This window comes from Bos grunniens, chromosome 7 (assembly GCF_055505025.1).
Source record: "Bos grunniens cultivar Pamir isolate PY7600 chromosome 7, Bosgru_T2T1.0, whole genome shotgun sequence".
NCBI lineage: Eukaryota > Metazoa > Chordata > Mammalia > Artiodactyla > Bovidae > Bos > Bos grunniens.
The window spans coordinates 3521886-3643932 of NC_141171.1; the positions used below are offsets into that span (position 1 = coordinate 3521886).

At 45.7% G+C, this 122047-nt stretch overlaps 2 protein-coding genes across 10 annotated transcripts; one reads left to right on the forward strand and one right to left on the reverse strand.

Annotated features, from left to right (window-relative positions):
* Window positions 1-26003: 26003 nt before the first annotated feature.
* On the reverse strand, window positions 26004-93468 carry SNAP47 (synaptosome associated protein 47). Of its 4 annotated transcripts, none has more exons than XR_015166412.1 (6): window positions 93334-93468; window positions 83068-83612; window positions 52155-52396; window positions 45536-45660; window positions 39790-40018; window positions 26004-27578 (listed from the first exon to the last, which is right to left on the reverse strand). XR_015166412.1 is itself a non-coding variant. In XM_086408119.1 (5 exons), the coding sequence occupies exons 1-5, from the start codon at window positions 93466-93468 to the stop codon at window positions 27432-27434; spliced, it is 1194 nt and encodes a 397-aa protein (XP_086264245.1). In that variant the 3' UTR covers window positions 26004-27431. The 4 variants fall into 4 exon arrangements, 2 of the variants coding, with proteins under 2 accessions (XP_086264245.1, XP_086264244.1); XR_015166411.1 differs by having other exon boundaries at window positions 52155-52645; XM_086408119.1 differs by lacking the exon at window positions 39790-40018.
* Window positions 93467-102113, forward strand: JMJD4 (jumonji domain containing 4). Of its 6 annotated transcripts, none has more exons than XM_086408114.1 (6): window positions 93467-94199; window positions 94428-94593; window positions 96620-96745; window positions 97046-97313; window positions 97854-98000; window positions 98446-102113. In XM_086408114.1, the coding sequence occupies exons 1-6, from the start codon at window positions 93467-93469 to the stop codon at window positions 98746-98748; spliced, it is 1743 nt and encodes a 580-aa protein (XP_086264240.1). In that variant the 3' UTR covers window positions 98749-102113. The 6 variants fall into 6 exon arrangements, 4 of the variants coding, with proteins under 4 accessions (XP_086264240.1, XP_086264243.1, XP_086264241.1 ...); XR_015166409.1 differs by having other exon boundaries at window positions 93690-94199; window positions 97731-98000; window positions 98446-98881; XR_015166410.1 differs by having other exon boundaries at window positions 93690-94199; window positions 97082-97313; window positions 97731-98000; window positions 98446-98881.
* Window positions 102114-122047: the final 19934 nt, after the last annotated feature.

Consider the following 122047-nt stretch of genomic DNA (forward strand, 5'->3'; position numbering starts at 1 on the left):
GCAGCAGCAAGGGTGTATGTGTAAACTGATGAGATGATCTAGGACAGGGGTTGATAATTATGGCTCATGGACCACGTCTGGCTGCCACCTGTTTTATAAATGAAATTTTATTGGAAGAATCACACCCCTTTGTTTCCATATTGTCACTGGCTGCTTCTACTCTACTGCAGCAGAGTCAAGTATGTAGTAGTAACAGAGACCATAACCAGCTCGATTAAACTCAGCGGGGGCCACTGGAGAGGCTAGGAAAGATTCATAGGATCTGCTCTTGTCCTAATTAAAGGAAACTGAGTGGTTGATGAGTTTTGGATGGACACAACCGAGTGTGACAGCTGAGCACCTTCATATTGCCCCTGGGGAGCTATAGCTGTGACTCAGCTCAGCGTGCTGTTGCTCAGAGACTGAAGCACACACGCAGGCCTTGGGCCTTCTCCTCTTCTGGGGCCTCTGTCTCACCACCTGATCCACCTCACCTCCTCACTCAGGCTGCCAATGAGACCCTATGCACCTGAGATGGAGCCTCCAACTCAGTCATCAAAAATATCGATAATTTTGGAGAAAGTCTCAGATCCTATGGGTTTTACACTGCAGTTGTTGGATGGGGACAGATAAGGATTTAAACAAACAGGGGAGTCTCAGACAGGATGATTGCTACAGAGACCCTGGCGGGCTCCTCATCAGGCACCTGCCCCATGAGAAGCCTGTTCACTAGGTAGGTAGCTACCTTAGTTTTTCTTCTCTTCCACGACAACTTTTCTAGGCTGTCAGATGGCCCCCGCCAGTTGAGAACTTGCACCTGTTCCGGTGTGAGGTCTTACCTGTGGTCTCTATTCCTACTGTGTGAGTGTGGAGGCTGACCTGACCAGGAAAACAAACTCACTTAAAGGGCCCAAGGAGTAGCAGGCCCTTACTGACCAGATGGCCAGGCTGGGAAGGCCTAGAGAGGGAAGGAAATGCCTGGCACCACAGGGCTGCCCAGCTGGGACAGGTCTCTTGACTACCAATCATTGCTCTGAACAAAAAGGGCAGAAATGGCAACACAGAGGGTGTCCTAACATGAGCTCCCCCATCCCTCCTTAAAATACCCTCTCTGATCTCCAAACCATATCTGGGCCCAAGAGAACAGACCGCAGTGCTCCACCAACAGCCTTTGTTAACACCAAAGCCTCCGTATTCATCAGGGGCACGAGAGGCACCAGACACAGGCTATGGGAGCAGAGTGCACCTGCAGAGGCCTCGGGAAGGAATCCTGTTCTCTCACCAAGCGGCTCCGACATATGCCATGCACTGCGTGGTGCCATGCTCACAGCAGGGCTTGGGGTGGGGGTCGGGGGCGGTTCCTGATGGAAGGGCCTGTACTTCACATGGAGACACCATCTAAAGATGCCAGGACAGGTGACTGGGCATGCAGCTTCTCACCTGTGACACGCAGGATAATCACACAGGCCTCACCTAGGCGCATGGTGAGTGATGCTTTCTGTTAGCTCTTCTTCCTACCTCCAATCTGATGCCACTATACTTTTCCCAAATGTTCTTTCTTGTCACTTATTTATTGTGTGAGATATTTTATGCATCCTTTACAAGCTGCTCCAAAACTAAACAACAAGGAGCACTGAGTATGTGCTGTGTGCCTGCCTGCCTGCGTGTGCCGGCAGGTCCCCATGTGTCTGCGTGCGTCTGCAGGTCTCTTCATGTGTGTGTCTCTGTGAGCATCCCTGAGTGCCTGAGTCTGCCTGCACACGTGGGTCTCTGTGTGTGCATGCCTCTGCGTGTGCACACAAATGCACATGTGAAGAAATAACTGCGTAATTACATCTGAGTTGCTGGGGGATGAAGTCCCCGAGCAACTCTCCCACGTTGATTTTAGTGAGTTAGCACATGCTCCAGGAGCCCGTGTGATGGAAGGCTTGCTTCCACGGAGTGGCCACCAAAGGTAACTGAGACACAGCCTCCTCCTTCTGGGCCCAGTTCCAAGGGAAGGAAGTTTGTGTGACAAAACCTTGAATACACACAAACATTGCACAACATTACAAGTGCTCCTGACATCATAGGAAGACAGGAAGCTAGCCAGCAGCCCACGGTGGCCAGTGCTCCCCAGGGCATGCGTGGCCAGAAGGTTCTTCTGATGGCCCTTGGAGCACGGGTTTCTAGACTCACACACTCTAGCTGTGTCTACAAGTCAGAGTTTTGCCTGAAAATAACCTCCATTTCCTTATAAAGATTAAAAAGTAACTAGAGAAGAAAACTATTTTTCCAGCATAAATTTCCCCTCTTCTTTCCTTTCATGAAGACTATCTACTAACATAGATTTTGAGAATATCACTCCAAGGTGTACTAAAAAGCAAACATCAGTTTTGGAGAGAAGGTGCAGACTCCCACCCTGCAGGGTACCTGGTGAGAATGTGTCTGCACGGTTACTACTGCAGATGGTTCTTCGGGAATTAGTGTTTAATGGTCAACCCATAAATAAGATAAAAATTGCAACTGAGGAACAATCCCAGAGAGGAGGTTATGGATTTCAAGCTTGATTTCAAATAAATATAATGATGCACTTACCACCATATGTTTAAACTGTGACTTTTACAGAGGTAGCCAAGGAAGAGGCTGTTTTAGGGCCAGTCTCAGCTCCAATTTATTTTGTTGGTTTTACAGTAAATTCAATGTTTTAAGTTTGCCTTGCAATATCAAAACACTGATCCAGAAGCTCCAGGGAAGGAAAACTTGTGTTGCAAAGCTCCACACAGCTGCTTGTATTTTTAATTATAAATAACACAAGTCAGCAAGAAGCACCCAACACTTGCAAAGACTATGGAACCATCCCTAATCCATGCACACATTTAGTTCCAACGTTCGTGGGTCACGGAAGAACCAAGAGAGCTCCAGAAAAGCAGCACGCAGTTAGCACCTTAAAGGAAGACTCCAGACAGCTCTGCATGGAAGGTGGCAGGTGGAAAAAAACCCACTTCTCCCATCAACTCTTCAGCTTGCCCACATCCATCCAGAGATATGACAAAAGTAGGTATTTACATGCCATTTGGCCTTGGCCCAGCCTCCTGAGGTGACTTCACCCAGTCTCCTGGTTTGTTTCCTTCTCCACAAGACAGAGTTTCCTAAGCTTTTTTCCAGTTTTAAGCGTTCCATATACATGTTTTTATTTTAAGCCAGCATGATCCTTTCTGAGAGAAAGTAAACACAAACCATTAATTTGTTGACTGGTATGTTATCTGGTTATAGTGGCCCCTCCTTATTTGCAGGCTCTGTATTTGTGAATTTTCCTACTTTTTAGTGCTGGTTTCCCTTTTTGAAACTTATTTGGCCCCTTGCAGTGAAGGCCTGTGAACACAGGACCGGGGCTGGGGAGCAGCGCCTGACCTGGGCGGGACGGTCCTGCCCAGAGGGTGGACTCAGAGGCTGTCGGCCCTATGCTCCTTTGGTTAAGACTGTATGTTTTTGGCTCTCAGCACAGCGAGGCCGTGGGCCGCCTTGGAACAGTTCGCTCCACCTCTGCGGAGCCTCAGCGCTGCCAAGGGTGGGGGTTAAACTGGGTGCCTTTCTGCCCCCTCAACCCTGCTCGGCGGCCTCTCCTTCAGCTCTTGCAGTGTCGTCCAGCACTCAAAGAGAAGATGAGCCAGGCTTAGGAAAGGAGGGTGGGCAGCAGCCTCGCTTTCTTCAGTGGAAACCTGGCCCAAAGGCTTCCTTTGGCTGTGAGAAAGCTCTGCATGGCTGCAGTGAGGAACTGGAGAGGAGCTGACAGCACTCGGGGAGGACGGGGTCTGAGGGACGAGGGTGTGAGTGTCCTGCTGCCCCCTGAAGTGAGGAGCTGGGTGGAGGCCCGCCTCTGGGGGTCACCATCTCGACCGGAGCCTGGGCCCAGGTGGGATAGTGTAACTGCCTCACTGGACCTTCCCTTCTCCCATCCTTGCTTCTCAATGGCTGTGAGTCTAAGCCTGAGCAGCTGGGAGTGAAGCAGCACCTTGGTGGGTGGGAGGATAGGACTCTACAGAGGGTGGATTCAGAGGCCATCGGCCGCATGCTCCTTCTTGGGTAAGACTGTATGTTTTTGACTCTCACCATGGCGAGGCCCTGGGCCACCTGTGGCCAGTTCACTCTATGGACTGAGGAAGATGGACTCTTGCTGGCTTGCAGAGAACTTGGGGTGCCACAGCTCCTGTCCTCAGTCTTTCACCGCTTGCCCCAAGTTTCCCTGGATGGTGCACTGAGAACAGGACTCCTGGTATCACATGGGGCCTTGGGCCTCTCGAAGCCAGCCACAGATGGGCCAAAGGGAGCCCCGTGGTGTGCACACCCTGTGCCCTTCCTAGCTAACCCTCGGGGTGCCCTGATGAGGACACAGTCCCTCCCCCTTGGAGGGAGGAAGCAGCTGGGCTGGAGTTGGGAGGGCACAGGAAACGAGCAGGCCCCACAGAGGGCGTGCCTTGCTTGAGAAACGCAGGTGGGAGGTTTGAATTCTGTGAAGTCATTCTGGCTAATGGTTTCTTTACCACTGTGCCCCTCCAGGGGGACTGTATGGACGGTGCATCCTCTAGGGTCCCTCAGGACCCAGGATAAGAACGTGCCATCCTAGTGTTCATGACAAAGTCCCACACACTGGGAAGCTTCTCCCAGGCGCGTGAAAGGTGCAGGGTCTTTGATTGAAGCAGAAGACTGGGAGAAGAGTGAAAAGGTCACATGGTGGCCCCAAACGTGGTGAAAGCAGGCCTGTCTAGTGCCTAGTGGATAGGGCACAGACTGCTGATCTTTCACAGGGACAGGACGTGGCGACCTGGGACTCACGCTGCAGTGATGCAGTCCAAGCGCTCACTGTTGCACTCTGTGCTGAGGCGGTACTAGTTAACTGTTGCCCGGGGAATCACAGGGGATGAAAAAGAGAATGATGCTTACTAGCGCCAGGACAACCTGGCTGTCACCAAAAGGAAGGCTTCGGCGTCAGAAGGAAGGACCACACACCTGGCTGAGAAGCCGGAGCTCACCCAGAGCACACGCACCATATGCTGCGTCTGGAGTGGGCGAGGAGCAAGAGTTGGCCACACACATGGAGACCAAAGCCCAGTCCCGCAGACGGCAGCACTTCTGCCCAGGCGTGGGTTTCATCTCCCTGAGGGACCCCACGTGCAGCTGAGAGTGGTGGCTGCTGGGCGTCTTGGGCACACCACCCAAACGAGCACCATTCCCTTTACTGCCCTGGCTGAGAATACTCACATTTCCTATTTCAGAAGTTGCGACTAATGTCCTGTGGGTGGTAGAGGGGAAAATTTGGAGTAGACAGCCCCAGATCTATCCCTGCCCAGGGCTGTGCACATCTCGGGGAGGTGCTGCCTGACGACAGAATGGGGCATGGCTGACCTCAGCTACTGGGAGGCAGAACTCCTTGTCCTGGCACAGGGCAGCCTGGGCCAGGCTCCCAACCCACCCGGACTCTCTCACACACACATGTGCACACAGTCACACCCCAGCCCCTTCATATGCACATATACCCCACACCCAAACACGTGTACATACTTATGTGTACATTCATTCACATGCACACACACACACCCAAACTCTTGCACACACATATACATACACCATGCACATGTAGGGCTTCTCTGATAGCTCAGTTGCTAAAGAATCTGCCTGCAGTGCAGGAAACCCCGGTTCAATTCCTGGGTCAGGAAGATCTGCTGGAGAAGAGATAGGCTACCCACTCCAGTATTCTTGGGCTTCCTTTGTGGCTCAGCTGGTAAAGAATCCACCTGCAATGTGGGAGGCCTGCGTTTGATCCCTGGGTTGGGAAGATCCCCTGCAGAAGGGAAAGGCTACCCACTCCAGTATTTTGGCCTGGAGGATGCCATGGACGGTATAGTTCATGGGGTCTCAAAGAGTCGGACATGACTGAGCAACTTTCACTTTCATGCACATACAAACTCATACACACCTAAACTCACACACATACCCTTGCACACACATCTCCAAATCCACTCACACACCCTCCATTGCACATATATGACTCCACACATAGTGTACACACACCCCCCACACACACACGCTCATGTATCCACACCTTTTGTCCTGTGGTGTGTACACACACCACACACTCATGTATCCATACTGCTTGCCCTGAGGTGTGTACACACCCCCCACACACACACGCTCATGTACCCACACCGCTTGTCCTGTGGTGTGTCTTCATCCAGGACCAGGAACACTGACCGCAACAGCGCCGAGGGAGCTTGGCGAGCCACAGGTCAGAGCACTCCCTCCCACTGGCTCCCCTGCCCTGGAGCCAGGCTAGCCCTCCCTCTTCTACCTCATGAGGCTGTTCCCACTGCGTCCTTGGACAGCCCTAGGCATGCATCCCCAGACCAAACCCAGCTCCGCAACGAAGAGGAAAAGAAGCCAACGCTGAGCAGGGCTGCTAGTCAGTATCCTATGCAAATCCTGGTGGCCAAGGCCTGAGGAGGCCACAGGGCTCGTCAGAAGGCGGGACCCTCGGAAGGAGCTGGGAGCTTCCCACGGTCAGCTGACGTCTGCCCAGGCTGCGGGCAGCCTGCATGCAGACATACTTGTCTGGAGGGCTCCACAGTGTGCAGGTACCACTGTGTCACCTCAGGTACTGTTTCCAGAACACCGTCAGGGTTTCACCCTGTCTCCCTGCCTAAGCTCGGTGCCTGGAGGGTGCGGATCCTTTGCTCCCCCTCCCCCTATCCTTTGCTGCTTACCAAAGACCTCCCTCCTAAAGAAAGGGAGCTCGGTGCATCGTCCCTTCCCACCTTCAGACTCCAGCTGCCGGGAGATGCCCCCCAGCGCTACATGCTGCCCTTTCTATCACCTGTCCCCTCCACTTGGATGCCCTCCTGCTGCCATGCCCAAATCCCCTTCCACCTGACCATCCATTGCCCAGCCCACACTGCTCGGCCCCTTCTGCCTCGCTGCGGCTGTAAGCTCACTCTCACACCTTCCCAGTGGTCTGGAGACCAGTGGGGCCCAGACAAGCCCATATGCAGAGATGATAGAGCTCAACATATGAATGAGCAAAATATTAATACTCCCTGCACAAAATTTTCATCTGGATCCTTTAGCACTATACAGATGGAAGGACTGTATTAAAACAGGCCTCAGACTGTACCTAATTTTTATCAGACTCTGAACATAAGGAAAGAATTAAGCTTTGAAGGAGGTATCATTTCCAAATTTAAGCAGATTTTTGTTTTGGAACTTTCTCCCTTGAAAATTACCAAAAGCCAAAACTGACAGGCATGCTTTCTTCTGAAATTGCAGAGTAATTTATTTATTTATTCAGGCCATGTGCTCGCTGGGATGGCATCTGGAGATAAACATCTGCTTTTGGTGAGAGTCTGCAATTTAGTCATGCCAGGCGCACAGCAACTTCAGGCGTGCAAACACACAAAATATCTGGCCCTCTTTCTAAAATAAGAGACTGGTCAGAGGTGGGAGCCAAGTGTGGAGTCCTTCCACATCCTCCTGTGATGGAGCTTGTCCCAGGCAACGGGTCTTCTTTACAGGAAGGGGCCTTAGGAATGCCTATCCTGCCCTCTCCCCAGGACCCTATCCCAGGCCTTCTGCTTTCTGCCTCCTCACTCCTGCAATTCCATGCTCACCACTCCCCTGCTCAGACACACCCAAGCTGAAGGCTTTAAGGCATGGGGCAATAAAAAGTAACCTCTCCCAGTGGCATACTCCTCAGAAGCTCTCCCCTATATTATCCATCTGAACTTCATGTAGCCAGGACCCTAAATGGGTTTTGGTATGAACTGTGTGCCAGGCATGCCCTTATGGGTGCAAATGGTGCCCACTTGACCCCTGGGAGGCCCCACTGGGAGAGTGGAGAAGCCCAGCTGCAGGCGGGTATAGCTAACACACCCAGATCCTAATGAGGGCTCCAGCATCACCTCTGGGCCTGCTTGGGGCTCACCCTGAATGCCAACAAGCTGCAAGCTACCTGCCTGATCTCCTGTCCCCTCACATGGAGTTCCTGTGGTCCTAGTGTAAAGAGGAGAGGGAAGACTGTAGTCCTGAGGGCTGGAGAGTCTCCATCTCTGTCTCCCAGAGACACGCTTCATGGCAATTTCCAAAAAGTCTCTCAGGCACTGGACAGATGACAGATGAGCTTTGCTCCGTGCAATCAGTCAATTCAACACAAGATCTGTCAACAGCACTGAGTCCTTGTCACGCACAGAATTTCAGACACCCGGCTTGTTCTCTCCATTCTGTATCACTCAGAGGCAGCTTCCTAGTGCCCTGGGTGCCATCAGATGATCTCTGCCCCATTTTGGCCTCGCCCCCTCTCTCCATGGATGGAAGAGCCTCTCTTCCCTCCCGGAAGCCAAAGGGTTTTTGTTGAACAAATTCATGATCTCAGGACAAGCCAGGAGGGCCAGACTTGTCTCAGGTTTAAACATGAGCAATTTGAGTCAGGGACCCTCTTGACTGATTGGAAAAGACTGTGATGCTGGAAAGACAGAGGGCAGGAGAAGGGGATGACAGAGGGTGAGATGGCTGGATGACATCTCCAACTCAAAGGACATGAGTTCAAGCAAACTCCAGGAGATGGTGAAGGTCAGAGAAGCCTGGCATGCTACAGTCCATTGTGTCACAAAGAGTCAGACATGACTTAGCAACTGAACAACAAAAGTACCATTCTTCTAGATTCTACGTATATGTGTTGGTACATGATGTTTGTTTTCCTCTTTCTGACTTACTTCACTCTGTGTGATACTCTCTAGGTCCATTCACGTCTCTGCAGACAACACAATTTTGTTCTGTTTTATGGCTGAGTAATATTCATATGTACCACATCTTCTTTATCCATTCCTCAGTTGATGGGCATTTAGATTACCTGGAGAGCATCACCAACTCAATGGACATGAACTTGAACAAACTCCAGGAGACAGTGGGGGACACAGCAACTGAACAACAGATACCCTCTCGTAACAAGATGACACCACCCTTATGGCAGAAAGTGAAGAGGAACTCAAAAGCCTCTTGATGAAAGTGAAAGTGGAGAGTGAAAAAGTTGGCTTAAAGCTCAACATTCAGAAAACAAAGATCATGGCATCTGGCCCCATCACTTCATGGCAAATAGATGGGGAAACAGTAGAAACAGTGTCAGACTTTATTTTTCTGGGCTCCAAAATCACTGCAGATGGTGACTGCAGCCATGAAATGAAAAGACGCTTATTCCTTGGAAGGAAAGTTATGACCAACCTAGATAGCATATTCAAAAGCAGAGACATTACTTTGCCAACAAAGGTCTGTCTAGTCAAGGCTATGGTTTTTCCTGTGGTCATGTATGGATGTGCGAGTTGGACTGTGAAGAAGGCTGAGCGCCGAAGAATTGATGCTTTTGAACTGTGGTGTTGGAGAAGACTCGAGAGTCCCTTGGACTGCAAGGAGATCCAACCAGTCCATTCTGAAGGAGATCAGCCCTGGGATTTCTTTGGAAGAAATGACGCTAAAGCTGAAACTCCAGTACTTTGGCCATCTCATGCGAAGAGTTGACTCATTGGAAAAGACTCTGATGCTGGGAGGGATTGGGGGCAGGAGGAGAAGGGGACGACAGAGGATGAGATGGCTGGATGGCATCACTGACTCGATGGACGTGAGTCTGAGTGAACTCCGGGAGTTGGTGATGGACAGGGAGGCCTGGTGTGCTGCGATTCATGGGGTCGCAAAGAGTCAGACACGACTGAGCGACTGAACTGAACTGAACTGAACTGAACAAGCAGGCGGCAAGATGGGCTGTTGAACCACAGCATTTCATGACGTTATGTGATGTACAGGTCCCTGTGGCCATTTCTCAGGAGAAAAAAAAAAAAGTGAGACCATCTCTAGCAGTGTCAGGAGTGCCCTGGCTTCTGGAACACCTCCAGGATGGGAACACGTCAGAAATGCTTACTGTCCCTAGTGGGAAGGAACTAAACTCAGGGGGTCCTGCTTTCAAAACAGACAAGATGCAAGCCCCAGAGGGCAGGGTGCTCTGAGTTTGCTCTCCAATCGGGGAGCATCAAAAACACTTGGCCAGCATTAGCCTGCCTGTCTCCGCCACACATCTACAGTGTGCAGAGAGTGGAGGGACCCTGCCTGAGCACAGCGGGTTCCATCGAGGCCTCAGCACTCTTCTTGCTGTCTCCTCCCTTCACACTGCCCTGCCGATGGAGCACGCTGCACCCACAAACAGCAGCAAACCATGAGGTCCCTCTCGGACGCTTACTCCACTGGTCACTGGTAACTGGACAGCGCCCTACTCACTCTATGGGGGTCCTGGATCCACTATTACTTCCTGTCTCTCCTGACTTTACTGCTGTAAACACCAGGCACCACGACACAAACTATTAAACTAAAAACATGCTGAACATGGGGAACAAATAGGAACATTTCCATAGACGGGTCTGGTGTCCAGCTGGCCATCTGCATTTTAAGTCCCCTGCTGTACCTCCCGGGCCCACTGCAGGTTCTGGTCTGGCTGTCACCTTGAAAATAGCCTGCTGGAACCAGAGCAAGAGGTTCCTTTTGTGATGACAAGGACACCTGGTCCCCAGGCTGAGAGGGTGAGGGGGTTTCCTCCCCACAGCTGTGGCCCTCATGACTGCCTTCATCATACTCCTTCTGTCTCCTCAAATGTGTGATGGAGAGGAAGGGACTTCTCCCAGGACCTCAGCACTAAAGACCTCCTGGAAAAGGAGTGGCTTCACAAAACCCTTTGTTCGCTGTCTCCTAGCTCCAGAAGCCACTGTGAGGACATCTCACAGCCACCAGGGGTGCGGAAGTCTCACAGATAAGCAGATAGGAAGTAATGGCTTGGGCCAGGGGCTCTGGCTGGTTGTAACAGTGGGCCTTTAGAATCCATATGTTATAGATGCAGAAGTAAGTTACTTCCCACTTCAGAGGTGGGAAGTAACTTACAGAAGTCCTACAGACAGACAGCAAGGAGAACCAGCACTGTGAGCTTATGCATCAGCCCTGTGGGTGAGGGGTGAGGTCTGTACCACCACTTTCCTGGAGGCAGGAAACAGCCAGGGGTAGATCCTAAGACACCCTCAACATTCCTGCCCTTGTGTTCACACAGGCTTGCCCAGCTTTTTGATCAAACACTGATAAGGTGTTGCCGCATAAAGATTTTGTAGATAGGATGAGGGGACCTTAAGATAGGAAGATATCCATGTGGGCCTGACCCAATTACATGACTTCCTTTAAAAGTATTTTTCTCTACCTGGTTGCAGAGGAAGAGGCCTAGGTTCACAGCATGAAAAGGATTTGGCCTGCTTCTGCTGGTATGAAGATGGAGGAGGCCATGGGGCAAGGAACATGGGTCACCTCTAGGGGCTCAGAGCAGCCCAACTGAGAGCCAGAAAGGAAACAAAGACCTCAGTCTCACTGCTGCAGGGAGACGAATTCTGCCAACAACCTGGATGAGCCTGGAAGAGCCCCAGATGAGCCCATATGAGGATGCAGCCTGGCTAACACCCTGATTTCAGAATTCTGGCCTCCAAGACTGTGAAAGGAAATTTCTGTTGTTTCAAGCCACCCAGCTTGTAGCACTTTGTTATGGCAGCCCTGGGAAACAAATACAGATTGTATTACTTGGGAGTGGTACACCACTGCAACAAATACCTAAAAACATGGAAGTGGCTTTAGAATTAGGTAATGCCTTGAAAAGTTTAGAGACGCATGATAGAAAAAGCCTAAACCGCCTTGAACAGACTATTGGTAGAAATATGGATGTTAACAACTCTGCCAGTGAGTACTCAGAAGGAAATGAGTAACATGTTATTGGAAACTGGAGGAAACTTATTATAAAGTGGCAGAGAACTCAGCTGAACTGTGTTCCACTGTGGGGTGAAAAGCAGAACTTGTAAACGAACACGAGGAGATTTCTAAGCAAAGTCTCGAAGGTGCAGCCTGGTACCTCCTTGCTGTTTATAGTAAGACTTGTTAAACAGAAATGATGAGCATCTGATGATGTGGGAAACTCTCAGCCTGTTCAGATAGCAAAAGAGGCTAAAATTAGGAGATTCGTCATGGTTAGTAAGGTATCCACTAGTGTGGCTGAAGAGATTAAGGGTGTGACTCAACCATCTCAGCAGAAGCAAGGAACAGAGATGGGGTTACCCAGGAAAGATCTAATGGAGGATCTTCTTGTCTGCGGTGTGGATCCCCATGACAAACACAGGAGACCCACACGTGTTTTGAGAATGTCAATCAGCAGAAACACTGCCAGCTGGGACTGAAAAGGATGAAGTGGAAAAGGGCTGTTGGGCTTCTAAAATTCTACAGGCAGGAACCACGCTGATAGAGCTACTGAGCTATTGACGTGTTCCACCCTTCAAGAAAAAGGAAGAGTGTGCTGGGCCCAGAGGACGAAGCCTTGAACCACAGAGGATTCTTCTCAGGTCTTGAAACTGAGTGGGATTTGCCTTGCTGGACTTCCTTCCTTTATCTCCTTCTCTCTTTCCCTTATTTTTTCCCAGTGGTCTTTGTTTCTTAGAGCGGTTTTAGGTTCACAGCAAAACTGAGTGCAAGGTATAGAGAAAGTAATCCCTGGCCTGACGTTCACAGTGTCTCCTCCCACCACAATCCCACAACAGAGGGCACACTCATTATAATCAGTAAGCCCACACTGACACATCACTATCATCCAAAGTTCACATGAGGGTTCCCTCTCGGTCTCAAACAATCAACGGGTTTTAACAAAAATAACCCTATTTTTTAGCAGTATCATACAACGTGGTTTCACTGCCCTAAAAATCCTCTGTGCCCTGCCTATCCATCCCGTTCTCCCCTCCATCCCCAATTCCTGGGAACCATTGATCTTTTTACTGCCTCCATGGTCCTGCTGTTTCCAGAACATTATATAGTTGGAATTATATAGTACGTATATTCTCAGATTTTCTTTCAGTTAGTTAATATACATTTAAGCTTTTTCCATGTCACTTCATATTTCATAGCTCATTTCTTTTTAATGTTGAGTAACATTTCATTGTCTAATCAGCAAACTGAAATGGACTGGAATGAGTGAATTTAACTCAAATGACCATTATATCTACTACTGCGGGCAGGAATCCCTCAGAAGAAATGGAGTGGCCATCATGGTCAACAAAAGAGTCCAAAATGCAGTACTTCGATGCAATCTCAAAAATGACAGAATGATCTCTGTTCGTTTCCAAGGCAAACCATTCAATATCACAGTAATCCAAGTCTATGCCCCAACCAGTAACGCTGAAGAAGCTGAAGTTGAACGGTTCTATGAAGACCTACAAGACCTTTTAGAACTAACACCCAAAAAAGATGTCCTTTTCATTATAGGGGACTGGAATGCAAAAGTAGGAAGTCAAGAAACACCTGGAGTAACAGGCAAATTTGGCCTTGGAATACGGAATGAAGCAGAGCAAAGACTGATAGAGTTTTGCCAAGAAAATGCACTGGTCATAACAAACACCCTCTTCCAACAACACAAGAGAAGACTCTACACATGGACATCACCAGATGGTCAACACCGAAATCAGATTGATTATATTCTTTGCAGCCAAAGATGGAGAAGCTCTGTACAGTCAGCAAAAACAAGACCAGGAGCTGACTGTGGCTCAGATCATGAACTGCTTATTGCCAAATTCAGACTTAAATTGAAGAAAGTAGGGAAAACCACTAGACCATTCAGGTATGACCTAAATCAAATCCCTTTTGATTATACAGTGGAAGTGAGAAATAGATTTAAGGGCCTAGATCTGATAGATAGAGTGCCTGATGAACTATGGAATGAGGTTCGTGACATTGTACAGCAGACAGGGATGAAGACCATTCCCATGGAAAAGAAATGCAAAAATGCAAAATGGCTGTCTGGGGAGGCCTTACAAATAGCTGTGAAAAGAAGAGAAATGAAAAGCAAAGGAGAAAAGGAAAGATATAAACATCTGAATGCAGAGTTCCAAAGAATAGCAAGAAGAGATAAGAAAGCCTTCTTCATCGATCAATGCAAAGAAATAGAGGAAAACAACAGAATGGCAAAGACTAGGGATCTCTTCAAGAAAATCAGAGATACCAAAGGAACATTTCATGCAAAGATGAGCTCGATAAAGGACATAAATGGTATGTACCTAACAGAAGCAGAAGATATTAAGAAGAGATGGCAAGAATACACAGAATTGTACAAAAAAGATCTTCACGACCCAGATAATCACAATGATGTGATCACTGACCTAGAGCCAGACATCCTGGAATGTGAAGTCAAGTGGGCCTTAGAAAGCATCACTACGAACAAAGCTAGTGGAGGTGATGGAATTCCAGTTGAACTATTCCAAATCCTGAAAGATGATGCTGTGAAAGTGCTGCACTCAATATGCCAGCAAATTTGGAAAACTCAGCAGTGGCCACAGGACTGGAAAGGTCAGTTTTCATTCCAATCCCAAAGAAAGGCAATTCCAAAGAATGCTCAAACTACCGCACAATTGCACTCATCTCACACACTAGTAAAGTAATGCTCAAAATTCTCCAAGCCAGGCTTCAGCAATATGTGAACCGTGAACTTCCTGATGTTCAAGCTGGTTTTAGAAAAGCAGAGGAACCAGAGATCAAATTGTCAACATCTGCTGGATCATAGAAAAAGCAAGAGAGTTCCAGAAAAACATCTATTTCTGCTTTATTGACTATGCCAAAGCCTTTGACTGTGTGGATCACAATAAACTGTGGAAAATTCTGAAAGTGATGGGAATACCAGACCACCTGATCTGCCTCTTGAGAAATTTGTATGCAGGTCAGGAAGCAACAGTTAGAACTGGACATGGAACAACAGACTGGTTCCAAATAGGAAAAGGAGTTCGTCAAGGCTGTATATTGTCACCCTGTTTATTTAACTTATATGCAGAGTACATCATGAGAAATGCTGGACTGGAAGAAACACAAACTGGAATCAAGATTGCCGGGAGAAATATCAATAACCTCAGATATGCAGATGACACCACCCTTATGGCAGAAAGTGAAGAGGAACTAAAAAGCCTCTTGATGAAAGTGAAAGTGGAGAGTGAAAAAGTTGGCTTAAGCTCAACATTCAGAAAACGAAGATCATGGCATCCGGTCCCACCACTTCATGGGAAATAGATGGGGAAACAGTGGAAACAGTGTCAGACTTTATTTTGGGGGGCTCCAAAATCACTGCAGATGGTGACTGCAGCCATGAAATGAAAAGACGCTTATTCCTTGGAAGGAAAGTTTTGACCAACCTAGATAGCATATTAAAAAGCAGAGACATTACTTTGCCAACAAAGGTTCATCTAGTGAAGGCTATGGTTTTTCCTGTGGTCATGTATGGATGTGAGAGTTGGACTGTGAAGAAGGCTGACCACCAAAGAATTGATGCTTTTGAACTGTGGTGTTGGAGAAGACTCTTGAGAGTCCCTTGGACTGCAAGGAGATCCAACCAGTCCATTCTGAAGGAGATCAGCCCTGGGATTTCTTTGGAAGGAATGATGTTAAAGCTGAAACTCCAGTACTTTGGCCACCTCATGCAAAGAGTTGACTCATTGGAAAAGACTCTGATGCTGGGAGGGATTGGGGGCAGGAGGACAAAAGGGGACGACAGAGGATGAGATGGCTGAATGGCATCACTGACTCGATGGACGTGAGTCTCAGTGAACTCTGGGAGTTGGTGATGGACAGGGAGGCCTGGAGTGCTGCGATTCATGGGGTCGCAAAGAGTCAGACACGACTGAGCGACTGATCTGATCTGATCTCTGACCACAGTTTATTGGTTCGTTTTGTTCTTTGGATTACAGTCCTTACCAGGTATGTCTTTTGCAAATATTTTTTCCCCAGTCTGTGGCTTGACTTCTCATTCTCTTGACAGTATCTTTCACAGAGCTGAAGATTGAAATTGTAATGAAACCCAACTTATCCATTCTTCCTTTCATGGATCATGACTTTAGGGTTGTATCTTTCCTAAGATCTAGGTTTTCTCCTATGTTATCTTCTAGGTATAGTTTCGTGCGTAATACATTTAAGCCTGTGACCCATTTGGAGTTAAATTTTTGTGAACAAAGTCTGTGTCTAAAGATTAATTTTCTTTCATGCGGGTGTCCAGTTGTTCCAGCACCATTTGTTGAAGTGTATATTTGCTACATTCTGTCGCCTTTGCTCCTTTGTCAAAGATTCACTTACTACATTCAGGTGAATCTACTTCCGGGCCCTCTACTGTTTCATTGATTTGTCTATTTTTTCAACAATACCACACTGTCTGGATTACTATCGCATTATAGTCATCTTGAAGTCAGTCCTCAGACTCTGTTCTCATTCAGTATTGAGTTGCCTATTGTGAGTCTTTTGATTCTCCAGATAAACCATAGAATCAGTCTGCTGATACCCACAGAGTGACTTACTGGGATTTTGGCTGGCATTGCATTGAATTTATAGATCAAGTTGGAAAATACTGATATCATAACAATAGTGACTCTTCCTATCCATGAACATAGAGTGTATTTAGCTCTTCTTTAATTTCTTTCATTAGTATATTGTAATTTACTACAATTACATAATACTACATACATAATTACATATACTACAATTATCTATAAGAGCTCTCATAGAGCTCTTATATATATTTTGTTAGATTTCTACCTAAGTATTATATTGGGGGCGGGTGTGCTAAAGTAAATGACATAGCAGTGAAACATGTATAATATCATGTATGAAACGAGTCGCCAGTCCAGGTTCGATGCATGATACTGGATGCTTGGGGCTGGTGCACTGGGACGACCCAGAGGGAGGGTATGGGGAGGGAGGAGGGAGGAGGGTTCAGGATGGGAAACACAGGTACACCTGTGGCGGATTCATTTCGATATTTAGCAAAACTAATACAATATTGTAAAGTTTAAAAATAAAATTTAAAAAAAAAAGAAAGAAAAAGAAAGAAGATAGGAAACCCATGAGAAAAAAAAAAAATAAAGTAAATGACATTGTTAACTTCAAATTCCATGTGTTCATCGATGGTATCTAGGAAAGTGATTGACTTTTGCATATTAACACTGTATCCTGCAACTTTGCCATAATTGTTTATTAGTTTCAGCAGTTTGTTTTGGTCAATTCTGATTTTTTTCATAGAAAATCATAACCTCTGCAAGCAAAAAAACTTTTATTTTTCCTTTCCAATCACTATACTTTTTATTTCTTTTTAGTTTCATTGCATTAACTTTCAGAACAATGTTAGAAGGAACACTTTTGCCTTGTCCCTGATCTTAGCAGAAAAACTTCAAGCTTCTCACTATTATGTATAGTATTTGCTTTAGATTTTTTTGTAGATGTTCCTTATGAAGTTGAGAAAATTCCCTTCTGTTCCTAGTTTGTTGGAAGATTTTTTTTTTTTTTTTATCGTGAATGAGTATAGGATTTATCTTATGGTTTTTCTGTATCTATTGATATGATCATGTGATTTTTCTTCATCTGTTGATGTGATGGATTATACTGACTTTTTAAAATGTTGAACCAGCCTTGCAAACATGGGATAAATCCCACTCAGTCATTGTGTATAATCATTTTATGCTTTGTTGATTTGGTTTGCTAACACTTCGTTGAGGATTTGTGCATGTATTGGTACCCTGTAATACTTTTGTCTGGTTTCGTATTAAGGAAATGCTGGCCTCATAGAATGAGTTAGGAAGTTTGCCCTGTGAACTCATTTCTTTAATAGATATAAGGGTTGTTGCTTTTCAGTTTGCTCAGCTTTTAACTTGTTGTTAGGTTGGAGAAGTGACTTCCCAGCTCCCCTCATGCCAGACAGCAAACAGGAACTCTGGTGACCCTTCCTAACTTCCATATCCCCTTCCCCCCTTTTGGAGTAAGAACAGCCTATCACTTTATCATAGGCCTGCCCCACTACTGTATTTAGAAGCAATCTGTTTTCTGGCTTCACAGGTCAGAGATGGAGAGAAATTTTGCCCCAGGATGGACCATACCAAGTGTCTCACCAATACTAGAAGTAAATGATTCAGATGATGAGGTCAGAGCGGATGATATTTAGATGAGACTTTGGATGAAGAGCTGTCATGTAATGGGTTGAGACTTTTGCAGATGTTGGGATGGACGAATATATTTTCTATGTGGGATGAATGTGAATTTAGGAGGAACATCAGACAGATTATAACAGGCTGAACTATCGCCCTCAAAAGACATGTCCAAGTCCTAATTCCAGGAACCTGTAAATATGACCTACTTGGAAAAAGTGTCTCTACGTATGCAGTTAGGTTACAAATCTTGAGATGACCAGGTCATATGGGATATTTTAGTGGATGCGAAATCCACTGACAAGTGTCCTTGTAAAAAAGAAGCACCGGGAATTTTGAGGCAGACACACAGAAGAGGAAGCGGTAATGGGAAGATGCAGCAGAAATGGAGAAATGTGGCTTCAGGAAGTGGAGAGGCAAAGATTCTCCCCTGGAGCCTCTGAGGAGACCAGGGCTCTGCTGACACCTTGACTTCAGAATTCGGAACTCTGGAATTGACAGAGTTTAAATTCTGTTGTTTCAGGCCACCCAGTTTGTGGTATTCTGCTACAGTAGCCCCAGAACCATATGTCTCCATCTACTTTGCAGACAGGCCAGGTAATGGGGAGATCCTAGTCCATGCTGTGAGGTCTGTGAGTGAAGGGCTGGGTGACGCGGAGACCCCACCCCTCTGAGGTCTGTGGACTGTGAGAGCAGAGTAACATGGACACCCCACCCATGATGATGTTCCTGTGCTGGGCAGTGTGACAAGGGAGAGCTGAGCAAGCAGGAGTGGGTGGATCTGTGAGCAGCCTCAGGCTAGTTTATGAGGCCAAGAGGGCAGAGTGCTTACTTCACAGGATCCAGAGGTCAGAGTGGGCTTGAACAAGATGCAGTGGTGTCTTTTCTTATGACCCCACGCTCCAACAAGCACACAGAGCAAGTGAGGCTGCAGGTTCAGGCATCTCCTCATTTTGGGTTAAGCTGACAGGACAGTGAGTGACCGAGAAGGCATCTTGTTGCCTCCCCAGCTATTGCTTCAACCCCCTCTGTGACCCTCCCGTGCTGAAGCAATGTTCTACATGAATAAGCCAGTTGGGAAGACAGGTGGTCTCTAAGTTTAGCAAGCAGCTACTGCTTCCAAAAAGAAACAAATTTTCTATGACATGGGGCACAAAATGGGTGGGTTTGGATCTGTAAGTAACCCTGGTTCGTTGAGACCACACCCCGTGACCTGGGACACTTCCCTTCTCTCCACACTGTTCTGCGGGCTCACTCCTGTTGGGCAGTCAGGATCTCAGCAGAGCCTTGACTACAGACCCTGGGGGGGTGTTAGGTATTTTGTTTCCTCACTTGTCAGAAAGATAAACAGAGATGCCCTCTGGGGAACTTCTGTGAGCACTCTGCAAAGCCAACAGGCTTGTGCATCTGATTCAAAGACGAACCACTTACTGGGCACTTAGGAATGGGATCCCTGGTCTCGTCTTCTGACCCACTTCCATCATCTTCATTCCTAATCTCTATTCCCAAATTGTCTATCTCTATGCTGCCATCACATTAGGAAACGAACCGCCCTCTAAAGCATCCTTCCATTGGAAAATGCAGCAGAAGGTCCAAACAACTCCATATGAGACTTCACAAGGCTGTGCATTCTCTGCTTGTCCTCACCTTCCATGGTAGGAGAACCCAGTGCCTGCACCCCACCTGCCACTCCTTTCCAGGGCACCTGCCCCGAGCCTCTAAAAAAGGGTCCAGCCTCATTAATCCCAGCACCAGCTCCACTGACCAGAAGTGGGAACAGAACAGCCGCTGCGTGGGGGAAGCCGCGTGAGTGTGGCGGAGAGGCATGGGCAGCAGGCTTGAGCTGTTTGCACATCCTGGGAGGGCCGATCCTCCTTTATGGATAGCTGGGTTTCTGCATCCTGCCCTTTACTCACTCTGGGGAACATGCCCTAGACCTACTAACCCTCCAGCCTCCAGAAGAGATAGATGGCGGAAATGAGTTGCCGTTCCCTAGCTCACACCTCCCTCCCCAGGGTGAGAGAAAGGGCCAGAGGTTGTGATAGAAGATGAAGGTAAAATGCAGAGGTCACTGAGGAACCAGTGCTGCCCCGGACCTGGTGGGAGAGCACGTGGCACAGTGTGGCGCTACCGCGCCCCAGGACAGCAGCTGCTCATGGTGCGACGGCCTGAATATGGCTGCCTACCCAGCGAGAGCCCAGGACGTGAGCCAGGCTCAAAGAACACAGCCTTGACCGTGGTCGTGCTCACAGCTCCCCACTCCTGAAGCTGGGATCTCCTCCCCTGGACGCTGCACACGGGCCTTGAGTGGCTCCTGGGTTGACAAGCAGCCCCTGCTGTCTTTGAATTGATGCCTTCTCTGCTCCTGCTGGTCTGTTTCTCACTGAGGAGGCTGAGGGACGAGACTAGGCAGTCCTTCTGGGAAGCAGGACCACCCTCGTCTTCAGACTAGCTGAAGGACCAACCTTGTGGCTTTTTACTTTCAAAATGAATCAGGGAAAATTACCTCCTGGGTAAACCCACTGCTGTTCTGTTTCCAGATGGGTGCCAAAAGCTTGAGATACTATGTGGCTGCGGAAATCAGTTGCAAATGTGAAAACTGATTACAATTTGCAAGTTGTATTCAAACCCATGACTAATAATTAAATCAGGAGCAGTGAGAGGTGAGTGGACTCCTCATAGGTGAGGCCAGTGGGGCCTTGGAAGCTTGCAGCATGGTCTCATGCCACGGCTGACATCCCAATCAATACAACTTCCTCCAAGAGGGCAATCCATCAAACCCAAAACCAAAGCCCCCCACCCCAACTAACTGCTTGTAGTCAAGTTTCCTGTGTTATTTGAAAATGTCTCTAGGATTGACTGCTATCTTTTTCTCTCCTAAAATGTGTGTGTGTGCTGTTTTGGAGCCTCCAGAGATTACTCGTGGAAACCATTACCTGCCATTTCCCATCTCATTCTCTCTACTGTCCCCCATTTCTGCCTTATAAAGGGAGGGGACTGACTAGTGCCATTAACGCAGGCTTTGAAGCTCTGAACAGCTGAGCAGAGTCAGGAAACAAGCCGGTGGGTGTCTCCCAGCCTGTGGCTGGTACTTGTGCTGTAAGCAACTTTGCTGCGAGCAGTTTGGTCTCACAATTGGCTGTAAGGCAATTGTTCCATGAAAGATAATTGACTACAGTCTTGCAGAGCATTAATTATCAATTCTTTAGCTAATTTAGACACAGCAGCTTGTTCTCTAATGCTTTCTTAACCAAATTATGCAATATTAGAAGCTGGAGGGAAAGAAGAATCAAGGACCTCCTATTCCCCCCAACTCCAAAATACATGGTTATGTGATTCCTCATGAGCATAAGTTTCTTAAAAATGGTGACGTTATTTGATAGCAGAGTACGTGATGTAGCTAGAATTTTGGTATCTGGCACAGAATCTGGCTTAGATGATTTGGTTAAATATTAATATAGGAATGGGCATGTGATGGAACACTTAAATATAGGCCATGTATGTACTACCAATTATACACAATATATTGATAATAGCATCCTTCATCTGTTCATTTTACTTCCAGGAAAACGTCAAAAGATTTCAGATTTTTTTTATATCATAAAGAACGTACAACTGACATTAGATCCTGAATCCTTAAATGATTGACTGTGAAAAAGGAAGTATCATCACTTTCTCTTAAAGTGAAATAGCTCAGTCATGTCCGACTCTTTGCGACCCCGTGGACTGTAGCCCACCAGGCTCCTTCATCCATGGGATTCTCCAGGCAAGAATACTGGAGTGGGCTGCCATTTCCTTCTCCAGGGGATCTTCCCAACCCAGGGATCGAAACAGGGTCTCCCGCATTGCAGGCAGATGCTTTAACCTCTGAGCCCCCAGGGAAACCATACTTTCTCTTAAGTTATACCCAAATACAAGTATAACCATGAATCTACACACATTTTAATAACATTCAAATATTTTTAGCATTTTCATTTTTCCAAAATAAGATCTTTTAAAGATTCTGTCATTAGTTTTTCATGTTTCATTGTCATTTTTGCCTTTTTATCTTTTATGGCAAAAATACCCAAAACCCTCCCAGCCGCAACCCTAGACTCAGTGCTGGCCACCACAAGGAATGCCGTGTGAAGAGCTCAAGCCACACTTGAGTTTGGGGCTAAGGAGGGAAGTGAGATGCCCTCCAGACAATGCTCAAAGACTCTGATGTGAAACGTCAAAGGAACACACCCATCTGGGCAGGTGAGTGCAAAGCCCTGCAGTCTGTTCTCCTATGGCTTGCAAGCTGGGGACGTGTCTAAATGTTCAAATGGTTGAAAGAAAATCAGAACAAGAATAACATTGTGGAACACATGAAATATATGAAATTCTAACTTCACAGGTAGTTTTGATGGAACACAGCATGACCATTTGTTCCTAAGTCCAGGCTGCCTTCATTTAACAGTAGACCTGAGACATTTCAACAGATACCACATGGCTTGAAAGATGAAGTATTTTTTACCTGGCCTTTTATTGAAAAAGTCTGCTGACCTCTGCCCTAAACAAACAAAAGAATTAGCCATTTTTGATGAAATGTCAAAGCAGTTTCATTTCAGCTCAGTATTCGTCTCACAGCTGCATTAGATGTGGGTCCTTATTCTGCCCACCTTTATAGTGTAAAACTGAACTTAAAGAATTACATGTTTTAAGAAGTGCAAACTCCTTATAGGGTGACAACAAACTTAACTCAATCCATTCCCTCAGTCAGAGGTTAAAGGGCAAATAGATTTTGTTACTCACATGCGTGAGCTTGACTCCCCCTCACAAACCCAAAGTCAGTGTTAGGAGGACAAACTCCACATCAGGAAAATTAAAAGCACAATAGGAGACACAGCAGGTCCTGATCCAAACACCAGTGGTGATGACCACGGGCTCGGTGTGCCTTTCCTGCCACTCTCCAGAGGGTCTACTCACCTGGTAGGATCCACTTGGTTCCAGCCGTCATGCTTACCACCTAGGCCGCCTGAGGGTGGCAGGAGAGCTCACCAGCTGACCTGCTTGTCCCCTTCCCTTGGCACTGCTTCTAGGAGCATCTCAACAGCTGTCCCCCTCGAGGCCTCCCCATGTCCAGAACACGGAGGCAGAGCCAGTGCACCACAGTTGCAGGGAGCAGTGGGAGGTGGAATTACTTCCCTGGGATAAGTGTATCATGGGAGTCACTGCCTGGTTTCATAGAGTTCCTGGCAATTTTGCTTCAGCCTTGGTGACTAACCATTTGGCAGATGGATTTTCTGCTACGGGAAGGTGTTGAGGTTAAAAAGTTAGTTCTGGGGTCAAGGTTTAAAAAAAAATAGCATAAAATGGTCTTTGATGGCCCCCTTTTTTTTAAAAAAAAAAACACACACACTCTAAGTCTCCACATCAATTTAGCTATTCATGGGCGAGAAAGGGCCCAGAGAATAGTCCTCTAACAGTACAATGTCTTCTGTGCCACACACCTTCATGCTCGGAGTATCTGGTGATGGATAAGGAGAGGGTGAGGCCCACAGAGCTCAGGGCTTGTTCCTGGCAGGGGATCACCAGCAGAGTCCTGGCCCCTGCTTTCCAGAGGCCTGTTGGCAGCTGAGGTGTGTATGGTCCTGATGCCAGAGGAGTTACCTATTTTCAGGATGAGCAGAGGCTGGCCTGGCTGCTGGAGACTGAGCTGGGGACCTCTGACCAGTGCCCACCTGTATTCAGAATAGCATCATGAGTGGCACGGATCTGTGTTCATGTCCACTGCTCAGGGCTCTCCAGAGCTAGATGCAGAGAGCGCAGGTCTGGCAGTAAGTCACCTGCTAATTGAGACATCTGGGTAACGCACGCACCCTCAGGTGTCCTGACTCCGGGCCTGAGGTCAGTGTGTGTTGTGTGCATGTATGTCTGTGTTTTCTGAGTCCCAGGCACGAGCCCCGTGCGTGGCCATGGTGAGAACCACGTACTCTACCCCAGGGGACACACTCTTTGAGGGATGCCATGAGAAGCTATGGTATTTGGGTGTAGCCTGCCCACCTGCACTTGCCTGTGCCCAGGGCACATGTGCTAAATCTCTTCAGTCGTGTCCAACTCTATGCAACCCCGTGGACTGTAGCCCGCCAGGAGCCTCTGTCCATGGGATTCTCCAGGCAAGAATACTGGAGTGAGTTGCCATGCCCTCCTCCAGAGGATCTTCCCAACTAAGGGATCTAACCCGTCTCTCCTAAGTCTCCTGCACTGGCAGGCAGGTTCTTTACCACTAGTGCTACCTGGGGAGCCCATGCCCAGGGCACAGGCTGCCTTTCCTCAAGTGTTCCTCCAAGTTCCACAGGGATGTGATCCAGCTGCGGCTGCCTCTAGGCTGCCTCTCAGTAACTGTCCTTGTTGACACACCTTCCCATCTGCTGTGTTCTCCCTGACCTCCCTGGGATCATGCACAAGAAAGGGCGGCATGGGCTCAGACCCCATGGAAGGGGCACGAGCTCTGAGCTGATCCGTCATTTGATGCAAAGGAAAGGTCAAGAGCAACTCTGCACACGCCTGCATTGGTACGAGAAACCTCGAGAGGACAGGCCCACTTCTCATCTTGGAGGTTAGTGAGTACAAACCAAGGAAGACAAACAGAGACTAGGAATATAATTTACCAAACTGAATAAAGAAGGACCCTTATGACCATTACTCTCTAGAAATGCTACTTTCCATGTCTTTTTGGAATGGATCGGCTCTCACAAGGCTGGGCATCCCTAGGTGACCCAAAATCCATGCCCACTGGGAACCTCAGGCCTAATGTGGAAATGGGGTCTCTGTAGACATCATCAAGGTAAAAAGATCTTGAGGTGAGATAACCCTGGATTAGGACGGATCCTCATAAGAGAAAGGACAGGGAGTTTTGAAACACAGAAACGTGGGATGGTGGCCACATGACAATGGAGGCAGAGATCTGGGTGATGTGGCCACAAGCCCAGGGATACCTGGAGGCACCGGTGACCTGAAATGGCACAAATGATCCTCTCCTAGAGACACCAGAAGGACCGCAGACTGCCCACACCTCAACCCTGAATTTGCGGCCTCCAACCATGCATTCCTACTGCTGTAGGCCTCCTGTTTGTGGTACTTTGTTAGGGCAGCCCCAGAAAACTAACACTGTATCTGTGAATTAATTCTTAAAACCACCCAGGACTTAGTACGCAAGTGGAGTGGTGCGATGTGGCAGCACAGGGCTTGCAGGCGCCATCCCAGGAGGGCTGTAGCAACGGTGCTTCACAGCAACACCGTACAAGGCCTAAGTGAGCTTCTCTGGGCAGGGCTCCTTGGGATGTGATTTCAAAGCAGCCTGAATGGGACTTGTTGTGAGAATGGGAGGACGCCACCCATTTCTCTACTCTCCCTCATCTTCCCATGAGGGGCTCTCCCAGGCACACGCTGTGCTGTGCTGTGCTTAGTCACTCAGTCGTGTCTGACTCTTTGAGACCCCTTAGTCCATCAGTCTCCTCTGTCCATGGGGATTCTCCAGGCAGGAATACTGGGGTGGGTTGCCATGCCCTCTTCCAGGGGATCTTCTCAACCCAGGGATTGAATCCAGGTCTCCCACATTGCAGATGGATTCTTCACTGTCTGATCCGCCAGGGAACACACTAAGACACCCCAAACCAAGCAAAAAGGCATCAATGTATAGCTTCAGACAACATTCTAAAACTAGCATTTCTGTCTCTGGATAGAAATGGGGCAGAAAAGCAAAAATTAACAGTATTTAAAACAGGTGCAATTTCACCAGTCAGAATGGCTGCTATCTAAAAGTCTACAAGCAATAAATGCTGGAGAGGGTGTGGAGAAAAGGGAACCCTCTTACACTGTTGGTGGGAACGCAAACTAGTACAGCCACTATGGAGAACAGTGTGGAGATTTCTTAAAAAACTGGAAATAGAACTGCCATACGACCCAGCAATCCCGCTGCTGGGCATACTCACCAAGGAAACCAGAATTGAAAGAGACACGTGTACCCCAATGTTCATCGCAGCACTGTTTATAATAGCCAGGGCGTGGAAGCAACCTAGATGTCCATCAGCAGATGAATGGATAAGAAAGCTGTGGTACATATACACAATGGAGTATTACTCAGCCATTAAAAAGAATACATCTGAATCAGTTCTAATGAGGTGGATGAAACTGGAGCCTATAGAGTGAAGTAAGCCAGAAAGAAAAACAATACAGTATGCTAACGCATTATATATGGAATTTAGAAAGATGGTTAACAATAACCCTGTATACGAGACAGCAAAAGAGACACTGATATATAGAACAGTCTTTTGGACTCTGTGGGAGAGGGAGAGGGTGGGATGATTTGGGAGAATGGCATTGAAACATGTATAATATCATATGTGAAACGAATCGCCAGTCCAGGTTCGAAGCACAATACTGGATGCTCGGGGCTGGTGCACTGGGACGACCCAGAGGGATGGGATGGGGAGGGAGGTGGGAGGAGGGTTCAGGATGGGGAACACGTGTGCACCCGTGGCGGATTCATGTTGATGTATGGCAAAACCAATGCAATATTGTAAAGTAATTAGTCTCCAATTAAAATAAATAAATTTATATTAAAAAATAATAAATTAAAAAAAATAGGTGCAGTATGTACTGTTTTCATGTTTGACTAAAAACTGAACAGTTAAAGAACATTTCAGGTGTCTACAGGATGATCTTGGGGTGCACCAGGTGTACTCTTAGCTTTTGTTAGAACTTACAGTATAACCAAAGAGAAACTGACCTGTCCATCAGAGAAAAACGGAACAACGTGAAGGCAATGGGGTCTGTGCTGAGCAGGCCATGCAGGAGAGGCAGGCTCAGGACTGAATGTAGTTCTGGAGAAGAGATTTTCCTGACAAAGGATACGCCTGCAGTGTTCAAACAGGCAGAGGGTTAGAAATAAGCAGATTCTTTCATAGAGACATAAATCATCCTTTTTATGGTTATCAAGAGGAGACAGGATGCAAATACAGCTAGTTGTGCACTGGAGACCTGGGACTGTGGCCAGGCAAAGTGGTCCCTGAGGCCTGCGTCCAGCTCACCCTCAGAATGAAGACGCCGTGCTGCCGTGGCCACCTCACAGGGCTCAGCCTGTGTTTGAATGTGTGTGCGCTCCTGACTCCCCAGGCAGCCTGGGAGGGCCCTGCGGGCAGGAGCTCACTGTACTTGTAGGCAGAACTCCTTCCCTGCACGTTCAGCTCCCTACAAGGGAATCCCTTGGTGGCAGCTACGATCACCCCGAGCCACTTTCTCAGCAGCCCTTCATCCTGAGGCAGCCATGCACCTCCCAGGACAGGCACTTGGAATGACTTTCCGGGGTCTTCATCTCAAAGGAAGCATGCAGGATCTGAGAACAACGTACTCAGAAGTGATTCTCATCAGAAGCTGCCGTCCCTATGCTTGCCTGTTCTTCTAAGTCAGTTTCTTCATTCGTCGGTTATGCTTGTCGATGGTTAAGGTCGCCCGGTCCACAGCTTCAGTGATGCCATCCAAGGCCTCATCCTGTCTCTCCAGCTCTGTCTCGGTGTCTAACGCAAGACCTTTGAGCTTCCTCAGGATCTGCAAGAGAAGCAGAAATGATAGGAGGGGCTGCCTTTTCTCATGCTCTCAAAAACAGATAATGTATCTTTCCATTATTTTCATAATACTCAGAAAATGTGTAAGTTAATGGAGATAACCAACCAATGTGTAAGTTAATGGGGAGGCTCTGAGCACAGAGCCTCCAGCTCTGACCTGGCTTTGGGTCTCAGCGCTGCCGTTTTCTGGCACTGACCTTCGGCGAGGTAGGGCTGTTGGGAGATGATGCATCCGCTGTCTGGCCCTGCTCCAGGCCATAAACAAGGAGACTGACCACACAGCCCCAGGAGATACATCCCTGAGGCACTGCTGTTTCCAACCCGTGATTTCGACGCTGACCGCCTTGCTGAGAATGTTACCACATCCACATGGAATTCCTGCGAACGGCAGTGGCACGGCACAGAACCAGGAATCCGGAGGCTACAACTCAGATCTGAGTCCCAGCTCTCACCTCATCACTGCTTCATTTACCTTTCTGCACCCAAGCGCCTAACTGCAGACTGAAGCTGGAAAACCAAAGCTTAAAGAGAAAGGCAACCCCCCTTTTTCATCTGTATATTTGGGATATTTCACACACAAATATAAAAGGCAGAACACAACAGGAGAGATAGCCAGAGGTGATGAAGCAGGGACACACCATAGCCCCGTGGGCCTACCCAGAAATGCAGGGACAGCCCCGCGAGCGCAGGCCCTGGAGTCCCAGCGAGCGCACACACGGGGTACACACAGAGACGCCATGAGCGCACAGTGATGCCCGGGGAAGGACGGCGTCCCAGACCAAGGGAGCAGCCCAGGCTGGACGGCAGCTCCTTGTTCCATTGCCGGGACTCATGTCATACTTCATACAGTTTTATAAACTAGTTGAGGGCAACACTGTATTACTGTGAAATGTACTTTAATTATATACCTACTGAACCGGGGTTTAAAAATTTAATGTCTTTGACAACAAAAAGAAATGATTTTGAGAGAAATCTTAATGACCAACTACTTGCAATAAATATCAATACTGTTCCTCTTTTAGAGAAAGGTTCAGGAAAGGAACTGCACAATCTGAATTAAGACGAGCCCTTGGTGCCCGGTTTACTAACTCCCGATGGACCAGCCTGCCTATGGATCCATGCAAAGTCCTTTATCACAGGAGGACGGGTCTGACGATGAGCAGCCTGGGTGAGCACCAGAGGAGGACCCGAGTGCAGTCCTACTGATGACATATCACACTCCAGACTGAGAGCCAGTCCCCGCGCAGGTCCCACCCAGAGACACAGGCAAGAAAGCTCTGGGCTCCATAGGCGGCCTGGGATAATCCTGAGCAGTGCTACTGCCTGGGAAAGGAGGCCACACCTCACGGAGAATAAAGTGCAGCCACATGGTGTCTCAGAAGGCACAGTACCTGTGAGGTCAAACGAATCAAAAAGCAATGCCTGGGCACCTGGCCCACCACCCACTGCCTGGGAGAACTCCTCCGTCTGATTAACAAGAAACAGAATAGGCAGGGAGATGGTCAGGAGGAGAATACGATCAACTCCTTCCCTAAGAACGGTGGGGCTCAAATGAGATCACAAATGTGAACAAGCTGTGAAAACCATAAAGTGCTGTGTAAGGCGCCGCCGCCAAGTCTTCGAACGCTCAGGCTGAAGGAGCCCAGCAACACGCCCCGCTTTTCGAATGCTCAGGCTGAAGGAACCCAGCAACACACCCCCGCTTTTTGGAGGGCGATGTGGAGATGAGGCTCGCTGAGGTCATCCGCAGTTATACGCAAGTCAGCGACAGAGGCAGGATTTACCCCGTCTCTCTTCAAACAAAGCATCATCACAGGGATCTTCGTCATGAGAAAGAAGAATAAATCCTGATCCAAGCTAGCAGTCTCAGACACTACCTTTTTGCGCCCTCTGGGAGCTGGTGGAAACTCCATCAGTTGAGTCACTTGAAAAACTGGACAGAGCTCTGGAAAGTATACTGTGGGGTCAGTCAGCTCTGGAGGGGATGGGCTAGATGACCTCATACAGGAGGTCTTTTCCATCTCTCATTTCTATGATCTCATATGGCTGAGGCCCAGACAGCATAATAAAAAAGTCACCACTCACCACTATGTTAGGCAGGTCCTTCCATGCTGTTCTCTCTGGTCAACTATTCCTTCCTTATTGCCTCCATTTCAGTGTGATAATAAGGCCATTCTACCAGAAACTTGCACAAAATGTCCCCTCTGTCAGACACCTGCATCCTACGTGACACCTTTGAGGAGGTCTCTCCCCTACGCTGAGTGATTAGGCCACACAGACCCTGTGACTCTCTTTGCAACCTCTACATCCTTGTCAATCACATCAAAACGTGGTCAAGTTTATTTTCAACTGAACTGTTTTTCAGGACTACCAGGTTCTGAACTGTAAACAGTCACTGTTCGCACATGCACTGATGGCAGGAGACAGGCTTCAGCAAGGGAGCCGCGTGCTCCCTTCCCTGCAGACAGCCAACTGTTTTGCTCTGTTCTGATATTAACAGTGCACACAGAAAACCAGGAAACAGAAGACATGATAAAAGTCCTCCAAAACCCAAATCCAAATTAGTGCCTGTTAGACAAGCACTGCTAATAATATTGCTTTCTCATCCCAACACCCGAACACTCTCAGAGGAAAGTAAAACTGGGGATTAGAGTGTGTGTGTGTGTGTGTGTGTGTGTATCTATATATGCGTGTGAGCTCAGCTGGGTCTGACTCTTTGCAATCCTTTGGACTGTAGCCTGCCAGGCTCCTCTGTCCGTGGGATTTTTCAGGCAAAAATACTGGAGTGGGCGGCCATTCCTCCTCCAGGGGATCTTCCTGACTGAGAGACTGAACCAGCACTGCAGGCAGATTCTTTACTGCTGAGCCACTGGGAAAGCCACATAGATATATGATCTCTATGTATGTATGTGTATATATATATGTGGTTTTGTTTTCTGTGTTCTCATTCCCCAGGTATCTGAAATAAGAATAGAATTTAGGGGACCCCTACAATGTGCCCTAACTATTCTCTGCTAATCCTCAATCTAACTCTGCTTCACAGATGAAGCTGAGAAGGGTGGCTGACTTGCTTGAGTTCCTGGGGTCTAGCTCCTACTGTGGCCCTGACAACCGCTGCATGGACAAGAGATGTCACGGCCATGACTCAGAGATCACAAAAAAAAGGCAATAGGGCTCTCACCAGGGATAGGCAGTCGATTCACATATCCTAGAACCTGTACCAGCTCTGAGACCCCTGAGCGACCATGGAAAGATATCCAATTAGGGAGAGCCATACTCGAAATTTCAAAATTTCTAATAAAAAGTAAATAGTATAATTAATTTTAATAATATATTTTATTTAAACCAAATAACCCAAAACATTATCATTTAAACATGTGAGTGGGTGCTTAGTTGTGTCCAACTCTGCAATCCCAAGGACTGTAGCCAACCGGACTTTACTGTCCATGGAATTTTCATGGCAAGAATACTGGAGTGGATTACCATTTCCTTCTCAAGGGGATCTTCCCAACCCAGGGACTGAACCCGTGTCCTTGGTGTCTCCTGCAATTGGCAGGTGGATTCTGTACCACTAGCACCACCTGAGAAGCCCCCCATTTAGACATGAAGTCAGTAAACATTAATGAGAGATTTTATATTCATTCTTTTTTTATATGACGTTCTCACAAGCTACTTGGAGAACTTGGACCAGCTGCTTTTTAAGTGCTCAGCACCCACACGTGCCCAGTAGCCCAGGCCCGTATCGCCAGGCGACAGCACTCTCACCAAGGACCACTTTGTGTGACGGAGGCTGTGTGTCCTACACTTCCACAGCCATCTTTCTCTAGCGGATGAATCAACCGCCTCTTTTCCAAAAGGAAACAGTGGCAAAAGCAAGAACACCTATATTCTTGAGTCTATGCTTAATAAACACAGTAGTAAAAGGCACATACAACTTATTTTGTGAACAGGAACAGCTGACATGCCTACAAAAGTTGAGCATTTACCGAGTATATGAGTCCAAATAAAGGCTGGTTCCTGTTGAGTTTCATTTGGAAAAAGTTTCACTGAGATGGTCTTAAAAATAGCACTCGTTCTATGCAGCCTGTTGAGACCCTTGGTTGGTCTGCCAAAACTGCACTTGAAATTAATTAATACTGCAAAACACAAGTGAGATCTTTAAAGCTACCAAATCGGCAAAGAAAATTACTGAGTAAACCTTCAAACTACTAATACCTCTGGAATACTGGTTCAGTGTCTTTTTCCTTTAAGAAAGGGATTGAAGTAATTAAATGGCATCGTGTGCATTCCATATAACATGGGATGGAAAGAATGGAGAATATGAAGTCTGGCCAAACCTTAAAACAGTTGTTACTTCTGTGGCCCAGGATGACAAGCTGTCTAGTCATCAATGCACGATGTTACCAGCCTCTGGAGAATATCAACGGGGCTCTCAGACGAACCTTCACTGGGCTCTGACTCAAAGACCAGGGTCAAAATGGACTCTTCCCCAAGTCTCTGCTCCACTAATAAACAAACCCAGCAGCCAGCCATCATCCAGCTACATTTGTACCTAACACAGAAATTATGTGATTAATAGTACATTGAGTTTTAGGAAAAACTTTGATAAATTCCCAAGAAATATATAGTGCACATAAGTTCAAGTTAAGACAAAATAACATGTATGCCAGTATCTCTGGGAGCAGCATCTTGGGAAAACACCACAGAAACGCTCAATGCTCTTCAGCTCAGGAGTCCCAGGCACTCAACAAAGCCAGAGCAGGAGGCTTGGTTCCCCATAGGCAGGACGCTGGCCTCACTCACGAGCCTCAGAAACCAGGAAGTGGGAGAGCAGAGATGACTCAGGCAGGAAGTGGGAGGCACCACATGGTCCCCAGGACAGAGCAGAAGTTTCTGTCTTCTCTGGAAGAGGAAGACCTTCTGCTCGGCCACATGCTACGGTGACCTCCATCTCTGCAATGTCACAGACCTCAGAACGGCGGCACAGACACCATCTGGGTCGACAGAAGAGCAGATACAGAGATCCTTTAGCTTTCCAACCATTTTCACTTTGTTTATTAAAAAAAGAAAATAAATTATGGAAAAATGGCTCACCCAGTAGAGGAAGCTCCCTTACCAAAACAGACGTATGCCTCACGCCAGCTATCAAGGTGTGAAAGCCTGGGAATCAGAGGCCCCAAGCTCTGCTGTAAGTAGAGCCTGGAACATGTAGGCTTGTGCTTTCACTGTGTAAGGACATGGCCTTAATGTTTCTACAAAGCCTATAATATGCTAGTTGTTGCCTCACTTATAGTCTGAAAAAAGAAAGTGTTTTGTTCTACCTCACAATACAACTCCAGGATTTAGACTATTAGTATATTTAAGTACCTAAAATGAGTAGGAGAAGGAAACGGCAGCCCACTCCCGTATTCCTGCCTGAGAACCCATACACAGAGGAGGCTGGTGGCCTCCAGTCCATGGGGTGAGGGGGTATCACAACAAAGAAGTCAGAAATGGCTTAGCGACTGAACAACAGAGTCAGTTTAATATTAGCTAGACTGTCTGCCTTGATCTTGTTATTAAACTGACCCACTGAAAGACTGAATTTTCTTGCAGTAAGAAACTAGCAACCATTTAAGAACAGAGCTGGGATAAATCAAGCTGTCTGCAGTTCTACCATTTGGGACTATTAACATGCTGTAGAGAAGGCAAAGAGGGAAAAATTGGCTCCCTCTCAACCAAAGCTCTAGAGGCTGTACAGAATATTCTAGTCTACAATCTGTCACATTCAGCACTCACAGGCCACCCCCGTGCCCCGCCCTGCCCTCTCTGCATTCCCTGAGGTCCTGAGGGCAACCTGTGATGCACAGGGGCAGGAAAGGGTTCTCTTTTAAGGAGCACCCCTCTTCATAACCCTCTCGCAGCACAGAGAGTTGAGCATAAACCTGCCTTATGCACCAGGGCTGTGTCTGTACAAGACTTTGAGAGCTGAGTCTTCAGGGATCTGTTAGCCCTCACTTGAAGTCTGCTGAATAGCGCAGTTACAGACACCGCAACGGCCCACAGCAAAGATGGCCCCTTTAGCTCACGGCCTGGGCAAGGAAAGCACCTCACAGGACTATAGAGAAGTCCTGGGAACCAAGCTGCTATCAGACTGTAAAGAGAGCTTCCCATGATGAGAACCACGTTTTTAAGAGAGGAATGGAACCCCTACCAAGTGAAATGCTCAATAAACTGAAGGTTCATCTTACATTAGGAAGTAAATGCCTCAGTGGGGACATCTCAGGATATGAAATAAAGAGAAAATGCATTAATTTGGAAGTTCTTCAGAGTTGACTGGGGCACAAACATTTGAGGCCCCACTGGTAAATTTGTTCAGAACAGAATTCTGCTCCATATAGTACCGGCCTCACCTTCACTTCAAAGCAAGCCTCAAGTAGGGGACCCTGTTTTGTAAAACGTGACAGTAGCATTTTATCTGGGAAATGTGCAGCCTGCTGAAGGCCACATGGCTCACTTGGCAAAGGCACTTACTGGCTGGCCACAGGAGCTATGTTTCCAAGAATTAGTCTCCAGCCCTATGCTACAGATGGGATGGACAGAGTACGCTGCCCAAGGCCGTGAAGCTTCCCCAATACTGTGTCCATGTATTCAGTCCAATTTTACATTTAAATACTGCATAAAACCAACTTTCCAGCCTGAACCAAAAACCACCTAATACTAGTTAACTATTTTTCAAAAGTTAAAAAAGATGCTGGTAATGGATGAGATATCCCGATAGAAAATCAATAAGGAAACACAAGACTTGAACACCATCTGCACCCAACAGAGGTGCTCCACTCGAATCAGTGGAGCCCGCAGTCTCCTCCAGGGCACACAGAACATCCTCCAGGACAGACCCATGGCAGGCCTCAAAATAAGCCTCAACTTAAGACTGAAGTAATAGAAAGTACCTTCACCGTGGAAAGAAACTAGAAATCTGGAAAAATAAAAAACTTACAAATATGTAGAATTACAACACTCTTTAACAACCAATGGGTCAAACAGGCAAATTAGTAAACTCTCTAAGACAAATGAAAATAAAAGCACAGCATACTAAAATAGTAGCAAACTAAACCCAAGTAGAATTTATGTCAGAATGCAAGGGTGGTTCAGACTTAGAAAATCAATTCATGCAATATACCATATTGTTAGAACAAACAGAAAAAACATATATAATCAACTCAACTGATGCAGAAACAGCAATGACAAAACCCAACATCCTTTCATGATAAAAACCTTAGAAAAGCAGGACTAAAAGAGAACTCCCTTCTATGATAAAAGAAACCTAACCTATCCTTCTGAAACTATGCCAAAAAACTGCAGAGGAAGAAACACTACAAAAAGAAAAAAAAAGAAGGAAATACTTCCAAACTAATTCTATAAGGCAGGCGGATTCTTTACCGCCGAGCCCCTGAGGAAGCGGCCCCCGCCCCACCGTTGGTGGGGATGTAAACTGGTATAGCCATTATGGAGAACAGTTTGGAGGTTCCTTAAAAAACTAAAAACAGAGATACTATATGATCCGGCAATCCAACTCCCTGAGCACATACCTGGAGAAGAATCAAAATTCTAAAAGATGCAATTCTAAAATTGGTACTTCTAACTCTGTGAAAAATGCCATTGGTGATTTGATGAGGATTGCACTGAGTCTGTAGATTGCTTTGGGAAGTATAGTCGTGCTGACAGTATTGACCCCGCTCATCCAGGAGCACGGCACTCTCGCTCTGTTTGTGTGGCCTCTGATTTCTTTCAAGTGTCTTGCAGCTATCTGCATACACGTCTTCTGTCTCCGTAGGTACGTTTATTGCTAGGTGTTTTATTCTTTTTGTTGCAGTGGTGTCACAGGATTATTTAATTTCTCTTTCTGATTTTTCACTGTTAGTATACAGGAACACAAGGCATTTCTATGTTTTAATTTTATATCTTGTGATTTTACTAAATTCACTGATTAGCTCTAGTAATTTTCTGGTGGTGCCTTTAGGGTTTTCTACGTGTAGTATAATGTCATCTGAAAACAGTAAGAGTTTTACTTCTTCTTTTCCAATCTGGATTCCTTTTATTTCTTTTTCTTCTCTGATTGCCACAGCCAGGCCTTCTAAAACCATGTTGAATAACAGTGGCAAGAGTGGGCCTCCATATGACCCAGCAATCCCACTACTGGGCATATACCCTGAGAAAACCACAATTCAGAAAGACACATGAACCCCGGTGTTCATTATAGCACTATTTACAATAGCCAGGGCAGGGAAGCAAGCTAGATGTCCACTGACAGATAAGGACACTGTGGTAAGACACTGCCACATTTAAAACACAGATCCAACAAGGGCCCACTGTACAGCACAGGGAACTCTGCTCCATGTGATGTGCAGCGTGGAGGGCAGGGGAGTCTGCGGGAGAACGGATACACGCACACGTATGTCTGAGTCCCTTCACTGTTCACCTGAGACTGCCACAACACTGTTAGCTGGCTATGCCCCAGTACAAAATAAAGTTTTTTTTTAAGTTGTACATATATATAATAGAATATTACAGCTCGTTAATATTAATAATTAGCATTAATATTACAGCTCATTAATATCTGGTCCCATCACTTCATGGGAAACAGGTGGGGAAACAGTGGAAAACAGTGTCAGACTTTATTTTTTGGGGCTCCAAATCACTGCAGATGGTGACTGCAGCCATGAAATTAAAAAACGCTTACTCCTTGGAAGCAAAGTTATGACCAACCTAGACAGCATATTGAAAAGCAGAGACATTATTTTGCCAACAAAGGTCCGTCTAGTCAAGGCTATGGTTTTGCCAGTGGTCATGTATGGATGTGAGAGTTGGAGTGTGAAGAAAGCTGAGCACCGAAGAATTGATGCTTTTGAACTGTGGTGTTGGAGAAGACTCCTGAGAGTCCCTTGGACTGCAAAGAGGTCCAACCAGTCCATTCTAAAGGAGATCAGCCCTGGGATTTCTTTGGAAGGAATGATGCTAAAGCTGAAACTCCAGTACTTTGGCCACCTCATGCAGAGTTGACTCATTGGAAAAGACTCTGATGCTGGGAGGGATTGGGGGCAGGAGGGAAAGGGGACGACAGAGGAGGAGATGGCTGGATGGCATCACCGACTCGATGGAGTCTGAGTGAACTCCGGGAGCTGGTGATGGACAGGGAGGCCTGGCGTGCTGCGATTCATGGGGTCGCAAAGAGTCCGACGTGACTGAGCGACTGAACTGAACTGAATATTACAGAACGTTAATACCTCAGCTATTAAAAGGAATGAATCTGAGTCAGCTGAACTGAGGTGGATGAACTTAGAGCCTGTTATACAAAGTGAAATCAGAAAAAGACAAATGTATATTAACACATATATATGGAATCTAGGGAAATGGTGCTGATGAGCCTATCTATAGGGCAGGAATAGATATGCAGATGTAGAGAACAGATGTGTGCACACAGCTGGGGAAGGAGAGAGCTGGATGAATTGAGAGTAGCACTGAAATACATACATTACCATGCGCAAAACAGATTACTAGTTGGAAGCTGCTGTACGACACAGGGAGTTCAGGCCAGTGTTCTCTGACCACCTAGAAGGATGGGGGCTTGGGATAGGGTGGAGGAGGGAGGCTCAAGAGGAAGGGGATGTATGTATACTTACACCTGATTCATGCTGTTGTATGGCACAGGCCAATACAACATTGTAAAGCAATAATCCTCCAATTAAAAATAAACAAAAAATACATGTACCCCAGTGTTCACTGCAGCACTATTTACAATAGCCAGGACACAGAAGCAACCTAAATGTCCAGTGACAGAGAACTGAATAAAGAACATGTGGAACATATACACACACACACACACACACACACACATATATATACACAATGGAATATTACTCAGCCATTGAAAAGAATGAAATAATGCCATTTGCAGCAACATGAATGAACCTGGAGATTATTATACTAAGTAAAATCAGACAAAGAAAGACAAATATCTTTCTTTGATATTTCATATGATATTGTTCATATGTGGTGGTGGTTGTTCAGTCACTCAGTCGTGTCTGACTTTGCGACCCCATGGACTGCAGCATTCCAGGCTTCCCTGTCCTTTACCATCTCCTTAAGCTTGTTCAAACTCATGTCCATCGAGTCAGTGATACCATCCAACCAATTCATCCTGTCATTCCCTTCTCTTCCTGCCCTCAACCTTTCCCAGCATCAGGGTTTCTCTAATGAGTCAGCTTTTTGCATCAGGTGGCCAAAGTACTGGAGTTTCAGCTTCAGCATCAGTCCTTCTAATGAATATTCAGGACTGATTTCCTTTACGATTGACTAGCTTGATCTTGCAGTACAAGGGACTCTCAAGAGTCTTCTCCAACACCACAGTTTAAAAGCAACAATTCTTCAGCACTTAGCCTTCTTTATGGTCCAACTCTCACATTCATACATTACCGGAAAACCCACAGCTTTGACCATACGGACCTTTGTTGGCAAAACAATGCCTCTGCTTTTTAATATGCTGTCTAGGTTTGTCATAGCTTTTCTTCCAAGGAGCAAGTGTCTTTTAATTTCATGGCTGCAGTCAGCATCTGCACTGATTTTGGAGCCCAAGAAAATAAAGTCTGTCACTGTTTCCACTGTTTGCCATGAAGTGATGGGACCAGATGCCATGATCTTCGTTTTCTAAATGGTGAGTTTTAGGCCAGCCTTTTCACTACCTTCTTTCACCTTCATCAAGAGGCTCTTTAGTTCTTCTTCGCTTTCTGCCATAAGGGTGCTGTCATCTGCATATCTGAGGTTATTGATATTTCTCCCGGCAATCTTGATTTCAGATTGTGCTTTATCCAGCCTGGCATTTCTCACGACGCACTCCGCACAGAAGTTAAATAAGCAGGGTGACAATATACAGGCTTGACGTATTCATTTCCCTGTTTTGAACCAGTCTGTTGTTCCATTTCCAGTTCTAACTGCTGCTTCTTGAACTGCATACAGGTTTTGCAGGAAAGGTGGTCTGGTATTCCCATCTCTTTAAGAATTTTCCATGTGGAAAATTATATGTAGAACCCCCCTCAAAAAATGATATAAATGAACTTATAAAAATAGTAGATATGACATGAAGGCAAGACAGATGGAAATCATAATGAAATACAAATGGAGTATAATATAGGAGATACATGAATTATTGAGAACATATGTAATGATTGGAAATAGAAGAGCCTGTAATAAAGTAAAAACTTAAAAACATTTTTTACAAAGGCGCTTATGAAAAATCCAGCTAATAGGAAACTCAATAGGGAAGGACTGAAAGCGTCTGCAAATTAGGAGACAAGAATGCCTACTTCCACCACTGCTACACAGTACTGCTATGCACTGCAAGTCCTAGACAGAGCAAGTAGGCAAGAAAAAGAAATAGAAGGCACCCAAACTGAAAAGGAAGAAGTAAAACCATCTCTGTTTTCACGTGTAACTGGTAACCTGTGCTAGTGCTCATCTGTGTCCGACTCTGGGAGCGCATGGACTGTGGCCCGCCAGTATCCTCTGTCCATGGAACTCTACAGGCAAGAAGACTGGAGTGGGTTGCCATTTTCTACTCCAGGGGATACTCCCAACCCACATTTCTTGCATCTCTTGCCTTGACAGGCAGGTTCTTTACCACTGCACCACTTGGGAAGCCCCATTTTCATATGACATGGATCCTGTACACAGACTATCTCAAAGAATGCTGCTGCTGCTGCTGCTAAGCTAATTAAAAAGTTAGCAAAGTTACAGGATCAACACACAAAAACCAGCTGTGTTTCTATACAGCAGCAGTGAAGAATCTGAAAAAGAAATTAAGAAAATAACCCCGACAAGGAAATAATATGGCAGCTAATTAAAAAGCTAAACATAAAATTATCCTACAACCAAGCAATTCTACTCTAAAGTATATGTACAAAAGAACGAAAGCAGAGACTCAAATACTTGTGCATGAATGTGTGTGGCAGCAGTATTCACAGTGGTCAAAGGCTGGAAATAATCTAAGTGTCCATCAGCAATGAACAGATAACACAAAGCATGTTTTATCCATACAACAGAAGACTATTCACCTAAAAAAAAGGAAAGAAGTACTGATTCATGCTACAAGATGGATCAGCCTTGAAAACATTAAGCTAAGTGAAAAAAGCCCGAAACAAAAGGACTATAATACTTACAGGAGGTTCCTGTGCTTGCGCTCAGCGGCTCAGTCATGTCTGACTCTGGACCCCATGGACTATAGCCTGCCAGGCTCCTCTGTCATGCGACTTCCCAGGCAAGAATATGGAGTGGGTTGCCATTTCCTACTCCAGGGGATCTTCCCGACCCAGGGATTGAACCCGCATCTCCTGCATTGGCAAGTGGATTCTTTACCACTGCACCACTTGGAAAGCCCATTGGAGGGTCCTAGAATAGGCAAATTCATAGAAACAGAGAAGATTAGACATTACCAGGAACTGGAGAGAGGTGAAATGTGGAGTTATTGTTTCATTATAACAGATTCTGTTGGGGTGATAAGAGAGCTCTGGAAATAAAACCATTAGTGGTGATGGTTGCAAAACATTTTTGAATGTAATTAATACTATTTATATAGTTAAAATAGAGAAAAAAAATTTTTAATAGTTAAAATGACACGATTTTATTCTATATATTCTACCACAATAACAAACACGGTTATAATATACAAAACCTTCCACAGGCAGGTACTCAATAACAGTATAATCAAACACTTGATTTTAAGACTTGAGGTTCATTCAAAAGCTGACCAAGGACACAGGAAAATGTTCTGAAGGGTGAACAAGTCATCCTCCAAAACGAAATACCTGAGCATCTGTTTCTTGCCCCTTGGCATTCTACTTTCTGCATCACCAAGCAGCTGCTCTAGAATTTGTTCCCTGAGATGCTGGTACATTCTGGAATCACAAAATCTTAGAGTTCCTTATCTGGCAGCTTCTTTCCTATCCACAGTTCCCAGGGGTAACAGAAAATACAGAGTACATCCCCAAGATTCATCTGCGTGGGTATCTGGACCTGAAGGACAGGTGCCTCCCCCATGCAGCTCAGGTTCACACCACAGCTTCTGTGTGGAGGAGGTCCAGCGTGCCCACACAGCTTTCTCTGTCAACTGCAGAGGACACACAGCCACGCACTTGGACTGGCCCTCTCATCATGAACAGTCACTGTCACAGACAAGGGCCTCTGCTAGAATGGTGACCATACCCAACATACTGGGAATTCTGAAGGCTGCTACGGAGAAGAGCTGGTTGTCCCAGGCAATTACAGAGGGCACCAGTGGGAGGCACATGAAACCACAGCCAGCAGGGCTGGGCTAGGCGGTGGGGGCACCACGTGTCTGTCTGTCTGTCAAAGCAGTGCTCATGGTTACCAGTGACCCAGCTAACCAACAGAGCAGACAGGAAAACCAAAAATGAATAAGTGAGGCATGGCATTTTTCTGTAACTCAGCTTTCCTTTCACTGTGGCAGATTCTGCATTAGATGGTAGGTATTGGAACACACTACAAGTCAGTCCTTTGCTTTTCAGAAGTGGAGACTGGGGCCAGGGGAGCGAAGCAGCCTTCCCAGGACTACAGAGACAACAGGCAGGGCTGGGACCAGCGCCGGGATGCCCGGTTCCTAAGCCAGGGCTCATCCTAGGCCATGTGACCTTTCACTGAAATGTGCCCCGTATGTGGACAACAAAAGCTGCTAGCTACCTTTTCCTCTTCTAATGGCTTAACATTTAGAAATGACATGGGATATGATGTCAGAAACATTTATTAGTAATTCACAATTAGAGTAACATATATTTAAATAAACGGCCTACTTCGTTTCTAATATTCAGACTGGTATCAAAGCCATAAATAAAAATACTAACTTTCTAACTGTGCCCCGTAATTAACAAATGAAATGAACTATCTGAAAAAGATTCAGAAGACAGCAGAGGACCATAACAAGAGAACCTGAGGAGAATGAGTAAAAACCTGAAATCATCTCCTCTCTCCTTATTTAAAAATCTTCAATGATTCCAAGCTACTTACAGGACAAAATCCAGACTCCTTTGAGTGGACACGTCCAGCTCCCTGTCCCCAGGCCCCTCCACAGAGCCCACTCCAACAGAGGTGTCGGCACTGGTCAGCGGTCCTACAGCTGGTGGAATGTATTACCACTGCCTTTCTACTTTTGAAGGCCTACCAGTTTAGCCATTCCCACCTTCATCCTAAGAAGTATCAGTTCTAGAATGTGCATTTCTGGGGTGTGGTTTAGTCTACTGCCGCAGCTGATGAGAAGCATCATGGATTACCACCCCTCACTCATTATCTCAGACTTTGTCCTGACAGTTATTCAAGGAAACCCAGATGTGTTGTCTTCTCCAAAAAAACAAGTAATACACTGAAGCCAGGGCTATACAATCCCACTAATTCAGGCATTTATTTTAGGCTAAAGATCAGTTATGCAAGAAATGAGAGATTCTTTTTTTTCCTGACTAGGAAAGGAGACATGAATTGGGACAAATTTAAATAACTGGGAAAAAAGTACAAGGAAAAAGACCAGAATGGTGGAGTTACTGAAAACGAAATGTATTTTATAATTTCTACAAAGAAGAAAGAAAAAAGAAAAAAAGATAAGACTACCTTGTAATAAACCATAATGGAAAACAATGTGAAAAAGAATGTAAATAGACACACACACAACATATAGAAAGAGAGAGAGAAAAGGACATTAATTTCTTAAGATAGTTAGCAAGGAGAGAGCCATAGCATCCTTTCTGGCCTTGAATTATTTCAGGAACCATCCAGTGAATTACCAGTGCAGATACATGTGGAACTTGGCTCAGCTAATCAACGCAGAGACAAAAGGCCTGGCCCTCAGTCCTCTCCCCAGCACAGGCATCCACAGGACTGCCTTTTCAATAAACTCTTCTCCTCATGCCAGCTGACGAGCTAAGTTTTCCAGTAAACCAACTTTCTGACTGAACTGAATGAATCACCTCCATTTTTAATTTTTGTGTTTTGCACTTATTGTTTATAAAGATACCACATACAGTAGGCAAGCTAAATGCCCAAATATAATCAAACAGAAAGTTCAAAACTATGACCTAAAAACTCGCCATGAACCCACACTCTGTGCAGCCCTTCTTCTTGGAAACGATGACGCGCCCGGGGCGAGTCTCCCCTCACTGCTGCTCCGCGGCCGGGGACGCTGAAGAGCCCGAGAAACCGTAAGGCCAGAGCCGAGTCAGCTTTCCATTCTGATCCTTTCTTTGGTGAGAGACGGAGGAAGGGTGAAAAAACAAGCACAGGACACAGAAGCGGAGAAGAAGAAGTTATGAAGAAACTTTATATAAAACTGCAATGTCCTGAGGACAGAACCATGCCGTTTTTGTCTTATCACTTCCAAATGCTGTATCAAATACAAGGGAGCCACAGATTGAGTAACGAAAGAGCAGGAGTTCTGAGGCAGGAAAGGTTAGCACATCAGACATTGGAAATGATTCACAGGATTCTGCCAAACCCCTCTGAGGGACTCTGATTCCTCTCCCGGCCTCCTCCACCACGTGCCCTCCCACAGCGGATGGTGGACAGCCACAGCTACGCAGCAGATGGGGCCCAATTGTAGCCCACACGCCTGCTGCAGAGGCCCAGCACAGAGGGAGCCGGCACAGCGCGCTGAGCACGCTGCCCCCTGAGGAAATCACGGCGCGTCTTCTCTCTAGCACCCCAACTGCACTTTAAGTCACCAAAATCCATTTTCACGTAATGACTTTAATAGCATCTGCAGCAGAAACCACAGATGAATGGAGGGAGATTTTCTTGCATTTTCATTTTCCCTAGAAATTTAACTCATTCCTACCTATGCCTGAGCTTCAGCTACACAGCTCAAAATTCTTCTCTAAATATGAAACATGTGTTTTACCTCAAGAAGACAACCTCGTATGAAACTACGTTCTCCCTGCAGGGAAGGAGAATGAGACAGCTAACTAGCACAAAGGCCCGCCCCTCCTGTGGGTAGGTCCTGCCAGCCCAACCGCTCAGGGATCACCACGTCCTCTGCCCCAAAGCCAGCATCCTGATTCATGACCATGGCATCTGCTGTTCCCAGCACGGACGCCACACGGCTCACTGAGACTTGTTGATGACAGTCAGGACCAACCACATAGACACAAGCTTTGCGGGGAAGAATGGCGACCTCGGTGGTTACTGAGGAATCTTCTACTCTTAGCTGTTGGTGCATCCATCCCGATCTCTCCCATTCTACCCATCTAGCTTTTAGGGGAAGGGCACACTGGACATGATGGCAGAGATTGTTTATTTGAAATTGGAAGGACCCTCTCAAACTACATGGCCACCAGTAGAATTAACAGATAAGATTATGCATTTCCCATGAAAAAGCCATGTTCTTGCTCCAGTCTCAGCACAATGGTGGGACACAGAAGAGCTCGTCTCAGCCACAGACATCTTCGTTGGAGGGTGAGAGAAGGGACCCAGATCCCACCAGTCTGAGGCCTGTATGTACCCTCATTCACTTTCACAAGAACAGGCAAAGTTTGCCTTCATGGTACAAAGCTTTCTCAAGTCCCAAGACAGAGAAGATCTGTAGTGTTCTGTAGTCGATAAGCCCATCAAAATAAAGGATTACTAAGCTGCAAGATTTGCTAGTTGCAGCTAGAAAGCAGCATGTCTATGTGTCATTACTAAAAGTGATTAAGTCAGATCAGAAGGAATAAGTGACAAATGTTTAAAATACCCCATAGTAAAAGATGAACACTTTTTTCCCCCAAAAGGAAAAAGGTGAGTTTAAATGAGTCTATGCCTATGTAGACACATAGAATAAAATTATCTAAAAACAGGTTTAAAAGCCATACAGTCTCTTACAGGCTTTGATGACATTTGTGGGGTGCCACCAACAAATCAGTCTCTCCAAAACAGAGCCTGAATCTGATGGAGCCTCTAGAGCTACAAACTGCCCTACAGGAGTACCAAGGCAGAGAGGAGACAGCTCACCGCCTGCTGGGAGCTGGGGAAACCAAGGAAGTAATATGTTGCAAGTTGCAAAATTTTGACAGAGAAACAATTCAGCTTTTTCCATCAAATAAAGTGCAAAAGAAGAAGAAGAGATGACAGAGGAAAGTTGTGAATGAAAGGCACTTCACTAAAGGCAACACAGGGGCCTTCTGAGGATCCCAATCGGAACAAACATGTGACCCATTTTCCTAAATGAGGAACTAAGGGAAACCTGCGCGCTGGCTGACGTCTGATGACACCAAGGAATCTACCTTTTACTTTTTAAGGTGAGTATGGTACTGTGCTGATTTTTTAAAACAGTTCTTTTTTTTAAAGCTACTGAAATATTTATAAATGAAATGACACAATGTCTAGATATTTGCTACATAATTATTAAAAAAGGAGAAAGAAAAGGCCCCTGTATTGTCCAGCATTAACACAGGACAGTAAATTGCAAGTATTTCTATCAAATATTGTTTAAACTTCAATTTCCTGGACAAACAGTGGCAAGCCTTCTCAAGAACCAGTATTCAACACTGAGGGCAAGTGCCCTCAACTATACATGCCCAGCTGGTGCACACACACACAGGTGCTGCACATGTGTGCACACAGTGCATACACCACACACGCATACATGTACATGTACAGAGCATATGTGTGCACACACACACATACGAGAGGCAAGACTACTGTGTGTGCACAGGAATGCTATGTATACCTGCATGCCGCAAAACGAAAGGAATCAGAATGGGCAATGCCTTTATTCTCCTTTTTCAAGCCACAGGGAGCTGAGCAAATCAGGTGGATATCCCAACATTCCCATGTAGATGAGAGGCAAGCATAAATCAGTGGAAAATTGTTTTTAGGCAAGAAAGAGAAGCTGCCTGCAGGGGAGGATATAACAGTATGAATGCACGTTACCTGTCCCAGTTCCTGGGTGTCTTCCTCAGAAATTACTGGCTCGCTTGTCTGTAGCTGAAGCGGCCTCCCTTCCTGGCTCCCTGAGGAGGATTCACAGTGCGTGGCTTGGGCCATCAGTCCAGATGCTGAAATGTAAAGTCAAACACAGTGGCATTTTCCAGAAGGTGTGAACAACACAAGCACATTCAGAACTTTAGAAAAAGTGGTGTTTAAGACCGTCAGAGCTCTTTAGGTTGACAGAGTGTTTTCACAGTCACCTATGGGTGCAGAGCCTCTGTGCTTGCCAGAGCAGGAAGTGTGGGGAACTCACTTGGCTGAGCCTCTGCTTAGCTGACTGAATGTGGGACTTGCCTGAGCCTTGGCTTCTATCCCAACCCAGGGCTGCTTCCTTACCTGACACTGATTGGTGTACAACACGGTGAATACTCGGGATCTTGTTCTATAACTGACTTTGAGAAGAAACATCTTTTATCCAGGAGTATATATTATTTAGTCACTAAGTTGTGTCCAACTCTCTTGTGACCCCATGGTCTGTGCAGCCCACCAGACTCCTCTGTCCATGGGACTTCCCAGGCAAGAACACTGGAGTGGGTTGCCATTTCCTTCTCCAGTTTATTAGGATGCTGGAAAGATGAAAGCATATTGGTCTGAGAACCAGCATCTGGATTCCAGGACCAACTCCTTTGAGCAGCTTGCTCTGCTTCAGCAGAATGGGAGGGCAGAACTGGGACGCCCCCACTTCCTTCCAAGGACCGTCAGGGCAGTAAGCAGCGTCGCCTTCTGGCAGAGTGGCCTAGAGCAGCTGATAAGTGCATCGTTAGGAAAGGAAATTCATTTTGGGGTCCAGTTCTTGCTGGGCCTGAAGAGTAGGAATACAGCTGGTAACTCTAAGGTATGCTAACTGCACAAGTCCCTGCTCCCAGGGGAAAGAACAGCCACCTCCAACAGGTATACAAGTATCCCCTTATTCTTGTTTCTTAAAAAATTTCTTACAAACTAACACTCCCTGAAATTCCCTAACTGAGCAGAGAAGACATGAGGATGAGAGCGTGTTTCCTGAGATACTAGAGTCTCGGTCAGATAGAGTGAGCTCAGGAACCAGCTGATGCAAAGCAAAACCTGCATGGAGGCAAGGGCAGGGGGTCCACACTGCAGACCTGAGCACGCCCCTGGGAAGGAGACCCTAAGAGAGACGCTTGCCTTTTAACTGTGCACACCTGTAAGAAGTGCAACCTACACACAACTGCTACACCGTCACATACACCTTGGGAGTCACAACACAAAAACCTCAGTACAGACCACGCACTCGGGTTGCTTTTCTATTCTTTATATAAAAGCTGCTTGCAATCAACCAAACTGATTCCACAACCCGTGTTCTACAATCCCCAAAGTGCCACTACTCCATCATCCTAAGGGCATATTAAATAAAGAACTTTCCACAGCATACAACTCACTGTTGGTTGGACTTACAAGACCTGAATGTCACTAAGATGTTACCTAATAAAAAGCACTTTTCTAACACATTAGCAACAGAACACCATCAGAGCTAAACTGGAGAACAGAGGGCGTGTTCTACTAACTATTATCAGCCTAAAGGAAAAGCTAACTAACGCACATGACCTTAAAATATTATCAGTGGTAACACGACTGCCAAGCGCACTTCATTTGTGTATGTGAACAGTGGTTCTCTGGCCTAATGGGTGAAAGCGAACTCCTCGGTCAGCCTACACCCTTCTCCCTAGTCTGCTCCCTGACCCTGCAGACTCCTGTTCCTGCCACCTGGCACCCTGCCCCAGCATACTGGCCCTGCCCACCATGCACCCCACTGCACATGTCATGCAGACAGATGTCCCCTAGCCCGAGTCTGGAGACGTGTTCTCTCCTCAGCCCTTTCATCACAGCAAGCTCCCCGCATCTGTCCTGGTGCCATTCAGTTTACACAGGGACAGGGACTCGCTTGGTGCTGCACTGCTGTTTGTCTCTTTCGGCATCTGTTGGAACTGGGCTCCCCCCAGCTGGCTTCTCCAGGAGCAAGGCCCACGTCTGATTCACACTCGTGCACTTGTGCCCTGCTCCTTCACTGTCACTCTGGTTTCCATTCCAACAGCTACAGCTGCATGACAGGCAGAAACACACTACTTTTAAATTTTTAACAAATGGGATGGAACAACCAGAAAATCACAACTGAGGACTTTTCTTCCTGGAACATGCTAATCAGAGATGTTTCGCACAATGAGCTGTGGCATCACCAGGGTCCCGCCTAGTACAAAACTCAGCCACCCTCAGAACTGTGTGCTGAGACCTGGGTTGCTGACTCAGTTACTTTAATACTTCCAAATATCTTCTGAAAAAAATTAATTTGATGCTATATAAGATGGTTTTTGTGTCAGAAGTCAACAGCATTAATAGTTAAACAAAATAAGCACAAATTGTTCAAGCTACGTGAGAACTTACCAACGACCCCGCTCTCTAAGGACACGGAGGCATCAAGGGGAGCCCTGAGCAGGGACCGGGCTGGCAGGGGCAGCACCAGACGCAAAAGTCACCTCTGTGCACCAGACACAGACTGGTCGCGTCACTGCAAGTTCAGAGCAAAGACCACCAGGGCCTGCCCTGCGAGCAGAAAAACTGCTTCAAGTCTGTCTAGTCATGAGCAAATCCTTCTCCCTGTCCTTGGGCCCCAAATGCCCCACTGATGACACAGGAAAATGCCTATACTAACCAGCAGCTTATGTAACTGGAGTGGGAAGCCCTTTCAGAAACACACACAAAATGCCCCATGTCCTCAATGTAACAGGAGGTATATGAGAGAGAAAGCTGAAATGGAGAGAGACAGTAGTCTCAACTAATTACAATTTTAAAAAAACTTACTTTGCAAATTTACAAAATTGTATGGTACACAGCTTGGACCTCTGGGTCCTCGAAGGGGTCAAGGGGTTGAGGGTCAAGCAGCTCTCTGAGGGCCTGTCGACAGTCAGGAGTCACCATGTCCTAATAACCATGTGGGGCCTGTTTGAAGTCAGTGCACTCGTGTTCTAGTGGCCACGTGGGGGTCTCTCGGTGGTCAGCCTGACGGCCGTGGCCCATCAACCACATGGAGCCCTGCTGGTGGGAAGTATGATGCTGTGTCCCAGGGTCAGAACCTCACTGCTCCAAAAGACGGTCCTACATTAATGGCCCTGTGCAGAGACTTCAATGCCCTAGAAGTTTACTTACCATTTTACAGAAATGCACGTGCTAAGCAAGATTTCTACAGGGTCAGTGAATGGGAAACCAGTCTTCTTAAATTAGATGGTCAGAGAAGGCCCCTCTCAGAAGGCAACAGTTAGCAAACAGTAAAAACAAAACTCAGTACCAAAAAACTCCTTAAAAATGCTATGCACGGACCTTGCTCTTATGATAAGAGCTCTGTGGTCTTCCTCCCCAAACCCATCACCCCAGTGGATCATGAGACAACATGAGACAAGGTCCAGCTAGGAAAAAGGCTACAAAACCTGACCACTGTCAAGATCATCAAAACAAGTGGAGTCTGAGAATCTGCAATAGTCTAGAGGAGTCCAAGATGAGACTCCAAAATATCATGTGGGACCCTGGATAGGATTCGGGAACAGTAAAACTTAAGGAAATCTGGATAAAGCATGGAATTTAGTGAGTACAGATGCATCAACACAGACAGGTTCATTAGTTGTGACGATGAACAATACCAACGTAAGACGACAAGAACCGGGGGACCTGGGTGTAGGAGACACCGGCACGCTGCGCTATCCTCACAACCCTCCCTCAAGTCGGAAACTGTTCTAAAACTTAAAAGATTATCCTAAAGATGCTGCACAGGCAAACAGCAATTTGCAACTGCTCTTTCTTAAAGTGGAATCGTCCCACCTGCACCATTTCCAGCCCTTGAAGCCCAGGAGACTCTCCTCCTCCCCCAGTTCCCAGCCTGGCCACCTAGGCCCTCAATCTGTCTACACTATACATTACAACAAAAGTCTCTGGAAAGTTCTTCTGGACTCTGGTTCTTAACAAACTGGTCCACTGTTACTAGATCGCCACCTTCTGGCCACACATTTTACTAAAATAGCTCACTGAGGAGAGAGAGGTTTCTGAGATGTCAAAGTCATCTCCACTGTTTCTGCTGTTTCCCACACAGAAAAGTAAAAACAGAGGTGCTGACAGATGCAACAACAAGAAAGGTTAACAGTGAGAAGTAAGTTCTCATTACTGGGCTTGACAGGACCACTGTGAAGTTCCAAGCAAATAAGATATCCTCTTGCTTACTGAACTCAGCATGCTGGCTTCTTCCAAACGTAACTCCTCATCACCTGCATTCCTCCAAATCCACAGCTGTAAAGTACACCTGCCTTGCTGGGCAAGGCAGCTTCACAAGGGGAGGATGGCACACTTCATGCTCAGTGCAAACCCAGACACACTGCAGGGATCCCACCCAGAAGCTAAAGTTAGCACTGAAATGAAAACCAATCTGTCACGGTGGATGTGGCTCAGCTCATTCCATATATATACAACCCATTACTGGGATGGGTGAGGCCATAGGCCCCAGTTATTCAATCCAACCCTAATCTAGCTGTTGCTGGGAAGGTGTTTATAGATGTGGTGAAAGCTCTCAATCAGTTAACTTTAGGGGAGGGGTTCTATCCTAGACAATCTGGTGGGCCTGGTTCAATCAACAGAAAAAACTTAAAGGTGTAATATCCGCAGCTTCCCTAAGAAGAAAGACATTCAGCCTCTGCTCAGCAGCCTCAGTTTATGAGCAAGAGGTCCATTTTCCCCTTCCAGATGGGTGGCCTTGCAAATCTGCAGTCGCTTAGCTTCCTGCAGTCTGATCACAGCTGCAGAGTCCCTGGCGCTCACTCCCTGCTGCTCTCTAGCCCCATCTGCCACCTGTAGGCTTAGAGTCAGAGCTTATCATCCCATCCTCGGGGTCTGCCCTCCGTGACAGCAAGGCCCAGCAAGCTTGCACTCGTCTCACTTGCACAGTATGACTTTCTGTGCCACACAAGACATGATCCCACCTGCCATCTCATTTGTGCCATGTTCTCTCTGTGCCACGTTCTCTCTGAAATCACCATGCCTAACAGGACCCATGAATCGAATGTGCTAGAGCTCCATGAGAAGAAGGATGGTTTTCAGGACTACAGGTACCTGGCATCATACCTGGTATAGGTGAATTCTTCAACAGCACTGTTAAAACCAGTAGCCCACAGTGCTCTGCATCTGGTCCCACCAGCCAGGCCCTCCTTCCTCCTCTCACTGCTGAGGCTCCCCCAAAGGAAAAGAGCAGTGATAAGGACTCAAAGACGTGGGTTATCAGAGGAGCTAACCAGACTGAGCTTGCAGATGGCCTTTCCTCAAGGGTCCTTCTGCTCAGCATCTGATGTTGGCTGGTACAATCTACCCTTTTTGGCCCTTTTATGTAAACAGATTACATACTGAAATCAGTCACTTATTAGGAAAAGGAAATGAAAGGAACTGGAATAGTAACAAACATACCTCTTACAAACAAACTCTAACAACTGAAGTTAACAAGAAAAGATTATTACTTATTAGAAAAATCACTATAACAAGGAAGTAATGTCACCTGTAATGTTAGTATTAGAAAACAGAAGAATATTTTATGACTTTGGGATTTCTTAAGTAGGGCTCAAAAATAAACTTAAGGGGAAAAGTGGTGGATCTGACCACGGCAAAATTAGAGGTTTCTCTAACGGAGGCTGACAGTCTGGGAGACGTATTTGTCACTTCTAAATCAACGAGGAATGAATATCTAGAATGAATAATGAACCCCTATAATTATATCAGAGAGGAAAAAAAAAAGCCTAGTAGAAAAACAAAAACAAACAGAACAACCAACCCACACAGAAAAATCTGCGAGACCAAAAAGCAACTACAAGGTGTCTGATATTTCACCTCACAATCAAAAAAATAAAAATACCATCAAGATACCACTGACACCCTCACATCCACATGTCCTGCCACCCACACTGGACCCGGGGGCCAGACTCAGCTATACCCTCCACACCCCACGGAGACCTGCAAGAGGATACTGCAGTCACACTGCCAAGAAAAGCAAAGGTTTTCACAATCTTTGTAGACGCTAAAAATCACACAAAAACTATGCTGCATAGTTATCAAAAATTCTGACATCCAAACGTACATCTGGAAGGTGGGCCTGGAAGACCTCGACTAAGTGCCAAGAAAACCAAGACTGATGCAGGTCCGGGCGGAGACACCAGGGCAGGTGGAGATGAAGCTAGGCAAGACCCTGAAGTGTTGGTTCTCAAATCAAGTGGAGGAAAGGGGTGAAAACACCTAACTTGGGAGCTTTCCTTCTTCTGAAAGTGTCACCAAAACCTTTCTGACCCACTTGGAAACCACAGCTCTAAAGGAAATGATAAAACCTAGTGATCTGATATTCAGAGGGTAAATACTAAGAAAAATGGTCTGAAAATATTTTTATTTACAAGCAAATGGGCAGTCGCTAGTGAGCTGAAACCAGCAGTTGCTGTATGTGATGCATCATGGTCAGTGTGCACCATGGGTGTGCTGAGTGTGACTGTGACTTTACAGGTTTTGTGCACAGACTGTTTTGATGATCACTCACCTGCATGCCAGACTGAGTAGCCCTTCTCTGCTAGAGAAGAGGTTCTAGTGCTTCCGAGCATCATGGCGACTTCTAATAACTCGATCTTCTTGCTGAACTGTACTTCCAAAATGGGGATAACCTCTGGCATCTTGGCAGATATCAAACGATAACTTATGTCTGGCTTCCCAATGAACCGCTGGCGGATGCTAATTTCATAAGGTGTGTGGACCTTGATGTCATCCACATCTTCTCTTTCAAATCTGTGCATGAGCAAAGAATCTGAGTTGTAGATTTCCAACCCAGAAACAAGGACCGTGAGCCTTCCTGGTTTAACATGAGATTCTGTTCTTTGGGAAATAACAGCAGGAACTTGGATCACTATCCCTTCTTTTCCAAAAGCTTTGGAATCAGCCATGGAGGCGTCCCACTTGGGCTTTGTCTCCGATGGCGTCTTCCAAAGCTTGGAGCTAAAGGGCCACCAAGAAGGAGACTCCAGTTCAGTCAGCAACCTAAAAAAGCAAACAAAACACAGAAAGTAGACAATCAGTTGTTATTTTTTTTTTTTTTTTTTTTGGAAAATTGCTTTGACCTTTATAAAGACTGTTACCATTTTATAGTTTTCTTTTCCACAAGCACTCCAAGAAGCAGCTAGAGCAGGAATTATTATCCTCGTGTTTTAAAAAAAACTGAGGCTAAGAGCAGTGGGACATTTGTCTACAGACACACAGATAACCAGGAGTAGACACACAACAAAAACATTTTCTGACTAGAATACTGCTCTTTTCACACTTGACCTGGGGTAGTTTTGACCAAAATAAATCCTGATCATAACCTTTACAGAGCTATCTAATAGAACTTTCTGCACTAATCTGTTATTTCCTAATCCAGTAATGGAGACACGTGGCTACTGGGCACCTGAAATATAGCCAAAGCAATGATGAACTGAATTTTAAACTTAATTTTAATGTGGTTAGTGGCTATCACATTGGACAACACAGCTCTAATTTAACCACTAATACATCAAGAGATAAATCTAAAAAGAAAGGAAAACAGCGGAAGCAAGAAAGGAAAAGCAAAGGAACAAAACAGCAAATCAAATAAACAGGAAACAACGAGATAGTAGAATTATCACAACCCTATTTGTAATCGTACCAAATATAAGTGGGCTAAATTCTCTAACTAAAAGGCACATGGTCAGTCCAAATAAAACAGTTATATCCTGTTGACAAGAAGCAATGTGAAATATAAAGACACACGACAGACTGAAAGTAAAGGGACTGGAAAAGTAAAATAAAATAACATGCCAAAATAAACTTTAAGACAAGAAATGTTACTGGGAAAAGAGGGACAATGCATAATAATAAAAGGGTCCATCTAAAAAAAACAGACAATGACAGTAAACATGCATGCATCTAAAAACAGAACTTCAAAATTCATTCAGCAAAAACAGACAAAACTACAAGTTGCAGGTTTTAACAAATTTCTCTCCACAACTGATACAGCAAGAAGACAAAGGTAATTAGTAAGAATAGAGAAATTTTGAACAATAGTATTCAACCATCTCAACTGATACCTCCAAATGCTGGATGCACTCTGAAGTATATTCAGAACATAAACAATAACAACAAAAATGTTATGTAACACAGTGGTCAAGATGGCACAGAATGAACACCTTCACTTCCTCCCACAGGTAAACCAAAATTATGACTACTTACAGAGGACCTATCAGTGAGAAGGACCTAGAGACTAGCAGAAAAGATTTCCCCAAACTGAGGATATCAAGAAGGAACTACAATGAGATGGGTAGGAGCAGTGGAGCTGCAGTATAGTTAAAACCCACATCCTCAGGTAGGTGACATATAAAAGAGTGGGCAATCACAATTGCAGAGGTTCTCTCCAAGAAGTAAGGGGTCCATACTGGGCTCCCCACCCAAATAAGCTCCATAACAACTGACTTGGAAGGTCAGCAAGTCTTGTGTGTAAGAGAGAGCTAGAGGGCTCTAGGAAAAGAGAAATGCTTCTTTCAAATGATACAAAGTATCACATGCTCAGAGACCCCGCAAAGATGGAGTAATTTCAAAGGGAGTCTAGATCAGACCTGCCCGTTACACTTGGAGAAGCCTGCCAGGGAGGCAGGAAGGCACCAGAACTTCTAGGGACACAGATGCTGGTGGCAGCCGTTTGTAGGAGCCGTTTAGGTTCTATCATGAGGATACTGAAGCTGGCAAGCGCACCAGTGGATGTACTTGTTTGGAGTCTAGACTATTGGCACTGGAACATGGCTCCACCCACCAGCAGGTGGCCAAGAGTCCTGGGACCTCCCACACTGCACAGCCATGACCCTGACAACGGCAGGCAGAGACCCCAGTCCTGGACCAACAGAGCTGTAGCCAGCCACACAAGAATCTGGCACCACCCATCAACGGGTAAGAATCAGCTCTGGGACCCCAGGCCCTACAGGCAACTACACTGGGAACAGGTTCCACTCATAATCAGGCAGGCACCAGCCCTAGGAGTCCTTGCTTCACACACTAGCAAGTACTGGGACTTGCCAGCTATTGCAGACAGCAGTCCAAGGCTGGTAGGCCCCAAAGTCAACTGTACTGGGACCAGACACCACCTACTAGGAAACTATAAAATATTTGAAGTGAATGAAACTAAAAACATGATATACAAAAATATAGTGGAATGTAAACAGAGCAGTCATGAGAGGGAAGTTCATCTTTCTCAATGCATATATTTGAAAACCTCTTGTTGTAATTCAGTTGCTCAGTCACATCCGGCTTTTTGAGACCCTATGGACTACATCACACCCCCAGGCTTCTCTGTCCTTCACTATCACCTGGAGTTTGCTCAAACTCATGTTCATTGAGTCGGTGATGTTATCCAACCATCTCTTCCTCTGCTGCCCCCTTCTCCTCCTGACCTCAATCCTTCTAAGCATTAGGGTCTTTTCTAATGAGTCAACTCTTCCCATCAGGTGGCCAAAATATCAGAGCTTCAGCTTCAGCATCAGTCCTTCCGATGAATATTCAGAGTTGATTTCCTTTAGGATTGACTACTCAATCTCCTTGCAGTTCAAGGGACTCACAAGAGTCTTCTCCAGCACCACAATTAAAAACGATCAGTTCTTCGATGCTCAGCCTTTTTATGATCCAACTCTCACATCCAGGGATGTCTACTGGAAAAACCACAGCTTTGACTATACAGACCTTTGTTGGCAAAGCAATGTCTCTGCTTTTCACTCTCTAGGTTTGTCAGCATCTTAATTTCATGGCTGCATTCATGGTCCGCAGTGATTTTGGAGCCCAGGAAAAGAAAATCTGTCACTGTTTCCACTTTTTCCCCTTCTATTTGCCATGAAGTGATGGGATCAGACGCCATTATCTTAGTTTTCTGAATGCTGAGTTTTAAGCCAGCTTGAAACTCTCCTCTTTCACCCTCATCAAGCGGCTCTTTAGGTCCTCTTCACTTTCTGCCATTAGAGTGGTATCATCTGCCTATTTGGGGTTGTTGCTAATTCTCTCAGCCATCTTGGTTCCAGCTTGTGATTCATCCCAGCCTGGCATTTTGCACCACATACTCTGCATCTAAGTTAAATAAGCAGGGTGACAATATACAGCCTTGACATACTCCTCTCCCAATTTTGAACCAGTCTGTTGATCCATGTCCAGTTCTGACTATAGCTTTTTGATCTGCATATAGGTTTCTCAGGAGACAGGTCAGGTGGCCTGGTATTCTCATCTCTTTAAGAGTTTTCCACATTTTGTTGTCATCCATACAATCAAAGGCTTTAGCATCATCAATGAAGCAGAAGCAGAAGTTTTCCTGGAATTCCCTTGCTTTCTCTATGATCCAACAAATGTTGGCAATTTGATCTCTGGTTCCTCTGCCTTTTCTATATCCAGCTTATACATCTGGAAGTTACCAGTTCATACACTGTTGAAGGCTAGCTTGAAGGATTTTGAACATGACCTTGCTAGCATGTGAAATGAGCACAACTGTCTGGTTCATTCTTTGGCATTGCCCTTTTTTGGGACTTGAATGAAAACTAACCTTTTCTAGTCCTGTGGCCATTGCTGAGTTTTCCAAATTTGCTGACATATTGAGTGCAGCACTTCAACAGCACTATCTTTTAGGATTTTAAATAATTCAGTTGGAATGTCACAACTTCCATTAGCTTTGTTCGTAGTGATGCCTCCTAAGCTCCACTGAACTTTACACTCCAGGACGTCTGGCTCTAGATGAGTGATCACACCATGGTTATCCAGGTCATCAAGATGTATTTTGTATAATTCTTCTGTGTATTCTTGCCACTTCTTTTTAATCTCCTCTGTTTTTGTTAGGTCTTCGATGTTTCTGTCCTTTATCATGCCTACCCATCTCTGCATAAAATGTTCCCTGATATCTCCAATTTTTTGGAAGAGATCGCTAGTCTTTCCCATTCTATTGTTTTCCTTTATTTCTTTGCATTGTTTACTTAAGAAGGCTTTCTCATATCTCCTTCATATTCTCTGGAACTCTGCATTCAGTTGGATATATCATTCCCTTTCTCCCTTGCCTTTCACCTCTCTTCTTTTCTCAGCTATTTGTAAAGCCTCCTCAGACCACCACTTTGCCTTCGTGCATTTCTTTTTCATTGGGATGGTTTTGATCAACACATCCTGTACAATTCTAGGAACCTCCACCCATAGTTCTTCAGGCACTCTGTCTACCATATCTAACCCTTGAATCTATTCTTCACCTCCACTGTATAATCATAAGGATTTGATTTAGGCCAGGCCTGAATGGCCTAGTGGTTCTTCCCTATTTTCTTCAATTTAAGCCTGAATTTTGAGGAGATCATGAAAACTTCTTAGGAAGGTTTAAAATCAGTGGTCTAAGCCTCTACCTCAAAAAGCTATAAATTATACACAAAGAAAGTAGGAGGAAAAGTAGGAAACAATGAACAGGAACACAGAAAAATTATGAAACATTATCTCTGAAGTAATTTTAAAAATTAAACCCCTAGCAAGAAATAATAAAAAAATTGAATGAGAGGGAGCAAACAACCTAAAAAGTAAAATAGGCTTAAGTAATTTTATTTTTATTTTTTAATAAAATTTTATTTAAATTGGAGGCTAATTACTTTACAATATTGTATTGGTTTTGCCATACATCGACATGAATCCGCCACAGGTGTACACGTGTTCCCCATCCTGAACCCCCCTCCCACCTCCCTCCCCATACCATCCCTCTGGGTCATCCCAGTGCACCAGCCCCGAGCATCCTGTATCCTGCATCAAACCTGGACTGGCAATTCGTTTCACATATGATACATGTTTCAATGCCATTCTCCCAAATCATCCCACCCTCGCCCTCCCCCACAGAGTCCAAAAGACTGTTCTGTACATCTATGTCTCTTTTGCTGTCTCGCATACAGGGTTATCGTTACCATCTTTCTAAATTCCATATATATACGTTAGTATACTGAATTGGTGTTTTTCTTCCTGACTTACTTCACTCTGTATAATAGGCTCCAGTTTCATCCACCTCATTAGAACTGATTCAAATGTATTCTTTTTAATGGCTGAGTAATACTCCATTGTGTATCTGTACCACAGCTTTCTTATCCGTTCGTCTGCTGATGGACATCTAGGTTGCTTCCATACCCTGCATATTGTAAACAGTGTTGCGATGAACATTGGGGTACACGTGGCTCTTTCAATTCTGGTTTCCTCGGTGTGTATGCCCAGCAGTGGGATTGCTGGATCATATGGCAGTTCTATTTCCAGTTTTTTAAGGAATCTCCACACTGTTCTCCATAGTGGCTGTACTAGTTTGCATTCCCACCAACAGTGTAAGAGGGCTCCCTTTTCTCCACACCCTCTCCAGCTGTTATTGTTTGTAGACTTTTGGATAGCAGCCATTCTGATTGGCATGAAATGGTACCTCATTGTGGTTTTGATTTGCATTTCTCTGATAATGAGTGATGTTGAGCATCTTTTCATGTGTTTGTTAGCCATCTGTATGTCTTCTTTGAAGAAATGTCTGTTTAGTTCTTTGGCCCATTTTTTGATTGGGTCGTTTATTTTTCTGGAATTGAGCTGCAGGAGTTGCTTGTATATTTTTGAGATTAATTTTTTGTCAGTTGCTTCATTTGCTATTATTTTCTCCCATTCTGAAGGCTGTCTTTTCACCTCGCTATAGTTTCCTTTGTTGTGCAGAAGCTTTTAAGTTTAATTAGGTCCCATTTGTTTATTTTTGCTTTTATTTCCAATATTCTGGGAGGTGGGTCATAGAGGATCCTGCTGTGATTTACGTCAGAGAGTGTTTTGCCTATGTTCTCCTCTAGGAGTTTTATAGTTTCTGGTCTTACGTTTAGATCTTTAATCCATTTTGAATTTATTTTGGTGTATGGTGTTAGAAAGTGTTCTAGTTTCATTCTTTTTTAAGTGGTTGACCAGTTTTCCCAGCACCACTTATTAAAGAGATTGTCTTTTCTCCATTGTATATTCTTGCCTCCTTTGTCAAAGATAAGGTGTCCACAGGTGTGTGGATTTATCTCTGGGCTTTCTATTTTGTTCCAATGATCTATATTTCTGTCTTTGTGCCAGTACCATACTGTCTTGATGACTGTGGCTTTGTAGTAAAGCCTGAAGTCAGGCAGGTTGATCCCTCCAGTTCCATTCTTCTTTCTCAAGATTGCTTTGGCTATTCGAGGTTTTTTATATTTCCATACAAATTGTGAAATTATTTGTTCTAGCTCTGTGAAAAATACCGTTGGTAGCTTGATAGGGATTGCATTGAATCTATAGATTACTTTGGGTGGTATACTCATTTTCACTATACTGATTCTTCCGATCCATGAACACAGTATACTTCTCCATCTATTAGTGTCCTCTTTGATTTCAGTGTAAGTAATTTTATATTCATCAATTATTACATTGTTAAGATGGCAAAACTCTCCCAAAAGGACACATTCAGCCCAATTTCTATCAAAAGCCCAACTGGCTTTTGTGTAGCAACTGGCTAGCTGATCCTAAAATTCACATGAAAATGCAAGGGACCCAGAACAGCCAACAATCTTGAAATAGAAGAACAAAGTTAGATTCCTATTACCTGACTGCAAAACTTACTACAAAGCTATAGAAATGAAGATGGTGTAGTGCTGGTATAAAGTTATGTATATGAATGAAATATAGTAATTTTCATAATTCAATAATAACATAATAATTCAGAGTTCAGAAACAAACCTTGACATTTATGGGCAATTGATTATCAACAAGGGTGACAAGACAATTCAATGGGGAAACATATCTTTTCAACAAACATTGCTGATACAACTGGATATCCATAAAACAAACTGGTCCCATTCTCATGCCTTTTTCAAAAATGAACTCAAAGTTAATCATATATAAGAGCTAAAACTAGAAAAACTCTTAGAAGAAAGTACAAGAGTAAATCTTTGCAACCTGGGATTAGACAAGAGATTCTTAGATATGACATCAAAAGTGAAACAATATTAAGGGAAAAATAGATACATCACACTTCATCAAAATTAAAAATTTTCATATTTCAAAAAAACAATTAAGAAAGGGAAATGACAATCCACAGAATAGGAGAAGATATCTGTAAGTCATATGTCTGATAAAGGGACTTATATCCAGAATATATAAACAATTCTTATAACTCTAGAATAACAATAATAAATGATCAAAGGACTTGAAAATAATATATACATATGAACAAAAAGCACATGAAAAGATGCTCACTACTGTGAGGAAATGAAAATGGATACCACAATGAGATACCACTTCACACCCACTAGGATGGCTATCATTTTAAAAGAAGGCAATAACAAGTATTAGTGAGGATGTGGAGAAAACAGAACTCTCATACATTACTGGCAGGAATGCAAAATGGTGCAACTATTTTGAAAAACAATTTCTCAGCTTCTAAAAATGTTAAACAAAGACCCAGCAACTTCCCTCCCAGAGGAAATGAAAATATGTACCTATACAAACACTTGTACATGAGTATCCATAGCAGCATTATTAATAATAACGACAAAGTAGAAACAACACGTGTACCATTGGGTAGGGAGTCCCATGGTAGTCTAGTGGTTAGGATTCGGTGCTTTCACTGCCGTGGCCAGGTTCAGTCTGGGGACTTGAGATTCCACAAACCATGTGGTGCCCTCCCCGGCAAAAGACTAAAAACTAGTCAATGGGTAAACAAAATGTGACAGATCTACAGAACAGTGTTACTCAGAAATACACAGTAATAAAGTACATCCTACTACATGAATGAATCTCAAAAACCATAATGCTAGCTGAAAGGAGCCAGGCATATATTAACTCTGCAGAAAGACAAACCCATACAATACACAACGAGAGCAGATTAGTGGTGACCTGGGCTATGCTAAGAACAGACAGTGACAGCAACTGGGCTTGAGGCAACTTTTGAGGGTGACAGAAGTGTCCTAAAATTGGACTCTAGTTACATTCACTTAACTCTGTAAAGTAACTAAAAATCACTGAATTGTTCACATAAAATGAGTGAATTTTATGGTATGTAAGTTAGAAAGCTGTTCTAAAACATCTACAATAGACAAACAGCAGTAAAACATTAGAACATTTAGAATAGGCAGAAAAAAACATTAGCCACAAAGGAACAATAAATTCTCTCTAGCAATAACATATGCAAAGAGGACAATGGAAAACATCTTCAAAATGTTGAGCTGAATTTGGCTTAACTGTGAAAAGCCAAATTACCATTCAGAGTGTCAGTAAAATAAAGGCATATTTCAATATATGAAGACTGAGACAATGCTACTTACTCATAGAACCCAATGAAAACATAATGAATTCTAAAAATTCATTATGTAATCCTTATTTTACCACAGAATGTGAGGAAGTGGTAAAGATCTGATTGAAGAATGGCATGGCTGTTAAATGAGTATTAGGGAACCAGGACTCTTAACTCCCTCCCAAGAGGCAGCTGTAAATAAAGCCTCTGGACACCAACTGCACTGATGAGACTTTCTCCAGTGACTTTGAGCTTCTGTGCCTCACCTTGCTTCTGCTCTATAGTGTGGGCTTTACCTGGAATTTGTCTGCAGACCATTCACCCAACAGTCATATTTAAAAGGTAATAAAAGGTGACAGGGGCTGTCCCTGAATACCTGAGGTTATATAATTTAAGGTTTACAATCCTAGATATTACTCCCTGCTAAATAATTGGATTAAAAATGTCACAACATGCTTAAAGATGGAACAGCTTAACGTTCAGTAGTATACTAATTGCAATGGATTGAAACTCAAATACTTTTAGATCCAGGAATTCAAAAGGATGTTAAAAATTATAACAACATTTTTTAATGATGATAAAGAACAAAATCATTACTTTGAAAACTGCTAAATACAGAAAAACAATGAAATTTGCTCTAGAATGAAATGGTCACATGAAGGGCATCATCTATTCATAAAAGCCATATAGACAGTGAGTACAGGGAAGATGGTGGAATAGGAAGCTGCAGAAATCTGTCCCTCCAGCAAAACAAATAAACTGGCAGAACTGTCTGAAGCAACTACCGTGGAACTCTGGTCAAGGAGAACATTTGCAGCATCCAGAGGAAGTTGACGCAGAGACAGTGAATTTCAAGCAACTTCTGCTTTCAAGCAGTAGCAGCTACCATCCCCCACCCCACAAAACCATAGCTCACAGCTGTGGAACAGCAGCAAGTATTCCTAGTGTGGCCTGTTGGAGCCAGGGTGGGCAACAATGACCTTTCCTCCAAAAACTGAGACTGTTGAGTTTTGACTGGGGCTTTCGATTGCTGAGAGGCTGGCACAGAGTTCTCTACCACCATGGGCTGGAGTGCTCCCCAGTCAGGAGGGAATTTAAAGAAAGAAGATCTATTTATTTTTTCTTTCTTGGGAGCTTCAGTGGCCACACTTAACAAGGAATACACGCTTTGCAAAAATAGTCTGGAGTAGTCACAAAAAGTCAGTTCCAACCCTCAACAAGCAAAAACCACCAACCCCTGAGGTACAGGAGAATTAGATTTCCAGAGTGTTATCATTCAGCTTGGGCTGCAACAGACTGGTAGCTTAAGCAACAAATATTTATTTCTTACAGTTTTGGAGGCTAAAAAGTCCAAGATCAGCATTACAACAGATGTGGTTTTTGCTCAGAGCTCTTTCCCTGGCTTTCAGTCACTTTCTCTCCAGCTTCTTCCTTCTCTGTAAAGACACTAATCCCATCATGGAGGCTACACCCTCCTGACCTCATCTAAACTTTACCTTCCGAAGGCCCCACCTCCTAACACCATCACACTGGTGGTTTAGACTTAATACATGAATTTCAGGGACACATACATTCAGTCCATAACAGAGTTCTGAAAACATAATCTTCAAAATATGTAGTTCTGAAGACAAAATTACAAATATACAAAGAAAGAGGAAAATATGCCCCATTCACAGAAAATAAAGAAAGCCCAGACATTTGAATTATCAGTCAAAGACATTAGACCAACTGTCTTAAATATGTTCAAAGAGCTAAAGGAAATTATGGACAAAGAACTGAAAAAAATCAGAATAACAATACATAAGCAAAGAATCTCAATAAAAAGATAGAAATTATGAAAAGAAACCAAACAAATTTTAGAGCTGAAAAGTAACAGTAGCTGAAATAAAAAACTCACTACAGGAAGTCAAAAGCAGATCTGAGCAGGGAGAATAAAGGATAAGCAAATTTGAAGGTCAAACATTTGAAATTTTCTAGTCTGAGGAGCAGAAAGAAAAAAGAAGAAAAATGCTGCTGCTGCTTGCTGCTGCTAAGTCACTTCAGTTGTGTGTGACTCTGTGTGACCCCATAGACGGCAGCCCACCAGGCTTCCCTGTCCCTGGGATTCTCCAGGCAAGAACACTGGAGTGGGTTGCCATTTCCTTCTCCAATGCATGAAAGTGAAAAGTGAAAGTGAAGTCGCTCAGTCGTGTCCAACTCTTAGCAACCCCACGGACTGCAGCGTACCAGGCTCCTCTGTCCATGTTATTTTCCAGGCAACAGTACTGGAGTGGGGTGCCACCGTCTTCTCCAGAAGAAAAATGAACAGAACCTAAAGAAACTATGGGACACCATCAAGCAGATCAACACATGTATTACAGGAATTCCAGATGGACACAAAAGGGGCAGAAAATATATTTGATTTGAAACTTCTCAAATCTGGTGAAAACCATGAATAGACACATCCAAGAAGCTCAAAAAACTCCATGGAGAATAAAAAAGAAACACATTATGATCAAATTGCTGAAACTTCAAAGACAGAAACAAAAATTTAAAGCAGCAAGAGTGACTCGCCATCTACAAAGAATTCACAGTAAGTAACATGCACTGTAACCAACCCACCAAGCAGCTGACTGAACACCCTGGAGAAAGATGCCACAGTGGAGACTCAGTGCTGACCGCTGCTGCCATGGGACTGCAGGGCAGTGGCAATCGCCAAGCCGGCCTTGATAAGTGGAGTTCGTGCTTCAGTGCCCAAACACAGCCTCCTCCACCCTGTTGCCGTTGTGCTCATGGGCCCACTGGGCAATAACAGGATGGACTGGAGAAACAGGCTGACTGGTGTCCAGAGAATGGGTCTTCCTATTCATTTGGTTACTAAAATTCTCTTCTGCTGAGGAGACGCTTTGGTGACCCCTCACGTGGGACATATCTTCACCTTTCTGCCCATTCAGAAAGACTATTCATCCAATTCTACCCCAGACCTGCTCGTCATCAAGTTTCCAATCATGTTTCTTCCCATCCCTGAACCTCCAGCCAAACCACTTTGCCACAACCAATCAGAACACAGTTCAGCCTCTGGCCATCCCTCCTTCCAAGCAGACTGTTGACCAGAATGCTGCTTATCGTCACTAATCCCAGAAGAGGACTCCAAACACCTCCCCACAGCACCGTGGTGTTGGAGTCAGCATGAAACACAACACAGTTAAGCGCTGGATAGAGCAACGCCTTACTGAGTTTTATTTACATAGAGAAGAGACAGAGCAAGATCAGTTCCAATAATAGGCACAGGTCCCTCATGGTCAGCAGGTCCCTCCAGCAGCCAATGGACAGCAACTGGCTCGTGCACACCCCTCAGTACCATAATGGAAGGACCCTTCCCCTTCCCCCACGGAGTCTGAACATCTTGAAAGACTGGGTATGCTTGAGAACCACTAATGTACAGGCTTAAGCAGAGCAAAAGATCACTGGTAGAGATTGTAACAAGGAAAGTTATTCCCCCAAAAGCATGGCATAGGTTGTGGGTTTTTTTTTTACCTCTTGATAATAAAGTGTTCTAGCCCCAAGGCCCACTCTTAAGAGGCAAAGTAGGGGTAAAAAGACTGCATACACAAGACTGCGTTTCCCAACACAAATGAACCAGAAGCACTGCTTGTGGTTCTGTCCACTGGGAGGATTTCCCTTCACCACTGTCCTTTAGGATGTCCCAGGGAGAAACCGTCCTGCTACTACTCTCCTCCTCTGGGTAGTGCCTACATATCCTGCAACTAGGCCCCAGTGTTTCCTCCTCAGTCAACTGATTACAGGGCATTCCCCAAGTACGGAATGGTTGGGAAACAGAAGGCAGGGTACCAGAAAAGGGTGGGAGGAGCATGCATGTGGGCCAATTCCTCATGCATCTTAACCTGTGCCTTCAGGGCCTACTTGAGCCCAATCTTTTGTATCCCAATTTTTGTGGGATACAGTTGATGATGGGGTACTGCTAAGTATACCCAACTTCATGAATGGTGAGTCAGATAACAACCACTCAAGATGGCAGCTGAACTTGTATAGTAGCTTGGTGGCCTGTGGTTGTGTTCTGTCTCTACTAATGCCCAGCAGCAGGCCAAGAGCTGATTCTCAAAAGGAGTAGTTATCTGCAGAGGATAGCAGGGCTTTGTTCCAAAATCCTAAAGGTGTGTACAGAAATTCCCTAGAAAGGTTTGCAAAAGGCTCCAAAGAGCACACCTGCCACTCACACATCACATACCAATGGATCATGTGACCCCAGTGGCAGAGCGGCTCTGCGGCGTCTGGACCTGCTTCAGAGCCTTCTCTTGTTCTAGGCCCTACTCAAACCAGCAGCTTCTCAGGCACTTGGTAAATGTGCCCGAGTAAGACATCCAAATGAGGAACATGTTGCTTCAAATGCTAAGAAGCACTGCGCCTCCTTTTTGGTTGTAGGAAGAGTCAGATGCAACAACCTACCCTTCACCATACAGGAGATACTTCAATGAGCCATATACCATGGGATTTCTAAAAATTTCACTGCAGTAGAAGGCCCTTGAATTTCTGTCAGATTTCCCATCCTCTGATATGCAAATGTCTTATGAGTCAAGAGTAGTTGCTACTTCTTACTCACTAAGTACAATCAGCAGTAACATCATGTCATCTTGTGGAAGAGAAAGCATCAAGACCTTTGTGAACTAAATCATGACACAGGGCTGAAAAGTTGGTATACCCTTGAAGTAGGACAGTGAAGGTGTACTGCTGGCCTTGTCAGCTGATAAAAACTGCTTCTCGTGGTCTTTACTAACAGGGATGGAAAAAAAAAAACTTACCAGATCAGATGCTGCATACCAGACACCAGAGGATATGCTTGTTAATCTGCTCAAGCAGTAAAACTACATCTGGAATGCCAACTGTAATTATAGTCACTACCTGGTTAAGTTTAAGATGTCCTGCAAGACCCATATTCTTTTCCATAGCCAAATACTTGAGCTGAATGGAGATGGGGTAGGACTTACTATCCAAGTTCTTGATACTTGGTGGTACTCATCTCTATAATCCCTCCAGGGAAGCGAAATTGCTTTTGGTTTACTAATTTTCTAGGTATAAGCAGTTCTACTGGTTTTTACTTAGGTCTTTTCCACCAGAATATCTCTCATTCCACAGGTCATGGAACCAGTGTAGGGATTCTGCCAGTTCCTGAATATGTCTATTCCAATTACATACTTCAGAACTACGAAAAATTACCACAGAATGGGTCAGAGGTCATCTCATTGTAAGATGAACCTGAGCTAAAATTCCACTGATCATCTGACCTCCAAAAGCCCCTAGATGAACCACAGTGATGTTTTGGATCTCCTAGAATCAGTTTTGGAGAAGGCAATGGCATTCTTGGAGAAGGCATGCCTTCTCCAATGGCACCCCACTCCAGTACTCTTGCCTGGAAAATCCCATGGACGGAGGAGCCTGGTGGGCTGCAATCCATGGGGTCGATAAGAGTCAGACACAACTTCACTTTCACTTTTCACTTTCATGCATTGGAGAAGGAAATGACAACCCACTCCAGTGTTCTTGCCTGGAGAATCCCAGGGATGGGGGAGCCTGGTGGGCTGCCGTCTATGGGGTCGCACAGAGTCAGACACGACTGATGCAACTTAGCAGCAGCTTAGCAGAATCAGTTTTAGTTGACAGCTACTGTCTAGTGTGAAAGTGCTTAGTCTCTCAGTCATGTCCGACTCTTTGAGACCCCATGGACTATAGCCTGCCAGGCTCCTCTGTCCATGAAATTTTCTAGGCAAGAATACTGAAGTGGGTTGTCATTTCCTTCTCCAAGTGTCTAGCAGTCCCTGACAATCTGATTATTTCCTTTTCTCCAGTGCACGGTCACCCTGGTAAAATGCCACAGGTCTCTCGGGGGGAAAGCTGGGATAAAGATGAACAGTACAAAATTTGATAGCGTACTGAGATCCTTCCACAAGATGACAGACCCACCTTCCCCATTGTTCAAGGTGGTTCAAGTCTAGAAATCGATTAAGAAGCAATGACTTTTTAAAAAAATTCAATTTAGATGTTGTTCACATCACCTACAACTCTTCTGCTTAACAGTTCGAGTAAGAATTGAGTCAACTGCCTAACTATTTCTCTTCTAGGGGCACATGATCAAGTGGCCAACTGACTCCCAGGTCTCTGGGAATCAGATTATTCTGATTGCTTGTTTTGACTCTGCTGTCGATTATGGTAACCACCCCTACTTGTCTTTGGTGATTTAAGTGCTACCACTTAGCCCTGCCACCCCAAACTCCAATTATCCCTGCTCAGTTAAGGATCCCTGTTCAGTGGCAGCAGTTCCCACTGTAATTTCTGGCCTGCAGAGAAGAGCAACCACACAGCTCTTCAAGGATGCTGGGACTCCTCTTAAAAATGTATTTCCCATAGTCAAGGTGCAAAGTGTGTCTTCCTTGGACCCTGTCAGGGTAGATGAGGAGATCTCACATAATACATCTACTCTACCATTCCAATCTTCCTCAGTCTTCCTGTGAGTATACTCCCTAAACTTCCTCGGAGATGCTTCCTCTGGAGTATACCAAGGCAGTTCTAGCATTCCAAACTTCATTTAGTCTAGGCTGCCTTTCAGTCCACATCTCATCCAACCAACCGTTAGAGCCTTTCTAACTTCTCGAGCTACAGCAACAAATCCAAGATCTCTGTTTAGCAAGCCCCCATTTCAGGAAACTCAGCCACATCCAACTTCATATTCCTCTCATCCAACTTCATATGCCTCTCACCACTGACCCATACCCAAGATATCCATACCCACACATATTCTTAAGATCTCTGTCTGTAAAAACTAGAAAAATCATGTGGTTCTTTTAAAGTGTTGTGCACCTCCTTTTGTAGGTCACACTTTGGGCTTCATCTTTTGGGATCTGCTGAGACTTAAGCCTTAACAATATACTTAGAAGCACAGAGGGATGGTGAGGGTAGGTCTTGAGGAGAATCTGCGTTGTCCTGCAAAGCAATTATCTCAGGGGAGGCCATTACAGATTCCTCAGGCAAAGTGTGGTTAATCACCCCAGATAGGGATGGAAGGGCTGCTTTTAGTGGCAAAGAAGACTCATCAGAATTTAGAGGTTCTCTTCTTTCAGTTTCATCAGGACCTTTCCATGTGTCCACATTCTAATTTTCAGGATCCCATTTCATTCCTATTAATACCCTTGGTTTAACAGCAGACACCATGCAAAGTTGGGATTTCAATTTACATGATTCAGTCACTCGCAGGACGACACTCTGGATCTGATTTTCAGCAATCTCAGTTGTGCAGCTCTGGGAGCTAAGGTTTTCTTTCAGGGCAGATATAGCAGTGTTCAGGTCACTACGGGCCACCTGAACTCATCCCTTCCTTTCCATACTTTGTCCAGTGCAGTCAGAGCAGCCAGCCAATTTCATTACCTATCAGCATGTCAAAAATGTTATTAGAAAAAAAAAAGTTATTAGGTATCAAATGCATGGTCACTCAGAGCCTTTTACAAATATTTGATTATGCGCAGCCCACGATGATATTTCATGTATCACCACTGCCACATCACCATTGTCTCCTATACCATTTGAAATAAGGGTTATTAGTCACTTTAAATCTAACCAGATTATATTTCAAAATCTGTAGAATTCCGAAAACTCATCTTCCCTTAGTACAAAAAGAGAATGAAAGAGGAAGGGGAACAGGGAGATAGAAAGGGAGGCAGAGAGGGCCAGAGGAACGTGGCGGGCGTGGGGGGAGAGAAAGGGAAGGGACCATATTTTGGAAAGACTGTTGAAGGCACTGTCCTGTGGGCTTAGTTGTGTCTGACTCTTTGCAACCCCATGGACTGCAGCCTGCCAGGTCCCTCTGTCCATGGAATTTTCCAGGCATGAGTACTGGAGTGGGTTGCCATTTCCTTCTCCAATGGTTGAAGACACTAACTGCATAAATCTACCACTGTCATGGGAAGATGGACCCGACATTCTCAGACCACAAAGCACTACTCTCAAACACTGTGACCACACTCCTTTCAGCAGAACCAAAAATTTCACTGTACACCTCAGGCCTTCCCACGCAGAAAAATAAGACAAGGCTATCCATAACAACCCAAGAAAAAAGAGAACAGGGCATCCATGAAGTAATAACAGGCTGATACTCAAAATAAACACTTGGAAAACAAAAAATAATTCTTGGAAATTAAAAATATGATAACAGAAATAAAAGGTAGGAAGATAAAATTCAAGAAACAAAAGCAGAACAAAGACTGCTTCAAGATAGAAGAGCAGAAGGAAATGTGCTCATTTTCTCCTGCGAGGACAACAAAATCGCAACTAGCTGTTGAACAACCATCGACAGGAGGACACTGGAAACCACCAAGGACAAAGGACAAAGGAGACAGACTTCCACAAGACTGGGGCAAGCAGACGCCACTCTTGGGAGGGCACAAATAAGACCTTGCATGTACCAGGACCCAGGGGAATGAAGCAGTGACCCCACAAGAGATGGAGCCAGATCTAGCTGTGAGTGTTTGAGGGTCTCCTATGGAGGCATGGGTCCACAGTGGCCTGCAGTGGGGACAGGGGCACTGGCAGCAGGAGTCCTGGGAGGTGCGTGTTGGTCTAAGTCCTCTTACAGGTAGCTATTAGCCCTACCTTAGAGCCTGCAGACTCCACCACCGGGTCACCTCAGGCCAAACAACTAAAAGGGAGGGAGTGTAGTTCCACTCATCAGCAGACAACTGGATTAAAGATTTACGAAGCACAGCATGGCCTTGTCAAGCAGAGCAAGTCCCAGTTTTCCCCACAGCCAGTCCCTCCCATCTAAAAGCTTGCACAAGACTCATCCTCATTCACCAGAGGGCAGACAGAAGAAGCAAGAACTACAATCCCATAGTAACCACAATCACAGAAAGCAAACCAAGGTGAAAAGAAGTAGCATTATGTCCCAGGTAAAGGAACAAAATAAATTACCAGAAAAACAACTAAATGAAGTAGAAATAGGCAATCTTCCAGAAAAAGAATCCAGAATAATGATAGTGAAGATAATCCAGGATCTTGGAAAAAGAATGGCGGTAAAGACTGACAAGATGCAAGAAATGTTTACCAAATAAGAACTAAAGAACAGACAGAGATTTACAATACATTAAGAATAACTGAGGCAAACAAAAGGATAGATCTGGAAGACAAAATGCTGGAAATCACTGCCCCAAAACATAATACAGAAAAAAAGAATGAAAAGAAATGAAGGCAGCTTAAGAGACGTCTGGGACAACATTAAATGCACCAATATTCACATTACAGGGGTCCCAGAAGGAGAAGAGAGAGAGAAGGGAACCGAGAAAACATCTGAAGACAATAATAGCTGAAAACTTCCTGAAGATGGGAAAGGAAATTATTAACCAAGTCCAGGAAGCACAGAGAGTCCCAGGAAGAATAAACCCAAGGAGGAACACACCGAGACACAGTCATCAAACTGACCAAAATTAAAGACAAAGATAAAATATTAAAAGCAACAAGGGAAAAAAGACACAATAACACAGAAGAGAAATCCCACATAGTTATCAGCTGATTTCTCAAAAGAAACTCTACAAGCCAGAAGGGAAGGGCATGGCATAGTCCAAGTGATTAAAGGGAAGAAACCACAACTAAGAACACTACCCAGCAAGACTCTTGATCAGATCCAATGGAGAAACCAGGCTTTCCAGACAAGCAAGGCTAAGAGAGTTCAGCACCACCGAATCAGTTTCACAACAAATGCTAAAGGAACTTCTCTACTCAAGAAACAAAGAGAAGGAAAAGGTCTTCAAAAAACAAACCCAAACAATTAAGAAAATGGTAATGTTGCTGCAACTGCTAAGTCGCTTCAGTCGTGTCCGACTGTGCGACCCCATAGACGGCAGCCCATCAGGCTCCTCCGTCCCTGGGATTCTCCAGGCAAGAACACAGGAGTGGGTTGCCATTTCCTTCTCCAGTGCATGAAAGTGAAAAGTGAAAGTGAAGTAGCTCAGTCGTGTCCGACTCCTAGTGACCCCATGGACTGCAGCCTACCAGGGCCCTCCGTCCATGGGGTTTTCCAGGCAACAGTACTGGAGTGGGTTGCCATTGCCTTCTCCGAAGAAAATGGTAATAGGATCACATGTATCAATAATCACCTTAAATGTAAATAGATTAAATGCACCAACCAAAAGACATAGACTGGCTGAGTGAAAACAAAAACAAGACCCATATATATAGTTGTCTACAAAAGACCTATCTCAGACCTAGGGACACTTATAGACTGAAAGTATGGGGGTAGGAGAAGGTATTCCATGCAAATGGAATTCGTAAGAAAGCTGGAGTAGCAATACTCATATCAGACAAAATAGTCTTTAAAGAAAAGACTATTGTAAGAGACAAAGAAGGACACTACATAATGATCAACCTAAGAAAAAGACATAACAACTATAAATATATATGCACCCAGCATAGCAACACCTCAGTATGTAAGGCAAAATACTAACAAATATAAAGGAAGAAATTAACAGTAACACAATAATAGTGGAGGACTTTAACACCCCACTTTTATCAACGGACAGATCATCCAGACAGAAAATTAACAAGGAAACACGAGCCTTAAGTGACACTTTAGATGAGCTGGACTTGACTGATACTTAGAGAGCATTTCACCCAAAAGCAGCAGACTACGCATTCTTCTTCAGTGCACATGGAATATTCTCCAGGACCGACAACACCCTGGGCCACAAGGTGAGCCTTGGTAAATTTAAGAAAATCAAAATTATATCAAGCATCTTTCTGATCACAACATATCTGATTAGAAATAAATTATAAGGAACAAAACAAACCTCTAAAAACCACAAACACGTGGTGGCTAAACAATATGCTCCTCAACTACCACTGGGCCACTGAAGAAATCAAAGAGGAGTGAAAAACACCTGGAGGAAGGGAAGGGCTGCCCTCGTGTCTCAGATGGCAAAGAGTGTGCCTGTGATGCAGACCAGTGTTCGATCCCTAAGTTGGAAAGATCCCCTGGAGAAGAAAATGGCTACCCACTCCAGTATTCTTGCCTAGAGAATTACACAAAGGAGTCTGGCAGGCTACAGTCCATGGAGGCACAAAGAGTCAGACACGACTGAGTGATTGAGTGCACACACACACACACACACTGAGACACATGAAAACAAAAGCACAACAGTCCAAAATGTATGGGATCAAACAAAAGCAGTTCTAGGAGGGAAGTTTATAGCAATACTATCCTACCTCAAGAAATAAGAAAAATTTCAAATAACCTCGCACCTAAAGCAACTAGAGAAAGAACAAACAAAACCTACAGTTAGTAGAAGGAAGGAAATCATAAAGATCAGAGCAGAAATAAATGAAATGGAGACAAAAAAACATGCAAAGATCAATGAAACTAAAAGCTGGTTCTTTAAAAGGATAAACAAAATTAATAAACCCTAAGCAAGACTCACCAAGAAAAAAAGGAAAATTCAAATCAATAAAATTAGAAATGAAAAAGAAGTTACAATTGACTTCACAGAAATACCAAGGATCATAAGAGAATACTATGAACAATTGTTTGCAAATAAAATGGACGACCTGGAAGAAATGACCAAATGCTTACAAAGGTACAGTCTCCTTACACCAGGAAGAAATAAAAAATATAATAAACAGACCAATCACAAGCACTGAAATCAAAACTGTGATTAAAAACCTCTTGGGCTTCCCTTGTGGCTCAGCTGGTAAAGAATCCACCTGTAATACAGGAGACCTGGGTTCGATCCCTGGGCTGGAAAGATGCCCTGGAGAAGGGAAAGGCTACCCACTCCAGTATTCTGGTCTGGAGAATCCCAGGAACTGTATAATCCATTGGGTCACAAACAGTCGGACACAACTTTCACTTTCACCAAAGAAAAGTCCAGGACCTGATGGCTTCACTGGTGAATTTTATCAAACATTTAGAGAAGAGTTACCTATCATTCTGAAATGGTTCAAAAAAGTTATAGAAGAAGGAAAATTCCAAACTCATTTTATGAGACCACTATCACTCTAACCAAAAGCAAAGATACCACACAAAAAAAGAAAACTACAGGCCAATATCACTGATGAACATAGACGCAAAAATTCTCAACAACATACTAGCAATGTGTATCCAACAATACATTAAAAAGATAACAGACCATGAACGAGAGGGATTCATTCCAGGGATACAAGGATTTTTCATCCACCAATCAATCAATGTGAAACACCAAATCAACAAACTGAAGAACAAGAACGATATAATCATCTCATTAGATGTGGAGAAAGCTTTTGATAAAATTCAGCACCCATTTATGATAAAAAAAAAAAAACTCTCCAAAGAGTGGGAATAGAGGATACACACCTCAACATAATGAAGACCATATACGACAAACATACAGCTAATACCACACCCGATGGTCAAAAGCTGAAAGCATCCCCTCTAAGATCAGGAAAGGATGTCCGTTCTGGCCACTTTTATTCAACATAGTTTTGGAAGTCCTAGCTCCAGCAACAGAGAAGGCAATGGCACCCCACTCCAGTACTCTTGCCTGGAAAATACCATGGATGGAGGAGCCTGGTAGGCTGTAGTCCATGGGGTCGCTAAGAGTCAGACACGACTGAGCGACTTCACTTTCACTTTTCACTTTCATGCATTGGAGAAGGAAATGGCAACCCACTCCAATGTTCTTGCCTGGAGAATCCCAGGGACGGGGGAGCCTGGTGGGCTTCCGTCTATGGGGTCACACAGAGTCGGACACGACTGAAATGACTTAGCAGCAGCAGCAGCAGCTCCAGCAATCAGAGAAGTAAAAGAAGTAAATGGAATCCAAATGGGAAAAGAAGAAGTTAAACTGCCACTGCAGATGACATGATACTATACATAGCAGATCCTAAAGATGCTACCAGAAAACTACCAGAGCTCATCAATGAATTTGGTAAAGCTGCAGATTACAAAATCAATACACTAAAATCTGTTGCATTTCTATACACTAACAATGAAAGATCCAGGAGAGGAATTCAAGAAGCAATTCCATTTACTATCACAACAAAATGAATAAAACACCTAAGGAGACAAAAGACCTATACTCCAAAAACTATAAGATGCTGATGAAAGATATCAAAGAGGACACAAAAAGATGGAAAGAAATACCATGTTCGTGGATTGGAAAAATCAACACTGTCAAAATGACTATATTACCCAAGGCAATCTACAGATTCGATGCAATCCCTATCAAATTATCAATGGCATTTTTCAAAGAACTAGAACAAAAAATCTCAAAATTTAATGGAGACATAAAAGACCCCGAATAACCAAAGCAATCCTGAGAAAGAGAAACAGAGCTGGAGGAATCAGGCTCCCTGACTTCAGACTATACTACAAAGCTACAGTCATCAAAACAATATGGTACTGGCCCAAAAATTGAAATATTTATCAATGGAACAGGATAGAACACCCCCAAATACACCCAAACACCTACAGTCAATTAATCTATGACAAAGGAAGCAAGACTACACAATGCCGGAAAGACAATCTCTTCAACGAACGGTACTGGGAAAACTGCACAGCCACAAGTAAAAAAAATGAAATTAGATCATTCTTTAACTCCATACACAAAAATAAGCTCAAAATGGATTAAATGCCTAAATGTGAGACCAGACACTATAAAACTCCTAGAGGAAAACAGGCAGAACACTCTCTGACATAAATCACAGGAACATCTTTTCCAATCTATCTCTCAAAATAATGTAAATAAAAACAAAAATAAACAAATGGGACCTAATTAAACTCAAAAGTTTTGCATGGCAAAGGAAACAATAAACAAAATGAAAAGACAATCCACAGATTTGCAAATGATGTGACTGATGGGCGATTAGTCTCCAAAATTTACAAAGAGCTTATGATGCTTAAAAGCATCAAAACAAACACCCCACTCAAAAAATGGGCAGAAGACCTGAACAGACATCTCTCCAAAGAGGACATACAGATGGCCAAAGGCAACGAAAAGATGCTCAACATCACTAGTTACTGCTGCTGCTGCTAACTTGCTTCAGTCATGTCCGACTCTGTGCGACCCCATAGACGGAAGCCCACTAGGGTCCCCCGTCCCTGGGATTCTCCAGGCAAGAACACTGGAGTGGGTTGCCATTTCCTTCTCCAATGCATGAAAGTGAAAAGTGAAAGTGAAGTCGCTCAGTCGTGTCCAACTCTTAGCAACCCCACGGACTGCAGCCTACCAGGCTCCTCCGTCCATGGGATTTTCCAGGCAAGAGTACTGGAGTGGGGTGCCATTGCCTTCTCCCTAGTTACTAGAGAAGGAAATGGCACCCCACTCCAGTGTTCTTGCCTGGAGAATCCCAGGGACGGGGGAGCCTGGTGGGCTGCCGTCCATGGGGTCGCACAGAGTTGGACACGACTGAAGCGACTTAGCAGCAGCAGCAGCAGTTACTAGAGAAACACAAATCAAAACTACAGTGAGCTATCTCCTCACACCAGTCTGAATGGCTATCATCAAAAAATCCAAACAGTGAATGCTGGAGGGTGAAGGGGGAATGTAAACACCTACACTGTTGGTGGGAATATAAACTGATATAGCCATCATGGAGAACAGCATGACGCTTTCTTAAAAAACTAAAATTAGAGCTACCATATACCCTGCAATCTCACTCCTGGGCATATATCCAGAGAAAAACATGACCCAAAAGGATACATGCACTCCAATGTTCATTGCAGAACTGTTTACAATAACCAAGACTTGGAAGCAACCTAAATGTCCACCACCAGAGGAATGGATAAAGAAGATGTGGTATATATCTACAACTGAATATTACTCAGCCATTAAAAAGAATGAAATAATGCCATTAGCAGTATCATGAATGGACCTAGAGAGTGTCATACTGAGTGAAGTAACTCAGACAGAGAAAGAGAAATACTGTATGACATCCCTTATGCTGCTGCTGCTAAGTCACATCAGTCATGTCCGACTCTGTGCGACCCCATACACGGCAGCCCACCAGGCTCCCCTGTCGCTGGGATTCTCCAGGCAAGAACAATGAAGTGGGTTGCCATCTCCTTCTCCAGTGCATGAAAGTGAAAAGTGAAAGTAAAGTCGCTCAGTCGTGTTCGACTCTTTGCAACCCCATGGACTGTAGCCTACCAGGCTCCTCTGTCCATGGGATTTCCCAGACAAGAGTACTGGAGTGAGGTGCCATTGCTTTCTCCAACATCCCCTATATGTGCAATCAAAAAAGACAAGTCCTTCATTGGAAGGACTGATGCTGAAGTTGAAGCTCCAATACTTTGGTCACTTGATTCAAAGAACCGACTCATTGGAAAAGACTCTGATGCCGGGAAAGATTGAGGGTAAGAGGAGAAGGGGACGACAGAGGATGAGTTTGTTGGATGGCATCATTGTCTCAATGGACGTGGCTTTGAGCAAACTCTGTGAGATGGTAAAGGACAGGGAAGCCTGGTGTGCTGCAGGTCACAGGGCTGCAAAGAGCGGGATACAACTTAGTGACTAAACAACAACAAAAAAGAAATGATACAAATGAACTTATGTACAAAACAGAAAGAGACTCACTGACTTAGAAAACAAACTTATGGTTGCCGGGGGAAGGGACAGTTAGGGAGTTTGGGAAGGTCATATACACATTGCTATATTCAAAATGGATAACCAACAGAGACCTACTGTGTAACACATGGAACTCTACTCAGTGTTATACATCAGCCTGGATGGGAGGAGTTCAGGAGACAATGGATACATGTGTATGTGTGGCTGAGCCCCTCCGCTGTCCACTTGAAACTACCACAACGTTGTTAAATGGGCTATACCCCGATAGGGCTTCCCAGGCGGCACCAGTGGTGAAGAACCTGCCTGCCCATGCAGGAGATGTAAGACACACTGGTTCGATCCCCGGGTTGGGAAGATCCCCTGGAGAAAAAAATGGCAACCCACTCTAGTATCCATGCCTGGAGAATCCCATGGACAGAGCAGCCTGGCAGGCTAGTCAATGGCATCACAAAGAGCTGGACATGACTGAGCAACTTAGCACACACATACCCCAGTACAAAATAAAAAGTTTAAAATCTGAAGAAAAAGCAGAACAAAAGGACGAGGAAAAAGAAAAATGAGAACAATATTGGAAGATCAGTTCAGAGTTCAAGAAGTCAGATAACAAAACGGGGGAGTTCCAAAAGAAATACATTTTAAAAAATGAGGTGAAAAAATTTCAAAGAAATAATACAGGAAATAATAGGCTTACTGAGTGTCTATCACAATCAGCTTGAAAGGACCCACGCCAAGAAGAATCAGGAACCACAAGACCACCATCTAGGAACACCAGTCAGCTGCTCTCTGGGTAAATCACCACAGAGCTACACAGTATGGCGTCTGCATGTACCCTTCCTGTTCAGGTATTTATATTTTAATTCTATATTTTTCCTACAGTATTATTTTGCATGTTAAAAATCATATAATGGTATCCTGCTGTACACATCTCTTTGCAACTTGCTTTGTTTTTCAAACAGTGCTTTGAGATTTATTCAAGTTGATATCTAATATATAACAGTTAACACGAAAAATTGGTCTATTTTGTGACTAAAACATAGCTTATATACCCAATCCCCTTGAGAAACAACTGATTGTAATTGCTCACTACTGTCCAGAGTCTTTTATGAAAGTTCATGTCCACACACGCTGTGCACGAGAGCCAACATTTCCCAGGTTACACATCTGAAAGGGAAAGGTCACAGCACGGGGTCTGTGCACCTCTGGCTTCACCAGGTATTGACAATTGCTCTCCTAAGTGGCTGAGCCAATTCACATTCTTGACAGGAACATCAGAGTTATTATCATCCCACATCTGAACTAACAGCTGGGGTTACCCACTAATATACTTGTTGGTTTAATTTAACTTTCCTTATTACTAGGGATGATGAACTCCCTTTTTACTGGTCTTTTGGGATTTCTCCATTGCGAGACACTGTGGCAGAGACTACTCATGATCCCTATTATCCATTCTCCTCTTTTTCCTTTGATGGTGAAATACCTAGGTAACCTCTCACAACCACCCAGCTTCTTTGTTCGTAAGTGTAGCTACGAGATTAAGCCCTGCCAGTAGGATATGGGCAGAACTGATAAGGGCGATTTTGGGGTCATCTTCTTAAAGACATGGCTGTACACCCTGGGCTCCCTCTCTGTTCCGCCTCCCCACTGGCTGGGAATGATCGATGCCACCAACTTCTGACGTAGTAATGGTGCCATGTGATAAGACAGGAGGACGTTCCAGTCAACATGCAGCCCCAGGTTACGGTGTAAAGCAGAGCTTTATATCTGCCTGGGATACCTACCTTCCTTTGGACCATTAGATTAAACTTCTAGCTTTTATCAACCACAATATTTTTGGATCTCTGTTACAGTGGCTTGTTAGTCTAAACCCCAATCAACGACCTTTCCTAACGTTCCTGTTGAATGGTCTTTTTCTCATTCGGCCTGTAACTAACTGGATGTTAATCTTTTGTTGGGATATGGGCAGGTATCACAAGTACTCTCTTCCAGTCTCAGGGTCATCCTTTCCCTTTGTCTTTTGTCAAAAGAGGATTTACAAACCACCCAACTGTTCTCCAAAAGTATTATGCCATTTGTTATTTTTATTATATTCTTTGCAGCCAAAGATGGAGAAGCTCCATACAATCAATAAAAACAAGACCTGGAGCTGACTGTGGCTCAGATCATGCGCTCCTTATGGCAAAATTCAGGCTTAAATGAAGAAAGTAGGGGATACCGCTAGGTCATTCCAGGATGACCTAAATCAAAGCCTTCATGATTACACAGCTGAGGTGACAAATAGATTCACGGGATCAGATCTTGTAGGAGTGCCTGAGAATTATGATTGGGACACTGTACAGGAGGCGGTGACCAAAACCGTCCCCAAGAAAAACAAATGTAAGAAGGCAAAGTGGTAGTCTGAGGAGGCTTTATAAATAGCCGAGGAAAGAAGAGAAACAAGAAAGGGAAAGACATTCCCAATGAATGCAGAGTTCCAGAAAACAGCAAGGAGAGCCAAGAAGCCCTTCTTAAATGAGAAATGCAAGGAAATAGAGGAAAACAATACAACTGGAAAGACAAGAGATCGCTTCAAGAAAAGGGGCGATATCAAGGGAACATTTCATGCAAGAATGGGCACGATAAAGGACAGAAACAGCAAGGACCCAACAGAAACAGCAGAGTGAGAAGAAGTGGCAACAATACACAGAAGAACTACACAAGGAAGTTCTTAATGACCCAGATAATCACGATGGTGTGGTCACTCACCGAGAGCTGGACACCCTGGAGTGTGAAGTCAAGTGGGTCTGAGGAAGCATTACTATGAACAAAACTAGTAGAGCTGATGGAATTTCAGCTGAGTTATTTAAAATCCTAAAAGATGATGCTGTTAAAGTGCTGCATCCAGTATGTCAGCAAATTTAGAAAACTCAGCAGTGGCCACAGGACTGGAAAAGGTCAGTTTTCTTTCCAATCCCAAAGAAGGGCAATGCCAAAGAATCTTCAAACTACTCTACAACTGCACTCATTTCACATGCTAGCAAGGTTATGCTCAATATCCTTCAAGTCAGGCTTCAGCAGTACATGAACTGAGAACTTCTAGATGTACAAGCTGGGTTTTGAAGAGGCAGAGGAACCAAAGATCAAATTGCCAGCATTTGCTGGATCATGGAGAAAGCAAGGGAGTTCCAGAAGAGCATCTACTTCTGCTTCATTGACTACACTAAATCCTCTGACTGTGTGGATCACAACAAACTGCGGAAAATTTTCAAAGAGATGGGAATACCAGACCACTTTACCTGTCTCCTGAGAAACCTTTATGCAGGTCAAGAGGCAACACAGACACAGGCAATGGACTGGTTCAAAACTGGAAGAGGAGTAGGGCAAGGCTGTACTGTGTCACTCTGTTTATTCAACTTCTATGCAGAGTACATCATGGGAAATGCCAGGCTGCATAAATCACAAGCTGCAATCAAGATTGCTGGGAGAAATATCAACAACCTCAGATGCAGAGATGATACCACTCTAATGGCAGAAAGCAAAGAGGATCTAAAGAGCCTCTTGAGGACGGTGAAAGAGGAGAGAGAAAAGCTGGCTTGAAATTCAACATTCAAAAAACTAAGATTATCACATCCTGTCCCATTACTTCATGGCAAACAGAAGAGGAAAAAGTGGAAGCAGTGTCAGATTTTACTTTCTTGGGCTCCAGAATCACTGTGGACGGTGACTGCAGCAGTGAAGTTAAAAGGTGCTTGCCCCTTAGAAGGAAAGCTATGACAAACCTAGACAGCATATTAAAAAGCAGAGACATCACTTTGCCAACAAAGGTCCACACAGTCAAGCTATGATTGTTCCCACAGTCACATTCAGATGTGAGAACTGGACCATAAAGAAGGCTGCCCGTGTGTGTGCTAAGTCGCTTCAGTTGTGCCCGACTGTTTGCGACCCTATGGACTATAGCCTGTCAGGCTCCTCTGTCCACGGGCTTCTCCAGGCAGAAATATTGGAGTGGGTTGCCATGCCCTCCTCCAGTGAATCTTCCCAACTCAGGGACTGAACACATGTTTCTTATGTCTCCTACATTGGCAGGTTGGTTCTTTACCCCCAGTGCCACCTGGGAAGCCCAAAGAAGGCTAAGTGAGAAAGAGTTAAGTCACTCAGTCGTGTCTGATTCTTTGCAATCCCATGGACTGTAGCCTGCCAGGATCCTCTGTCCATGGAATTCTCCAGGCATGAATACTGGAGTGGGTAGCCATTCCCTTCTCTAGGGGAGCTTCCCAACCCAGGGATCAAACCTGGGTTTCCAACATTGCAGGCATATTCTTTACCTTCTGAGCCACCAGGGAAGTGCTGAAGAATTGATGCTTTTGAGCTGTGGTGTTGGAGAAGACTCTTGTGAGTCCCTTGGACTGCAAGCAAATCAAACCAGTCCATCCTAAAGGAAATCAACCCTAAATATTCATTGGAAGGACTGCTGCTGAAGTTGAAGCTCCAACATTTTGGCCACCTGATGCAAAGAGCCGAGTCATTGGAAAAGACTCTGATGTTGGGAAAGATTGAAGGCAATAGGAGAATGGGGCAGCAGAGGATAGGATAGATAGATAGCATCACCAACTCAATGGACACGAATCTAAGCAATCTCTGGGAGAGAGTGGAGGACAGAGGAGCCTGGCCTGCTACACAGTCCATGGGGTCGCAAGGAGTCAGACACTACTTAGCAACAGAAGAACAACAAAATTCTTACTTTTAGTTGTTACTAATCTGATCATTAAAACCTAGATTTCCATTATTTTAGTGTACATTTCTTTGATTTCCAGTGTGGATGAACATTCTTCTAAATCTCGGATCTCAATGTTCTGTTGTATGTTGAAGCTATTTAATAGGTGTCTCTCTTTCCTACAGGACTGTTGTGCTAGTCTACGAGGGTTGCCTGCTCTAACAAACAACTCCCAGAATCTTTAGGGCCTAGCCCAGTAAAGGACTATCGCTTGTTCACACTGCAGTCCAATTGAGGGCTCAGATCAGGGTTCTGCTCTGGGAGGCCACTTGGGGCCCTAAACTCTATCTAACTAATGTTCCTGTCCTAGCGCCTTCCAGTCCTGGAGGATTCCAGCAGATAAAGGGGAAGACAGTCTTAGAGATTGGGTAGGAGAGCTTTTAGAGTCTAGGCCTGCAAGTGACCAACACCACTTCTGTAACAACTCAGTCGTATAACTCCTGAACTGCAAGAAGAGTGGGAAAATGTCTAGCCTTGTTCCCATGAGGAAAGCTCACAGAGGTCTGATGATGTTACATCTCATTTACCATAAGCACCTCCTCTTAAGAATAAGAAGCAGGGCCCAGTTCCCTGTAGCTCTAGCACAAAGCCCTTTACCACACAGGGCTTAGAAATAGCAACAGGTGGTGACTCCAGAAGCAAGGGTCTCACCAACAGCAGTCATGCACCCCTGGTCTCAGGGTCCATCATAAGACTGTCACCTCATCCTGAGCTCTCAAGCAACCATTCCAGACATCAGGGAGGGAGAGGTTACTCCTCCTAGACTCAAAAATCCCTGACATATTTTATAGGTCGTATAGTTAGCACAGCACTTCTCAAAGTGTGGTCTTTGAGACCCTCCAAAGGAGTCTGGGAGGTCAAAATTACTTCATACAATACCACAACGCTCTGTAGCTTTTTACTCTCATTCTCTCACAAGTGTAGAGTGGCGTTTCCAGAGACTTGTGATATCACATGTGACTTGTGATACCACAGCAGACTGATTGCAGAAGCAAGCATGAGAATTCAGCTGTTTTATACTAAGCTTTACCTTAAAGAGAGGTGCAGAAAATCTTAAACACTGACACTCCTCTCACTACACATTTTGCTTTATAAAAGTTATTTTTCATTAAAAAAAAAATTGTCATTTATTTTACTAGAAGCCTGGCATGCTGCAGTCCATGGGGTCGCAAAGAGTCGGACGTGACTGAGCAACTGAACTGAACTGAGGACTTGGATTTATCATTGTACTTTTTAAGTGAATAATTATTTAATGCCTTAGTTTTTTTAAAAAATATGGTACATATTGGTATATACAACCCACATAAACAAAAGCTCTTTGGATACTCAATTTTTAAGGAGGATGAGATGGTCCCCAAGACTGAAGGTTTGCGAGTGGTTTGGGGCAGTGGCTAAGATGGCAGTTTCTGAAGCCAAAATGCTTTAGCTCAAACCCTGCTGCTATACAGGTATGAAAAAGAAATAAAGATGAACTATGCTAACAAACTTAGTGTGTGTGACCTTGAACAAATTATTTGGCCTCTCAGCCTCAGTTTCCCCATGGACAAAATGTGGACCAACATGCTCTTCCTGGCTTGTCTGGTGACTGAATGAGGTAATCCCCATATACACTTAAAACTGTACTTGGCACATACTGCACGCTCAGTGAATGCTGGCCCTCATTTATTTGTATGCCCACAGCAGTCAGCTCAGCGCAACTGCCCAGGAGTACAGCTTGTGTTTTCAGATGCTGAATGTGAAATAAATGGAAGATGATGGAAAAGATACCATACCACAGCCATTCCAAGGCCAGGCTAGGATTCCAGAGTTTGCTTACCTGTCAGCCACATCCAGGTCAGATTCCATCTTGTCCAGGCCTCTGGAGATACCGTCGAGTTGCTCGCCCTGATGGTGGAGGACTCTGGCTGTGTCTTCCAGACGCTTCTGGGTACAGGCCATCAGACAAGTCAGCTCCTTCCCCTTGGTCATGGAGGAGGAGGCCGCCTCAGCGGCAGCTCCTGACTCGGACAACAGCAGCTCTCTCCAGAAATGCTCGATGACGCTGAAAACAGCATTTCGGCTAGGCTGCAAGGAACTGAACCAGTGCTTGCTGTGGTCCCTCTCCAGGATGGTAATGGAACTGAAGATAAAATGAGAAGCTTCTTTCTTGATCTCAATTATACTAGAGAGGGGAAAGCTGACAAGAGTCTCTCTAGTTTTATCAGTCATAAACTTCAGCGAGAGAGAAGTTAACGACAGTCTTCCAGGGACCCATCGCTTTTCAAGCTCTAAATAATAGGAGCACGGCCAGGTTTGGACACAGGTGTCTCCGCTCATCTGGTTCCTGCGTCGGTTTGCACCACGGCCAACGTCGCTCTGCCTCTGAAGGAAAGGGCACACATTAGTGGGCAGACAAGCCCGAAACAGACCTGGACACCTGGACCAGGGACAGCAGGACACGGACGCTGAGGGGTGATCCGGGTTCCGAGCCCACGGGAGACTCCAGCACAGGCCAGGCCCGCACCTGCACGGGCTCTCACACCACCTGTCACAGGCAGGATGAAGACTGCACCCAACGCGGAAGAGAAGCGAGGGCGGCAGCCAGGCCTGTACTGGTCCCAGAGCACCACGGTCCCCAGGAGCCCTGCACCACAGCACCCTCGATGCTCATCTGTGGCCAGATGCGACCGAGGGAGAAAACCACTGGGAACGACTGCCCATGGATTCTTCACAGGAGCACCACTCTAGCTGCGATGGCTCCCACCACTGTACGTACTACAAGTTTCTAAACCAACACTCTTCTTTTGACAATTTTATAAGTTTACTTAGTTTCATATAGAAAATAATCCTACAGACTTTTTCATTTGTGTAATCCCAACCAACTTGATAGAGTTCCATATCATTATATGTACATATTTATATATAGTTTTATATAGTTACAGGTAACAAAGGTATACTATTCATATCTACAGGTTGCATTTACCAATGCATTTTTTTCTTTTTTTGGACACGCTGCACAGCTTGTGGGATCTTAGTTCTCCAACCAATGACTGAACCCAAGCCCTCAGCAGTGAGAGTGCAGAGTCCCACCCACTGGACCAGCAGGGCATTCCTTATCAAAGCATTTAAAAGTCATGAATGACAGATCTGAAACAGCCCTTGTAGAACACTCGGTCCGACCCTCTCATCATACAGATAAAGAATATAGGGCCAAGAAAGGATGAAGACTTTGTACAGGGTCAAACCACAAGTTTTAAGTCCCCCAACACACTATGCTGGGCTGCAAGCAGAAAAGAAACAACATCCTTGGCTCACAGAGCTTAAGAGTCCACTGGAATTCTATAAACTTCCTCACTGAGTTATACTCTAAAGACTCAAAACTCTTCAAAGTAATTACTGTACTACATGCCGCATCAAACAACACAAGGCTAGACACCACAAAAGGGAGTAGCTGCACCTGAGGAGCTGCACTGAATTGAGAGGCCCGGTTATAAAGAAATAAAGTCACTTGAGATTTGGAAGAGCATCATCAACTGTGAAGTGAGTTAATGCGAGAAAACAAAAAACCCAAAGCTCATAGGTTACAGGCATAAAAAGAGATGTAAAGAAGTCTTAACTGGACTACAGTGGCATCTAACTGGTCTCCCGCCTTTGGTACTCCAAAACACTACCTGCTGCTACTGAAACCTTCTTTCCAGAGTGAGAGAGGCCTTACCCGCCCCTGACCCCTCCTCCCCTCTTTCTACCTTGCAGGGCTGTACAGAACTTATGCACACTTACAGAACATGTTAAATGGTAGGATGACCACTTGTTATTTGACTGCAGGCTCTCAAAGGGCAATGATCATATTTTATTCATAACCCTGACTCAGGAAACACTTTGAGACTGAACGAGTGCAGCAGATACTCATGGCTCATGGTGTCTGTCCAGCTGTGACCCTCAGCACAGTTGTGGTCGGTGCTCAGGCTGGCCTCACCCTGCTGCTTAATGTTCTCCATACAAGGTGTGGACATTACACAGAGGGAATTCTTCACAGTGTTTCTCCACATATTATATCAAAAACTGATATGAAATTTTATGTCATGAGAACTGTCCAAGAATATCTTCCTTGTAACTGTGGATAGTGTCTTCCTCCTGGCTGAGAGATCTGTTTCCTGACCAGGATAAGAAGTGAGTGTCCCCTCTGAGGCAAGGGTTAGACAGGTTTGCTAGCAGTCCCCCCGTAAGTTATGCCACAAACCCATGGAATGTGCAGCATCCACGAGGGCCTTAGAAGTTAGGGGCAAAGTGGGCAGATGTACAAGAATCCTGCTACACAGCAGGCCCTTTCTCTCTGACCAAGGGCCTCCTGTCTTCTTCCACATCTGCAAAACTAAGGCAGGCTCACTCTCAAACATATAATAAAGTCTCAGACTCTGCATGATTCCCGGCAATGATGCGCACCCCAAGATCATTCTATTTTGGGGTATGGGTTCTTCATACCAGAATCTCTATTAAAACTAAGTATTTAGGAAGTAAACTCCACAAATCAACTCTATCAACTCATAACACCCCTAAGATGTTTCTATTTGACTTAAGGGAATCAAGACTTTCCCCAAACTTAATTCATTTTAAAAATAAGTACATGAAAAGCTCAAAAACAGGAGTCAGAAGGGTAGTTATAGCCAGGGAGAAGGGGGCCTTGAGGAGGACCCTGTGGTACTGGTAATGTTCTGCTTCTTGCCCTGGGTGTATTCATTTTGTGAGAATTCAAGATTTGTGCTTTTTCTGTTCTTATGATTGGCTAATTTTTCTGCATTAACACTTCAATAGAGGATTTACTAAATATTTACTAATAAAATAAAATTATATTAAAAATTAATAATAAATGTACGTACACATGAGAGATGTACCAAAACTAAATTTCAGCTGGGTATCACAATTTCGAAAACACCTAAAATCACTGCCTTGGGTAGCAGTGCATCTAGAAGACTACAACACAAAGCTCTCATACAGATAATGGCCGGTGTTCCCACTCATCTGTGAATGACCCCTTCTGTGTGTGACTCGGCCCTCCTGCATCCACTTCCTGATCTGTAGATGGAGGTCACTGTACGTATCTCATACTGCAGTGGTGAGGCTTAACTGAACCGATCTGTGAAAGGTGCTTAGACGAGTACTTGGCACCTAATATATGCTGTAAGTGTAATTATGAATACTACAAAGTATCTACAGAGCTAACTCAGCTCATCTATTAGGTGTGAAGAGTCTATAGTTTTCTCTTGATCCCACTTCTTTAGCAACCGCTAAAGCATCACTATACTCAGAATCTGTCATTTGGTCTCATTAGTTTTCACCATCTGATCAGAGTTGGCTACAGACAGCACCTGAAGAGAAAAAGAAACATGCCAGTGAAACAGAGGAGAAGAAAAGAAAGAAGGATGCGTGTAGACATGCAAAATTAAGGTGTCAAAACAACCTGATTCCATTACAAGAGGAATAAATTTAACTATGTTAATCAAACTGAAGCACTTTCCAAATATATTCTAGAACTTCTCTCAATCACAACAGCAAGGGCTGGCCCAAACTTCCCAGATACGCGTATGTGCCAGTCAAGCCCCGTTACAACTACAAAGCAGTCCAGTTTCCTAGCTCTGCTAATTACTAATACCTGCGATTAGGACAAGCCTAGAAGAAAGCTGCCACACCAAGATGAGAATGTTGTCATCACTACAAAGTAAGACATGGCACTTGGAAGTAATAAATATAAAGGTATCAGGGCTGGAGGGACCACAGAGATCATCTCCAATTCACTTCATTCAACAAATGAATGAGCACAGTCCTATCATGGCAAAAGCTCTCAAAGTCCACTGATAGGACTTTCCTGGAGGTCCAGTAATCAAGAATCCGCCTGCCAATGCAGGGGACACAGGTTCGATCCCTGGTCTGGGAAGACCCCACACGCCACGAGCAACTAAGCCCAGGCACCACAACCCCTGTGTGCCTGGAGCCCGCGCTCTGTGGCAGGAGAGGCCACTGCGGTGAGAAGCCTGTGCGCTGCCACGAAGGGCAGCCCCACCCCCCAGCACAACTAGAGAAAGCCCACACACGGCAAGGGAGACTCAGTTTAGCCAAAAATAAGTAAATAATTTTTTTTTTAATTGAAAGTCCACTGATGGCTTGGCTAATACTTTCAGGAGTATTAGCATCTTCAAGTGTTTTCTCTGAGTGTCAATTCTGAGAAAGCAATAGCCTTAGGATCTACATATTTAAGGAGACATGAACCCAAGAATCCATCTTCTCAGCCAACATGATGATGAATGCCAGACCAACACTAAAAACACACTGAACAAACAAACAAACTCATACTCCCAGCTCGGCAGGGCTCTGTAAACGATCCAGGAAATCCATGCTCTTATGTCACTGGAAAGCTAACAAAGATCTCCTCAGCTGTTTGAAACTCCTGACCTTCTGTACCAAAGACTGGTGTCATCTTCTTTGCGGGCTTTATCTGTGAGCTCCCTCCCAGGTCCTCCCGTCACATGCTAGGATTGTGAAGAAGCAGAAAGCAAGGGGCAGAGCAGTTGGGAGGGGGCCTTTCCTCTTAAACAGCAGTGCCCACTGGACAAAGGAACTGCAAAGCCAAAGGGTCTTCATCAGACCTTTCTCCCTAGAAAGAACACTCGCCCAAGCGCTCTGAAACAGACATAACACAGACTACAGAGCATCACCTGACTGGGACACAAGGGAGGTGCAGACCTTCAGCTTGTTATGCCATCCTTCCTCAGTTGTAAGGACCCTGGCAAGCCACCTGCATAGCCCACTAGCACCGTCTTGCCATGAGGCCTCTGCGCAGTCATTCAGATGTGAATAAGAGAAAAGATTTTTCTCTGAGAATTAGGGGACGACTAACCCCAACAATTTAACCATGTTTTTCAGTGTTTCCACATCCAAGACAAGGTGCCTCTGGCCTCAGTCACCAGTGTGCTCATAGCTCTGGTCAGGCTCCAGCTCTGAAACTGGCAGGACCTCGTCCTTCTGACTGGAAACAGCCTCCCGCCACCTGGCCACCCTGTGCCCGCCATCAACCCCAAGAGAGCTGATGAGGGGCAGGAGCTTGTTTACTGCTCCTCCCCACACGTAAGAGATTGACTCAGCATGAAAACTGAGTTCACACTAACAAACCACCTGACCTGAGCCGTCATTCCTGAGCATGCACTCTGGGAGGTATTCCTTGAACACTGAGATTACGCACAAATCCCCCACAGAATTGTTGAGTCTGGCATTGCAGCATCCAAGGAACCATGCTGTGGTTCCAGTGCCAGCTCCATCACAAACTTAATGACTGTGGAAAAGTTATTTCACCTTCTGGGTCTCTGTTAACCATTAAAATCACTAAAAGACCCAAGGACAACAGCAGCTCTAAACTATTCTAAAACTCTCTAAAGAGAAAAGAGGAAAGAAAATTCAAGAGAAGAGCAAAAACACTTCTCTTTCCTGTAGTATATAAAAGAAATACGAGAAAAGTACTTAGGTTTGACGAATACCAAGGAAAAAGCAAAAGGAGAAACCTGTGGCCACAACTTTTCCTACAACAGATTTCTATGGCAGCCTTCCAATCAGACCAAAATAAATGACGATTAAGTGGAAGAGCCAAAGGAACAACATTCCTGTGTGCGTTAGCATGACCCCACAGACACCCTCCCTTTCCCTCCGTTAGGACTCGGATACCACACCTGTCCCTGGGTGTCCACCTTTCCTCTCTCCACGCACAGTTTGTGGGAAGCAGTGTCCCCACTCCCTCAAAGACCAGGTTCTAGTCCTCTTGATCCCAACCCCCTTCCTCTCCAGCAGCAGTAACTTCTCTGTCCCTTCACCACTAGGAGAGGGTATGCTTTTCCCCACCTCTAAGGGCCAAGTAGTAAATATTTTAGGCTTTGTGAGCAGATGGTCTCTGTTAAAACTATTCTGCTGTTGCAGACTGTAAGTAGCCAGACAATCCCCACAGTCCACTCACTGTTCCTCCAAGAGACTCCAAATGCGGCCCTGTGCTTGGCCACCAGCCAGGAATGTCCCCCTCCAGACAGGCTCCTGTCCCCACTGCTCACGGACACTTCTCAGCCCAGGCCTCCAGGTGGCCAAATCTAATGCACACATCTGTTCTAAGCTCTGTCCAACACACCTGCCTACCTCCTGGGAGACATCATGTCTTGGATTCTTGGATACCATGCTCCCCTGGTCTCCCACCCCCTGGAGCCTGTTTTCAGTCTGCTCTGCTGGTTCTTCCTCTTCTACCTGACTGCTAAATGCTGGAATCACCAGGTCACAACCTTGGTCCTCTTAATCAATACTCGGTTCTTAAGTGAGTCAACACAGTTTCGTGGCATTAAATATACCTTCCAGCTGTTGCCTGGCAAACTTTCCTGTCCAGCCCAGACTCTCTTGAGACGTGAGTACTGCCTGGGCATTTCCACCTGACCATCTAATAGACATTTCCAACTTAGCAAGCCCCTCCATCTGCTCCCGCATTTCAGTGAAGGTGTGCCAGGTGAGTTCTCATAGATTCCCTCTGCCTTACCCTCTCAATCCATCAGCAAGTCCTGGCAGCCGTTTCTCACACCCGCCCTCTGCGCTCCCCGCCCCACAGCCACAACACTAGGCAATGTTGTCACCACTCTCCTGGACAACCTCCCATCTGACCTCCTTGTTTCATTCTGCCCCCCCACTCATTCTTTATCCAGCAGCCAAAGTGACAACCGTAAAACAAAATGAGAAAATATCGCTCTTCTACTGAAACCCTTCCCCATGTACCTTGAGCAAAGTCACCAGCTAAGACAGGTAGGCTTTAGTAACCACAGCCACACCACCCAGCCCAGTAGAGACAGCCTCTCTCTGCTCCGTTCTTCAGGGCTCCCCACCTGCTGCTCTTTGGACTCTGAATGGCCAACTCCACCTCACTCTCCAGGTCTCTGTTCCAGTGGCATCCTTGCCTCTTCACCAACCACAGCACTCACGTTAACTCCAAAGAGCCTGTGAATGTGTTTACATGTTGACCAACTGGGTCAAAACACTGGAGAAGGCAAACACTACAAGGAGGGTGCCTTGGGGACAATATTGGTGCAAAACAGGAACCCGGGAAATATGGGATGAGTGAACTACAAATCATACGATGTGAAAACACCAGCTGTGTCCACTGGGGACAGTCGTCTTCCTTCTATATGCTAAATTAGGTCCCCATTCTATGCTAAGTTCCTGGAGGCCTTACTTGGTCCTCGCCTGCTGTAACCCGGAACCCACATCTCCAGTGAAAACACAACACACCTGCTGACCTATGGAGAGAGTTGAATTAGGGAGGGGAGGTCATGGCAAGACACCTCAAGAGTGTCTAAAAGTAACCCACACAGTGATGCTCTCAGGGAAGAAATGAGTGGTCACAGGGACTGAACTTACAACATCCTGCAGTTAGTATAATGGATCTCTTTTAGCACTTCCATCAGACCTGTGTCTTGGAGTAGACTCAGTATCAAGTAAACAGCCTATTTTTAGTTAATTTCCAATGTAACAGACCAAGCAGCATTTTACACACCTTCCAATAACTCCTGACCATAAGAAGGATTAGAGTCAGAACAGTGGGAGCAGTGTCTCCAGGCAGCAGCAGTCAGTCTTTTCCATTACCTTCACCTCCCGCTCCTCAGAGGCTCCCACTTTCAACCTGGGAGGTTTGGGGTGTTTCATGGCAATAACACAGCCTATTCACATGGCATGCACCATCTTCTTAACTTCTCAGAGCCGAGAACTAGGATTTTATGTTATTCCCACTGCATTTCCTAAAACGCTAACTTTTAAACTCCCCTCCTGCTATTTTTCCTCTGGCCCTCTGTGGGGTGTGTCACTGGGATGTGATAAGGCATGCCATGCTCCCAGATCTGATTCAGGTCTGGGTGGGGCTCAGGAATGTGCATTCCCCACCAGTGCCCAAGTGATACCAGGGCTGTTGTCTAGGGGCCTTGGAGGAACACAGACCTGTGTTCCAGTCCCAGTCGTGTTCTCAATAGCTATGTCAGAAACTCATGCATACAATGGCAGTAATAGGGTTAACACTAGAGAGCCATCATACAAACTAGAGAAAATACAGGACAAAATACCTGGCCCAGGGCAAATGCTCGAGAAAGGAGACATTCTCTCCTACACTGAGCTACTCGTTCAGTTGCCCCAACAATCCTGGGAAGCATGGGGACCTGCTGGCCTAAAGCATCCCCTTACTTATAAAACTTAGTCACAACCACAGAGCTTCAGAAGCTGGAATTCTGGAATTCTTCCCAGGCAATGTCTATCTGAACTCCATATTTCCCTTATAAGGCAAACTTTGAACCATATTTCCCAAATCTTTAGACAATTATGAACATTCTGCTGCCCATACTTTTCCTATTTGCCTTCCATACTCTGCACATACCACAACTAAAATCAAATAACTAAGGAACATCCAGTCAATATGTGGCAAACAAAAAAAAACAAAACTGACAACTGTTAATCTTTTTTAAAAAGTTAAAAGCAGCAAAAGCTTACATATGTAAATTCACTTACATATAAAATAGAAAGACAGACTGTGTGTATTTGTGTGTGTGTGTGTATGTGTACAGAGAGGGACATAGAGGAAAAAAAAACGAATGAATGAGTACATGCCTGGAAGGATACTCTATATCAAGAAATGAAAAAATGCTCATCTCTGGATGGAATTAAGGGTGACTCTTTTTCTCCATTTTAACTTCTAAAGGCATTCTAATTTTCTGCCCAGCACTGGCCCAATGAAGAATTCCACAGCTTGACCATGTGAGGCACAATAAGACAGACTGGGAAAAGCGCCCAGTGCACAATCACACAGCCCCTCACACTGCTCTGCTCGCCACAAACTCTCCACCACCTGTCCCCTCCTACCCACATTCTCAGCTCCCACTTTAGACCCCTCCTCTACCTGGACTTCAGACTCTCCCTAACTCACTTTCTTCCTAGTCCTCCCCTCTGCCTTACCCCACTTCTGGTCCTTGCTGTTCTCCTGCATAAGCTTTAACCCCCCTGGGAAGAGTCTCCACCCCCAAACCCCTCTCCAAAGCTCAGAGCCCCAATATCCCCAGAGTCTCCCTTATGCCACCTATAAGGATAAACAAGGTTACATCTTCACTGTTCAATAAAGGGGAAGAAGCTGCCCCTTCTCTACCCTTTGAGTGTTTCTTTTGGTCAGGAATGAAAGAAACTCAGTGTTCAGATTTTACAGGGCACAGTCACCACCTGCTGACTCAGAGTTGTAAATAAACAGGGACCTCCAGAACCCAGGCAGGAGTCTCCTGTCAGGCACAGACTACACAGGTGCATCTATTTTTCCCTCGAGGCTATGACAGAGGTCTTCACAATTCTTTCTCTGCTTTTTGTGTGTGAAATGTGTGAAGTTCTGCCCAACTCTACTCTCTTGCAGATGCCTTAAATGTATGTAATCTGCTCACACAGCAATGAAACTGTTTTCTTCTCTCCATATTGATACGGGTAGATTTGAGTTGGAAGGACATGTATTTCTCCAACATGCTGAGACCCTGACGTGTCATCCCCACTCAAGTCCCCCTTTTTTGTCCCTCATTTCAGGTCTGCTGGTGTGCACAGCCTCGTATCTCCACACTTGAACCCCCACACCTTCACTTCAGACCCTCGCTATTCCCCCAGCATCTCCTCCAGGTTCCCACCACCCCCTCCAGGTCCCATCATCCTATCTTGGTCTACACATCCCCTCCACGTTCTCAGCATCGCCCTAGGCCCTCAGCACTCCCCTAACCCCTAGCATCCCCACCAGGTTCCACCATCACCGGCAAATTACAGCATTCCTTCCAAGTCCCCATCATCTCCCAAGGCCTCTCCATCCCCTCCAGGTCCCCAGCATCCCTTGAAGACCCCCAGCATCCCTCAGATCCCACCTCTGGCCCTTGTACCTCTTTGTTAGCCCTGCCCACATCCCATCAACCTTCCGCAGTCCTTGAAGGTTGAGGAAGGAAAGAAGAGTCCTTGCCTCGCTGGTAGCGTCACGGGGCATTATGCCGGAAGGGCACAAGCCCAGCTGCAGACTGGAGACACCGCTTACCTGAGTCGCTGGGAAGACGAGAAAACAGCGAGACTCGGGGCCGGCACCGTTCGACAACCTCTGAAGCCCTGGGGTACCCGAAGCTGGGTCGAAGCCGCTGCAGGCCGTTCCAGTACCGGGTGCGGGCCGCAGCATGAAGCGAGCATGCGCGCAGGGCCTGGCTCTCCGTGTTTCAGGCTCCGGCAGGAACTCCGAGTGCAGACTCTTGGTTCCGCTTTACTGCTCTGGGACTACCGCGGGCTCTGCTATCTGTACCTCGCCGGTTTCTCTCTGGCCGGCTGTGGGCTGTGAGCCACGGACGCCCAGAGGGTTTACTCCGGAAGCAGTTTTAGCAAACACTTCCTTTTTCTTCTCCCAGTTTAAAGAGCAGAGACGTAGGAATGCCCAAGTGGGATTCCCGGCTTCCGCCCTTCGCGGGTCCGCGGCCGGGAGACTTCACCGCTGTTTCCATCATCCGTACCAGCCCCTCTGTCCCCGCTGCTCCTTCGACATCCCCCGAGCCCCGCCCCGTTCCCAGCAGCCCTCCAGACTCCCCGTCCCCCGGCGGCAGACTCCCAGCCCAGGTTTCCCTGCACCCCACGGACGCAGAACCTGGCCCGGGATGGACAGGGAGACGCGGGTGTTCGCCGAGAGCCACTTCAGAGGCCTCGAGGGGCGTCTCCCCAGCAGGGTTTGTCCGAAACTGGACCGCGTGGACTTCATCGAGAAGCCGGACTCCTTTTCCTACGCCGACTTTTTCAAGGGCTACCTGCTCCCCAACTTGCCCTGTGTTTTTTCCAGCGCCTTCACCGAGGACTGGGGCAGCAGGAGGCTCTGGGTGACACCCAGCGGAAAGCCCAACTTCGATTATCTGCTTCAGAACTATGGTAAGGACTGGGCAGGAATACCCTGGAGTGCAAAGTCAGGCCTTGACTCTGACCTGAGTCAGACTGTGAGGGCGGAGATGAGGAGAGCCAGAGAGGGCTTGAGGGAGGCAGGGCATGAGAATTCACTGGAGACAGTGTAGCAGTGAATTGGAGGGCGGACAGGGTCAGGGAGGACGGACAGGCTGGAGGACTCTCAGAAAAGTCTTGTGCCTGACCCTTTGCTTTCAGGAGACGTGGTTGTACCTGTTGCAAACTGTGGGGTCCAGGAATACAACTCCAACCCCAAAGAACACATGCACCTCAGAGACTACATCAGCTACTGGAAAGAGTACATTCAGGCAAACTATTCCTCTTCACGGGGCTGTTTATATCTCAAAGACTGGCATCTGTGCAGGTAAAGGGGCCTGGAATACTGGCCACAGCACTGCTTCTCAGTTCTGAGTGAGCCCTGGCTGCACGCAGAGGAACTGTGCTTTAACCCATTTAGGAATTTAACGTGATCTCTTCAGTGGTTCAAAGTGTCATTCTCTCCAGTCATGGCCATCTCACTATGCCATCACAGGCTTGGCTGCTGTGAAGAATGTGGGCCTGGCAGAGGCGCATATGGCTGTGGTTATCCACCTCTTCGTTGTCAGTTTTGCCCAGAACCTTCCTTGTCAGCTTCACCTCCATCTAACTGGCAGCACCCAGCCTTTGCCTGTCTTCTCAGGCGCCCTGGGACTAGCCTCCCATGTCCAAACCTACTTCCCTAAGTCAGGCCTCTTATCATTCACCTTGGTTGCTGCCAACCTCCAGACTGCCCTGCCTCAGGTACTGGACTCCACTGCTAGGCTCACTAAAGTCCAAATGGGCTTTCCAGCAGGACTGTGTCCCTCCTGTTTAAAAACCTCCATCACTAACAAGCAATGGCAACTGTTTAATGTGGTCTTCCAAGGTCTGTCCCCACCCACTGCATACTTCTTCCACCTGGAGAGCTCGAAGGATGTTGTCCTGAGAAACATCTCGCTCGTGTGGGCAATCCCACCCTTTCTGTGGCGATCCCATTCTCTGAGGTGGTCCTCGGGTTTTGTAGCCATTTCTCCTGCCAGGGTTATGCTTTTCACAAGCAGGGAAGGGGTCCTACCCACTCTCTGGCACAGGGCCTTGGCATAGAGTAGGTGCTCATTTAATAAATGAGTGAACAATCGAGTTCTTGTTTCACTGACGCAGGAATTAAGACTCAAAAAAAAAAAAAAAAAAATGAATTCAGGCCCTTGTGATTCCCAAGAGCAGTCCAAGAGTACATGAAAGGCATCAGCAGCATCCTGCTCACAGCTTGCCTTGGTACTAGCTGCCACACAGTTTCTTACCTGGCAGATAGAAGCTAAGATGCAACCAAACTCTGGCTTTGGCCTCAAGGATTCATATTCCAGCAGCCCAGATGGACTCATAGACTCAGACGCTCATGTCCTGTGAATTTGTGCTTCAGATAAGCAATGAGTGGTTTTTACATACTTACCCTAGAAGCTTGTTCACTGTTTATTTGAAATTCAGTTTTGACAGAGTGTCTTGCGTTTTCCTGGGCAACCCAAAACTAAAAAGAGCAGAGGAAGACCTGCATCAGGTAGGCAGGGGTAGCCACAGGGGAGATAATGTCTGAGCAGGGTTTTGAAGGGCAAGCAGGTGTCTGTTCGTGTACAGAGGCATGGCAGCGGAGGAATCTGCACGGTGTTGGGGAGACTACCCGTGGCGTGGCACCACTAAGGCTGTACCCTGGCATGGTCCTGACCGACAGTGTTGTGTGACTGTGTAGATAGATGCGCACTCTCCCTTGGGCTGGTTTGGAATGTTCCTCTACTTGGGATCCCATCGGTTGGGCTGTGGGGGTGAACCAGGAGAGTGAGGGATTGAGAAACAAAGCAGAAAGGAGCTTGGTGTACCTGGGCTGTCCTCATGGCTGGGCTCATGGCTTTGAATCTGCTTGATGGTCCGGGTCACTGGTGTGGGTGAAAAAGTGGAAGTGCGCAAACTCGGGAAGCCGTCATGATGCAAATGACGCATTTATAACGCCAGCTCAGCCAGAGGCTGAGATCCTGGAATGGGTGTGCAAGGGGCCCTAAACATCTAGGTTACTGCCTGTACAAGTTATCTAGGTTCTGTCATAGCACCCCCAAAGCCATTTTATCTGCTTACATCTCTGGTTCAGTCATTTGGGCAGGGATCAGCTAGGGTCACTTGGGGCTGTAGTCATCTGGTGGCAGGGCTATGGCTGGATGGTCTGAGGTGGCCCCACTCCTGGTGGTTGGTGCTGACTCCAGAAGGCAGGTCAGGGTCATTCACATAATTTCAAAACTCTCATGATATTTCATGTACTCAGGATGTGGGTGCTGGGAGGTTGGCTTGTAGCCACTTATGCTGCAGCTTCATGCCACTTTCTAAAGGGACTTCTTGGCAGAAGGCGTGTTCACCCTGCCCATATACTTCTCATCTGACTGGCTCAACGAGTACTGGGACGCCCTAGACGTGGATGACTACCGCTTCGTTTACATGGGGCCCACCGGCACTTGGTAACTGCCTGTCTGCTCCCATCCGCCATCCTACACCCCTGTCCCGGTCACTCCTGAACCTTCCTGTTGGTCTGTTGGCTCTTGCCCAGAGCCTCTCAGAGATCCCTGTTAGCCAAATGGAAAGAGCTCCTACACCTCCTTTGTGATGTTCCGGGGTTGGGGAGGTTTGGCCCTCCCACCTGACTCACAGGCCAGGTGTGAGAACTGGGGACCACTGAGGCCTCTGAGCCTGGCCAGTCTATTCAGAAGAGGCATAGCCCACACCCAAGCCACATGGCACCAACAGGAGCTCTTGCACAGGTCACCGTTCCATGCTGACGTTTTCCGCTCCTTCAGCTGGTCCGTCAACATCTGCGGGAGGAAAAAGTGGTTCTTCTTCCCACCAGGGCAAGAAGAAGCCCTGCGGGATTGCCACGGTGGCCTGCCCTACGACGTGACCTCCCCCACCCTCCTGGATAGCCGCCTATACCCCATGCGAGATCGCTGTGGCCCACCACTGGAGGTCACGCAGGAGGCAGGCGAGATGGTGTTTGTGCCCAGTGGGTGGCACCACCAAGTCCACAACCTGGTAGGATGGCACTCCACACCCCACGACCTATGGTCCAGGCGGGTCAGGGAAACAGGCCACGGTACTACACTGGGCTAACTCTTACCCCGACTCAGCTGAGCACTTTGGCCTGCCAGCAGCTCTCCTTGCCTTCAGCACCTTCCTGAATGCGTTCCTGCAGAGTGGGCAGGGAGAGCCTGGGTATGGGAGGGGGCAGGCCATGGGCAAGACTGGTGCTGCACGTAGCCATGTTGGTTCCCGCACGCAGCGCTGCTGACGGCCCCCAGCCTCTTTGCCTCCCTTACATGTTACTTTCTTGGGTGACAGTGGGCAAGGGATCCACACACGTGGGGTTGTCCCAGCCTTTGGGGAGCCCCACTATGGGTTAATAATTGTGGATTAGGATGATCCCAGCCCCAGCTCCCTCTTCTCTGCCAGCGCCCACTGGGAGATAGGAGTGGCTCTTCCCAGCTGAGGAAGTCTGAGCGGATCTCAAGACAGGGGGAGGGGGCAGTGCCCCCTGTGGGATCATGAGGACAGCCTGCGCCCTGCCCCTTCCAGGAGGACACCATCTCCATCAACCACAACTGGGTCAACGGCTGTAACCTGGCCAATATGTGGCACTTCCTGCAGCAGGAGCTCAGTGCTGTGCAGCAAGAGGTCATTGAGTGGAGGGACACCATGCCTGACTGGCATCACCACTGCCAGGTGGGACAACTGGTCTGAGCAGTAGTGGGGCACGGGCTGAGTGAGGCTCGCCACAGCTATGTAGGAGTAGGAGGTGGGTAGGGGCCTACCTGGGCCAGGGCCACAGTCGGGGCAAGAATATGCTCACTAGGCCAAGGCCTCAGTCGGGGAAAGGTGTGGGAAAAACCCCGGGACAGCCTGCAATCTGAAGGGAGGTGTGGTCTCTGAGATCGGAGCTGCAGTCTTAGGGGCCCAGTGGCAACTAGGACTACCTATGTGAGTGAGGGTCTGGGCTTCCAGGCTGCAGGACTCAGACCCCTTTGATCACTGGCCGACCCCCAGGTGTGTCTCAAGGACTGGACTGTGTGTCAGGGCCCTTTGTAGCCTAGACTCAGTATAGGGTCAACAGAGCTTGCCCAGAGCTATGAGTGAGCAGCAGCTCACTGGCTGTTTCTTTCTGACCCAGGTCATCATGAAGTCCTGCTCTGGGATTAATTTCGAAGAATTTTATCACTTCCTGAAGATCATTGCTGAAAGGAGGCTTCTCCTCCTTGCAAAGGGGATGAGCCCTGGCCAGGTGGAGGGTGGCGAGGACACTGGGTTGGGCCCCCAGCAGGCCGCATTTGACATTGGCCGCATAGCTGAGGTGCTGGAGTCCGTGGTGGCCCACCCTGACTTCCAGAGGGTGGATCCTAGTACATTCTCACCACGGCCAGAGGTACTACTGCGACAGCTGGAAGAGGCTGTAGCTGCCACCACATCCCTTTAGTGCGTGCTCTGAGGACTGGGTGAAGCACGTCTCTGGGGGACGCTGGAGGCACCAGTGTGGAAGGCAGTCATCCTGCTCCAGGATCCCTTCTGGAAATAAAGCTCTGCCCTCCTGTGTGGCCTGGGACCTGTCACCTCCCCGTTGAACTGTCACTTCAGTGTCCCAGGCACAGATCCTGCTCTTAGGGGTCTGGTATGTCCTGGCTCTCTTTTGGCATCCCTGGGGCCCTGACGCCTGTCCAGAAGGTCCAGGCCCCTTGTCCTTGTGAGGCTCAGCCAGGACTGGGAACTGGATCTTGTGAGGGGGTGCATGGGGAAGTGTTGGTCATTTGGACCCAGGGCAAGGAGGTTAGGAATATGCTGGGGACTCAGGAGTGGGGGTGGCATATGGCCAGGTTTTCTTCCCCCTTCTTCCCCCGACCAGCCTTCCCTCAGCAAAGGCTAGCACCCATGCTGACAGCCTCCCATCCTCAGCAGTGCAGGGCCCCCTCTGCAGCAGCACCACATCCCTGCATGAGTCCACACATCTCCCACTAGAAGAGGGTTCTCAGTGTAGGGTAGAGACTGAGGCCCAAGGCAGACCCAAGATCCAAGGCCTGTGTCTCCATCCCACATTGGAATCACTTTAAATAGAGCGTTCCTTCCCTCTTCTGGCCTTTGACCCTCTTTTCCCCAGCAGGATCCTGTGCTATTAGTCAGAGCTCCAGGCCTCATGTGCTATCCTTCATGCAGGTCTCCCAGATGTCATAGGTACATCGTTCAGGTGCTCTTTGGGCCCTGGCAATAGGGCAAGGCAAAGTCTGTCCCCCTCCTGCTTGCTACAGCAATACCTTTCCCCTGCAGAGACTCTGAGGTCACCCTTGTAGCTGCACACCCAGTGAGGCAGAATGCCTTGTCTGAGGTCTCCCTGCAGGCCAGGTAGGGCCCAGAGGCCAGCTGGAGCCTGGGTCTCTTCCACACCTCATACACCATCCAGCTTCAACTCATTGCACACCCACTATTGGCCATCTAAAGTCACTTTGCAAACTGATTCAACCGCCACTGTTTGTGCACTCATTCTGCCCTGTCCAGAATTTATCATTACACTCTTTTCACACTTATCTGTACCATCCAGTTTCCACTTGTTGCACACCTATATTATATGCAGTAGTCACAGTTTTCAGGATTCTCCACAGAAATGGAACCAATAGAATATATGTAGAAAAAGAGGTGTTAAGGGCTGGTGAGTGTGGAATTTGCATGATAGGCTGCAGATCCAGGGAAGAGCTGACATTGCAGTCTTGAGTCTAGAGGCTGGAAATTCAGGCAGGGCTTCTGTGATCCAATCTAGAGGCAGAATTGCCTTTTTGGGAAACCTAGGTCCTTTGCTAGTAAGATCTTAAACTGATTTAATGAGGTCTACCCACATTTTGGAGGGTCATCTGCTTAAAATCTCTTGAGTTGAATGTTAATCACATTTTAAAAATGCCTTCACAGCAACATCCAGACACTAGCATTTAGCCAAATAACTGCACCATGACCTAACCACACTGGCACATAAAATGGACCATTGCAGTCACTCCTTACATATTCACTGGTCACTCTGCTTCATCCAGTGCCCCGTTCTTACATGCCCACTCAGACTCACCAATATCTCCTTGCACACTCACTGTGTAATTAAAAAGCCGGTGACTGTCATTTCCAGGTCATTTTGCACATCTATTTGCCGTCTGGAGTCACTGCATACTCTCCCTGTGCAGTTCACCAACCAGTCTACGCGTGTGTGTCCCACTTTCACTCCAGCACACTCCTGTAGCATTAACAATCGCTCCTCCCATGCTCACCATCAGATTTTCTATTCTCACACACTACTGTGTGCTAGTCTATAAAGTTATTGCACACACACTGTGTAAGACTGCCCGCACACTGGGGCCAGGTTATCAACTGCCCCCCATGCTCCTCACTCTTCCAGCTTCCCCTTCTACACAGCCATTGTGTGCCATTTAACAGTGCTTGCACACTCACTGCAAAACAACTACTCCACATTTCTGTGAATTTATCTGTCTTTCCTTGCACATTAGTTCTGCACCATCCACATCCATCAATAGTCAACTCCGTTATGGTCGTTATAGTTCAACCATCAGACGTAGGGTGAGCTCTATCTTGCTCATCCTATGTCTTCCTGCACTCCGACTTGCATTCAACAGTCACTTGCGCGAATCCTTTAGGGCCTGGCAGCGGTGAGCCCTACTGTGTGTCTGAGTGACAGAACCATCAGGAAGGAAAAGGTAACTCAGAATTGCCCCACAATTCATCTGTTTCTTGCCTTTAAAGACTATATATTCAGGGGAGGGTATTGAAAATACGTGGCAGTATAGTCTGAAGGCTGTGTAGGATCCCAGGAGCTCCCTGACTGTGCCTGACATTAACTCTTTAGTTTCCAATCCTAGGAGAAGCCTCAGGCGGGCACTCAGGTGAGGGCAGGGCAATGTGTGTTTCCCATCCAGGTTGGAAGCAGTCTAGTGTTTAATTGGCAGAGCTGTGTCTGTGCTGTCCATGGATTGTTGGTCCTGGTGGTATACCTTCTCCCTGCCTATCAGGCTGCATCTTGGAGCCCTTCCTACAGGAAAGGTTGACATCTCCATGACATAACCAAGCCCCAGACAGAGAAGAGTGGCCATTGGTGTGCCTGATAGGGGCCTGGGGACCATCTAGGACATTTCTGCATTAAAAGTTTGCAGGGCACTGCAGGGATGCTGGGAATCCTTGTACACAGGCAGCAGGAGTGCTGGTAGAATGACATCACAAATCTTTCCCTGGAAAAGAAATAAGCAGGGAAAGGAATCCTGAGGTCAGAGGAGTATTCCAATTTATGTGAAGTACTGATCTTGGGAAAGTGGGGTGATGGAAAATCTTGCCTGCCCTCAGTTTGTTTCCTAATAACCTTCCTCTGCCTTTTTCTTTTCCATGTTGTATGTTTTCTCTTTTTCACAAGTTTCTCCACTTAGGGCTTACAGAATTGCAGAGTTTGACCAACAGTTTCCCAATTGGTGGTCAAAAGATATCTCAATAACAGAAGCAGAAAGCTCTCCCTCCATAATGTAGAAATCAGCCGTTGTCCTGGGGTAGGAAGTGATCCTGGCAAGAGTTAACTTTTAAGGATGCCCACATTTCAGTGGTTGTTGATATGCCTGTGAAAATACCTTCAGCTTCCAAATTCCCCAAGTTCTGAGGGGCTTTCTCAGCTCCTTGTCCAGTTTAATGATACTGAAACAAACATCTCTGTGAAAGATGGATGTGGATATGTCCTTCAGAGAAGAGTAACTGGTGCTTCTTTCTTCCACATACAATAAACTGATGGCCTTGCAAGACTTACTGAATGAGGAATGAGAGTGTCTGTCTCTTTTTAAACACAAAAAATGAAAGAATCACAACTCCTAGGCTGTAGTAGAAAATGGGATTTTAGTACAATATTCAAGTGCAGCTTTGGCTATTTACAACAATAGTAAACTTTTTTTTTTTCACCTTTTATACAAAAAAAGCAGTTACTCTCTTACCTCTGAAATCTTCCCACTGACCCCTTCTCCTGTGGTCTCATAAGTCCTTGGTGCTTGGCACTTGCAGTGGCACCAGACATCAGTGGGATGAAGATTAAGAGCAAGATATGTGAAGTGGGGTCTCTCCTCTACTGGGGAAGGGAAGTGGGTAAGACTGTCACTCTCAGTTGGCCTTGATGATAGAATCTCTGAGATTCCTTCTAGCCTGAGAAAGTGGTGGGAGGTAGGACCAGGATCCCTGGGAAGGTCATAGGCAGGTGCTGTGAAACAGGAGAGAACTGCAGTCATCTGACCCAGTGGGTGAATGGGGTTCTGGGCAGCCTGTGAGCACAGCTGGCAGTGAGTGGTACCTGTGAAGGCCACTGTACAGAGGGCAGTATCTGGCAGCAGCAGGCAGGGCACTGTGCCCATTGGCAGTGCTCAGCTAAAGTTAACTAGCCTTCTGGTTCCCAGAGAGCAGAAGGCACCTAAGGCAGTAAAACCTGTGGGAGGCCAGGTTAGCCTGTGAACGGCCCAGCCAGAAAACAGGTTCAGTTGATGAAACAAGCCTGGGGGTGGCCTGGGCTGTCAGGTTTTAGCACGGTGTCTGGTTGACCTGGGCCACTTCAGTCTGGAAGTCTTTAATTCACTCTGGAGAGGGTGATCCTGAGGCTGGCTACTGTCAGGAGTCAGAAGATGCCCTTTGTGAACCAGAGAAAGAGCAAAGTAAGGCTAAAAACTTAAGAGCAGAGATGAATATAATAAGAGAACAACATAACAATGGAGAAAATCAACAAACTAAAAATTGTTTATCTGGAGAAATGAAAAAATTGACAAACATTTAGATAAATTGACTAAGAAAAATGTAGAGAAGGCTCAGCTAAAGTCAGAAACAAAGTTTGGGGTTACCCAGAATGACCCTGGGTGTCCCATCCCTGCTGCTGTTGCTTTGTTGAGTGCAGTGGGTACAGCCCATCCCACTGGTAAAGTCAGTGCTCTAACTATAATCCAGACAAGAAACCAGAGAACAAAACACAATTTTGGATGTCATCAGACAGTGGTTCCCTGGGCCCTTAACGGGGCAGAGGAGTGGGACGTGCAGACTCCAGGAGTGGTGAGGACCTCAATCCTCCCTTGTCTCCATATTAGCTTCCTCTGGCCCTGGATGTCCAGTTCACTCATGAGACCTCACCAAGCCTGGACAGTAAACCTAACTCCACTTCCAAATGAGGACCCCAAGCCTCCAGCAAAGATGGTCATGTCTCTGGACTTAACTATGTTATGAATTATATCTGGTCCTCAATCACCCATGCCCTCAAGCTATTCTGCTTGGAGGATTGCCAGTGTCCTCAGCACAGTGGACCATCAATGGAGGACCAAGTCCAAAAGATACTTCTCTTGGAAGTGGAACTCTTGGGATCACTCCATGCACCCAACTTATAGAGGAGGAAACTAAAGATTTCTGTAGCCCCCTCCACACTAAGGGATTTTGCTCAGATGCCTATATCAGTAGACACAAGACCCAGCAACAAGAGTTCCAGGTGCCTATATCAGTAGACACAAGACCCCAGGCACTGTCCTGTCTAGGATGCTCTACAGGTATCCCATTCCAGAACCCTGGGGGACCTCTGCCTATCAGCCTGGTATCACTCCCCCTCCCCATGCTGTGGGCCTGTGGACATGCTGCTAGGAGACTAAATGTCCCTACCCTGTAAGAGAGCTTCCCCCACCCTCTTTTTCCTCTTACCACCTTCAGGTGTCTACTCTTCCTCTGCCCCCCATACTTATGGTGCCCACCTGGAAGTCTCTGTGTGTATTGGAAGGATACTTGAAGGAATATGGCCCATTAAGGAGAGGGTGAACAGGAATCCACCAGATTCCTATTGAATTTCATTCTTAAAACATAACCCATGGGAGTGGTTGACTAAGGGTATCAGGATAAGAGTTGGGCATAAGAGGTTGGGATTAGGGATCAAGTGTAGGACATTAGAGTCAGGGTCAGTATTGAAATCTGGATCAAGATTGAGATCTGAGATTAAGATTTGAGTTTGTGTTTGTGCTTGGGTTTCAGTTTGTAATTGGGTTAAGGGGGTCAGGGTCAGGATGTAGGTTAGGGTCAGAATTAAGAATAGTGTCAGGGTCAGGATCAGGTTTTGGCTTTGAGCCTAGGGTTAGGATCAGGATAAGAATCAAAGTTTGGATTAGGTTTTAGATTTGGGGATGGATTGGGGGTTAGGGATTTGAATTAGGGTCAGGGTTAGGTTTAGAAACAATTTTAAGTCTCTATAAACACTTCACACATTACAGAATATCACTTCCATTAACAAAACACTGTTTGGAACACAGCTTCTAAGTAGCTTCTAGAAACACCTTTATTTCAAGTCCCTTAAATCTTCACTACAGGCATTATAGAATAGGTGACACTTCCATTTACTGATGGAACACTATACCGATTGCAGATTTCAGTGACTGTTTAAAAACCATTTCAAGTCTCAAACATTTCACCACATGCATTACAAAATGGGTATTATTTTATTCATTGAAAGAACGCTGTGCTGAAGGCACCTTGCAAGTAGCTTGTAAGAAACATCTTTATTTCCAGCCAAGGTCAATCTGAGGCAACTGTTGTAGAAGTTAATTGAATGGCAACTCAGAATCTGAGGACAAGTCACTGATACCTCAGACAGACAGCTAGTCAACCCAGAAGGTAGGCATCCTAGGCCAAGGCCAAGGCTGAAACACTTTAGAAAGACAGGTGACTGAGCTAGTAGCCAGGTGCTTAAGGCCAAGTCTAGGATGATCGGGTTAGACAAAAGGTCAACACGGCAGCTTAATGCCTAAGGCCAACTCCAGGACTCCTGTGAAGGACAGCTGGTCTGGCACTTTAGTATTAGAGGTCAAGTTTAGGACGCCTGAGACTTTATATAGGTTGTTGACATGGCAGCCTGACACAAGAGACCAAGTCTGGGACACCCTGGAAAGGGCTGGCCAACCCAGCAACCTGGTGGCCAAGGCTAAGTTTGGGGTGCCCAGGATGAACAGCTCTTCAAACCAGAAGACTAATACCCAAATCCAAGTCTGGGAGGCCTGGGGAAAACAATTGGTAGACACAGCAGCTCAGTGCCCAAGGGCAAGTCTAGAACACCTAGGACAAAGAGCTGGATGATCGAGCACCCAAGATCAAGTCTGAGAGGCCCAAGACATACAGATGATCAACTAAAATCTGGCACTAGAGGCCAAGTCCAGGACACTGGTTGACCAACAGTACAATGTCCAAGGGTAAGTTCAGGAAACCTGAGATACCAGTGATAGATTGACCTGGCAGCTCAGTGCCCAAAGCAAAGTCTGGAACCTTCCAAGGCACATGAGACATCCACGATGAATAACAAGTCAACCCGGCAGCCCAGTGCCTGATGTCAAGTCTGGGATTCCTAGGATTGTCAGCTGGTTTACTTGACAGTCTAGTACGCTAGGCCAAGTCTGAGTACTAGACATGGGATGCCTGGGATTCATATGTGGTTGATCCAGAAACTTGACACTTGAGGCCAAATCCAAGATGCCCAACAAGACAGCTAGTTACTTGGCAGAGTGGTACCTGAGACCAATTTTGGGATACCTGGGTCAAAGAGTTGGTGGGCCTTCCAACCTGACACCAGAGGTCAATCTGAAATGGACACTTGACTGACCTGGAAGCTTGGAATCCAAGGCCAAGCTCAGGTCACCTGGGATGAATAATTGGACAGTTCAGTAGCCTGGTGCCAAGTTCCTGAATGAACAGCTAGTTGACTTGGCTACCATCCCCCAAGGTCAAGCCTGGCTCTTCTAGAATGAATATTTGGTCACCCCAGCACCCAAGGCAAAGTCTGGGATGTCTGAAAAGGACATCCCAGCTGATTGACTGTGCAACTTGGAGCCTTAAGACTAAATCTGGGACATGCCTGAAATAAACAACTTGTCAGTCAGGCAGTCTGGCAACCAAAGCCAACTCTGGGCCACCCCAGACAGCTGGTCAACTCAGAAGCTCAGTGCTTGAGGCATAGTCCAGAAAACCTTGGACTGACAGTCAGTTGACCCAGCATTGCAACCATGGAGATCAAATCAGGGACCTCCATAAGGGACAGCTAGTCAACATAGTAGGTTAACACCCTAAGCCAAGGCTTGTTGTTGTTCAGTTGCCCAGTTAAGTCCAACTCTTTGTGACTCCATGGACTACAGCACTCCCTGTCCCTCACCATCTCCTAGTTTGCCCAAGTTCCTGTCCATTACATCGATGATGCCATCCAGCCATCTCTCCTCTGATGCCCTCTTCTCCTTCTTCATTCAATCTTTCCCAGAATCAGAGTCTTTTCCAATAAGACAGCTGTTCGCATCAGGTGACCAAAATATTGGCCAAGGCTGGGACCTTACAAATAGACAGCAGGTTGACTTGGCAGCTCAGTGTTTGAGGCCAGTCAGTGATGCATGGACATCACTAAGTTGGACAGATGTTAAACCCACAAGCCTGATGCTAAAGGCCAAGTCAAGGATGCCTGAGATGAACAGCTGGTCACCCCAGCACCCTGGCATTCAAGACCAAGACTTGGAAACCCTGGACAGACAGCTGTTTGACCCAGCAGGCCATGTCTGGGATGCCACAAATTAACAGCTGGTGGACCCAGAAGCCTAATGTATGAGGCTAAGTCTATGACATCCTGGGTCAGATAGGTGGATGATGTGGCAGACCAATGCTAGAGGCCAAGTCTTGGATCCTGGAGGAACAGATGGTCAACCTGACAGCCAGTGCCAGAGGCCAAGTCATCTAGGGGTAGACAGTTGGTTGACCTGGCAGACAGATGCCAAATGCGATATTTGGGAACCCCCAAATGGACAGCTGGTTGACCTGGTAGCCCACTGAGAAACCAAATCCAGGATCCTCTGAACAGATAGCTGGTTGACCAGGCAACCCACTCTTCATGGCCAAGTCTGAGACAACCAAGATGCCTAGGACACAGTTGATACAGCAACCTGACACTGGAAAACAGATATAAAAAGGCTAGAATGTTTGGGATGGACAGCCGATGGAGTCAGTAAATCAATGCTGGTAGCCAATTCTTGGATGCCTTGGAGAGTAAGCTAGTCAACTCAATACTCTTGCCACCCAAAGCCAAGTCTAGGATGCCAGAGGTTGACAGCTGGTGAACCCCAAGACCTGGTGGACAAGGCCAAGTTTCATGATACCCCAAAACTGATAAGTGGTCAATCTGAAATCCTAGCAACCAAAGCCAAGTCTGGGAAATTGGGACACCCTAGACTAATATCTTGGAGAAGGCGATGGCACCCCACTCCAGTACTCTTGCCTGGAAAATCCCATGGATGGAGGAGCCTGGAAGGCTGCAGTCCATGGGGTCGCTGAGGGTCGCACACGACTGAGCGACTTCTCTTTCACTTTTTACTTTTATGCATTGGAGAAGGAAATGGAAACCCACTCCAATGTTCTTGTCTGGAGAATCCCAGGGACGGGGGAGCCTGGTGGGCGGCCTTCTATGGGGTCGCACAGAGTCGGACATGACTGAAGCAACTTAGCAGCAGCAGCAGACTAATACCTTCAAGAAAATTAGAGATACCAAGGGAACATTTCATGCAAAGATGGGCTCAATAAAGGACACAAATGTTATGGACCTAACAAAAGCAGAAGATATTAAGAAGAGGTGGCAAGAATACACAGAAGAACTGTACGAAAAAGATCTTCACGACCCAGATAATCATGATGGTGTGATCACTCACCTAGAGCCAGACATCCTGGAATGTGAAGTCAAGTGGGCCTTAGAAAGCATCACTACGAACAAAGCTAGTGGAGGTGATGGAATACTGGTTGAGCTATTTCAAATCCTGAAAGATGATGCTGTGAAAGTGCTGCACTCAATATGCCAGCAAATTTGGAAAACTCAGCAGTGGCTACAGGACTGGAAAAGGTCAGTTTTCATTCCAATCCCAAAGAAAGGCAATGCCAAAGAATGCTCAAACTACCACACAATTACACTCATTTCACACGCTAGTGATCTTGCCTGGAGAATCCCAGGGACGGTGGAGCCTGGTGGGCTGCCGTCTATGGGGTCACACAGAGTTGGACACGACTGAAGTGACTTAGCAGCAGCAGCAGCAGCACACGCTAGTAAAGTAATGCTCAAAATTCTCCAAGCCAGGCTTCAGCAATACGTGAACCGTGAACTTCCAAATGTTCAAGCTGGTTTTAGAAAAGGCAGAGGAACCAGAGATTAAATTGCCAACATCCGCTGGATCATCGAAAAAGCAAGAGAGTTCCAGAAAAACACCTATTTCTGCTTTACTGACTATGCCAAAGTCTTTGACTGTGTGGATCACAATAAACTGTGGAAAATTGAGAAAGAGATGGGAATACCAGACCACCTGCCTTTTTAGAAACCTATATGCAGGTCAGGAAGCAACAGTTAGAACTGGACATGGAACAACAGACTGGTTCCAAACAGGAAAAGGAGTACGTCAAGATTGTATATTGTTACCCTGCTTATTTAACTTATATGCAGAGTACATCATGAGAAATGCTGGGCTGGAAGAAGCACAAGTTGGAATCAAGATTGCCAGGAGAAATATCAATAACCTCAGATATGCAGATGACACCACCCTTATGGCAGAAAGTGAAGAGGAACTAAAAAGCCTCTTGTTGAAAGTGAAAGAGGAGAGTGAAAAAGTTGACTTAAAGCTCACCATTCAGAAAATTAAGATCATGGCATCTGGTCCCATCACTTCATGGGAAATAGATGGGGAAACAGTGAAAACAGTGGCTGACTTCATTTTGGGGGACTCCAAAATCACTACAGATGGTGATTGCAGCCATGAAATTAAAAGACGCTTACTCCTTGGAAGGAGAGTTATGACCAACCTAGATAGCATATTAAAAAGCAGAGACATTACTTTGCCAACAAAGGTCCATCTAGTCAAAGCTATGGTTTTTCCGGTGGTCATGTATGGATGTGAGAGTTGGACTGTGAAGAAAGCTGAGTGCCGAAGAATTAATGCTTTTGAACTGTGGTGTTGGAGAAGACTCTTGAGAGTCCCTTGGACTGCAAGGAGATCCAACCAGTCCATTCTAAAGGAGATCAGTCCTGGGTGTTCATTGGAAGGACTGATGCTAAAGCTGAAACTCCAGTACTTAGGCCACCTCACACGAATAGTTGACTCTTGGAAAAGACCCTGATGCTGGGAGGGACTGGGGGCAGGAGAAGAAGGGGATGACTGCCGGGAGCCAGCATGAGGAACTCCACCCATGGCAAAGGTCATGAGGAAGGAGGCTCAGCATACACAAAGGCAGGATCGAGCCTCAGGAGTCCCCCTGGAAATTCTCGAGCACCTACCCCCAAAACCAGAGTCTGCCTACTTTACTGCTTTGTGCTCTCACCTACACCTCTGACTTTACGAGGGGCTGTCCCCCACCACCTCTCTCTGAAAAAGAGTTAACTTACAGCTCCAGTTAATAAAGTTCCTGGGCATGACAAGAGTGTTTCAACCTACAAACTCGTTTGGAAGTCCTCTAGCCTGCCTGAACAGGTTCTTCTGGCCACACGTGATTGTTCACAGCCTCCCAACCGTGAGAGGCATGAGATGTTCTAAACTGTCTAAATACAGATTCCTTTGAGCAGTTAAAAGATTGATTAGAAATTGTATTGGTGAAGAGTTTTTCACTTGTTGGGCCAATGTTTGCTGCTGAGTTTCCGTATCCCTTACCTACTGTGTCCCTAGGAGTGTATTGATTAATATAATTGGTGTATAGGAATGTAAGTAGTAGCTTTAATGTTTGTAACCTTGGACCCTTGAGTTAATTCTTTTCTTGTTATAGCCCACCACACCTTTGCCCTTTAGGAATGCAACTTTATCTAATGCTTTTGGAGGGTGGTGCCTGACTTTAGAATAATCACCTTTAGAGAAAAATAAGTTTTCTGAAGAAGGGTTATAAAATGTTAACAGGCCCCCTGGCCAGAAGATGATGTAAATCACCTAAACTTTGCATATGATAAGTTTGAAAGCCTGGCTTCGATAAGGATCAAGGACTGCTGACCTTCCCCCATTATCCTCTATGCACAACTTAAGGTATAAAAACTACTTTGGAAAATAAAGTGCGGGCCTTGTTTACCGAAGCTTTGTCTCCCCATGTCATTCTTTCTCTCACCTTCTGGCTGAATTCCCATCTGGAGTGTGGAGGCTCGTCAAGCCTACTAATTATGCCTGAGCTTCTAAGATCTGACCAGGGAGGCCTTAGTGTCTTCTCTCCTTCGGGAGAATGGGAGGATGCCTGTGGCCTATGTAGGTGAAGCAAATTCCTTGTCTTGGAATTTTATTAGCTTTCCACGTAAACCAAATTATTCAGCCTCTTTTCTCCACTGAATTTTCTCACTGAGCTATCCTTACTTAACCACTCTTTATATCTTTAATTAACGCTTAATTGATCTATTGTTTCCTGATCGCCGACGCCGTCCCCAGTTCAAATTCCCTGGATCCACCAGGGCTGGACCCTGGCAGATGACAGAGGATGAGATGGCTGGATGGCATCACCGACTCAATGGACATGAGTTTGAGTAAACTCCGGGAGTTGGTGATGGACAGGGAGGCCTGGTGTGCTGCAATTCACGGGGTCGCAAAGAGTCAGACAAGACTGAGCAACTGAACTGAATTGAACTGAGACTAACATCTGGTTGACCCAGAAGCCCAAGTCCAAAGGTTAAGTCTGGGAACCCTGGGATGGACAACTGGTCAACCTGGAAGCCTGATGCCTAAAGCCAAGTCAGAGATGCTATAGGATGCACAGCTGGTTGCAGCCACCTGACACTGGAGGCCAAGTTTAGGGCACTATGGGTGTCACAGATGGTTGACTTGGGAGGCCCAGTTGCATGGGATGGACAGCCAGCCAACCTGGCAGCATGATACTGGAAACCAAGTCCAGGTCCCAGCACCCCAGTGGATGAGATCATATCTGGGGTGCTTGGAACAGAAGCTTCTCAACCCAACATCTGGGCACCCAAGACCAAGTCCAAGAAACCCAAAAAGCCTGGCATGGACAATTGATCAATTCAGCAGCTCAATACCTGAGGCTACTTTTGGATCAGAAAGGACAGGTAGCTTGTCAACCAAGTAGTCTGGCACCCAAGACCAACTTCAGAACATTCACAATACCCAGTGTGAACAGCTGGTCTGGTAGCCTAATACTGGAGACCATGGCAAGGATACCCCAGAAGAATGGTGGGTTTATTATAGGGAAGAGCCAATTTTGACTCCATGTTGGATCCATTTCTTTTACTTTAACGTTTGCTTCCCATTGCTTTTGTTCACTACAAGGATACTCTCCATACATAACTGTCTGCCTCAGGGAACCCTGCCCCTCTGCCTGAAAGTTAAACCAGAATGCCTTTGTTTAGGACCCTGTCCATGTGTGGATGGCTTCAGAAAGGAAGAAATTAACGCATCCCCTGCCCAAATCTGGCTATTCCAGGAGATATTTGAAGATAAATGGTCTTTTTACTTTATTTCCTCACCTCCCCCCTTTTCTGTTCTATAAAAGAACCTGGCCTCCAGACCCCGATAAGATGGTTATTTTGAGACATTAGTCTGTCATCTTTTCAGTCTGTCAGCTTTCTGAATAAAGTCATATTCCTTGCCTCAACACTATGTCTCTCACATTTATTGGCCTACTGTTGGTGAGCACAGCAAACTTTGCTTCAGTAACAATAGCAGGTGCTATCCATGACCAGTTCTAAATTCATTGGTCCATCTTTCACTGCAGCTACAGCTGTGATAGTTTTACCTATCTTAGGGGCTTTCCACTTCAAACATCTGCTGCATCTTTTGGTTTTCTAATTTAGGACTCTTTCTGAACCCCCAAGACCTAACCAAACTACAACTCCTGTACTGCAGGAGAGTTAATGCCCAAGAGAAAACCATCGAGTAAGCTGTGCTGTGCTTAGTTGCTCAGTCATGTCTGACTCTTTGTGACCCCATGGACTGTAGCAAGCAATGGGTAGGAGTAGACAAGTAGTTTCCTTTCTTTGAGGTGACAATTCTGAGGTGTATTCCACATGTTAGAGGGTCTCCAGTAGCACTTAGCCCATAGTGACCACAGAAGTAAATAGCAAAATAGTATATGCTTCATTGCCTTCATGCTTTCTCAGTCTCAATCTCCCTGTTCCCTCAGTCTTGTCTCCTTGTATAGCGTTCTGCTTTTGAGGGGAAAAAAGAAGGAAGATGATTCTAGCAAAAAATTAGAAATTACTGAAGCAAACCCCTCATTGAGAGAATAAATAAAACTATAAATAGGGCTTTGAAAAGGATAACAAATTTGATTACAGGAAACAAGGCCAAAGAAAAAGAGAGCAACTAATCAACAAAGGCGGAGAAGGCAATGGCACCCCACTCCAGTACTCTTGCCTGGAAAATCCCATGGATGGAGGAGCCTGGTGGGCTGCAGTCCATGGGGTCGCTAAGAGTCAGACATGACTAAGCGACTTCACTTTCACTTTTCACTTTCATGCATTGGAGAAGGAAATGGCAACCCACTCCAGTGTTCTTGCCTGGAGAATCCCAGGGACAGGGGAGCCTGGTGGGCTGCCGTCTATGGGGTCGAGCAGAGTAGGACACGATTGAAGTGACTTAGCAGCAGCTGCTGCTAAGGAATCAATAAAGGAATAAATAAAGGAATCAATAAAGGAAATCAGAAAGGAAAACCATTAAAGATCCAGTAGTCTTTAAAATATGAGGGCTATGAACAACTTCCTAAAATTGTGAAAATGATTATAAATGGGCAAATTATTGTAAAAATTTATCAAAGTTGTTAAAATTGAATTTTTTTTCATCATGGCATCCAGTCCCATCACGTCATGGCAAAATAGAAGGAGAAATAATGGAAACAGTGACAGACTTTATTTTCTCAGGCTCCAAAATTACTGCAGATGCTAACTGCTACTGCTGCTGCTGCTAAGTTGCTTCAGTCATGTCCGACTCTGTGCAACCCCTGAGACGGCAGCCCACCAGGCTTCCCCATCCCTGGGATTCTCCAGGCAAGAACACTGGAGTGGGTTGCCATTTCCTTCTCCAATGCGTGAAAGTGAAGTCGCTCGGTCATGTCCGACTCTTAGCGACCCCATGGACTGCAGCCTACCAGGCTCTTCCGTCCATGGGATTTTCCGGGCAAGAGTACTAGAGTGGGGTACCATTGCCTTCTCTGGCAGATGCTAACTACAGCCATGAAGTTAAAAGACACTTGCTCCTTGAAAGAAAGGCTATGACCAACCTAGTCTAGTCTAATCTAAGTAGCTAAGTCATGTCCAACTCTTGAGACTCCATGGACTGTAGCCCGCCAGGCTCCTCTGTCCATGAGATTTTCCAGGCAAGAATACTGGAGTGGGTTGCCATTTCCATCTCCAGGGGATTTTCCTGATCCAGAGATCAAACCCGAGTCTTCTGCTCTGCAGGCCAATTCTTTACTAACTGAGCTACAAGAGAAGCCCAACAGCAGCTCCACCTAGACAGCATATTAAAAAGCAGAGACATTACTTTGCTGAGAAAGGTCCATCTAGTCAAAGCTATCATTTTTCTAGTAGTCATGTATGGATGTGAGAGCTGGACCATAAAGAAAGCTGAATGCCGAAGAATTGATGCTTTTGAACTGGGGTGTTGGAGAAGACTCATGAGAGTACATTGGACTGCAAGGAGATCCAGTCAATCCTAAAGGAAATCAGTCCTAGGTGTTCATTGGAAGGACTGATGCTGAAGCTGAAGTTCCAATACTTCGGCCAACTGATGTGAAGAACTGACTTATTGGGAAAGACCCTGATCCTAGGAAAAATTGAAGGCAGGAGGAGGAGGGGACGACAGAGAATGAGATGGCTGGATGGCATCACTGACTCAATGGACATGAGTTTGAGCAAGCTCCAGGAGTTGGTAATGGACAGAGAAGCCTGGTGTGCTGCAGTCCATGGGGTCACAAAGAGTCTGACACAACTGAGCAACTAAACTGAACTGACTAAGTAATAAATTTTAAAAATTCCTTAATTGAAAATTTTACCATTTAGAAAACCCCAGGTCTAGAGAGCTTAAACAGTAAACTATCTAAACACTTAAGGAAAAAATATAAATCTGACCAACAGAAATTTTTCTAGGGAATAGAAAAAGAGGGCATATCCCAATTAATTTTATGATTACAAGAATTTGGTATCAAAATCCTATCAATGTGACAAAGGAAAAATATAGGCCAATTTTATTCATGAACACAGATACAACAATCCTAATAAAATTATTAGCAAAAGTTTGGCCAAAATGGCAAAGTAGGAAGAGCCTAAGCTCAACTCCTCCTGTAGGCACACCAAAATTACAACTCATTACCAAGCAATTATTGAAGATAAAGATTGAAATTTAGCAGAAAATATTTTCTACAACTAAATATATAACAAAGGAATCAAAACAATACAGGCAAGAAGGGCAGAGTTACAGCCAGAGATTCCAAATTCCAGCTCTGCTCATCAGACAACTTATACTGTCTTTGTTTCCCCCTCCGCTTTTCTTCTGGTACTCAGTGGATGTCTTTATGACTACTCTGACCTCTGCCACTCTGTAAACACACTTACTGGAAGTCTATGTGGTCAGCCCAGGGAGGGGCTTTATTGTCCTGAGAAAGGGTGCAGCAGAGACCTCAGACCTCCCACCCACGTAGGGGTAGTTCACTAAATGGCCTAGAGCTCTCTCTTTGCAGCCATTCTTGACTGGAGTGGTCTCTTTTACCATTAAGCATTTGTCATTGGCATTGTCTTGCCGTGGAAGCACTGTCCCAACCAATTCAACAAAGGTTGAGCTAGTACTAACCTCAGAACGCTGCAAACTACTAGGCCCTACAAACCAGAAGTCCAGCACCAGCCCTGAGATTCCAGGTTCCTGCAGACAAAGAGCCCAAAACCCAACTCTTCCCATCAGTAGGCCAGCACCAGCCCCAGGACCTACTTTCACCCACTGGTGAGTTGGCACCAGCCCCAGAATCCCTGAACACTGGGACTTCCCTGGTGGAGTGGTTAAGACCCCGTGTTGCCACTGCAGGGGACACAGGTTTGATCTCTGGTCAGGGAACTAAGATTCTGCATGCTATGCAGCATGGCCAAAAGTTTAAAAAAAGAAATTCCTAAGCCACTAATCCTGTGAAAACCAGCCCAAGGCTACTGCAATCCACAGCTTGCCATGTCAGGACACAGACAAACCTCTAGCAGGGCAGCACCAACCTTGGTATTCCTGTGCCCTGGTCCTGCTCACCAACAGGCTGACAAGAGACCTGGAAATCCCTAGGCCCTGGATCCACCCACGCAGCAGGCCAACAACAGCTCCAAAACACCTTGGACCCCTCAAACAGTAGCCCAGAATCCAGCCCCACCCAACCGGTCAGCTAAGACCAGCTTTGAGACCCCCAGGAACCTGAAGTCAGTGACTCTAGGACCTAGCTCTACCCACAAGTGATCCAGCACTAGCTTGGGGACCCACTGGGCCCTGGGTTTAGTCCACAAGCAGGCCAATACCAGCTCCTAGATACCTTAGACCCCTCATCCAGCCAATATTGGATAGAGCTCCACTCACCAGTGGATTATGACTTCCCTGGTGGCTCAGAAGTTAAAGCATCTGCCTACAATGTGGGAGACCCAGGTTTGATCCCTGGGTCAGGAAGTCCCTCTGGAGAAGGAAATGGCAACCCACTCCAGTACTCTCACCTAGAAAATCCCATGGACGGAGGATCATGGTAGGCTGCAGTCCACAGGGTCACAAAGAGTCGGACATGACTGAGCAACCTCACTTTCACCAGTGGATCAGCAATAGCTTTAAAGCACCCAGAAGCCACAGCCAACTGTGTCAGGAACTGGCCTTACCCACCAGCAGGCCAATGCTAGATACAGGAATCCATCCCTAACTACCATTCCAGAACCCAGTCCTGTCCACCAGTGGGTCAGCCCAGCCCTGGAATTCCCTGGGGTTCCACACCCACCTGCTTCATGACCTGATCCCACCAACAAGTGGCAAGCAGCCTCCACACAAGGCAAGTCCTGGCAACCAATTGGAGCAGAGGCCAGTCACACCTACCAGATGACCCACAGTAATCTGCCCACCACAATATAAGGACTCATGCAGCCCACATAGGGGGAGCATTAGCTACAGCATTAGCTTTATTGATAAGAGCAGAGTGAGCTGTTTGCACGCACAGGACATCTCCGACAATAGGCCACTTCTCTGTGGTTGGGAAATGTATCAAACTACCATACATACAGAAATAAACTGCAAATTAGGGGAAAAGGTGACGGAGGTGTGCTCTGTGCTAAGTCACATCGGTCATGCTCAGTTCTTTGTGACCCTATGGACCATAGCCTGCCAGGCTCCTCTGTATGGGATTCTCCAGACAAGAATTCTACGTGGGTTGCCACATCCACCACCTGGGGATCTTCCTGACCCAGGGATTGAACCCACGTCTCTAATGTCTCCTGCCTTGGCAGGTGGGTTCTTTACCACTAGTGGCACCACTAACAAGATAAAAGCCAGTAATGATTGTAAACATGATCAAAGAACTCAAGAGAAGAATGGATTAAACACAGAAGTTAAAAAGACATGGAAGATATAAAAAGAATCAAGTAGAGCTGAAAAAACACAATAACTGACGTTATCGACAGGAGAACAGGCAATACAGAGGAACAGATGAGTAAGCTTGGAGACAGGGTAATAGAAACCACTGAAACCAAACAGAGAAAATAAAAAAGAAATGAGGACAGTTCCTGAGCCAGGAACTGGTGGCTCAGAGATTAAAGCGTCTGCCTGCAATGCAGGAGACCTGGGTTCGATCCCTGGGTCGGGAAGATCCTCTGGAGAAGGAAATGGCAACCCACTCCAGTATTCTTGCGTGGAGAATCCCATGGATGGAGGAGCATGGTGGGCTACAGTCCACGGGGTCGCAAAGAGTCAGACACGACCGAGCAACTTCACTTCAAGACAACATCAAGCATACTAACGTTCACGTGATAAGGGTCCTAGAAGGAGAAGAGAGAGAGCAAAAGTGGCAAAGAGCATATTTCAAGACATAATAGCTGAAAACTTCTGTAACTTGGGAACGGAAACAGATATCTGGTCCAGGAGACACAGAAAATCCAAAACAGGATCATCTCAAAAAGGATCACACCAAGACACACTGTAATTAAAATGGCAAAATATTAAATGAAAAGAGAATATTAAAAGCAACAAGGGAAAAAGGAACAAGTCACATACAAGGGAACTCCAATAAAGCTGTCAGCTGATTTCTCAGCAGAAATTCGGCAGGTCAAAAAGAAGCAGACGGTCTTGTAGGTCTTCATAGAACTGTTCAACTTCAGCTTCTTCAGCATTCCTGGTTGGGGCATAGACTTGGATTACTGTGATATTGAATGGTTTGCCTTGGAAACAAACAGAGGTCATTCTATCGTTTTTGAGATTGCATCCAAGTACTGCCTTTTGGACTCTTTTGTTGACTATGATGGCTACTCCATTTCTTCTAAGGGATTCTTCCCTTAGAAGTAGTAGATAGAATGGTCATCTGTGTTAAATTCACCCATTCCGGTCCATTTTAGTTCACTGATTTCTAAAATGTTGATGTTCACTCTTTAAATCCCACATAAATACAGCCAATTGATGTTTGACAAAGAGCAAGGGAAATACAATGGAGCAATGACAGTCTCTTCAACAAACGGCGCTAGAAGAACTGAACACCCACACACGCACAAATAAAATGAATCTAGACACAGATCTTACATCCTTCACAAAAACCAACTCAAAACCAACCTATGTGAAAGCGCAAAATGTAAAATTTTAAAAGATAACATAGGAGAAAACCTAGACGACCTTGGGTAAAGTAGTGACTTGAGATACAACACCATAAACATGATCAGTGACAGAAATAATTGTAAAGTTGGACTTCATCACAATTAAAAATGTCTGCTCTCGTGGTACAGTGGATAGGAATTCACCTGCCAGTGCAGGAGACACGGGTTCAATCCCTGGCCCAGGAAGATTCCACATTCCACAGAGCAACTATAGCTCACAGGCCACAATTACTGAGCCTGAGTATTGCAACTACTGAAGCATACCTAGAGCCTGTGCTCTGCAACAAGAGGAGCCACCACAGTGAGAAGCCCACACACTGCGATGAAGGGTAGCCCTCACTTGCTGCGCCTAGGGAAAGCCTGCATGCAGCAATGAAGACCTGCTGCTGCTGCTGCTAAGTCGCTTCAGTCGTATCCGACTCTGTGCGACCTCATAGACGGCAGCCCACCAGGCTCCCCGTCCCTGGGATTCTCCTGGCAAGAACACTGGAGTGAGTTGCCATTTCCTTCTCCAATGCATGCAAGTAAAAAGTGAAAGTGAAATTGCTCAGTCGTGTCCAACTCTTAGCGACCCCATGGACTGCAGCCTACCAGGCTCCTCCAGCCATGGGATTTTCCAGGCAAGAGTACTGGAGTGGGGTGCCATTGTCTTCTCTGAATGAAGACCTAGTGTAGCCAAAAATTATATAAATTTTTAAAAAATGTCTATTCTGTGAAAGGCACCATCAATCTAATGAAAATAAAAGCCATAGACTGAGAGAAAATCTGCAAAAAGCTATATCTGATAAAGGACTTATCAGATATTATCCAAAATATACAAAGACCATTAAAGCTCAGTAGTAGGAAAATAATAAGATTTTTTTAAATGGGCCAAAGACTTTTATGGCAAATAAGCATATGAAGATATATGGCAAATAAGCATGTTAAAAGATCATCATATGCTCTACATCACATGTCATTAAGGAAATGCATATTAAAATAACAACGAGATTCCTTCACATGCCTATTAGAATGGCCAAAATCCAGAACACTGACAATACCAAATGCTGTCAAGGATGTGAAGCAAGAGGAAGTCTCATACTTTGCTGAAGGGAATGCAAAATGGGAAGTCACTTTAGAAGACAGTTTAGTAGTTCTTACAAAACGAAACATACTCTTACCATATGATCTAGATGTGAAAGTATTAGTCATTCAGTCATGTTTGACTCTTTGTGACCCCATGGACTGTAGCCCACCAGGCTCCTCTGTCCATGGTGTTTCCCAGGCAAGAATACTGGAGTGGGTTGCCATTTCCTTATTCATATGACCAAAGAGTCATACTCGAAAGAGAATTTGAAAGCTATGTCCACACAAAAACTCACACATGGCCATTTAAAGCAGCTGTATTCATAATTGCCAAAACTCATAAGCAATATAGATGCTCTTCAGTAGGTGAAAAGATAAAAAATATGGTACATTCAGACAATGGAATATCATTCAGCTTTAAAACTCAGTGAACAAAATCAAGTCACAATGAAATCAAGTCACAAAAAGATGCAGAGGAAACATAAATGCATATTACAAAAGGAAAGGAGCCAGTTTGAAATGGCTTCATACTGTGTGATATCAACTATATGACATTCTGGAAAAGGCAAAACTATGGAAACAGTAAAAATATCAGTGGTTGCCAGTTAGGGGATAGGGAGGGATGAACAGGCAGAGCACAGAGGATTTAAAGCTGTGAAACTACTCTGTAACCATAGATATGTCATTCACTATATATTTGTTCAAACCTATAGAATATACAAAACCAAGAGTTAACCCTAAAGTAAACTACAGAATTTGAGTAAGTGGGATGTCACTGTAGGTATATCGGCTGTGACAAACATAACACTGGGGCAAATGATGTTGATAATGAGGGAAGCTATGATACATTGGTGTAGAAAATAAATGAAAAATTGTGCTATCTTCCTCTCAATCTTGCTGTGAACCTAAAACTGCTCTTTAATACTTTTTTGTCTTTTTTCACACACACAAAAAAAAAACTGAGGTGTGGTGGACACAGTGGGAGAAGGAGGATGAGAAGAACTGAGAGAGTAGCACTAACGTGTGGACACTTGTTGTCATTGTTGCTGTTCAGTCGCTCAGTCCTGTCTGACTCTTTGTGACCCCATGGATCACAGCACACCAGGTTTTCCTGTCCTTCACCATCGCCTGCAGCTTGCTCCAACTCGTGGCCATTGAGTCAGTGATGCCAGGTCTACACTACAATGTGTGAAATAGACAGCTACAGATAGCTAGCAGGAAGCTGCTGTGTAGCAGAGGGAGCCCAGGCTGTCAGTCTGTGATGGTCTAGAGGGTGGTATCGGGGGCAGGTGGTGGAGGCTCAAGAGGGAAGGGATATTATATATATCCCTTTAATTAATAATTAATAATTCAGTTCAGTTCAGTTCAGTCGCTCAGTCGTGTCCGACTCTTTGCAACCCCATGGACTGTCCATGGAATTCTCGAGGCCAGAATACTGGAGTGGGTAGCCTTTCCTTTCTCCAGGGGATCTTCCTGACCTAGGAATTGAACCAGGGTCTCCTGCATTGCAGGCGGATTCTTTACCAACAGAGCTATCTAGGAAGCCTCAATGGAATATTACTCAGCCATAAAAAGGAAGGCATTTGAGTCAGTTCTGATGAGGTTGATGACCCTAGAACCTATTATACACAGTAAAGTGAGTCATAAATAGAAAGATAAATATCATATTTTAACACACATATATGGAATCTAGGAAAATGGTTCTGAAGAATTTACTTACAGGGCAGCAATGGAGAAACAAACACAGAGAATATATTTATGGACATGGTGAGAGGGGAGGAGAGGGTGAGATGTATGAAAAGAGTACATGGAAACTTACATTACCATATGTAAAATAGATTGCCAACGAGAATTTGCTGTGTGGCTCAGGAAACTCAAATAGGGGCTCTGTATCAACCTAAATGGGTGGGATAGGGAGGGAGATGGGAGGAAGGTTCAAAAGGGAGGGGATATATGTATACCAATGGCTGATTCATGTTGAGGTATGACAGAAAACAAAGTTTTGTAAAGCAATTATCCTTCAATAAAAAATAAATAAAGAACTTACAGAAGGATACTTATTCTACCTTACCAAGATTGTTTCCTGCTATATTAACAAAGGGTGGTATTTGTGACCCTATTCCTTGCTGCAACCTGCCTCCATACCTATTGCAGATTCTTCCTTTCTTTTCTTTTGCTTTTCCCCATAATGCTTATTTTCTAAAATGCTATATAATTTTGTTCATGACTTCTTATCTGCTCAATCTCTCTGTTAGGGAAAGCATACTGACTGAAATCGCCCAGCTTGGCCAGGCACCACAGTAACCATTTGCATGAGTTATTTCACGACAGGAGGAGGTCCTAGTAAAGAATAGCAACTAATCAGCCACCACCAACCAGAAGAATTCGGGAAAGGTCAAAAGGAAACACCACATGTCCGATCATCTTCCAGAATCCTTCTCCCTGGTATCCATCTTGGCTGAGGAACGTGTACAGCACCAGGAAGGACTCTGAGTCAGAATAATTGGCCAAAGACAACCTGGAAAGTAATCCCCCATTACCATAATGCTTGAGACTGTGAGCCACGTGGCAGAGCAGTCCTCCTGGGTTCCCTTACCCTACTGCTCTCTGGGGGGCTGGGGTGTGGGGTCAGGATACTTTTTCCAATAAAGTCTCTTGCTTTGTGAGCATGTGTGTCTCCTTGGACATATCGTTTCCGAGTGTTAGACAAGAGCCCTTTTTTGGGCCCTGGAAGGGGTTTCCCTTCCTGCAACACCCCCTTCCCCGTCCCCTGACCCAGAAAAAAGTTCTCCAAAGCAATGATCTCTGTTTTGCTCACTGAGGTAGGGCTTATCTCCAACAGGTG

Coding starts and splice junctions, on each gene's coding strand:
- JMJD4 (XM_086408114.1), top strand. CDS start 93,467: ATGAAGCGAGCATGCGCGCAGGGCCTGGCTCTCCGTGTTTCAGGCTCC. Junction 97,314..97,853: donor ACCACCAAGTCCACAACCTG/GTAGGATGGCAC, acceptor TGCCCCTTCCAG/GAGGACACCATCTCCATCAA. Junction 98,001..98,445: donor ACTGGCATCACCACTGCCAG/GTGGGACAACTG, acceptor TTTCTGACCCAG/GTCATCATGAAGTCCTGCTC.
- SNAP47 (XM_086408118.1), bottom strand. CDS start 93,468: ATGCTGCGGCCCGCACCCGGTACTGGAACGGCCTGCAGCGGCTTCGAC. Junction 52,646..83,067: donor GACCTGGATGTGGCTGACAG/GTAAGCAAACTC, acceptor TTGCTTTTTTAG/GTTGCTGACTGAACTGGAGT. Junction 45,661..52,154: donor CTACTCAGTCTGGCATGCAG/GTGAGTGATCAT, acceptor TTTACATTTCAG/CATCTGGACTGATGGCCCAA.